This window comes from Myxocyprinus asiaticus, chromosome 14, assembly GCF_019703515.2.
Source record: "Myxocyprinus asiaticus isolate MX2 ecotype Aquarium Trade chromosome 14, UBuf_Myxa_2, whole genome shotgun sequence".
In the NCBI taxonomy this organism is placed as follows: domain Eukaryota; kingdom Metazoa; phylum Chordata; class Actinopteri; order Cypriniformes; family Catostomidae; genus Myxocyprinus; species Myxocyprinus asiaticus.
Genome location: NC_059357.1, coordinates 13681923 through 13826101, shown reverse-complemented (window position 1 = coordinate 13826101; position 144179 = coordinate 13681923). Strand labels below are relative to the sequence as shown.

The 144179-nt window shown below is 38.6% G+C and overlaps 5 protein-coding genes and 1 long non-coding RNA gene across 12 annotated transcripts in view; 5 read left to right on the top strand and 1 right to left on the bottom strand.

Moving 5' to 3' along the window:
* Positions 1–819, top strand: part of LOC127452363 (trafficking regulator of GLUT4 1-like) — an 11218-nt gene extending 10399 nt beyond the window's left edge. For both annotated transcript variants that reach the window (XM_051717795.1, XM_051717794.1), the window contains one exon: positions 1–819. This exon is cut by the window's left edge. The gene's annotated coding sequence lies outside the window, so the exon portion shown is untranslated.
* A 14635-nt stretch (positions 820–15454) lies between these two features.
* On the top strand, positions 15455–23477 carry LOC127452356 (zinc finger protein 583-like). The gene is made up of 2 exons (XM_051717781.1): positions 15455–15729; positions 21793–23477. The coding sequence occupies exons 1-2, from the start codon at positions 15540–15542 to the stop codon at positions 22557–22559; spliced, it is 957 nt and encodes a 318-aa protein (XP_051573741.1). The 5' UTR covers positions 15455–15539; the 3' UTR covers positions 22560–23477.
* A 6886-nt stretch (positions 23478–30363) lies between these two features.
* On the top strand, positions 30364–63484 carry zgc:66474 (uncharacterized protein LOC327500 homolog). Of its 4 annotated transcripts, XM_051717771.1 has the most exons (9): positions 30364–30887; positions 42433–42944; positions 43145–43474; positions 55267–55374; positions 55532–55774; positions 58505–58972; positions 59891–60066; positions 60599–60784; positions 61077–63484. In XM_051717771.1, exons 1-8 carry the CDS (start codon positions 30698–30700, stop codon positions 60675–60677), a joined length of 2106 nt encoding a protein of 701 aa, XP_051573731.1. In that variant the 5' UTR covers positions 30364–30697; the 3' UTR covers positions 60678–60784; positions 61077–63484. The 4 variants fall into 4 exon arrangements, with proteins under 4 accessions (XP_051573731.1, XP_051573733.1, XP_051573734.1 ...); XM_051717773.1 differs by lacking the exons at positions 55267–55374; positions 55532–55774; positions 58505–58972; ... (1 more) ...; positions 60599–60784; positions 61077–63484 and adding exons at positions 47265–47344; positions 52184–52461 and having other exon boundaries at positions 30383–30887; XM_051717774.1 differs by lacking the exons at positions 55267–55374; positions 55532–55774; positions 58505–58972; ... (1 more) ...; positions 60599–60784; positions 61077–63484 and adding an exon at positions 45769–47252 and having other exon boundaries at positions 30383–30887.
* A 135-nt stretch (positions 63485–63619) lies between these two features.
* LOC127452367 (uncharacterized) lies at positions 63620–65888 on the top strand. Of its 2 annotated transcripts, none has more exons than XR_007899241.1 (5): positions 63620–63748; positions 64294–64428; positions 65157–65240; positions 65475–65562; positions 65808–65888. It is a non-coding gene; the product is annotated as an uncharacterized LOC127452367 (long non-coding RNA). The 2 variants fall into 2 exon arrangements; XR_007899240.1 differs by having other exon boundaries at positions 65375–65562.
* A 1017-nt stretch (positions 65889–66905) lies between these two features.
* LOC127452357 (uncharacterized) lies at positions 66906–70578 on the top strand. 2 transcript variants are annotated; one of them, XR_007899239.1, is made up of 3 exons: positions 66906–67234; positions 69102–70117; positions 70217–70578. XR_007899239.1 is itself a non-coding variant. In XM_051717782.1 (2 exons), the coding sequence occupies exons 1-2, from the start codon at positions 67045–67047 to the stop codon at positions 69827–69829; spliced, it is 918 nt and encodes a 305-aa protein (XP_051573742.1). In that variant the 5' UTR covers positions 66906–67044; the 3' UTR covers positions 69830–70578. The 2 variants fall into 2 exon arrangements, 1 of the variants encoding a protein (XP_051573742.1); XM_051717782.1 differs by having other exon boundaries at positions 69102–70578.
* A 9455-nt stretch (positions 70579–80033) lies between these two features.
* doc2a (double C2-like domains, alpha) lies at positions 80034–132445 on the bottom strand. The gene is made up of 11 exons (XM_051717780.1): positions 132118–132445; positions 123381–123703; positions 109994–110073; positions 109711–109785; positions 104294–104403; positions 103354–103480; positions 100035–100094; positions 89392–89576; positions 88153–88234; positions 86917–87013; positions 80034–81193 (listed from the first exon to the last, which is right to left on the bottom strand). The coding sequence occupies exons 2-11, from the start codon at positions 123697–123699 to the stop codon at positions 81057–81059; spliced, it is 1272 nt and encodes a 423-aa protein (XP_051573740.1). The 5' UTR covers positions 123700–123703; positions 132118–132445; the 3' UTR covers positions 80034–81056.
* Between the last annotated feature and the right edge of the window lie 11734 nt (positions 132446–144179).

The following is a 144179-nucleotide window of genomic DNA, read 5'->3' as shown; positions in this document are numbered from 1 at the left end:
ACTCCACCAATCAAACAAGAATGACCGTAGCATGCACATTTTATCAGCTTTGATACAAACTGTGTACAGTCAGTGAATGCCAGCTTGACTTTTTGTTCTATTGAATTGTTCTGCTCAGCTATTTATATTTAACTTGCTTACACTGTTGAAATTGATGATTGAAAATACATATACAGTACAGTATGTATGCATAGTATATGTGTTGGTTCATATTTGTACTGCTACCTATGGTCTTCTCATTGTACAATAAGTACATGGTGGGAAATGGAAATTGTTTTATATATGCCATTTGTGTTTTGCCGGTATGATTCTGAGAACTTTGACCTTAATCGCATGCTTACACTCTGATTATAGAATTTCTAAGCTGCACAGTATAATTCTTTAATATAGTCTTTCATTGAAAGCAGCCAAATCCAATTCTTTGGGTCACAAGTTTTACCTGCTCTTTAAAGAATCTATTTTATTAATGTCAAAATAATTTCATTCCTTTTTGTGTTTATAAAACACCCTCACACAAATCCAGTCCTATTTTGGTGAAAGCACCTGTGCTTGTCAAGACGTTTCCTCTGTGAACTGAATTGTTTTCTTGAGATTTGATATAAGAGCCATTATAACTCTTGTTACTAATATAATCATGATTTTGTGCAGATCTGCTTGTGCATGCCTTAGTGTAGTTCCAAAGCAATTCATTATGTAATGTACACTGTATCTGAAGTGAGGCGTTTGATAGATCTTGCAGTACTGACCCTTATTCTGCTCTGTACTGACATTGATTATGCATCAATAAGCCCAGTGAATAAACTGTCTCTCATTATGCCACTCCTATGTGTTTGTACTCTCTCTCAATATAAACACTGATGTGTGCATGCATCTCAAATACAGTGGCATGCACAATTTTAGGCACCCCTGGTCAAAATTTCTGTTATGTGAACAGTTAAGTGAATAGAAGATGAACTGATCTCCAGAAGGCATAAAGTTAAAGATGAAACATTCTTTTCAAAATTTAAAGCAAGATTAGTGTATTATTTTTGTTTGTACAATTTTAGATTGAAAAAAAGGAAAGGAGCACCATGCAAATGTTTGGGCACCCCAATAGATTTGAGCTCTCCGATAACTTTTACCAAGGTCTCAGACCTTAATTAGCTTGTTAGGGCTATGGCTTGTTCACAATCATCGTTTGGAAAGGCCAGGTGATGCAAATTTCAAAGCTTTATAAATACTCTGACTCCTCAAACCTTGTCCCAACAATCTGCAGCCATGGGCTCCTCTAAGCAGCTGCCTAGCACTCTGAAAATTAAAATAATTGATGCCCACAAAGCAGGATAAGGCTATAAGAAGATGGCAAAGAGTTTTCGTAATGTAATTAAGAAATGGCAGTTAGGGGGTCACGTGACGCCATGCAAGAAGCAGACGTGTGAGTGACGAGCTTTGCGCACTTTGCTACACTTTTTATTATTCTCATGTTATAATCTGGTGAAATTCGATACACCCAGTTACACATTTGCTCTTTTGAGGTAAAACATGGCAAAGAAGTCAAAATCCTCGGGCTCTGGAGACATTAAAAGACACTTACACGTTCAGGATGAAAGCCCTGACAGGCCTACAGACCGGGGACTCAATTTGGATAGCGTGGCGGGAGAGGAGATCCAGCGTCAGTTGTCCAACATGTCGGTGATGTTGACGAAGGTTCTTGCTGTCTTGGAGGATCTCGCTGTAATACGTCGATCGATTATGGCGATGGAAATAAAATTCTCTGAGTTAGTTACAAGAGTGGCAGATGTTGAGAAACAAATTGATTGTTTGGAGTCTTTGGAGAGGGAACTGTCCGCTAATCCGCCCGCAACCAAAGTTGATTTGGAACATGTTCTTGAAAAGCTTGAAGAACTTGAGAATAGAAGCCGCAGGAATAACGTCCGAATTGTGACGTCCCTGAGCATGTGGGCAGAGATATGGTGAAATTCCTAGACAAGCTTTTCCCAAGTCTGCTCGACATAACAGGACACAAGCTGGAAATCGAGCGAGCTCACAGAGTTCCGGCTCAGAGATCTACTGGGGGAGACAGGCCCCGATCAGTCCTGGCCAAATTTCTGAGATCATCCAATAAAGATCTCATGTTGCGCCAGGCTTTCTTGGAAGAATCATAATATTTTCTTGTTCCCGTACTTTGCGAGTTTGACAAGAGAGAAACGCGATCGGTTCAGGGAATGCAAGAAACTCTTGCATCAACGTAAGATTGCTTTTGCATTGACGTATCCGGCTAAGCTGAGAATAGAAGCGAAGGACGGTCGCAAAGTATTTACATGTTCCAATCAGGCAATGTCTTTTATAGAATCAATGGGTGAGTAAACCATTGGGTGTTTCTCATGTGAGTGGGTCGACTCGCTGTACTTACTCTGGCTTTTGAGGAAGCTGGGCATCATTTTGGTTTCTTTTTTCTTTTTGCGTTGGCTCTGCCTGGTGGCTGGAGCTTGTTTTGTGAATAACACTTTTCCTTGGAGAAACTTTTGCATTGACAGAAGATCACATTTGCATTGATTTTCCTGGCCAGTTTGAGAGTGGACACTACGGATGACCACAGGATGTCTATATGCTCACACAAAGGATGTCTTTTAAAAGTTGACGGATTGAGTAAATCATGGTATATACTTTTATGCGGCCTCCGAGTGAATTGACTTGACCATTTGGGGAACTGGGATGCCGGTTTTGTTTCTTTTTGTGTTGGTTCCGTCTAGTGGCTGGAGTTTGTTCTGTTGAATAACACTCCTTAGGAACAGCTGTGGATTAATCTGTTCGTTCTTCGTGCTTTTGCCTCCTGTTAAGTGTGTAAGCCCCCTAGAGCAACACTGACGCTTCACAGGATGTGTAAAAATCTTGGTCTTACAGATATTTGGAGACTTTTGAACCCATCTGGTAGGGACTGTATATTTTATTAATCAGTACATAAGATATATTCTAAAATAGATTTTTTTTTAATATATATCCAAGTCCTTCATTTAATCTGTTGTGGATTGCTCAGTTGGAAATATCTTAGTCTCAGATCACCCCCTGGTGAGTTTAGAGGTGTTGCCACATACGGAGAAAAAGAAGTCGTATAGTTGGCGCCTTAATGTGTCCCTTTTGCAATATCCTGATTTCCAACAAATGTTAAAGACTGAAATCAGTGTTTATATGGAGACCAACTGGTCCTCAGTATCCTCTGTGGATGTGGCACGGGGGACACTTAAGGCAGTTGTTAGGGGCGGGATCATACAGTATGCCTCATTCATCAAAAAATACAAAGCACAAGAACTTGTGAAATTGGAAGGGAATATTAAAAGTGCCGAATGTCATCTAATGGCCTCAGAGAATTGACCCGATAGAAATACAGATATAATACTATTTTGTCGTAGAAGGTGGAGTTTTGGCTATTCAGGGCAAGACAGTCATACTTGAGTCGGGGGACAAAGCAGGGAAGCTTTTGGCTAGATATATAAAGCAGAGAGAGTATTTTTCTACCATTCCCTCAGTGAAATCTGCTGGTGGTGAAATATTTACCTCGGCCATTGATATTAATAATGCTTTTAAAGAATTCTACTTTGATCTCTATAGTTCCACGTCTTCGTCTACTGATGAAGATATTAGGAACTTTGTGGAACCATTAGCTCTTCCTAAATTGACGACTGAGCAAAACAATTCTCTTGATTCTGAGATAACCTTGGAGGAGCTTGATGAGGTAATTAAAGCTTGCCTACAGGCAAGGCTCCGGGGCCTGATGGCTTTGCTGCTGAGTTTTTCAAATCTTATGCTACAGAACTGGCTCCACTTTTGTTAGAAGTTTATATGGAATCATTAAAGAATGGAAAGCTCCCGCCAACCATGACACAAGCCCGGATCAGTCTGATCCTTAAAAAGGACAAAGATCCAAGTGAGTGTAAAAGTTACCGTCCAATTTCCCTGATCCAGTTAGATGTAAAAATGTTGTCAAAAATTCTGGCTAATGGATTAAGTAAAGTTATGACATCACTTATACATATTGATCAGGTGGGGTTTATTCGAGGCCGTAGCTTTTCTGATAACATTAGGCATCTCATCAATATCATGTGGTCAGTAGCAAATGATTAATCTCCGGTCGCTGCCATCTCTCTTGATGCCGAAAAGGTGTTTGATATGGTAGAATGGGATTATCTTTTTAAGATTTTGGAAATGTATGGGTTCAGGAGTACTTTTATTGATTGGATTATGCTACCTTATAGACACCCTGTAGTGGCAGTACAAACAAATGGACTAATTTCAGATTATTTTACTCTGGATAGAGGCACCCAGCAGGTTTGCCCTCTTTCCCCATTATTGTTCTGTCTTGCCCCGGAACCATTAGCAGCCACGATAAGAAATGAGGATGATTTTCCAGGGGTGATTGTGGGAGGTGTGGCGCACAAGCTTTTGCTTTACGCAGATGATATTTTATTGTTCGTCTCCGACCCTACTAGATCTATGCCTTGCCACCACAGAATTATTAATTCCTTTTCCAAGTTTTCAGGATACAAAGTCAATTGGTCTAAATCAGAAGCTTTGGCTTTGACAGTGTACTGCCCAGTAACGGCTTTTCAGCTGGGCGCCTTCCACTGGCCCAAACAGGAAATTAAATATTTGGGAATTTTATTCCCAGCAAATTTGTCTGATTTAGTTAGAGTTAATTTTGATCCCTTAATAAAAAGGTTTTAGAATGATGTGGACAGCTTCATTATATTTATCTATGATTGGGAAGGTTAATGTTATTAAAATGAATTGTATTCCAAAATTCAACTACCTGCTACAGTCTCTCCCTGTAAATGTCCCCCTCTCTTATTTCAAGCAATTTGATAGTATAGTGAAGTCCTTCATTTGGAATGGTAAGCGTCCCAGGTTAAATTTCAATAAGTTACTGTACATAGGCCGGACTGACAAAGGTGGGTTAGGCCTACCCAAGATTTTGTTTTATTATTATGCGTTCAGTCTCAGACATTTGGCTTATTGGTCACTTCCACCTGAGAGAGCCCCTCCCTGGTTTTGTACTGAAAAGGATTGCCCCTATCTTGCCACTGCAAAGTCTTTCGATCAAACTAGCCGGAGAGGTTAAGTCGCACCCCGTTATTTTGCATTTGTACTCAATATGGATAAAAGTGTCCAAAGTGTTTAATTCGGATATTTATTTAAACGTTGCCTCGAGCATATGGCTGAACCCCAAATTATGCATCAACAAGTCCCCTTTTTGCTGGTCAGAATGGATTGGGAGGGGGGTTACTACACTCGGTGACCTGTATGAGAATGAGTGTTGAGATCCTTTCAAAATTTGGTTAAACTTTTTGGGAGTCCTAGATCTCAGTTCTTTAAGTATTTACAGCTGCGCCACCTGCTCTGTACTGTTTTTGGGAGTGGTTTACACCCCCCTAAAGCGGCAGATACTCTGGGAGTGGTGATTACTGCTTTTGGAAAAGGTCATGAGGCATCGGTGTATTACTCCCTGCTAATTCAGAGTCTGGGGGACGGAACTTCAACTTCCCATAAGAGATTATGGGAGAAAGATATAAACTTGGCATTGGAGGAGGGAGTATGGGCTAGGATTCTAAAACAACGTCAAATCTGCATCTAGAGATGCAAGGGTTCGCCTCTGAAATTTAAGATTTTACATAGAGTCTGTTGGACCCTCCTCTAGATTGCATAGGCTTGATCTTAAAAACACACCCACCTGCTGGCGATGTCAATCAGAAGATGGAGACACAACCCATATCTTTTGGGGATGTGTTAAAATTCAAGAATTTTGGTTGAGGGTCCAGAGTTTTATAGGCGACGTATTAGGTAATCAGATCTCATTTTGCCCCAGACTCTGCATTTTAGGTGATGGGGCGGTTATTAATATAGGGTATAAGTACTTGAAAACTGGATCCTGGCTGGTATTATGATAGGCAGACAGGTTATCCTCAGAGGATCGAAGTCAGCTGGAGCCCTCTCGTTTCGTGAGTGGTACGAGGAGATGGGCAGGGTAGCTGCTTTGGAAAAGTTGTCTTATAGAAGGCTAGGTAACATGAATATGTTCATCAGGAGGTGGGGTGGCTATTTGGCCTTTTTGGAGGGCTCTTGGGGAGGGGCAGTGGAGTTTTAAATGTGTGTGTTGTAGCCTTTTTGTTTTTGAATGTATACTTTCCATTATGTATTTCTAAATATTTTCTATTGTTTTATTGTCTTTTTGTGTGTCTTTGTCAATTACATTTGACCACTGGGGTATCTGTTGTGTTGGGTGGGGGGGTTAATGTTTGGGAGGAAGGGTTGTAAATAACATAATGTGATTCTATATATTTAGTTATTTTTTTTATTATATATTTAGTTATTTTTTTATTATTATTGTTATGCATATGTTATATAGAATCAATAAAACTGTTAATAGCAAAGAAATGGAAGTTAATAGGAATGGTGGAGGTCAAGTTGAGGTCTGGAAGACCAAGAAAACTTTCTGAGAGAACTGCTCGTAGGATTGCTAGAAAGGCAAATCAAAACCCCTGTTTGACTGCAAAAGACCTTAAGGAAGATTTAGCAGACTCTGGAATAGTGGTGCACTGTTCTACTGTGCAGCAACACCTGCACAAATATGACCTTCATGGAAGAGTCATAAGAAGAAAACCTTTCCTGCGTCCTCACCACAAAATTCAGCATCATAAGTCTGCAAATGAACATCTAAACAAGCCTGATGCATTTTGGAAACAAGCCCTGTGGACTGATTAAGTTAAAATATAACTTTTTGGCTGCAATGAGCAAAGGTATATTTGGAGAAAAAAGGGTGCAGAATTTCATGAAAAGAACACCTCTCCCAACTGTTAAGCACGGGGTTGGATCGATCATGCTTTGGGCTTGTGTTGCAACCATCGGCATGGGAAACATTTCACTGGCAGAGGGAAAAATGGATTAAATTAAATGCCAGCAAATTCTGGAAGCAAACATCACACCATCTGTAAAAAAGCTGAAGATGAAAAGAGGATGGCTTCTACAACAGGATAATGATCCTAAACACACCTCAAAATCCACAATGGACTACCTCAAGAGGCACAAGCTGAAGGTTTTGCCATGGCCCTCAAAGTCCCCCGACCTAAACATCATCGAAAATCTGTGGATAGACCTCAAAAGAGCAGTGCATGCAAGACGGCCCAAGAATCTCACAGAGCTAGAAGCCTTTTGCAAGGAAGAATGGGTGAAAATCCCCCAAACAAGAATTGAAAGACACTTAGCTGGCTACAAAAAGCATTTACAAGCTGTGATACTTGCCAAAGGAGGTGTTTCTAAATACTGACCATGCAGGGTGCCCAAACTTTTGCTTCGGGCCCTTTTCCTTTTTTGTTATTTTGAAACTGTAAAAGATAGAAATAAAAAAGTAATATTACTTAAAATATTAAAGACATGTGTCATCTTTAACTTTACGCCTTTTGGAAATCAGGCCATCTTTAACTCGCTTAGCTATTCACAGGAACAGAAATTTTGATCAGGGGTGCCCAGACTTTTGCACGCCACTGTATATATATATATATATATATCTCATCTGACTGACTCCATAAGATCCTCCCTTATTGGACACTCTTTCCCCCTCTCAGCTGTTTCCTTGCTTCCTCTACCGCATATGTCTCCAGGACATTACAGTTTCCAGGGCAACGGTTGGCAGGAGGACAGTGGGGGACTGGGGTGCAGCAGGCTAGGGAGAAAGAGAACGTGTGCTCAGACTTCACTGGTGTGTTTAAAAAAAAAAAAAAAAAAAAATCTATCTAATTTGAATTTTATAGTGGCATGAATTCTTAAAAGGTTCTGGAGGAGTGGACTTGGAGAGAAAAAGTGTGAGTCAAGTTAATGGAAGCTGTATTGACAGACTGGTTTTGAGTCTGTTATGTCATCAGTTTAAAGCCTAGGGGTGGCGAGTAACAGAATTTAGAAATGGTGTGGTGTGAGACAGCAAAGCGATATTTTTTTATTTTTTTATCTTCTGCCCAGTGCTTTCCAAAAACATGCCAGGCAGCTTATTAGGAAATAACAAGATGTGCTGTTCTTTGGAAATATGGGAGGATTCCATTCTTCAGGAGAGGGCAAAGCCAAAATAAACAAACACTCTGCCTAAACGGGGGTAAAAGATAGCTAACCTTAAAAAAAAAAAGGACATTACAATAACTATACCCTCACTGCCTCAAACAGGAGAAAACAATTACATCCAAATTAATAGGCACCCACCTCCCTACTAATCCACCCACACAATTAACTAATTCCACACTTTAAAACAAAATAAGAATAGCAGAAGAAAATCCAGGGAAGCTTACGCTAATAGAATCTTAGTCACACAGCACTGAATCCAAAAACAAAGTACGAGCATGTAGAAGTTCAACAATAAAGAAGCGGGAAGTGGGGTGGTAGTCCAGGTAAATCAAGCTGTAATTTCCAGTCGAACAAACAGTCTTTGGCTTTTCAGCTTCACAGCAGTGCATTTACTATTCAGCTTCACAACAAGGTATCCCAGAGCCTGCTTTGCCAGCCTCGTCCGTCCCAGAGCCTGCGTTGCCAACTTTGGCCGTCCAGAGGAGGAGGAGAAGAAAGGCTTCTGCTCTCAAGTCTCTTCCCATGTACACGACCACAAAGGTTGTTTCCAAGTCTCTGCCCATGTTCACGACCATGGAGGTCATTCCCGAGTCTCTGCCCATGCCCACGACCACAGAAGACGTTTCCAAGTCTCTTCCCGTGTACACTGCTCTGGTCTCCTTGGTCTCCTGGCCTTCCGCCTGATCTGCTCTGGCCTCTTTGGTCTCCGGCTCCATCTTGGCCCTGCCTCCCTTACCAGCCTTCCTTGGGCATCAGGAGAGGGAACCGCCCCAGGAGATGGGCCTGTCATCTGTTTCCCCTGGACTACAATTCCCATAATTCCCTGCCCTCATCACTGCCAGCTGTCCTCGATTGTTCTCACCTCTGTTTCATTCACTCATTTTCCCCTGTGTATATAATGCCCTGATTTCTACCCAGTCTTTGTGAGTTGTTATGTATATATGTGTTTCACTCTTGTTCCTTTGTACCAGTTCCCATCGTGGATGTTTCATTTGTTTTTGTGTTTCTAAGTCCTGGTTCTGCCGTGTTCCTGTGTTTACCCAGTTATTTTGTACTTTGTTTACTTTTTTCATTAAACTCCTTTAGCCGCACCTAGATCCAGCTCTCGTGACTTCCTTCGAAAATGTTACAATACTACAGATGAAACATGTATAATAGTGCTGATAGACAGGAAGGGAGGTTGAGCCAATGGCAATAAAGGAAGCTCATAAAGGGGACTGCGTGTTTCTCCCAGTCAAAGGCACCAGCAGAATGAGAAGAGTTTTTAAAAGTTGTTCTTGTGCAGCTCTTAAAATGCAGCACACATCACCAAAAACACATCAAAACTATCAAAGACGTCCAACAAGTGCATGTTTACAAAAGACCAACAATTAAAAATAGCACACATGGGTGCAAAAACGGTCCAGGACGCCTTTAAAACAGCACAACAGCAAGACAGTGCAGCTGAATGAATCACAATGGTGGTCTCCATTTTAGAGTTATAACTTGTCATTGCGTCTTTTAAAAGCGGCGCGAGATGTATGATAACGGTCGAAGCCATTCGTCTAGTGCACGTTTATGTAGAAAAACATTTAAATCCAGACAAGCACATGAAGATGTCCTGGGTAAGTCCACTTTGGACGGATTTCCCATGACAGGACCATCTCTCTCCTCTTCACCTGTGTGACTGACTCTGAGCACTAGTGGGTGGGGCCAAGGGTGCAATGACAGAAAAACAGGCATTGCATATGCAGATGTATTTAGTCCCCGTGATGTCACACATTCCACAAATTCCAAACGAGCCGTTCTTGCAGCTTGGTTTAAATAAATGCTCTTTTTCCATTAAGGAGAATGTTTTCAGTTCTGAACTTAAAGTATGTTTTTATAGTACAATGACCTCTTATATGTCAAAAGATCAAGGAAAATTTGATTTCTCATGTCATGACTCATGACTCCTTAAATATAGCTGCCATTAAGGATACATTAAGATCAAAACTGTTCCCAGAAGTTGACGAAATTTGACAAAACCTCCCTTTGAGGACATCCTCAGATGCAATAATGATTCATAAAGAATGCAGTTTTAGTGGTAGGGTTAGTCTGTAGTAATTAAAAAACAATAGAGGTGTACATTATGTTTTTATTTCAATAGTTTTATTTTGTGTGTGTGTTTGTGTGTGTGTGCGTGTATGTGTGTGTGTGTGTGCACGCACATTTATGCTTTAGTGAGGCACTAAAATGAAGAAACTAATTATTTACATTTATATGTTGTGATTTAATTTAAATGTAGGAAACTGGATCAGAAGGCAGTGGAGTTTGCTCCGTGTTGGGTGTAATTCGATTACAAACTAATTAGTTACTGTAATCTAAATACTTTCATGTCAAAAAGTAGAGTAAAACATTACATTTAAAGTTCTTGTAATCAGATTACAGTTACTGACTTTCAATTAATTTCATTACTTTAAGTACATTCCTAGGTTTACACATATTTCTAAAATAATATTATGTGGAAAACATTCAAAACATATTACATTAAAATGTACATATAATATGCATTTCCGTGACAGTTGAGGAGCTTCTGCCCCCTAAAAATCAATTAACAGGAAGAATACAGTAAATAGACTTTATTTTGAATTTGTTGTGCAGAAATGAAAGTAGAAAATCACTTAAAATAATCAGTAATGTGATTACTATTCAAATTAAATAATCAGTAAAGTAATCTGATTACAATTTTAAATAAATAATTAGTAATATGTAGTGTATTAATTTAAGAAAAAGTAACTTTAACCAATTTACTCCATCTAATGCACTGGAATGATAATTGTGATTTTCAGATTAGTGAAAAGTGCAATTTGAAGTTAGTTGTGATGGAATGTTGGATGGGTGTGGCGGCAGTGATGGTGACAATTTATTGTGATGCATCTTCCATAATTACCGTTACAATTTATTATTCTATTCTATTCTATTTTATTCATATCTTGTGTATTCTGTCATTAATCGCATGGAATAGATGTGAATATCTCAACCTTTTTCATTTTACCTTAAACGTACTGGCTGCTTACAGATGATTAACTAAACAATATTGCTTGAAATTATCATTTGTTTTTATTATTAAATAAATGCCCAATTTATTTTAACTAGTTCTTACCACACCTGTATCACATGGATGGACAGAAAAGCGAGAGAACACTGAAGGTGAAATGTCACAAAGAAAACAGCAGAGACCAGAAGTAGTGGAGATGAAGAGATGGAGAGCACACTTAACCTTGTGGGATTTAATTAGACATTCTAATTAAATTACATGATTGCTAAAGTGGAAGAGGTTGTATCTCTGTCTGTTTGGCAAGCTTTAGGCCTCTTGTTTCACTTTGATGGTAATAGAACCGGAGAACTTGGCTCTACAGACACAGAACTCTGTGTTTAAATAGTTAGTGTCTTTTGCCACTAATGCTTTTGCTAAATTGTTATTGGCACTAAAACTAACAGAGTGTGACAGATTCCATGCATTTCAAAGCCTATAAAGGGCTGCAGTGTAGTCAAATGTCAGTGAAGTTCATAACCTCTGAAATAAAGACAAAAAGAACAGAGACCTCAGATGTCTGCTCCTGTGTGCCAGACTGGATAAATCTCAGACAGGTTGACATGGACAGATTTTATAAGAGCCACTGTACTCAGAGCTTAATTAAAATATGGAAGGGAAAGGTGTGATTGCATGGAGTGAATTCAGCCATCTTATGATGGAAGGCTAAGCCATTAAATGGATGGAAACCTCAGTTCCTCTGAGACAAATGAAGGTTGCCTGTAATATGTGATACTCAAAAGCTATACTGTTCTTGGACATGTTTGTATTGTGTAGCAACAGTGATTTATTTTGTGCCGTCTTCATGCATTGCTGAAATTAATTAATGTATAAAAGCCAAAAGAATCTTTTGTCACTACTACTTTGGGTGATTATTTTGTCTGTCTGAGCAAGCTGGTGGTGGTAAGGGATATTTTGTGATGAAGTTACTTATTATATTTTTAATATTTATCATATTACACATTAATAAATGCATTAGTTAATTTATGAAACTCCTCTTTATGTCATTTAGAAGTTATTGGCCATGGGTTCTACTGGCTAATTGTGTTTAGGGGTCATCAATGAGTCTCAGGTTTAGAATGATTTTAAGGGTTAGATTACAAATATTAAATGGATTTTGGAGAAGGGATTTTAATCCAGCAGGGACTGTGCTGTACTGCCTTAGTGCCTTACATGCTGTCAAACAACAGTGCCTCCCTACGGTAGTCATCAGAACATGCATTTCTTGTTTTTATTACTCTCAGATGTCTCTAGAGAGCAGCATTCAAAGAAGTCAATTGGCAAAAAAGCGCTTATATGTATTTATGCAAATGTTGGCATTCTTTTGATTGATGATATTGTTGATCGAGAATTATGTTGTCTCTGCAATATGGATGGCAGAACCAGTATAATGCCAAAGACTGGCATGAACATTAAAGATTCTGGCTCAACTTTATCTAACTTTATCAAACATTGGAAGACTCAGTCATACAGACCAGTCGGCTTATCTGGTTGTGAAAACAGATGGTTAGTGAACCTAGCGAGACCTTTTCAACACAGAACAGTCCCCTAACATTAAGGGGTTGGTTAAAATTCTCTTGTCATTTACTCACCCTCATGTCATCCCAGATGTGTATGACCTTCTTTCTTCAGCAAAACACAAATGAAGATTTTTAGAAGATTATTTCAGCTCTGTAGGTCCATACAATGCAAGTGAATGGGTGCCAACATTTTGACTCTCCAAAAAGCACATAAAGGCAGTATAAAAGTAACCCATAAGACTCCGGAGGTTAAATCCATACACTGGCGGCCAAAAGTTTGGGATAATGTACAGATTTTGCTCTTATGGAAATAAATTGGTCCTTTTATTCACCAAAGTGGCATTCAACTGATCACAATGTATAGTCAGGATATTAATAATGTGAAAATTACTATTACAATTTACTTCTTAAACTACTTCAAAGAGTTCTCTTCAAAAAATCCTCCACGTGCAGCAATGACAGCTTTGCAGATCCTTGGCATTCTAGCTGTCAGTTTGTCCAGATACTCAGGTGACATTTCACCCCACGCTTCCTGTAGCACTTGCCATAGATGTGGCTGTCTTGTCGGGTACTTCTCTCGCACATTAAAGTCTAGCTGATCCCACAGAAGCTCAATGGGGTTAAGATCCATAAAACTCTTTTCCAATTATCTGTTGTCCAATGTCTGTGTTTCTTTGCCCACTCTAACCTTTTCTTTTTGTTTTTCTGTTTAAAAAGTGGCTTTTTCTTTGCAATTCTTCCCATAAGACCTGCGCCTCTGAGTCTTCTCTTTACTGCTGTACATGAAACTGGTGTTAAGCGGGTAGAATTCAATGAAGCTGTCAGCTGAGGACATGTGAGGCATCTATTTCTCAAAATAGAGACTCTGATGTACTTATCCTCTTGTTTAGTTGTACATCTGGACTTCCACATCTCTTTCTGTCCTTGTTAGAGCCAGTTGTCCTTTATCTTTGAAGACTGTAGTGTACACCTTTGTATGAAATCTTTAGTTTTTTGGGAATTTCAAGTATTGTATGGCCTTCATTCCTCAAAACAATGATTGACTGACGAGTTTCTAGGGAAAGCTGTTTCTTTTTGGCCATTTTTGACCTAATATTGACCTTAAGACATCTATTGCATACTGTGGCAACTCAAAAACAAACACAAAGACAATGTTAAGCTTCATTTAACGAACCAAATAACTTTCAGCAGTGTTTGATATAATGGCAAGTGATTTTCTAGTACCAAATTAGCAATTTAGCATGATTACTCAAGGATAAGGTGTTGGAGTGATGGCTTCTAGAAATGGGGCCTGTCTAGATTTGATAAAAAATGACTTTTTTTAAAATAGTGATGGTGCTGTTTTTTACATCAGTAATGTCCTGAATATACTTTGTGATCAGTTGAATGCCACTTTGGTGAATTAAAGTACCAATTTCCTTCGAAATTATTCCAGACTTTTGGCTGCCAGTGTATCTTCAGAAGTGATATGATAGGTGTGGGTGAGAAATAGATCAATATTTAAGTAAATTTTTACTGTAAGTCAATTCAATTTCTCCTCCCTGTCCAGTAGGTGGCAATATGCACAAAGAATGTGAGTCACCGAAAACAAAAGAATAATGGTGTGAAAGTGAAAGTTAAAGTAGAGGTTGTCTGAGCAGGGAGGAGAATTAATAGTAAAAATGGACTAAAATATTAATCTGTTTCTCACACAGAACTATGAAATCGCTTCTGAAGACATGGATTTAACCACTGGAGTAATATGGATTACTTTAATGCTGACCTATGTGATTTTTGGAGCTTCAAAATGTTGGCACCCTTTCACTTATATTGTATGTACCAAAAGAGTTGAGAAATTCTTCTAAAAATCTTCATTTGTGTTCAGTAGAAGAAAGAAAGTCATACACATCTGGGATGGCATATGGGTGAGTAAATGATGAGAGAATTTTCATTTTTGGGTGAACTATCCATTTAGTGTATGGTTGCTGGGGAATGGTTTAACCCTTTAATGCATACCTCGGGTCTTTAGTGACCCTGGACCTCATTCTACCCCTGTACCTGATCCATTTTTTTGGAGTTATGCCCAAACCTCTTTGGTATTACTCAACCTTTCTCTTCCAAATTGTGTTAAAAAAAGAAACATTCTTTTTGTATTTTTACAGAATGTATTTTTATATAACTGCTTAGTTACCAGAGGTGTATAGGGTAATGAAAGTCTCGAGATATGTAATAATGTCATTTTTTGCGCTTCCATAAATCATATTTGTATGATTATTTCTTATTTATATAAGTTTACTATCACATGATATATATGTATTTGTTTAATACAAGACAAATGAGTACTATAGGATTACAAATAACTAATAACGATTTTTGTGTGTGACAGTGGTGAATTATCAGTATTCTATATGCATGTACACTAAGGGTACATATTATACATGCTTTTTCTTACTCAAGATGGCGCTGATGTGTCTGTGATTGACTTGATTTAAATTTGGCAAAACACCTATGGATTTTAGGGTTAATGTTTTTGCTCGATTTGTAACGGCGTTACAATGTATGGACGCATCTCATGCAAAACTTTGCACAGAAATCTGACTGAAATTATGTTATAACAGTCGTTGATCCTACAAATATCTCAAAACACAAACCGATTGAATAAGGACAATAATACTCTTCCCTCAGAGATATTCTGTAAAACTAACCTGCATCAAATTATCTTGCCATTGCAAAACTATTATCAAATGAGATCGTCTGTTTGTCCATGCTACAGTACAGTAAGTGGCGGTAGTGCACTAGTTAAGTGTGCGAACCGCCGTAAAACAAGAAAATTAACCAGTGTAGTGAGTTGCTTGGTCTCGCGCATTTTATCGGCTCTGTTTTCATTGCAAACTTTGGTAAAAATGTCAAAACTAGATGTTTTACATTCTAAATTGGTGAGGCGTATGTCAGCTGTCATTCGCGATATATTAGAGGAGGTGGGAGCGACGATGAAGGATTTTCAGGAAGAAACAACCCGCGTGCGAACAGAAAACGCAAAGATCAAACAACAGCTAAGGGATGTGTTGAACAGGACAGAGACACGTCTAAACGGTAAATTCCCACTCAAACACGCCGATACTGTTTGGTCCATTTGTGTTTGGCGATTTTTAAATGTATTTTCCCTGAGACAGAAGTGCTCAGATATTTTGAAAGGCTTCCTGTTTCAGTGCACGAGTTTTCGCCAGCCGAACTAACAATTGAAACCATACATCAATATTATAATTCTGACATAGCTTGTTGAATTCATGAGTAGAGCACAGTATTTTCAAAAAGGTTGAGAGAACAAAGGATTGAAGAAAGAGTACAGTGGCATCATCGAGAGAAATGAAGAGAGGCCCATGAACAGAGTAAAGGAAGGACATTTCAACCCTTTAATTTGATAGTTTTAACTGAAAATAATGTTAAGACATGTAATTTATTATGTTATGTTTTCAATGATGTACATTTACGAAATTGAAAAATTAGTTACCATTATTAATACAGAAAATGTGAAATACATACTTGATAGAGAAAAACGTGCTGAGTTATATTCAGACAGAATGGTATAAGCATTTTACATTTGATTTAATGTTTGTTACAAAAAAGCCATTTTGCTAGACTCACAATCACACAAATTAGGTTTTAAAACCGTATTTAGACATATCCCTAAATTTTGGTAATATGGTTACAAGAAAAAAGCATATAACATCCCTGAAGTGGACAGACAAAAGCATATAACATCCCTGAAGTGGACAGACAACATTTTCTTAAGGTTAAGCATCCCTTTCCACAGAATTTTTGTTGGGAATTTAACCTTACCTTTTAAGAATTTTAAGGTAGATTTTTTTATGGAAAATGCCACATATTTACCAAATATTTAGTCCAAAGTTCATCTAAACTGGGAATAATGGGGGACAATTTACTTTGAAAGTGTTCTCTCATATTTTCCATTTCACATCTATTGTATGACATCAAGTAGTCTATGTCAAACAGGTACATTTGAATGGGATAAACTTCAAAGGAGTAGTGTGTAGGTGTGCACTTTTACTTTAAGCAATTGCAAATATTTTGATGCACACCCTCCTTGGTTGAGAGTAGACCAACACAATTTTAAAGAGATGACATACTTATTAGTGGTTGACCAATATATCACCACGGCCGATGTTTGGTATTTTTAAATTATCGGCATCGGCCGATACATTTTCCCGTTTGACTGATTAGTTTAGCAAGCCGCAACAGCACGAGAATCACTCGTTTGAATGTGAAGGGGCCGTCTGAGGCTTGTAAATGACCAATCATAGTTCGTTTTGTTGTTGCTTGCCATTGTGTTACAACAAAATAGACCGGCGTGCAACACAGTCTCGTTTAAACAGTACCGATGGCTCAGGAGATGTGCACAAGCTTGTGATGTTAAAGGGGTAGTTCACCCAAAAATGAAAATTCTCTCATCATTTACTCACCCTCATGCCATCCCAGATATGTATGACTTTCTTTCTTCTGCTGAACACAAATGAGGATTTTTAGAAAAATATTTCAGCTCTGTAGGTCCATACACTGCAAGTGAATCTGACCTTTCTGCGCTGTATTCCTTTTTTTTTTTTTTTTTTTTTTTTGATTTTTCCCCTTTTTCTCCCAATTTGGAATGCCCAATTCCCATTGTGCTATTAAGTCCTCATGGTCGCGTAGCGGTTCGCCTCAATCCGGGTGGCGGAGGACGAATCCCAATTGCCTCCGCGTCTGAGATCGTCAACCCGCCCATCTTATCACGTGGATTGTTGAGCTCGTTGCCACGGAGACATAGTGCGTGTGGAGGCTTCACGCCATCCACCGCGGCATCCACGTTCGACTCACCACGCGCCCCACCGAGAACGAACCACATTATAGGGACCACGAGGAGGTTACCCCATGTGACTCTACCCTCCCTAGCAACCAGCCAATTTGGTTGCTTAGGAGACCTGGCTGGAGTCACTTAGCACACCCTGGGATTCGAACTAGCGAACCCCAGGGGTGGTAGCCAGCGTCTTTACAACTGAGCTACCCAGGCCCCCCCTGCACTGTATTCTTGAATATTTTTCTCTAGTACTGAACATGCTTCATTTATGCCCTGTCCCGCTATACATTTGTTGCTTCTTTTCCCCGCATGTGAGTAGACATGAGGAGCCGCACAAGTTAATGTGGTTCTAGAGCACCTTTAGACAGACCGTTAGAAAAAATGTTCCTTCTAAATATAGCTTTATTAATCAGCATTTTACAAGCCTTTAATAATAAACAGATAGATTTCTGTTCTAATTTTGTGAAATTAATCAGATGTCATCATCTCTGGCATGGATGAGAAGACAATAAAATTACTAGTTTTTAGCCTAGTATTTCCCACTTTAATGAAAATATAAGAGGGGCGGGGGGTATTCTGAGTGGAATACATCACATGGTCTTACCGAGTCTTGTGGTCTTACCAAGTATGTCATGTGGAGAGGTCCCATGGTAGGCCCTACCTGAAGGGGGAGGAGTTTCTACAGAGCATGGTGACCGGGGGCAGAGGGGCCTCTGCCCAAGGAAGACGCAGTTTGCCGCCAGGGAAATGATTTTGCGGAAGATATCACATGGGGTCGCCTTCGGGGAACCAGCATATGTGGAGCACCTACCTCAGTACAGTGGCTCATTAGCGCCCGTATTGAGCCGGTCAGCGAATTTCTCCGCAAACTCAACTGCCAAAGTGCTAAGGAGGAAAGTCATCCAGGGATCACAGTCTGTGAACATGACTGGGAGTAAAGAGCGCACAACTTCACCTCAAGGGAGGGGAAAGGCGCTATGCGCAAGCGGTACACCCGGCCAGTTGTCCCGGAACTTACATGCTTGTGCCTGCCAATACACGGGACGAGACCGGCTCAACCCGGAGATTGTAGAACCTCGCAAAGGTGTTGGGTGTTGCCCGCTGCTCTGCAGATGTCTGCCAAAGAGGCACCGCTGGCCAGGGCCCAGGAGGCCGCCACACTCCTGGTGGAGTGGGCTCGTAACCCCGCAGGGGGTGGCACGTCCTGAGCCTGATATGCTATTGTGATGGCATCGATGACCCAGTGGGCGATCCTCTGTTTGGAGACAGCGCTTCATTTCCGCTGTCCACCAAAGCAAACAAAGAGCTGCTCGGAGCTTCCAAGGCTCTGCGTGCGATCCAAATAGATGCGTAAAGCTCACACCGGACACGGCAACGCCAAGGCTGGGTCTGCCTCCTCCTGGGGCAGCGCTTGCAGGTTCACCACATGATCCCTAAAAGGAGCCGTGGGAACCTTGGGCACATAGCCCGGTCGGGGTCTCAGGATCACCTGAGAGTAACCTGGACCAAACTCCAAGCATGATTCGCTGACAGAGAACGCCTGCAGGTCCCCTACCCTTTTGATGGAAGTGAGCGCAGGCAGGAGGGCAGTCTTCAAAGAGTGTGCCTTAAGCTCAGCTGACTCCAAGGGCTCAAAGGGAGCTCCCTGTAGACCCCAAAGGACTACGGAGAGGTCTGAAGGGATTCAACCTCCTAGCGCCTCTCAGGAACCTGATGATCAAGTCGTGCTTCCCCAAATACTTACCATCTACTGCATCGTGATAAGCCGAAATAGCGGCTACATACACCTTCAGGGTGGAGGGAGACAGCCGGCCCTCCAGCCTCTCCTGCAGGAAAGCACTGATCCGCCTGAGCATCTCTGGGGGTCTTCACGTCAGGAAGAACACCACTTAGCGAACAGACGCCACTTCAAGGCATACAGGCGCCTCGTAGAGGGAGCCCTAGCCTGAGTGATCGTGTGTACCACAGCAGGTGGTAGGCCACTTAGGTCTTCCGCGTCCCATCCAAGGGTCAGACGTGGAGATTCCAGAGGTCTGGTCGCGGGTGCCAGATTGTGCCCCGTCTCTGAGAAAGAAGGTCCTTCCTCAGGGAAATTCACCGGGGGGGCTGTCGCGAGGAGCGTGAGGTCCGAGAACCACGTCTGGGTGGGCTAGTAGGGTGCTGCTAGGATGATCTGCTCCTCATCCTCACTGACCTTGCACAGGGTCTGTGCAAGTAGGCTCACTGGGGGAAACGCATATTTATGTAGTCCAGGGGGCCAGCTGTGTGCCAGTGCATCTATACCGAGGGGTGCCTCGGTCAGGGCGTACCAAAGCGGGCAGTGGGAGGCTTCCCGGGAAGCAAACAAGTCTACCTGTGCTCGACCGAATCGACTCCAAATCGGCTTGACCACCTGAGGGTAACCTGACGTCACAGTGTGTCCGCTGCGGTGTTGAGGTCACCCGGGATGTGAGTGGCTCGTGGCGACTTGAGAGGAGACGGTGGGTGAGTTGTGACATGCAGTGGGAGAGTAGACCACCTTGGCGGTTGATGTACGCTACCAATGCTGTGTTGTCCGTCCGGACTGACAGGTGCTTGCCGCGGGGCAAGGGCAGTCTCTGCGACCTTCATGAAGACGTGAGGGGACAGGGACAGGCCGAAGGGGAGGATAGAATCTAGCAGATGAGGTGAATGAACTTCATGGATGAATTCAGCTTCAATGAATAGACCCGCTCAGCTCCAAAGAGAAAATCTAAATGAGTGGTTGCATACCAGCTCCTTCTATACCCGTATGTCCGGGGGAGTGGCATGCAAATTCCACTTGCCAATTCTCATTGGCCTTTTTTCAAAAAAGCAGAGGTGTTTGGGGCTCCCAAGAGTGACCCTAGTGTCACTACATCGACACAACGTCGAGTGAGTGACAGATAGGGAACAGATGATCTTTCCATATCCAACTGCACTTGATTGATAAACTCTATAAAATATTTTAACATTTTGGTAGAAGATCCCTCAGACACCACTGCTTTGGCTGTCTCTGGTCCCCCAGTGTGGTTCTGTATAGACTATTTTGACTGCTTAGGATTTTTTAAATTTTTTTTATTCTGCCAACTTGAAAATTAAAAAAAATATGCAATGTGCAAATGTGAATGTATATTGTGATAAATAGATATATATAGTGAAAAAAAGAAGATGGGCTGGTTTGAGTATTTCTGTAACTGCTAATCTCTTGGGATTTTCACGCACAACAGTCTCTAGAATTTACTCTGAATGGTGCCAAAAACAAAAACATCCAGTGAGCGGCAGGTCTGCGGACGGAAACGCCTTGTTGATGAGAGAGGTCAACACAGAATGGCCAGACTGGTTCGAACTGACAGAGTCTACGGTAACTCGGTTAACTGCTCTGTACAATTGTGGTGAGAAGAATATAATCTTAGAATGCTATTCTGAGATGCGAGTTGGCGCTGTTTTGGTGGCACGAGGGGGACCTACACAATATTAGGCAGGTAGTTTTAATGTTGTGGCTGATTGGTGTACATGCATGATGGACGAAGTTGAGCTACAATCTCATTGTACAATCGTATTGGAAATATTACCGGTGTCTTTTATATCAGTCTCCATGTTGTTAAGCTGTTACGTTCATTTGGAGCGTGCACAAGTGCTATGAAATTTTTTTCTCTTCATATTTTGCCTTTGGTGGATTGACAGTGTATCTAACTATAGCATTTACTAATATTTTTATGCAAAACCTCTATTCCTCGATAAAAAAATTAATGGAAAAAAAAGCTCTGCCCTGCTTAAATATTGATATGTTTTTCACCCACACCTATCATATCACTTCAGATGACATGGATTAAACAACTGGAGTCATATGGATAACTTTTATGCTGCCTTTGTGATTTTTGGAGCTTCAAAGTTCTGGCCACCATTCACTTGCATTGTATGGACCTACAGAGCTGACATAATCTTCAAAAAATCTTCATTTGTGTTCAGCAGAAGAAAGAAAGTCATGCACATCTTTTATGTTTTAACAATTTATCCTTTTACATGGAATGACTAAACAGAAAATAGGAGAAGCTGCAATCTATCTAAAACACACAATGTTTTTTTCATATATATATATATATTTTTTTAACAAAGTAAAAGTTTTGTGTGAATTTAAGTAAATATTATGCAAAGTAAGTTAATTTAATTTTTTAGCAATTTTATGTATATGTCATATTTGTGATATACTGTACATATCATAACTTCTTTTAACAGGAATAACACTGGTAATTATTATTAGTAGTAACATAAATTTCCATATTCATCTTGTTTTCTTCATCCAGTACAAGTCCACCATGTCTCTCAGCATGTTTCTGATGAAGTCTCAGCCACAGAATTACCAGCACGTGGGTTTGGGTCCCAAATGGAATCTGAAGACCAGGCTCAGCAAACAGAGACCTATGGTCCGAGTCAAGATTCATCTAGTGAAGAGAAGCCACGCTCACAAGATTTGATTTCAGTCTGCAAGACAGAGGCAGAGGAAATGGAGTTAATGTCCTTACCTACTGTCAGAACAGAGAACATTAAGATGGAGCCAGAGGACACTATCATCACAATAACATCAGTAACTACTAAGTGTAACGACTCCGAAACCAATCACCAGCTAAGAACAGCCTATGACGTTTCAACCACGGCGAGGAAAATACGGGGAAGGCAGTTCCATCACACACGACACTCCAAACCGAGGAAGGTTGCCAAAAAAAGGGCAAAAGAAGATGGGTACTATAAATGTAGCATGTGTGGAAGGCATTTGAAGGACTTGGCAAAGCTGCAATTGCACATGAGGATGCATGAAAAGTCCTACAGCTGTCATTTGTGTGGCAGAGACTTTTTGAAGTTTGACTATTTACGGATGCACATGCGCACACACACAGGTGAGCGGCCTTACCGTTGCAAGTGGTGCTCAAAGACCTTCAGCCAGAGTGGCAATACGAGAAGACATGAGCGTACGTGCCAGAGATCCACTGTAGAAAAAACAGTGCAAACACTAGAAGAGCCTTCCCTGTTCCAGGAAATAAACAAGGTTGACACTGATTCCAACACTCTTTGACTAAAAAAACAGTGCAAACACTAGAAGAGGCTTTCATGTTCCAGGAAATAAACAAGGTTGACACTGGTTCCAACACTCTTTGACTAAAGAGTTTTTAATACTGTTCCGTGACATTTCTTGTCGTTTGTGATTACTGGATAAGGATTCTCACTAATTATGTCTGGTGAGGATTTCCAGTTATGTTAGCTACTGATCCTTGGAATTAATAGCTTTAAATGATCTTGCACATTAGTTAACAAATATATCCAGTAAGAAAAAAAATTTTTAGTATAGAATGCAGCTCAATGGACGATTCAGCTTTTCTCGTTACCCTTACCACATGGCCGTCCATGTGTAAGCGGGGCCACCTCAGAAGTGATCACTGGCTGTTGGGTGGTGGTCCCACGATAGTCATCACCATCTGGGGTGGTGGGGCCGATATGTTTGCCGATACGTTTGCCTGGTTGCACTGCCCTAATGACGGCCATGCCATTTGAAGACCATTTTGTGGTAAAAAAATGTTTTTATTTACTACAGAAATGTCCATGACTTTTTACATTTTCTTAATTTCCATGACTGATACCATGCTTTCCATGGCCGTAGGAATCCTGTTGATAAGGAGAGGTCTAATTAAATATTAGGCAAGGCTCAATGGTATGTGTATACAAATTATTACAAATCAATATGGTAGACTGCACACAAAAATTTACTTTAAAAAAGAAATTACACAGAAAAATTGTCATAACACCAACATCCCATTTAAAAGGCTGTATCTCAGTTTTAAAACAATGATGTAAATATGGGTATTTTCCACTGTGTAACCACAAATAATTGACCTGATTAGAAGTAAATGAACTTTCTTTTGACATTATTAACTGTTTGTATCTGAGAAAAATGTTTATATGGTTCATTCTTGCTATTAAATGGATTTTGAACCAGTCTTTTGGCTGTGCAATTAATTATTTATATTGTCTCTATGGTACTGGTAGTATAAGTGTCATAATTATTATATCTATTCTATCTGCTAATTGCCTGTATAGTGTTTGGCATTGTTATCTGCACATTTTGAATAGTTTATATTGTATCTTACTTTTTGTATCATACTTAATTTTTATTCATATCTGTTGTTAATTTTTAATCAGTTGTTGTTGGTCTCATCTTTCTAGCCCTGTGCATTATGCTGTAGTGCTTCAAATGAACCGCAGAGCTATATCCTACCTTATTTTGCACAAAAAAAAAAAACAAAAAAAAAAAATCTCTCATAGTACTATACAAAAACTCATGGATGTTCCTTGTTAGATGTTACAAAAAAAAAAAAAAACAGCAAAGTGGTTCTCAAACTTTTTTCAGTGTGAGGCACCCCTTGTGTATGGTATATCCCCTTGTAACTCCCCAGCCCTCCAGGGAAACGCATGATGCAAAATAATCTCAAACTTACAATTATAATTAAATCACAAAACATATAATTTAACATCACTATAAATGTGCACAGCTCGTCCTAGTGTGAAGACAAGGTCAGAGCTTGTCAATTCTGGGTGTTATTGGTGACAGGCAGATGCTACGCTGACGAATAACACCCAAGTCATCTTCCACATTAGGGTGGTTAGGAAAGTTCATTATATGAATATTTATAATTTTATTTCTGGTTTACATGTTGAGTGACATTTGACACCTGATCTTTTGATCCCTAATTCATCTATCCTAATGCAAAATACGTTTAAAAGTACATCTAATCAGCTTTTTCGTTATTTTTGCATTAAAAGCAAGGTTTCTCTCTCACACATGGATGAGCTCTCTCTCTTTCTCTCGGGTGCATGCAGACTGAGAGAAGAGAGAGTGAATCCTCATGGGCATATAACTTCTAAAGCGGAGTTCCCTTACGAGTCAGTACACTTGACCTTGCGTCACTAAGCTGACCTAGTTGAAACCTCTCTACAATAACGGCAATTCTAATATTGGCTATGGTGTTTGAGCCCCGCCCTTTTAGGCGGGAAGCTCAAACACCATTCCTCAGAATTTTCTTCTTTCACAACAACGATTCATCTCTCGTCTAGAAGCCCTCTACTACTTCGCCATCGACATAAACGAGTCAGCATGCAAGATCTTTATGGCAACGAGAAGACTCCGCTCCCCTGCAGTGTTCTGGCAAACATTTACTCCGCTTTGATGCTTCGCTGGTGAAAGGGATGCTTCAGCTTCCTGATTCCCCGCAGCGCTTGAGCAGGAGTTTTGCATACTTATAAGTTAGTGTATATGTACTGTATGTGTGCATATACACTGGCCAAATGTTTGGAATAATGAACAGATTTTGCTCTTATGGAAAGAAATTGGTACTTTTAATCACTAAAGTGGCATTCAACTGATCACAATGTATAGTCAGGACATTAATAACATGAAACATTATTATTACAATTTGAAGAAATGTTCAGAGCTTCTTAAACTACTTAAAAGGTTTATCATCAAAAAATCCACCACGTGCAGCAATGACAGCTTTGCAGATCCTTGGCATTCTAGCTGTCAGTTTGTCCAGATACTCGGGTGACATTTCACCCCACGCTTCCTATAGCACTTGCCATAGATGTGACTGTCTTGTCTGGTACTTCTCATGCACCTTACAGTCTAGCTGATCCCACAAAAGCTCAATGGGGTTGAGATCCATAACACTTTTTTCCAATAATCTGTTGTCCAGTGTCTGTGTTTGCCCACTCTAACCTTTACTTTTTGTTTTTCTGTTTCAAAAGTGTTTTTTTTTTTTTTTTTTGCAATTCTTCCCATAAGGTCTGCATCCCTCCACGGTCTTCCCTGGTTCCATCCAAAGTTGCGCCAGTTTTACGAGCCGAAATACACAATCTTCTCGCAAAGAATGCGATAGAGGTTGTTTCTGCTGTCCCGCTGTGCAAATGCATGGCAAGTCCTTACGGGCGTGTCAGAGCTGGTGTTTACAACAATCGAGCACAATCTGTGGTCCCACCCGCAGTGCTGGTGTTGCGCGCACACACTGCGGGATTTACAGCCATTATTTCCTCGTTCTGGAGAAGGACGGCGGGCTTCGGCCCGTTCTAGTTCTGAGACGCTTTTCCCAAGTCAGTAAATCTCCTTTTTAGGAGTTCATGCGTGCACACCTCATGAATGAGCACATACAGACCATTCTTTGGTGTCTGTTTCAGTTCAAACTAAAAAAATAAAATAAACAACACTACCACTGAACTAATTTAATTTTCATGCGCATCGCGGTGACTCGCCATTGTCTGGCTGCTCTAGCACCATGGACAGCGCCAGCCTTCTACCAACAGGGTGTTATGCTGGGTCAAGTTTTCAGAAGGAAAGTGCTGACCACAAATACATCCTACACAGGTTGGGACGCAGTGTGTTATGGATGTCCGCACATCTCAAAACACATTCTCAAGGTTTTACAACCTAGACAAAATGTCTCTCTCAAAACAAGTCTTCTCTGTCTAGACCGCTTGCTATTTTATTGGCCAAATATATACGTATGCCCCTCTTTTTAAGTATGGGCTCCCTGTCACTTTACTCAGCCACCTGCATTCGGACCGTTGTGTTCCCAAAGCACTTTATTATAAATAAACTTCCTTTCCTACTGGGTTTGTGAAGGGGTTAATCCATACTATTATGATCATAGTTCATATATATATATTCTGAGTGTTCCCCTCCTGGCTGACCATGAGGGTCATTCACTTGTGACATACTCATGTCGGTCCCGCGGGACTGTGGCGTCATGTTTCCTCTCTGGAAGATTATGTCGTGTAGTGCATCGTGATGGGACTCTGTTCCCTATATGCATCAGTTTAGTGACGCAATATCAAGTGTACTGAGTCGTAAGGGAACGTCTCGGTTACATACATAACCTCAGTTCCCTGAGACTAGGTGCGAGCGATGCACTCTTTGTCCCTCAGTCAGAAAATTCGGAGGAATGGTGTTTGTGCACCCGATTTTATAGTAGACAGCTTCGTGCCTAAAAGGGCGGGGCTCAAACACCATAGATAATATTAGAATTAGTGTTATTGTAGAGAAGTTTCATCTAGGTCGTGTAGAAGGACACTCCCCATATGCATCAGCTTAGTGACGCAATGTCTCTTTCCCCTTGTCTCAGGGAACCGAGGTCCTTGCTTGAATGATCCATCAATGTTTTATAAATTAAGTAAATGAAGGATGTCTTAAATGTGTCAATCAGGCACAGCAAAATGTTTAAAAGATGTCTGTGAAGTGCGTATGTATAAGAAAACAGTTACAAAATGTACATACGGATGCAAAAAAACACATTTTCGATAAAGAGTGGGAGGTAGTTTATGTACGCTCTATTGAAAATATATTGCTAACATTTATAACTAATGAAAAATATTAACAAGCATTATTTCATTAGCATATAGACTATATTGCTAAACAGATTATTCGTTAAAATTTCAAATACATTTAATGTATTTTATGTCGCTGAACTAGTGAGGTTCAGATAGTTTTGTTTCTGATATTCCAGACACATTCAGCGATAAATGGCGATAACTCTTAAACGGCTTAGCACATACTTTCCAAAATAGTATTACTGTAAAACGTGGAAAGCTAATAATATTCCACAAGCTTGTTTTCATTATTTTCACTCAATATTATGAGTATTGGCCTGCAAAAGCCATCACAATGTGGGTTACGTTCCCGTTACCTGGGAAAAGTTCCTCTTCTCGTAGTGGTATGTAAGGGACTGTGGAGAAAGTGCAGGACACAAAGGCACAAAACCAGAGTCATTCAATAGAGGAGGACAGTGCGCAACTTTCAAAACCACTCATTAAAACCAATAGGGAACTGCATGTCCAAAATTAACCTTGTTTTTGTAATTTTGGACATGCAGTTCCCTATTCAACCATTAGGGGTAAACTGAAAGGTTGTGAAAGTTGCGCACTGTCCTTCTCTATTGAATGACGCTGTTTCTTGCATCTTATCTCTTTCAACAAAAAATCTATTACAAAAAGAAAGTTAATTTTGGACATGCAGTTCCCTATTCAACCAGTAATGTAAAATGAAAGGTTCATTTTCTTAAACGTGAGAAATATGATATTGTGTTTCTTCAAGAAACGCATGTTTCCCTGCAGGAAGCTGAAAAATTTGGGAAGATATGGGGTGGACATGTTTTCTTTAGTGTTGGCTCAATTAAGAGCAAGGGAGTTATTATATTGGTAAATAAACATTTACAATTCAAGTTTCTCAGACAGATGAAAGATAAATTAGGAAGAGTCATTATTGTTTTAGCTGAAATTCAAGGGCAAAGGTTGATTTTGGCTAATATTTATGCACCTAACGCTGATGATCAGGGCTTTTTTATAGATCTTGAAGGGATGTTACAAACCACTGGCACCCCTCATGATATAATATTGGGAGGAGACTTTAATCTTTTGATGGACTCAGTCCTTCATCACAGTGAAGCAAAAGTGTGTAAGCCCCCTAGAACAACACTGACGCTTCACAGGATGTGTAAAAATCTTGGTCTTACAGATATTTGGAGACTTTTGAACCTATCTGGTAGGGACTATACATTTTTTTCATCAGTCCATAAAATTTATTCTAGAATAGATTTTTTTTTTTTTATATATCCAAGTCCCTCATTTCGTCTGTTGTTGATTGCTCAGTTGGAAACATCTTAGTCTCAGATCATGCCCTGGTGAGTTTAGAGGTGGTGCCACATGCGGAGAAAAATAATTCATATAGTTGGCGCCTTAATGTGTCCCTTTTGCAAAATCCTGATTTCCAACAAATGCTAAAGGCTGAAATCAGTGTTTATATGGAGACCAACTGGTCCTCAGTATCCACTGTGGGGGTGGCTTGGGAGGCACTTAAGGCGGTTCTTAGGGGCCGGATCATACAGTATGCCTCATTCATCAAAAAATCTAAAGCACTCCTGGAGTTGGAAGGAAATATTAAAAATGCCGAAGCAGAGCTGAAGCGCCGTTTGTCATCCGATGGCCTCAGAGAGTTGACTCGATTGAAATACAGATATAATACTATTTTGTTGCGGAAAGTGGAGTTTTGGTTATGGTAAGACAGTCATACTTTGAGTCGGGGGACAAAGCAGGAAAACTTTTGGCTAGATATATAAAGCAGAGAGAGTATTTTTCTACTATTCCCTCAGTGAAATCTGCTGGTGGTGAAATATTTACCTCGGCCATTGATATTAATAATGCTTTTAAAGAATTCTACTATGATCTTTATAGTTCCATGTCTTCGTCTACTGATGAAGATATTAGAAAGTTTGTTTCCATTAGATCTCCCTAAACTGACGACTGAGCAAAAAAATTCTCTTGATTCTGAGATAAACTTGGAAGAGCTTGGCGAGGTTATTAAGGCCTTACCTACAGGCAAGTCTCCGGGGCCTGACGGCTTTGCTGCTGAGTTTTTCAAATCTTATGCTACAGAACTGGCTCCACATTTGTTAGAAGTTTATACTGAAAAATTAAAGAATGGAAAGCTTCCTCCAACCATGACACAAGCCCGGATCAGTTTGATTCTTAAAAAGGACAAAGATCCAAGCGAGTGTAAAAGTTACCGTCCAATTTCCCCGATCCAGTTAGATGTAAACATTTTGTCAAAAATTCTGGCTAATGGATTAAGTAAAGTTATGACATCACTTATACACATAGATCAGGTGGGGTTTATTCGGGGACGCAGCTCTTCTGATAACGTAGGCATCTCATCAATATCATGTGGTCAGTACCGAATGAACAATCTCCGGTCGCTGCCATCTCACTTGATGCTGAAAAGGCGTTTGATATGGTAGAATGGGATTATCTTTTTAAGGTTTTGGAAATATACGAGTTCAGGAGTACGTATATTGGATGGATTAAGTTACTTTATAGACACCCAGTGGCGGCAGTACAAACAAATGGACTAATTTCAGATTATTTTACTTTGGATAGGGGCACCCGGCAGGGTTGCCCTCTTTCCCCATTATTGTTCTGTCTTGACCTGGAACCATTAGCAACCGCGATAAGAAAGGAGGATGATTTTCCAGGGGTGGTGGCAGGAGGTATGGTGCATAAACTCTTGCTTTACGCAAATGATATTTTATTATTTGTCTCTGACCCCAGTAGATCTATGCCTTGCCTCCACAAAATTATTAATTCCTTTTCTAAATTTTCAGGATATGGAGTCAGTTGGTCTAAATCCGAAGCTTTGGCTCTGACAGCGTACTGCCCAGAAACGACTTTCCAGCCGGGCGCCTTCCAATGGCCCAAACAGGGCATTAAGTATTTGGGTATTTTATTTCCAGCAGATTTGTGTGATTTAGTTAGAGTTAATTTTGACCCCTTAATAAAAAGGTTTTCGAGCGATGTGGGCAGGTGGGCTTGATTACATTTATCTATGATTGGGAAGGTTAATGTTATTAAAATGAATTGTATTCCAAAATTCAATTACTTACTGCAGTCTCTCCCTGTAGATGTCCCCCACTCTTATTTCAAGCAATTTGATAGCATAGCAAAGTCTTTGATTTGGAATGGTAAGCGTCCCAAATTACATTTCAATAAGTTACATAGGCCGATTGACAAAGGTGGACTAGGCCTACACAAGATTTTATTTTATTATTATGCATTCGGTCTCAGACATTTGGCTCATTGGTCGATTCGACCTGAGAGAGCCCCTCCCTGGTTCTGTATAGAACAGGAAGTTCTTGCCCCTATTTCGCCACTGCAGAGCTTAACTTTTTGGGATTCCTAGATCTCAGTTCTATAAGTATTTACAGCTGCGCCACCTGCTCTGTACTGTTTTTGGCAGTGGTTTATTTTTTGAAGAGAGAAAAAAAAAAAATTTAGGAAGAGAGAAAAACTTGAAGGAACTGAAAATGTTTTGAAGAGAGGGGAAAAAAAATTTAGGAAGAGAGAAGAAAATTTAAGACTTAGGCTCAGGAAGGAACTGAGACACTATTTTTTTCCCACCGTGCGGTTCAGAGCCTCCGTACAATCAATTACAAATGCCGACGAGTAAAACTGATCCTTTATTTTAATCAACTGCACGGTAGCATCTCCCGTGCGGTAGGTGGCAGTCAGCTGTTTCCATCTGCTTTCTTACGCGAAGCAGAGGAGAGAAACACGTTGTTAATGCAGCTAGTTTACTCTCAGTGGTGACTGGTTGCTGCTGAAGCATAAAAATAAAACGTAAAAATGACTAAGCTGCAGCTTCTGCACCGCGCGCTGAACGAGCGTCTGATGGCGGCGGTGGAGCAGATCATGGAGATGGTCGGCTGTACGGTGCTGGAGTACGAAGAGGAGACGACCCGAGTGCGGAAAGAAAACGAGGTCCTGAGACGGAGGCTTCGGTGGATGGAGGGCGCAATTCCAACGGATAGGCCAGGTAGCACGGCTGCAGGCCGCGATTAATGCAGCTTTACATGCAAAATACTGATAGCAAAGTATGATGATAGTTTATGGGAGAATCATAAACAGTTTTGAAAGATGCATTTGATTGCTTCATAGTTTTGTGTTGGACTGTTAATGCACAGTTGTGCACTATGTTTTGGGGAATTTGATGCGTGCACGGTAGCCTCTGCTAGTGACAAAGTTATAATATAAATGTTCAGAGCCATAAAATAGTATGCTGTTGCATTACAGACTGAAGCAAACATTGCATGGGATCAAAATCTCGTCAAAAGTATTGCGGTCACGGATCCAAAAATAAATATAGCTGCAAGCAGCAATTGTCGTTTTTAAGCACCATAGGGCCTTTAAGCCTATGTTCTGGACTGTATTAGACATTTCTGAAACATGCAACAAAGACAATGCACAAATTGCATAAAAAATGTCAACTCAATCGGAAAAGTGGTAACATTGTTACAGCCACTTTAAATATTGTCATTGTTATAGCGCCACCAAGTGGCCGAGCTCCATTTCTTTGTATGTTTGTCCTCAGAAAGAGCCCTTATGTAAGTGTGCCAAATTTTGTGACAATATCTCATTCCGTTTAAGAGTTATAGCTATTTAAGTAGCAGTGGCTTAGACAGCTACTTATATTTTGCATGCCTTTGACACATAAAATCGAAAGTAATTTTCTTTTTCTTTTTTATAATTATTCATAAATAGACTCCAGAGAATCTTGTGGCACTTGTCTCAGATATTTAACGGGCGGTTTGGTTCTTGAGGTAAAGTTGTTTAGAATGAGAAGAGCTATCATATGATATGAATTACTTGTGTTTTTTTTAAAACACTGCCTTATATACAACCATTAACACGCACAAAAATCGTGATAGCGCCACCCAGTGGCTGCTTTTTTCAAAAACTTTGCACAGACCTCTGAAACCAAGAGTCAAGTAGGTCCACAGAGTCTCATTCCGATCGACCTTTGTTAACCTTGTTTAAAAGCTGCTGAAAGCTGATTGGCCGATGGTGGCCATGTTTTTCAAGATATCAACTTTTCAACTATCCTTATGGACACAGACACTGCATGCAAAATTTCAAATTGATCGGACCAACGAATCCATAGTTACAGCTGTTTTAATATTTTAATAATATTTTGATATCATTAATCCTCAAGAATTTTAATAGTTCATGTGTACTCAGAATGACTCCATACATAACTGTACCGAATTGGATGAGAATATCTCATTCCGTTCAAGAGTTATAACTATTATTTGCTATTTAAGCAAAACTCGCTACTCACGCTACGTACGTTTTATCGTACCGTTGCGAAGATTAATCGAAATTTCAATTTGTTTTTAATAACTTTTCATAATTGGACTCTGCTGAATCTTTCTGCACTGGTTTGGTTCCAATGGGGCAAATGGCCAAAATCAAATAATCGCAAACTGTGAAAAATGTTTCATGGCTGAAATGAATTCGGAGATAGCCATTTTGTTCGACTCGAGCCAAGGATTCCAATGATATAAAACACTTGATTATATGATAAACGGTTCAGGAGTTTTGGCCCAAAATGTGTTTTCCACATTTTCCTTTGTTATAGCACCACCATCTGGACGATTGGGCCGAAACTTTGCACCATTGTAGACTGGGGGAGTACTACCTACCCTCAGAGTTTCAGTTCTCTACGACTTACGGTTTGGCCTGCACGATCAGATTTAGGGCAGAATAATAATAACAATTCCTACAAAAACAATAGGGTTCCAGCACCTCGTGCTTGAACCCCTAATAACCGTGAATCAAAAAAATAAGTGCAGATCAAAAAATAACAAGCATGAATCAAAAATATATAAACACATTTAAAATATGCTGCAAAAAAAAAAAACAACAAAAGAAAAATTAAAGCAAAGTCATCAGAATTGCAAACAAAATCATGTTTTCCTTGGTTATATTACTGTTTTTTTGTGCTCTCTGACAATTTTGCTCATGTTCTTTTTTTTTTTAATTGAATGCTTACTCTGTATTGTAAGTTCGGCGTTTGGTTTTCCAAAACTTGTGAGTAGAGTTTCATGTATATCAGAGGGCATTTTGCGTCCCTAATGGTCCACTAGTTCTTGATCGACAGCTCCTCCTCTAGCCAATCCTTCGAAGAGGGGAGGTAACGTCACTCCAATGCAACTCCGACGGCTTTGTGGTTGTTAGATACACTGTTTGTGTCTGTTTTGAGTATTTTCTGCCAGCTCTAGGAAACAGTGTGTTGTCCGAGTAAGCCATTATCATAGTCCGTTAACACATGTATCGAGTCAGCTATGTTTTAGGGTACGTTTACACAACAACGATGTACTAAAAATGGAAATGTTTTTCCTTTGCATTTTTGAAAAGTTTCGCATACAGACGACAACATTGTCAAAACGATCCCCGTTCACACGGATCTGCTAAAATGACTAAAGCTGTATTTTGCATGCCAGGCCATTAGTTAGCGATGTCACTTTGTAAAGAAACACTTTGCGCCTGCGCACATAAGCATTCTTCCACAGAGCGGTGAATACAAACAATGAAGATGGCTATCGCTGGTGGTAGTAGTGATGCAGTAAATCTACACTTTGCTGGAGAAGTGTCAATAAACCCAATCTTGAGCAGCACAAACAGTCCTGTAGTCCGCCATTGTAGTTTTGAATGTCACGCGCATTGTTTTGAAGTACTCGCGCGCATGCCTATAGACTGAACTCTCAAGATTATTCAATAAACTCTGCTTATTTTTACCATCACTTCGTCTCCTGCCTTCTTCTGTATTCCCCCTGCTGACTCTTGGGCTGGTAGGAGAGTAAGTTAACAAGCTGTTGATGTTGACTGGTTTTGGATATCAGACAGAACTCTGATATATGGAAATCTTCTGACAGAGATAGGTCTTGTGAACACTGGATCTAACATGCATTTTCACTGCCTCATGTTTTCATATTCTAAGCATATCATTGAATACTGTACATGGCATCACATCTCTGTCAAGAGGCTATATACATAAGTAGTGGGTGAATGAATTGGAGGGTAAAGGTACATCAAATAAAATTAAGTAAATAAATAACATTTATAATATAAATACATTTTTCCCATCTGAATCCATACATTAATTTCAGGATTTTCAAATTGCAGGTTCTGCCTACTGTACAATGTTCACACTCCATACAAAACACTCCAAATGAATAAATTGTTGATTATTGTTATTTGCACAGACACCAAAATATTTGTTCAGAATGAATAAGCTTATCAGAATGATAAGCATCAGAATAAGGGGCCATTTACACAACGTTTTCATCTAAAAATGGAAAACTTTTAATGCGTTTTGGCTGTTTGTTTACACGACAACAGCGTTTTGGGGCCTGAAAACGCAAACTTTTAAAAACGGGTTTCAAAGTGCAAGTTTTTGAAAACGATGCCGTTATCATCTCAGTGTAAACATACAAAAACGTGAATTTGTGAAAACGATGACGTCATGCGCACGCGTATTACGCGTTCAGTTTATAGACATGCGCAAGTACTTCAAAACAACGCGCGAGACATTCAAAACTACAATAGCGGACTACAGGACTGTGTTTGTGCTGCTCAAGATTTTGAGTTTATTGACGCTTCTCCAGCAAAGCGTAGAAATACTGCATCACTACTTCGACCAGCGATCACCATCTTCATTGTTTGTATTCACCGCTCTGTGGAAGAATGCTTATGTGCGCAGGCACGTAGTGTTTCTTTACAAAGTGACATCTCCAACTACTGGCCTGGCATGCATAATACAGTGTTTTTAATCGTTTTCGCGGATCCTTGTGCACGGGGATCGTTTTGACAACTTTGTCATCTGTATGTGAAACTTTTCAAAAATGCAGAGGAAAACTTTTCCGTTTTTAGTACATCGTTATTGTGTAAACGTACCCTTAGTTAGCAGAGTCTTTAGTTTAGGCATTATTTAAGACTTCCTTGTTTTTAGGTTATTGACTGCATATCTAAAAAAAACAAAAAAACAAGGCTGGGTTGGTGTGGATGTTTGATGCATGTTTTTTCTAGCTATAACAATGTAGTTGTGAGTTCAGAACCCAACTTGATCCGCTTTTCCATGTTGCTGAATGTGCCGTTATGTACTGATCCTACGTGGCATCGTTGGCATGGCTACATGTAGTTTTTTTTTCCATGATACTGCAGCGAAATCAGAAACAAGTGACCAAGCATCCCCACGTCAATAAATAAAGTGGGCTTGATGTTGGACGTTCTTTATTCACAAATAGTCTGAAATTTAGGGACAGTCTCTAAAGATACAGGCATCATCGGAGCATACATATCCAAAACATTTACAACATTTCAATAATATAGAGTATACAACTTCAGCAACATTTGAAGCAAATGACTCAAAGGCATACAACCAACTCCAAAGTGTGCATGCAGTTGTCAGCAATAATGCACACCTTTTAGATTTTTGATATAATAGGACTTGTTTTTTTATTATTATATGTAAGCATTTCTATATTCATCAGTATTGTAATAGGCCTTGGTGTCGGGATCTGGATTTTATTTAATGGAAAAGCGGATCAAGTTGGGTATGATATGCAGCCAATAACCTACAAACAAGGAAGTCTTAATGCCTAAACTGTTAACAGAATATGATAATGGCCTACTCAGACAACACATTGTTTCCAAGAGCTGGCAGGAAATACTCAAAACAGACACAAGCAGCTTATTTATCAAACACAAATAATATAATATTGAGCAGCAGCCGTCGGAGTTGCATTGGAGTGACGTCACCTCCCCTCTTCAAATGATTGGCAAGAGGAGGAGCTGTCGATCAAGAACTAGAGGACCAATAGGGACGCAAAACTCCCCCTGATTTACATGACTCACAAGTTTTGGAAAACCAAGCGCAGAACTTGGAAACAAAAAGAAAGAAAAATACAACGTAAGCGTACAAAAATATTTTTGATTCATGCTTGTTATTTTTTGATCTGCGCTAATTATTTTGATCTGCACTTATTATTTTTTGATTCATGCTTATTATTTTTGGATCCGTGATCGCAATGCATTTGATGGGATTTTGATCCCATAACATTGACTTGTTTGTTGTGTAAGCATCCAGCGGTTTTAGCTCCAAAAATGTGAGGGGGCGGAGCAGAGCTGCCCCCTTTAGAGCCCACAGGAAAAAACGTGTCGTCACAAAAATAACTGTGAGACAAAAGACCGTTAACTTTTGTTTCCTTACAGCTCTGAGCTCGAAATGAGGTTTAAAGGTGCATTCAGTATTTTTCCTTAACATTTTAATTCATAATATATGAATAGTAAAAAAAAAATGTTTCCTTTCCTCCCCAATTTGGCATGCCCAATTCCCGCTACTCGCTAAGTCCTCGTGGTGGCACGGTTACCTCAATCCTGGAAGCAGAGAACAAGTCTCAGTTGCCTCCACTTCTGAGACAGTCAGTCCGCACATCTTATCATGTGACTCGTTGTGCATGACACCACGGAGATTTGCAGCATGTGGAGGCTCATGCTACTCTCCGTGATCCACGCACAACTTACTACGTGCCCCATTGAGAGCGAGAACCACTAATCGCAACCACAAGGAGGTTACCCCATGTGACTCTACTCTCCCTAGCAACCGGGCCAATTTGGTTGCTTAGGAGACACGGCTGGATTCGAACTCGTGACTCCAGGGCTGGTAGTCAGCGCCTTTACTCGCTGAGCTACTCAGTCCCCAATGAGTAGTAATTTTGAAAAATGTGTATAAAATCATGAGCAACTTATGAGATGAAGACTCATTTCAGTAACCTTATAAAAGCTGTTTTATTCTACATGGAGAGGGTCCTCTCATGGGGGCTGCCATGTTAGGATCACATGACCAGCTGAATACTCAATCTCAGTAACCGTCCTGTTATTGGATGCTCTAACTCATGCCCTGCGTCTGAAACTGCATACTGTAACATTACGTAATTAATGTGATAAAGGATGCAATTCTTAGCCGGTAAAACAGTACGCTCTTTTAGGTATGCATGCGAGTAGTATGAATAGATTTCAGACATACTTCATCCGGGAACGTGGGTATTCGTGACCCAAATATATGATGTAACAACCACAGATAATCTGCTCTGGTTTTTTTGGACAAGCACAAGGGACATCGCCTCAGCTCCCGAAGGATTATGGGATATTATATTGACGGGCAGTGGTGGCTCAGCGGTTAAGGCTCTGGGTTACTGACCAGAAGGTCGGGGGTTCAAGCCCCAGCACCGCCAAGATGCCACTGTTGGGCCCTTGAGCAAGGCCCTTGACCCTATCTGCTCCAGGGGCGCCGTATCATGGCTGACCCTGCACTCTGACCCCAGGTTAGCTGGGATATGTGAAAAAAAAGAATTTCACTGTATATGTGCAAATGTATAATGTGTGATAATTAAATATAATTATTATTATTAAATTATTATTTAAGTGTCCAGTCAATCTGCACTTCAGAATCTCGTTGGAGATAGGTCATCTGGATATTTCTCACTTACTGCTTCATGAATAATGAGGATTAGGACATACTACTTCATTAGCATACTATATTAGAGGTCGACCAATAGTGGATTTTACCGATAACTAAGTTGGGCACTACCTGCCGATAAAATAGTGCTGAACTTTATTACAAAAATAAACAGTACTGACTGAGCCATGAACATTTATTTTAATTTTTTTTAAATTAATATATATGAACTAATATTAAAATTTTAAATTCAGCTTATTTTTAAATTGACGATTCCTTAGTCCACAAGAGGGCGCAATAAATACATAACAGTGTTGAATGGTTTATGTTATTGCATAGAACATTCCTATCCTGGCTGTTAAAAAAAAAGAGCATTTCATTTTCAACTAATATGCATAAAATAAATACATTTTAGTTGGTCCATATTCACAAATGTTAAGTCAAAATTAAAATGAGGGGGGAAAACGCTTCAATAGACACAATAACAGCGAAATACCACATTGTTTTTTATTCAGTACAGTTGTATGTAGAGTAGAAATATTCACAGATAGCAGTGGTATTCGGCTGGACTCGGTGGAGAAGTGGCTAAGACTATGAGCCCAGGCCAGGGGCTGTTCAAACAGACGGAACACAACAGACTGGAACCGAACACGAGGATCTCGAGACACACATTTCCAAGTTGAACATCTTTCCTGACAAAGCATTTAAACAACTCATAGTTTAATCTTAGAAACTCTTATAAGAGAGCAAGACGCAATGGCCAAAGACCTCCACCAATTGTAAGGGGCTGTTCACACCGAACGCTTTTGCAATCATCCATTTGTTTTTCTTTGTAAATGCGCACTAGACGAACATCTTTGTTTCACATTGTTTTTGTTCATTCAGCATCTCATGCAGGAGCGCTGTTTTTTAGATGGTGTGTCCCTTAAAAAAGAACTTAAAGCATCTTGAGACACCTGCTTTCTATTAAACTGTATTTGTGCTGTGTCTAGCATTTTTTAGTGCAAGAATGTGATCGATCTGAAGTCATCGTATTATAGTGAGTATAATTTTTTAAAACTTGAAATCAGATGCATTTCTGATTTGTTTATACGTTTCTCTTGGCTGCATGAAGATATTAATTTGCTTTCTCACATCACTAGCTTTAAATATGCAACTTAGCTGGCTAACGAATGCATAAACTTGACCAGCTGGATATAAACTAATGCAAACATATGGTAATAGATGGTAACAATCAGGACATTTAAACATTTGGGTAGGACTTGCGTGTATTTTTGTCACATTGTTCTTATCGCTTGAGGTTAGCTTTAATGTAAGCATCCTCTTAGCCTTGTCAGCAAACATACTGCTGTTCTCTACTAATGCAGCATCTAGTCAACAAATGAATTACTTTATAATGATATGACAACGTGTACTGTAGTGTACTGTATACATACCTTTTCATTGTTGATGTTTCAAATCCACTTCTGAAGTGGTCCGCTCCATGCAGAGTGTAGTCTCACGTGTCAAAACAAACACCACAAGGCATCAGTGAAGTGGTTTTTATTTCGCCTCTTAGTGGTCACTCTCATACTGTATAACTACAGCGGACCATTCCCAGATGTAACGGGGAAAAACAATCAGTGGAGATTTGCAGATAACCGATAGTTCCAGAAATCTGTTATCGGTGCCGATTAATCGGCAAAACCGATATATCGGTCAACCTCTATACTATATAATAGGAAAGTATGGATATTTGGATGCAGCGATGGAAGGACTCCAGTTTACAGTGCATTCAAAGTATTTAGACCCCTTCGTTATTATTTCACATTTTATGTTGCAGCCTTATGCTAAAATGCTTTAAAAAAAAAATGTTTTTCATAATAACAAAGCAAAAACCAGATATTTGTTAACTTTGCAAATTTATTAAAAAGAAAAAACTGAAATATGACATTGACATAAGTATTCAGACCCTTAACTCGGTACTTAGTTGAAGCACCATTGGCAGCGATTACAGCCTCAAGTCTTTTTGGGTATGATGCGACAAGGTTTGCACACCTGGATTTGGGGATTTTTTGCCATTCTTCTCTGCAGATCCTCTCAAACTCTGTCAGGTTGGATGGGACCATCGGTGGACAGACATTTTCAGGTCTCTCCAGAGATGTTCAATTGGATTAAAGTCCGAGCTCTGGCTCGGCCACTCAGGGACATTCACAGGGTTGTCCCTAAGCCATCCTTGCGTTGTCTTGACTGTGTGCTTAGGGTCATTGTCCTGTTAGAAGGTGAACCTTTGGCCTAGTCTGAGGTCCTGGGTGCTCTGGACCAGGTTTTCATTAAGAACATCTTCGTATTTTGCTGCATTCAGCTTTCCTTCAACCCTGACCCGTCCCCCAGTTCCTGCCACTGAAAAACACCCCCACAGCATGATGCTACCACCACCATGCATCACCATTGGGATGGTATTGTGCAGGTGATGAGTGGTGCCTGGTTTTCTCCAGACGTGACACTTGGAATTGATGCCAAACAGTTCAATCTTTGTTTCATCAGACCAGAGAATCTTGTTTCTTACAGTCTGAGAGTCCTTTAGGTGCTTTTTATGTGTCTTGCTCTGTGGAGAGTCTTCCATCTAGCCACTCTGCCATAAAGCCCAGATCGGTGGAGTGTTGCAGTGCTGGTTGTTCTTCTACAAGTTTCTCCCATCTCCACACATGATCTCTGGAGCTCAACCAGAGTGACCATCGGGTTCTTTGTCACCTCTCTTACCAAGGCTCTTCTCCCCGATTGCTCAGTTTGGCCAGGCGACCAGCTCTAGGAAGAGTCCTGGTTGTTCCAAGCTTCTTCCATTTAAGAATTATGGAGGCCACTGTGCTCTTGGGAACTTTCAATGCAGCCAAAAAAATTTTTTAGCCTTCCCCAGATCTGTGCCTTGACACAATCCTGTCTCTGAGCTCTGCAGGCAGTTCCTTTGACCTCATGGCTTGGTTTTTACTCTTATATGCTTTTTCAGTGTGTGCCTTTCCATATCATATCCACTCAATTGAATTTGCCACAGGTGGACTCCAAGAAAAGTGTAGAAACATCTCAAAGATGATCCAGAGAAATTAGATGCACCTGAGCTAAATTTCAAGTGTCATAGCAAAGGGTCTGAATGCTTCTGTAAATGTGATTATTTCAGTTTTTTCTTTTTAATAAATTTGCAAAATTATCAGAAATCTGTTTTTTGCTTCGTCATTATGGGGTATGGAGTGTAAATTTATGTGAAAATAAATCTATAATTTTTAGCATTTTAGCATAAGGCTGCAACATAACAAAATATGAAAAATTGAAGGGGTCTGAATACTTTCTGAATGCACTGTACATCTTGCATTAACATGCAATGATATCGGTGTATGTATAGCACTTGACCACATTTAATGCCACACTGTAAAAAATATCCTGTTAAATTTACGGGAAAAAACTGGCAGCTGTGTTTGCCAGAAATTCACCGTAAAACAAATACGGTAACCACGTTTCAGACTTTACGGGATGTAATTTTGATGCCTGTATATAATACGGTGCATTAACGTAGTTTATATTATTAAATAATAAACTTGATATTAATCTTCTGAAACTGTAAAAATCTGCTTTTCACTTTATAATGTATTGTTAATCACCGTAGTAATTACATCCATCAATAGAGGCCCTTCCTGGAGCAATGACCAATAAACATGTAGAGACAGTGCTCAGTGTCACTTACACAAACACTGAACACCATCAGGTGAGCACATGTGAAATTAAAATAATGTAATAAACATGAACTAAACTACATCAAATATTACACAGAACACCCCAATGTACATAACTGATATTAAAAATAAGAAACATAGCTATTCCCATAAAATATAATGAAATGAACTGGGTCACGCAGGGAATTCTGGGAACGTCGATTGTTTTGTTTCTTTACCATAATTTTAACAATAATTTACCGTAAAAAGTACATGTACTTTCTTGTTAAACATAATATACATTTTTACTGTTAAACAGAAAATCATACTTACATGGGGTTTTTTTTGTTTTTGTTTTTTTACAAAATTTTACTGTAAAACTACATTTATTGTCTTTTTAAATATATTAGTTTTTACAGTATATTTTAAGGTAACTACCCGTTAACCAATTAATGTTTTTTTTTTTTTTTTACTGTAGCATTTTTACAGTCTTTTACCGTTAAAATTACGCACATTTTTTACAGTGCAGGTGCACCCGAGATGCATTGTGATCGGATCACTGAAACCACATTCAGAGATGGTCAGGGACGGATACTGACCACATTCAAAGGTGTAAATGCAAATGCATTTTGGTTGTCCGGATACAACTACGTAAGTAATTATGTGATGATGCTGTACTACAGTCATCCATTGTTAAAGTGCTGTGTTGTGTTCTTGCATTTTTCTTTTTATTCTACCATTGCAATGTGAAGAACACAAAAGCCACTGCTGTCTTGCATTCTTATCACCCGAACAATGAACAATATGCCATGAATTATTCCATTGGAATACACTTGGAATATTTGCTCGTGTCTCTCCCCTTTTTTCTAATCACTGTGCAGCTTGCGCAAAACGTATGAAACCAGGCTTCACTAACGCGTTTCAGATGAGAAGCATGTTTAGCACTTACAAAGCGCTGAAAGCGAGATGAATATCGTAAAATTTGCTTCAGTGACCCAAAATTCAGCTTCGGTGGCTGCCAAAAAATGTTAAAAGAAGGAAAAACCCTGAATGTGAAAGTGAGGGAAAGCATTTGGATTATCTATCAATGTTTTTAAAACTCAAAGACGGAGAATTTACAGTTACCACAACCTCTGATGTAATATGTAAGTGGTGTTTTCCATTTTGCGGAGGTAACATTGATCGGATCTTTATCCAAAAAATATGCACTGGTTCTGCCCTGCTTCAGCGTGCGGAGTAAAACAGGTGTTCCAGTTGATAGTTTTGATCTTGGTTTAGGGATTTTGGAGTAGGTTAGGGTCTGGTATAGGGACTAGTACAAAATAAACACTTGATCTCATCAAATGGTCACTTAGTTCTTGGTTTGTTTAAATTCTTAGGCCCATCAGAACCTGGTACGCTTTCCACCCCAGACGAGTCCAATCCATCCCAGCAAGAGGAGAGTGCTGTCAGCTTTAGATTTGAACTGGGATCAGAAGGTCTTGTGTTCAAAACAGAGTCCATTGATCACCCGTTGAATGTTAGACCTGAAAGCAGCCTCGCCACATTACCTCAAAGCACTGATCAGGGATCTGCCGTTGCTGGGACAAGTGCTGGTGTCGACTATGGCCTGACAGACGGCATGACCTGGGAATCTTACCAAAGTTACATGGCTCCTCTGGACTTTGATCCAGCTTCAAACAGCAGCGTCAGGCGCTGGAGAGAGCGGTCCAGAAGGCAGAGGATGTCCTTTGCCTGTCCAGATTGCGGTAAAGTCTTCGGAAGTAAACGGAGGCTGATATTTCATATGCGCATCCATTCCGCCGAGAGGCCGTATTCATACCGCAGGCGCAAAGCATGCTTCTACGGCAACAAAAATAAAAGAAACAGGAAACTGCATGGTCTCTCACAGGTAAGCTTCAGCATTAAAGTGTTAAGTTTACATGAAATCATTATGGTAGAATGGTATTTTCCACTGTTTATTCTTTGTGTTTTTCATCTTGCTTTTGTAAACACTGGATGCCTGTAAAGGATGATAAATATAGCAGTGACATCAAAGCCTCTAAATCAGTAGAGCACTTGCTTCATTTAACAGTTGTCTTTCACACACAGCCATCACAAGAAATTGCAGAGGATTTGACAGATGGGTCTGAGAAGACTGCACCAGAACAAGAGCAAGCCAGCTCAACTACCGAGAGTGACACAAGTAGTGATAAAGAGCCACAGAACAGTACTGCCAACCCGTTGCATCTTGTACACAGGAAAAGAGGAAGAAAGATCATGCCTCGTTGCCCTCATTGCAGTCGGGTGTTTACACGGCCCGGTCGGTTAGAAGCGCACATAAAAAGACACATGATGGAAGCAAGGAGACATCCTGTAAACCTCCCAAACACAACATCATCAAGGAATGAGATGGTGGATGAGAAGAGGAAACCACCCAAGGTACCGCATTTCATGTTCTCTAGTCTAGTGTAATAGTGTGAGTAGATGTACATACAGAGGGGTCCACATCTGAGAATACTAGAGAATGCTTTTATATGGCTTTTTTCTAGCCTATAAAACCGCATATTTTCAGAATTACAATTGAGTGAAAAGTTTAAACAAAAAATGAACAAATTTCAGAATTCTTTTGGTATGACTTCACAAGGTGCTGCAAAACCTGATTATCCATGTTATTTTCATGTTATTTATGACCTTTGGAAAAAAGAGTTTATATGATCATCACATTTGCTTACATTTGAAAAGGGATCAATAGTGTTGTCAAAAGTACCGGTACTTCGGTACCAAGTCGGTATTAAAATAAAAAAGATGTCACAATACCAGTGTTTGTGCAGTATGAGCTGCATTAGCTTTAAATAAATGTGAAGCAGACCACTCATACACTGGGAACTCCACAGACATTGAGAATCATTCACGTTGAATGAAATAAAAAAAATCTAATCTACTGTGAAGCACATGTAGACTATATATTTATATAATTAAATTACAGCATTTGCACTTTAATGATCACACTGGGCCATGTAGCAATCTGTTTATTTGTCAGAAGAAAAAAGTGAAGCTTCCGTCAAACCTCTCATCTAAATAAAAGCATGATTCAAAATAAAAGCTAGACGCCTGAAATTGAAACAGAAATATATTACAACTGTATAGTAAAATGTAATATTCATTGTAGTAATATTCAAAATAATGATAATAATAATTAAGAAATATATCACAAACAAGAGTACAATTGTACTGAATATTTTTTTCTTTTTAAATGCATTGGTGTGAAAGTATTTGTTCTATGTTTTTTCTTGTTAAAAGTTTTTGATTGGACACCATTTGGATGATTACACTTTAAAACATGGAATTCTAGAAAATTAAAATAATAAAACAAATTTCAGTAGGGTCCTAATTAAAAACATTTAAAGATGCTGCAAGCGATTATTTTATTTATTTTTTTCTCATGGAAAGGTATGCAAAAATTGTTCCACCTCCTTGAAAGATATTAATGAAAAGTGTTGTGAGATATCTCACCTGTCTCTGTGACAACTCTAGATTCTGTAAATGGCAAACAAAAATGTGTCTGCAGACAATGAAGCATTCTGCCTGTCAGTCATTGTCATGTTCTTATAGTATTGTAGTTGCAGCAAATTATTGAGCCATAATGTTTTTTTATGCCATGTTCGTAACAGTTGTCAGTTGAGGGCGTTATTTTACTACTATTTAACAACTGTCTCTGCTCCGGGGGCCTAGGTAGCTCAGCGAGTAAAGACGCTGACTACCTCCCCTGGAGTTCGTGAGTTCGAATCCCAGGGCAAGCTGAGTGACTCCAGCCAGGTCTCCTAAGCAACCAAATTGGCCCGGTTGCTAGGGAGGGTAGAGTCACATGGGGTAACCTCCTTGAGGTCGCTATAATGTGGTTCGCACTCGGTGGGGTGCGTTGTGAGTTGTGCATGGATGCTGTGGTGGATGGCGTGAAGCCTCCACATGTGCTATGTCTCCGCGGTAACGCGCTCAACAAGCCACGTGATAAGATGCGCGGCTTGACGGTCTCGGACACGGAGGCAACTGAGATTCGTCCTCCGCCACCCGGATTGAAGCGAGTCACTACGCCACCACAAGGACTTGGAGTGCATTGGGAATTGGGCATGCCAAATTGGGGAGAAAAAGGGGAGGGAAAAAAAACTGTCTCTGCTCTAAATAAAACTCATTTTGGTATCTTTGGAGTTCAGAATTTTGAAAAGAGGGGGTGTGGTTAATCCAACGGCTCAGTCTTGTAGAACGGCTGAAATTGCTTACAGCACCATTAAGCAATGCATACTTAATTGAGAAACACTTGAAGAAAACATTCATTTCTTTTAATGTATTATTTACATTGAAATTTAACTTTTAAATAGGCTAAAGGAGTGTGTTCAATAGCACGTTACCATATTAGCATAATTTTGCTGTGGTATCGAAATTGGTATCGAGAGCCGTAAAATTTCACTTGTATCGTGACCGACTACTGTAATTTTGGTATCGTGACAACACTAGTGATCAAGAATAAAAGCAATATTATTTCTTTTTTTTTTTTTTCTCAGAATGCTAAAACATTGTTTTTCCACAATGAATTGGGAAAATCCCAGATTTTCAATTTAGTCTCAGACTTGGACCCCACTTTACATAAACATATTTTTCCTTTCCCACATACGCCTTATATACATTAGGCCCTTTCCCACCTACAGTCCTGTACTTTTCCTTTAATAACTTTCTAGATGAGAACTCTTACGATGAACGGAACACCTGAGGAGACTTTTCCCCTGTTGCATTTGCATAGTTACCACCATAGTGATGTCATCTAGTTTCAACCATTTTTCTTCTGACGTGGTTGGAACGCGCGATTTCAGTATAAACAACAACAATGAAATCAACAACACCGACGGAGGACACCGGGATCGGGGTTTTAATTTTGTTAGGGCTGTTTTACACGAGCTTTGGCTGCATCTGAATATGTTGGCAGCTGCCTAATCAGTTAATTGTTTAAACGACAGCATTTTTGGATGAATGGAACTCTAAAGGAAAATGGTCTCTGAACAGTTTAAAAAAGCACCTTATTTCATCCTCCTGCAACCCCCAAAGGCAGCATTTTCCCATTTTTGGATGCAGTCTGTGTTTTCAGGTTACAGTTTAAACTGGATGCGAGTGCTGTTTGTGCAGAGCTCCTTGCTGCTGCAGCCGCAGTGTGAGATGAGACGAGCGGTCAGACCACCACTTAGCACACGCTGAATTTAGTGGACAACATGTTGAAAGCACTCACAGGCTGCAGCACCTCCCACAGTCTCCCACAGTCCCTATACACCCCCTTAGTACCTACTCTGGATTAGGAGCTAAAAATCCCCCAAAAACGGCTAAAACGAACTATAGTTCCTTAAGTGCGAAAGCACCGAAAAGTTCTAGTCCCTGGGGAAAGTACCTAAAATGGGCTTTAGTACTGCCCGTGGGAAAGGGCCTTTTGTGCACGTCAACTTTGATAATCTTTTTTTTTTTTTTTTTTTTTTTTTTTTGTGAAAGATCACTGAAATGTAAAACCACAGTAAACTTGGAATGTTTTTTTTATTTGATGCAAGCAATCAAAGCCAAAGATTACACAATGATGTTATAAAGTGTGGAATTTGTCGATGTTATTTTTATTTATTTTTATTTTTTTTGGATTTTTCCCCTTTTTCTCCCAATTTGGAATGCCCAATTCCCGATGCACTCTAAGTCCTCGTGGTCACATAGTGATTTGCCTCAGTCCAGGTGGCGGAGGACGAATCTCAGTTGCCTCCGCGTCTGAGACAGTCAACCCGCGCATCTTATCACGTGGCTTGTTGAGCGTGTTGCCACGGAGACATAGCGCGTGTGGAGGCTTCACGCCATCCACCGCGGCAACCATGCTCAATTCACCATGCGCCCCACCGAGAACAAACCACATTATAGCGACAATAAGGAGGTTACCCCATGTGACTCTACCCTCCCTAGCAACCGGGCCAATTTGGTTGCTTAGGAGACCTGGCTGGAGTCACTCAGCACACCCTGGGATTCGAACTAGCGAACTCCAGGGGTGGTAACCAGCGTATTTTACCACTGAGCTACCCAGGCCCCCCTATCGTCGATGTTATTTTCGAAAATGTACACTTGTTGTTTAAAAAAAATAATTCCCCGAAGTGTATGATAAAGGACCTTTCCATAGTAGTTCAGTAAATCCTAAAATAATAAGCGCGTGTTTTAGGATGAACTGAACATACACAGCTACAGCCAATCTACGAAGAGAACAAGAAAGCGACAACTGAAGCGGATGCAGTTTAAACGGTGAGTCTGGGGGCAAAAACATCAGTTAAAAAAACGAGCTGAAATGTGACTCTGAATGCATGTATTTCATTCCAACTTTGTGTGAGTTACCTCAGATTGCTAGTTTAACCTTATATCGAACAGTACAGATTGCTTCCACAACTGTGCAAAAAAAAAAAAAATGCTGTAAAGTGTGAAGATGTTATTTGAAATGGGGTAGCGCCACCAGTCTAAAACAGAAAAAACTAGATGAGCAAATCAACCATCTAGGCATATGTGTTCAGTTTTTGTCAGTTAAATTGTAGTTACTAGTTAGATGAATAGGTAAATGAATTGTTTCCATATAGCATTTTAAATCTAAGATACTTGATTTGTGAAATTATGTAGATTGTTGTTGTTTTTGTTTTTTCTCCCCAATTTGGAATGCCCAATTCCCAATGCGCTCTAAGTCCTCATGGTGGCGTAGTGACTCGCCTCAATCCAGGTGGCAGAGGATGAATCTCAGTTGCCTCCGCATCTGAGACCGTTAATCCGCGCATCTTATCATGTGGCTTGTTGAGCGCATTACCGCGGGGACGTAACGCGTGTGGAAGCCCACGCTATTCTCTGCGGCATCCACGCACAACTCGCCATGCACCCCACCGAGAGCGAGAACCACACATTATAGCGACCACGAGGAGGTTACCATATGTGACTACCCTCCCTTGCAACCGGGCCAATTTGGTTACTTAGAAGACCAGGCTGGAGTCACTCAGCACACCCTGGATTCGAACTCGCGACTCCAGGGGTGGTAGTCAGTGTCAATACTCGCTGAGCTACCCAGGCCCCACAATTATGTAGACTGCTGACATACATTATCAATGCTCATTTTGTAGGTCTATTTTTACCCTGCATTGCTATGCAAACATACCTCCAACTAATTGAATGTAATCCATATGTAGTTTCACAGACCTGCCTGTTATTTTATAATAGCCTTAACGCAAACAAGTAACATGATGAAAGGCTTTTGCACACCAAACGCGAATGTTCAGCACAATTTCTCGCTGCAATCAACATTTTGAATTTAAACAATAGATTCCGAATAAGCCATTCTCACCTGGAGCGAACATTCGCGGTGACAAAGCGAACCTTTTTTTACGGTGAGTGTTATTTTTTTTTTCGTCCAATGAAGAATATGTACAAGCTTTAGATCATGTGTCAGAAGCAGTTGCGGTTACCAGAACCAGAGCATCAGGTGGCACTAAAGCACAGAAAGCTGTTTTGACCACCAACATTAAATGCTAAAGTAACCTGAGGAAAAAATCCTGAAATCCAGCAGTGAAGATGTTTGTTTCATCTGCATCAAATGCCTTAAAAACGGGGGAAAAAAATTATCATATGGGTTCTTTTAACATGTAAATTAAATTGCTGCATTGCTGCACTGCCTTGCATCTCCTTTAAAAATGATCTGATATTATGTGGATTGTCTTAATAATTTATTCCATGCCTTTGCATTTAATCTTAAGCGAGTTCTCTTATGTTTAATATAAAATATATTGTGCATCTTTGCCACTGTATCACTTCTTAAACAACATTACGGATCTTAAGAGTTTCTTTGCGAAATACAGTATTAATACTATTGCTGTGACTTGCAGTGCACTCTGTGTGCTTTTGAATACCAATTATAAAGTTGTTATTGCTGTGCTATTTTTAATATTCATGAACAGCTTTGTCTGTTGGTAGCAGTATTAAGTGTCAAATAATGGGTCAGACTGAAGATGTGTTTTGTTGGGTGAGATCGCCAGCTTGCTTACTGGGGGTCTAAATACAAATATTATTTACTTATTTATTTTTAGGCACAATTTACAATAATGCAGTGGCATATTATTTTTTATAACATGGTGTGTTCGAATGCTCTGTTCTGATTGGTAAACCGTTGAATGCATAAGTAGTTTTAATCACCGTTTGATATTAATGCACTGTTTGCAATCATAGCAACATAACATAAACCTTCCTAACCACTTTCATCAGCATAGCTAATATAATGGAATTCAGCTTGTTTTGCACAGAGGGTGAGAGAAGGAAATCAGGACTTATTAAATGCGTCTTTCGCAGTAAAGACGATTTAAACTGTAATGTGTTATGTTGCTGAGCTGAAGTGCCGCCTATAGCCACTTGAAGCCCCCCACGTGCTCACACATTTCTGACTCAAATGCTGAAGGAGAAGTGCTGTTTGTTTACATTTGCGGTGAAGTGCTACCGTTCAAGGACAAATTGCGATTTCATTCTTAATTCAGTCAATCGTGCAGCCTTGATGGATACCATACTGATGACTCAGAGGTCAAAATCCACAGGTTCCAGAGTGTTTTCAATGGTTTTCTCCTTATTATACAGTAAGTGCTACTTTTACTCTCACTGCCACATTTGTAACGTCGGTTTTTCCACATTAATGTGAAAATGACAATGAATAAAAATTAATAATACATTTTCTCTGGAGTGCCAACTCTACGTTCTGCGGATATTATTATTTCTGGATTGTGCATTTAAATATATAGATTTGACCAAGTGTGTGGTTGCACTACTTTTTCTCTGTCTTAATTAGAATAGGCAGAGCTGTAAATCTAACGACTCTTAAAATTTCCTTTATTTTTTTGTGCTTCTAGTCAAAATTTGCGCTGCAAAAAAATCTATGACAGCTATAACTAATAAATTTTGGCAAGTGACCATAGTATAAGCGGGATAGTCCACGGCTAGGTTTTTGTTAATCCGCTTCACGTCGGGTGGTTCTTTGCCTCCATGTCGTGCAATTAAAATCGTTTAACGCACACTTAGCCGTGGATTATCCGTTACTTATTCCATGGTCTGTTCTAAGACTCTCCTGATTGGCTGGAATGAACCGTTGAATGCACAAGTAGTTCCAGTCAGTTTTAATCACCATTCTGTATTAATGCGCCTTCTCTGCTGTCCCCCGTAATGACACATTGCGAGCATTTTATGCCTCTGTTCAAACGAACTCCGGACAATAATATAGTGTCAGAGCTGGGATTAACCATCACATTACAAAACAACAAGTCATGCAGTGTTGACTTTAAATCAACTGTGAAGCTACAGGAAACACAGACAAGACAACAGTGTTCATCAGCACTGTACTACTCACCCAAAGTGTTTGTTAGGAAAGTCTTTTGCTGTCTGGCAAGATGAGGCAAAACAATATGATAAATATTCATCTAAAATGGCTGTCCTACTCAGCATGTCTGCCTATAACCGCTAGAGGGTGCCCTGCGATCACACATCACTGACTGAATCTCTGAATGGAGATTGTTTCATAACACTCAGCCTTTTGCTGTTTTGAAATCGAGCAACGCCTCATCACGATTTTATTCTTAATTTAATCAATCGTGGAGCCTTAATATAGATACCAAATGGATGTCTCGGAGGTCAAAGTCAACAGGATTAGAGTGTTTGGATGATTTTCTCCTCATCATGAACAGTAAGTGCAGCTTTTACAACTGTCACGTCAGCAACGCCACTTTTTCCTCAATGTGAAAATGACAATGAAGAGGAATTGAACATTACATGTTCTCAGGATTGTCAACCCTTCTACATTATGTGGCTATTATTATATCTGGATTGAGTATTTTAAATTCCGTTTTTAAAGAGTGTTTGTGTAATGGTAGCCAGCTGGTACGTGCTGTGCAGTGTTTAAACCTCACTCCCCTGGCCTCGAGGCGCAATAGCGACTCAATCCTATTGAGATGCTGTGGCAGGACCTTAAACGGGCAGTTCATGCTCAAAAACCCTCAAATGTGGTGGAACTAAAGCAGTTCTGCAAAGAAGAGTGGGTCAAAATTCCACCACAGCGTTGTGAGACTGATCTCCAGTTATCGCAAGCGTTGTTACAGTTGTTGCTGCTAAAGTTGGCTCAACCAGCTATTACGTTTAAGGGGGCAGTTAGTTTTTCACATGGGTGATATAAGTGTTGATAACTTTTTTTGCTTTGATAATAAAAAATAAAAACATTTGAAAACTATTTTGTGTTTACTCAGGTTGCCTTTTTTATGTTATATCTCGGCTGAAGACCTAAAACAATTTAGTATAAAAAATACAAAAGGAAGAAATCAGGATGGGGGCAAATACTTTTCCACAACACCTGTAGATCTAACAAGATAAAGTTTACCGTTATTTTTTTATTCTTCCAGTCAAAATTTGTGCTGCATTAATTAATGAAAGCTTTAACTAATCAATGCTAGCAACTACCATGGTATAAGCGGGATAATCCACTGCTATGTGTACGTTAAACGTGAAGTGCATTTAAAATCGTTTAACGCACACCTAGCCGTGGATTATCCCTTGCTCCAAATGATAACTTGTTTTAACCATTAAAACTTTGTCGTGATTCTTTCTAATCACCCTTCAGACTGTATTTATGATAATACTGTCAGTCAACTTGTCCAGCAGGTGAACTGAAATAATTTGTGAATTGTATCGAAAGTTTTCTTCCTTGTTGTGCAAATCAACAACACACTCGTCATCGCTGCTTCAGCTGGTAGAAAGATGCATTGTATTTGTTTTTTTTCTGCTCACTAGAGAATCGTTTGCTTTTGTTTTGCAAACTTGTCAAGTGGTTATTTCTTCTAACCCTGTGATGGGCAGAGGGCGGACCAGCTCAAAGGTGCGTCGAGCCACCTACCGTACCAGGGAGAAATTGGTGCAACCTATTGTAAAGGTGTGAATGTGCTAATGGCGAAGATTAATTTGCTTTCTATGGGAAAGGGCCATTCGCCTGTGATTCGCCTCTCATAATCGCATCGTGTTTGGTGTGAAAAGGCCTTAAGATGGAACACAGATCTCATGTTTTTTTGTTTTTTCATTGCTTCACAGGTGGTGGCTTTACCACAGCGCTGTTTTAGCAAAGTTTGGGACTACTTCTCAAAAGATGAATTTGGTGAAGTGTTCTGCCATACATGTTTTACCAGAATTAGCCAGGGCTCCAACAACGCTGCTATGAAGAACACCTCTAATTTGTGGTCTCATCTTAGATCAAAACATAAAAGTAAATATTTGGAGGCAAAAGGGTTCAGCAGCCAAGTCAATGTGCTGATGAATGCTTTGGACACAACTGTGATCAAATTAGAACATTCTGAGCCAGAAGAACGTGTCGTAGAAGGAGAAAGTGAGATAAGGAATGTCTTAATACCAGAAGAACCACACGATGGAAATGTGTAAATATGTGAAAACATATGTTCAAAATGGAAATTTTTTTCTTTTTCATTTTGATTTTTACCGTTTGGATTAAACCTTTGTATATATACAATGCAGATCTAATAAATACAGTGGCTTTAATAAAATCTTTTGTTTGAAAATAAGTGTTTGATTCATTTTTGTGTGGGTTGGAACAATACATACAGGGACAGCTGTTTTTACCAATGTCCATTTTAGGTGTGGTAAAGTGTATACTATTCAAATAAGGTTTTGTTTTCTTGGTGTGTGTTTTTGTGTCAATACATACATCATAATGCTATGACATCATGCACAAAAATATATTCCAGAAATTAAATGGAATTTGCCTCTTTCAAATTCACTGTACAGTTGAAGTCAGATGTTTACATACACTTAGGTTGAAGTAATTGAAACTAATTTTTTAACCATGCCACAGATTTAATATTAGCAAACTATAGTTTTGGCAAGTCGTTTAGGACATCTACTTTGTGCATGACACAAGTAATTGTTTACAGACAGTCAATTAAAAGTAAAGCAATCTATCACAATTCAAGTTGGTCAGAAGTTTACATACACTAAGAAAACTGTGCCTTTAAGCAGCTTGGAAAATTGAACTGGAGGTGTACCTGTGGTGTACATTATTGTAAATTTTAAGGCCTACCTTCAAACTCAGTGCCTCTTTGCTTGACGTCATGGGGAAATCAAAAGAAATCAGCCAAGACCTCAGAAAAAAAATTGTGGACCTCCACAAGTCTGGTTCATCCTTGGCAGTAATTTCCAAATGCCTGAAGGTACTACATTCATCTGTACAAACAATAGTACGCGAGTATAAACACCATGGGAACACACAGCCATCATACTGCTCAGGAAGGAGACACATTCTGTCTCCTAGAGATGGATGTAGTTTGGCGTGAAAAGTGCAAATCAATCCCAGAACAACAACAAAGGGCCTTGTGAAGATGCTGGAGGAAACAGATAGATAAGTATCTATATCCACAGTAAAACGAGTCCTCTATCAACATAACCTGAAAGGCTGCTCAGCAAGGAAGAAGCCACTTCTCCAAAATCGCCATAAACCAGACTACAGTTTTCAAGTGCACATGGGGACAAAGATCTTACTTTATGGAGAAATGTCCTCTGGTCTGATGAGAAAAAAAACTGTTTGGCCATAATGACCATCATTATGTGTGGAGGAAAAAGGGTGAGGCTTGCAAGCCTAAGAACACCATCCCAACCGTGAAGCATGGGGGTGCCAGCATCATGTTGTGGGGGTGCTTTGCTGCAGGAGGTACTGGTGCACTTCACATCTCAAGACATCAGCCAGGAAGTTAAAGTTCGGTCGCAAATGGGTCTTGTAAATGGACAAATAACCCCAAGCATACCTCCAAAGTTGTCAAAATGGCTTAAGGAAAGCAGTGTCAAGGTATTGGAGTGGCCCTTTCAAAGCCTTGACCTAAATCCGATAGAAAATTTGTGGGCAGAACTGAAAAAGCATGTGCGAGCAAGGAGGCCTACAAACCTGACTCAGTTACACCAGTTCTGTCTGGAGGAATGGGCCCAAATTCCAGCAACTTATTGTGAGAAGCTTGTGGAAGGCTACCCAAAACATTTGACCCAAGTTAAACAATGTAAAGGCAATGCTACCAAATGCTACCAAATACTAACAAAGTGTATGTAAACTTCTGACCCACTGGGAATGTGATGGAAGAAATAAAAGCTCAAATAAATAATTCTCTCTACCATTATTCTGACATTTCACATTCTCAAAATAGTGATCCTTACTGACCTAAGACAGGGAATGTTTTATGATTAAATGTCAGGAATTCTTAAATGAGTTTAAATATGTTTGGCTAAGGTGTATGTAAACTTCTGACTTTAACTGAACGTATGGAGCCTCTTAGAGTACAGGGCAGGAATCTTTTTTTTCTCATAGTTTTGCGTGCCCTCGCAATAAGTGTACCATGGTTTTACTGTAGAAACTAAAACTAAAATGAAAACTATGGTAATAAAGATCATAATTTTGTGGTTATTATAGTTTTACTACAAATACCATGGTATCTGTAGTAAAATCAGTAACCACAAGAAATACCATGGTTAATCTATAGAAAAACCATGGTTACTACATGGATACAGTATACTGTATTAATTAAAACCATGATTTTTCACCAAATTACAAAACCAGAACATTAACCTACAACATTCATGGTTACTACAATATTAGGCTACTATAGAAAAATTGTTTCCGCCAAAAACTATGGTCACTATAGTTTACAATATTGCTATAGTAAAACCATAGTTAGACTATGGTATTTGTAAAGTAAAACCATAACCACAAAATTATTATATTTTACCATAGTTTTGGTTTTCCTGTATTATCACTGTGGCTTCAATATGAATATCATGGTTAAAATGTGGTTACTGTAGTAAAACAAACTATTGCGAGTGAATGCAAAATGTATTGCAAGAGCACGCAAAAATATTTCTGAAATAAATTCTTGCCCTGTCCTCTAAGGCCTTCGTACTGTACAAGTGTGTGTGTGTATATATATATACATGTGTGTGTGTGTGTGTGTATATATAAAGAAGAAAAAAATAACTCTTCTCCTAAAATCACTTCTGGTTCTTTATAACCAAACTGTTTTTTAACTCTGCGTTCTTCATTCATGTAATATCCAATGCATGCTACATTGCATACATGTCTTCCTTGCTTCTCTCATTGTCAAATCGACTTAAATTTTTTACAGAAGCAAATGATCGAAAATAATGATGCAGTGAAGAAGGCCAGAGGTGCAGGCCATGAAAAGGCTTTATTAAGCAAAAGGCTTAAGATAAACATGCCAGTCCAGAATGAGGTACCTGCTCTCTCAGCATGTCTAAGAATGTTTTACTTTATACAGAGATCTGGATGCATTACCATTTCTATTTGTCTATAGCTGTTCAACTTCTTTTATGATTGATGGGTACATGGAGTATCATCAAAATAAGTTTAGATATTTGTGTTCCCCATAGCTGTCTAAAGGAAAAACAAAGGAGGCGATGCCTAAACACATTGGAAGTACTAAAGTACAAAGTATGGAAAGAGTGAAAGTGCAAAAGAAAATATATCCCTGCCCACATTGCAATAAAGTGTTTACTCGTAAAGGATGGCTGTGGCCGCACATTAAGGTGCTTCACTCTAAAGAGAAAAGAAGTAGTTACTTTGACATCTTGCCTGACAGTGGCCTGACAAGATCACGACGACCCTTCACCAAGGTTGGTTGTTTGGTTTACAGATTTTTAATTTGATATGTTTTTGCTTCCTGGTCCCAAGGGAAAAACCTTTATCTGCGACTGCAAATTGCTGCAGTTTCCAGAGGAAATGTCCACTAAATGGCACTAAACACACTATAATTTTTACTACCATTGAGACAAATCAGGATTAGAGAGGAAGTTAATTAGTTAATACATTTCGTTCTCTTCCTCACACAAAGCTAGTGTATGATTTAAGATTTGAAATAAAGCGCACACATTGTATGGGAAAGATCAGCCTGATGGTGAGTAGATAATAACATGGTTTTAATTTTCTGTGAAGTATTCCAGTACAAATATTCTGTTGTACTTGCAATTGAAAGTTTTCCTGAAGCTCTACTACAACCCCAATTCTGAAGAAATTGCTAATAAAAACAAAAATGTTATTTGTGAATTCCATTTACCCTGTGCTATATTGAAAGCACTACAACAACACATTTGATGTTGACATTGATGTGATTTAATTGTTTTTTGAAAATACACTCATTTCAAATCAGATAATTGCAACATGCCCCAAAACATTTTTGGGAAAGTTGAGTGTGTACTATTGTGTAACATTTCTTTTAATAACACTTAAGCGTTTGGGCTCTGAAGACACAAGTTCAAGTTTAGCAAGCAGAATTTTCCCCCATTCATCCATTATGGAGGTCTTCAGCTATGAAATTTTATGGGGCCTTCATTGCCATATTTTGTGGTTCGTAATGCGTCACACGTTCTCAATTGAAGACCAGTCAGGACTGCAGGCAGGCAGATCTAGCACCCACATTCTCTGCTTACCTAGTCATACATTTTTTAATTCTGGCATTATGTGGCTTTGCATTGTCCTGCTGGAAAATGCAGGGACGTGCTTGTTAAGACAGCGTCTGTATGACAGCATATGTTGCTCCAAAATTTGTACATATCTTTCTGCATTAATGGTGCCCTCACAGATGTGGAAGTTACCCATGCCATGGGCACTGACACACACCAATATCATGGCAGACACTGGCTTTTGAACCTGACGCTGATAACAGCTTGGATGGTCCATTTCCTTTTTGGGCCTGGAAGAAAAATAATGGCTGTTTTTTCCAAAAACTGTTTGAAATGTGGACTTGTCGGACCACAAAACAGGATTCCACTTTTCTGTATTCCATCGAGTAAAGCCTTAAAGGGATAGTTCACTCAAAAATGAAAATTCTCTCATTTACTCACCCTCATTCCATCCCAGATGTGTATGAATTTCTTCTGCTGAACACAAAGATTTTTAGAAAAATATTTCAGCTCTGTAGGTTTTAACAATGCAAGTGAATGGTGGCCAGAACTTTGAAGCTCCATAAATCACATAAAGGCCACATATAAGAAATCCATAAGACTCCAGGGGTTAAATCCATGTCTTTAGGAGTGATATGATAGGTGTGGGTGAGAAACAGATCATTTTTTAAGTCCTTATTTACTCAAAAAAAAAAAAAAATAAAATAAAAAAAAAAGTGGAGATTTATAGTAAAAAGGACTTTTCATTAATTGAACAAATCTCCCAACCCTGCCTAAATACTAATCTTCTCACCCACACTTATCATATCACTTCTGAAGACAGATAGAACCCCTGGAGTCATATGGATTACGTTTCCTGTATGTGATTTATTTGGACCTTTAAAGTTCTGGACACCATTCACTTGCATTGTATGGACATTAAGAGCAGAGATATTCTTCTAAAAATCTTCATTTGTGATCAGCAGAAAAAAGCAAGTAATACACATCTTGGATGGCATGAATGTGAGTAAATGTTTAGAGAATGTAAACTTTTGAATAAACTGCCACTTTAACTTGCGTCTATGGATGCAGCGGTGAATGGTGTTGACTGACAAAGGTTTACCGAGCCCGTGTCATAATGTCCATTACAAACAAATGACAGTTTTTAAGATGGTGATGTCTGAGGGATCGGAGATCACGCACATTCAGAAGTGGTTTTCCAGCAGGACTACATCAGCTACATACTGCCTGGGTTACAAGTGCATGGCTGTGTAAGCAGAGACTGCGGGTGCTAGATTGGCCTGAGATGTGTGGCGCATAATGAAGCACAAAATACGGCAACAAAGGCCCTGTACAATTGAGCTGCTACAGACCTGCATGACGGATGAATGGGGGAAAATTCTGCTTGCTAAACTTAACAAACTTGTCTCTTCAGTACCCAAATGCTCAAGTGTTACTTGAAGAAATGGTGATGCTACACAATGGTAAACACTCAACTGACCCAACTTCTCTGGACAGTGTTGTAATAATCTGATTTGAAATTAGTGTATATTTTCAAAACAAACAATTAAGTTCACAAGGTAAAACATCAAAGAATGTGTTTAAAATGATTTAAAGATCCAGGTACGGGTAGGTTCAGGGCTTGGCTTAGTAAAATTGCATTAATGTTGTTTGGGTTTGATTTTAAATAAGGCAGAACTATATATTTGTTAATATGTTTGACTTTTCTACCTTATTAAAGTCTCATCAGTATTGGAGGAGAAACTCTCTTACGAAGCCACACAGTGGACATTTCCCCAAGAAACTGCAGCAGTTTTTCCCTGCAGGTATGTTTTGGGGCTTTTCAAAAATAATTCATAGTCACGTTTTTCTCATGAGATCAGATTGTGTTTTTGTCATGTTAATAAAGATGTTTGAACATTTTATTTCTGTATAACTAACAACACTTCACATATGATCGATAAGGTATTTCAGAATGGCACAGCTGAGGCAGAGGGAGTTTCCCTGGTGTCAAAACCAAAAAACGTCAACCTGATCGTTATTCTGCCCAAATTAAATATAAATGAGGCAGTACTTAATGCATATGGCCATAAGATGGTCACTGATGAGCCAAAGAGAGCTCCTGAGGAATCAAAAAAAGACGCCTCAGACTGTGATGGAGAAACATCAGGTGCTAACAGTCTGATGAAGATGTTTCCATGTGAAGTATGTGACAAAGAGTATATGTTGGAGTGGAGGCTGAAGAAACATATGAGGATGCACATGAAACAAAAGTTAATTAAGCAAAGTAAAAGAAAATGGATGTTTATGGATGCTGAACAAAATCTAATTGACATGAAGCTTAAGGAACAAAAACAAGCAAGCGGAGAAGCAAATAAACTGAGGGAGGAGAAAATGCTTCATGGCAAGAGGTCAACGGAGCCAAATAATACGGTATGTTGTCTTTTAGTAAAACCTGTGGAATGATCGGAATGAACATTGAGTAGTTGACAATACCTGTGGTGTGACGTTCTATATGCCATCTCACACTATATAATTATAATGCATGCAGTTTTTATGACCACATATTAATCGAGGGACTACATGGAATATTTAATTTGAAAAAGCATTTGTCACAGCACAGCACCATTTAAAATTAATTAGTGAAGTTTAAAGGTGCTGTAAGCGATTTCAGCTTCCACGAGAATGAGCCTTTGAATTAGTCATGCCTTCTCTTTCCAAAACCTGCACTCCAAAGATAACAAATTAGCTTTATTTAGACCAACACCATGCAGAAATGGATGTTTAAAACAACAGCAGCCAAATAGTGCCCTCAGCAGTCAACTGTTATGAACAACATGCCTTAAAAATGTCAGTAAGCCTCAATAATTTGCTGCAACTACTGTACAATACTATGAGAATGAACACAATTATTGACAGACGAAAAGCATCAATGTCCGCGGTTTTGTTTGCTGTTTACGAAGTCTACAGGTGTCACAGAGACCGGTGAGAAATCTCAGGACACTTATTTCATTAATATCTTTAAGGGAGTTACAGCACCTTTAATTATTATTTAGTGTTAATGGTGAAAAATTTAAAAGAAATGGTTACCGGTCTTAGTACCTAAATATACACTTTATCATATATTCATATAAATTTGAACCTAAACTCTGTTATGCGTAATGTTATGCGATACCTTATGCATCTACTACCCAAATGCATGAACACAATTCTAAAAGATGAAGTTCACTTGCATATGAGATGTTTATGACATGTACTTTTAATGTATTTCTTCACACATTACATAGTTTCACATGACAGAGTTTATCAGATAAGCTTGGTTTGTCTAACTCAAGAATCTTAAATTCTTAGCAATCAATGGAAGACACTGAAATGATGGTAAAGAAGGAACGTGGCCATTGTGTCTGTAAATATTGTGGCAAAGTCTATGCCCGTGCGAACTGGTTGAAGACACACATACGTAGACATCAAAACGAAAAGCTGAAACCGATAAGATGCAGAGCAAAGAAGAAAACCCCAATGAACAGGTATGTTATTATAATTTAATAGCAAAAAAACACACAAACACTGAACTGTGGTTCATTCTATAAAATGGGTGCCTTTTGTGTCCATTAACATGTAAATTATGAATAATGACGATGAATTATTGAAGCATTGTTTTCTAAACAAAAATCTATTATTTTTTTTTTTTTTAAATGTGTTTATTAAAACGTGGATATTTGTATATATTCTCTTTCTAAGCATGTTGTATTAAGCTCATGGCTAGTAATGTTGGACTGTAAAACTGTCAACCCTGTTACATTTTTGACGGTAGTATTATTTTACAACATATATTTCAATGTAGCTTTAGATGGTAAAATGCAAGTGATTGCATTTAACACCTAAATTCTGAGAGGATGTTTAAAATCTTACTGAAAATTTACTTTAAAAATCACTTTTTGAAAAATGGTCCTATTTTGTAAAATGACCCATTCATACATTTATATATATATATATATATATATATTGTGTGTACCTCCTCAGCAGACACCTCAAAGAACCCCAAACATTTCATTTCAGAGCGGCAAAACCAGAGGTCAAGGGACATTTCCCTGCCCAATTTGTGACAAAATTTTCACCAGGGAAATGCGGTTGTTGATGCACATGCAGATTCATTCTGGTGATAAACCGTACTCCTATCGGCAGCGCAAGGCACAGTTTTATGGTGACATAAGTTGCAGACTCCCAAAAATCCATAATAAGGAGGTAGGAGACACTATCAAATAATCATTATGACTGCTAGTTTCTTTCTAATTTATTTGTAAAAAAAAGAAAAGAAAAAAAGAGACAAATTATTTGAACAGTAAAGATTACCTTTTTAGTAGCTTGTATATCATTACACTGTACGGAGGATCAATACAGATATCCTTATTAATAAAACAAGTTATAGATATTCATAGCTAGTTTAGACTTTAGAGTGGTGTTGAACAGAGTTGTTAATAAGTGCACATTCCTGTTTTTTTATTTTATTTATTTATTTATTTATTTTTTTATACAGTTTCCACCATTAAGTGAAAACAGGGATGAGTCTGAAGAATTTGTGGGCGAAGAAACAATGAATGAGGACAAATCTGCACATCTGAGCATCAGTGCAAGTGATCCAGTGTCTCAATCGCTCTGTCAACCACCGTCTGTACTGGCAGCCTCAGCTTTCTACCTCAGACAGCTACTGAGCAGTCTAATCAAAGAACCGAATCAGAGTTAGTCAGTGATGTCATTAGCCACTTGAATTTGCAGCCCAGGATTGTTCTAGAACCCCTTATGACTGATTGCAGGTACTGAAGCACAGTGCCTCGGGTAGGTGACTTCAAAGCTGACAGTTCTGAAAGAAGTGGCTTTGATCTTGGACAAACGGCTGATGTTTTGGATGATCATAATGTAGTTTACAACGCTGACGTAAGCAACAATGGTATTTCTGAGACGGACATTGTCTGTGTGGAGGTTGAATCCCTGCAGCAAATTTCTCAATCAGAGCTTGACAACACAGGGGTCCCACAGGCCACTGAATCCTCTGTGGGGAATAACTCAGAGGGATGACAAAAAGAGGTTTCAGAGAACCAGATACTATTGATAGTAATAGATGATGAACCAGAACAGTCAGCAACCCAAACAAGCACTATTGCAAGCAACTTGGAATCAACCAGTTCAGGGCCAATAGCTGAAAATGCCCCATCAGGATGTGGAAAGACTAATTATGATTGTGAAGAGATTTCTGCTCTGAAGTTAACTGTTGTGCGACAGGCTCCACTTTTAGATAGCGTGTTCAAAGAAACCACTTCTGGTGCCATGCAGAAGAACATTAATCCAGAATTACTTTGTGTTGTCCTCTCAGACAGTGAAGATGATGTGGATGATTATGCACTGAGTCCTTCTAAAGGTTTAGATAAAAAGAAAACAACCTTAGTGGCTAGCATACCAAAATAAAAATGAGATGTGAGCAGCACTGTCATACCCGAATCAGTGATTAAGACTCCAAATAATGACTCCCAAATTGCAGCTCCACATTCCACAACTATTGACAGTGCCTCACAACAAACTGATGCTAATTCTGATGTTGAGTTTGTACCGAATGAAAGAAATGATCAGAGTATCTCTAATGATCTACTCATTAGAGACCAGAGGGCCTCTCCTGGCGTCAAACAAACAAAGGACAGCTCGATGACTCAGTAGGAGATGAAAATTTCTGGTTTGACATTTGTTGGTCAAGAATCTTTGTCGCAGCACTTACAAGTTCATGCTGATAAGAAACTGCAGGACATGGAGATTGTCATTGGCAATGAGAGAAAAAATAAGAAACAAGGTGTAAATAACCAGGTATTACAAAGTATCAGATTAAAAAATAAATCTGTTGTTAATAAATCTGTGAAAATGTGAAGAGAGTTGTAAATATATGAACAGAGGATTTTAAGTATGGTTCTTAATTTAGATTAAATTATATTGTTTCCTTTTAAATCTTTTCTCAATGAAGAGGCCAGAATATGGTGGAGATGATCCATCAAACAACTCTGAAATCTCAGGGGAATGTGACACCTCAATAAAACAGATTGACCCCCTTTTTTCTTTATACAAGGCTGATTAGTCTGTAAAAAGTTCTAAGAACTTTGGAGTGCTCACAACTATTTCTAAGGGCAGCGGAGAACAAAAAGTATATTGCTGGTTTGGTGGGGAGGCACGAAGAAATATATAACTGCACCCAAAGCATGAACACCCAAGGGAAGTGGTAAAAGTGGAATAGTTGTCCAAATGTTCTTTCTCGGGTTGTTTTCTATTTTATTATGCAATATTTTTTGTAATGCAAACTCATGGCTAGTGCTGCCCTTTGACCATACAATTCTTCTAGTGTTGCAGTAATATTGAAAGTGCTGGAAATTTTGGGTAGCTACTTGCCTTTTGGCACTAATATGCAAAAACTGACCATATAAAGCATTTGAAAGATTAAAGCTGAAATAATATTAAATAGGATGCATTATCAACAAGCTCCTTTGAAAAAGTTCTAGATGGCCCTGAATGCCAAACCAAGTCCAGTAATGAAAAGTCCAGATTGTTTAAGATACATTACTGCTTTTACTGCAAGAAATCACATTATAGAATGATTGCTCATCTTAGTGAACCTGAGGTTGCAAAAGCTCTTACCTTTGACAAGAGCTCAAAAGAAAGGAGACAGCTCTTGAACCTTCTCCAAAACAAGGTAGATGTTCTACACAACCAAAATTGTATAAATCGTAAGCGAGATGTAAAACCATTTGCGAGGTTTGTGGTATCTAGCTCATTTGATGACCCTGTTTATTGCATCTACTGTTTACGGTTATTTAGCAAGAAGTCATTTGATACACATTTAGAGCAGTGTCAGGGCAAATGTCCTCGAAATGCTGAGTCTAGCAGTAATGAAAAACTTACTGGAATAAATGCTGATCACGAATAAACAAACTGTTTGATTGAAGAAGTGTCTCATAGTGTAATGTTGATCAAGAAAGAGTGATGACTCCAACATCAGAGATCAGCTCCAAAACAGCTTATGACTGCATCCTCAGAAGTCCCTGTAATGATTTCAACCCACCTCACAATGCCCAAACTGTGTCCGATTATACAAGAAAGAGCAGCGTAAAAGCCCGAACACATTAAATGGGGAGGAGATGGAGGAGGAGAAAAAGGAGGTCACCTCAAAACCAGGTAAATGTATTTAATCATTGTTTCTCATTTAGTAACTTAGTTTGTCTGGGTTCTCTACCAATGTATCCTTACATTTTTCTTAGATCTTAGAGTATTCTTAGTTTTTCATGCCATAACATTTCGCGCATAGTCAAGCGCTGTAGCCTTTCAAAGTATAGTCTATTGACCGCAAGCTTGTACAGATGTGTTCGATGTATTTGCACTAAGACTGCTTTGTGATACTCTTTAGCACAGTCAATGGCAGGTGCATGTGCAGACGATGTACAGAAATGCTGAATGTCTATAACAACTGGGCTGCATGTGGATAATACATGCAAACTGTGCTGAGGACAAAATTTGTGTCATGCGTTGAAAAATAAAGTATACGTGTGGCCTTTACTGTTTGTTCAAAGAGATCTTAAGAGGCCAGCAGTTATTTTATTTTTATTAAAAAAATTATTTAGATGTTTAGTCATTGAGTTTTTATTGAGTACCATTAGGTCCTTTTTGACCCCCTGTAAATTTCTCTTTTACTTTAGAAATCAATTATTTTTTCTCTTGTGTAGACATTGTTCATGGAGGATGATTAATTTGGGTGAAGGGGAGAGTTCTACACCCAACTCAAAAGTTTGTGTGGCATCACTACAATGCAAATTTCTGTAGACCCTACAACCTGCATAGACATGAATACACTCACACAGGTCAGTGAGAGTACAAAATCTCTCTCTACACTCACTGAGCACTTTATTATGAACACCTGTACATCTACTTATTCATGCGATTATCTAATCAGCCAATAGTGTTGCAGCAGTGCAATGCAAAAAATCTCAGATACAGGTCAGGAGCTTCAGTTAATGTTCACATCAACCATCAGAATGGGGGAAAAATGTGATCTGAGTGATTTCAACCATGGCTGCTTTGAGTATTTCTGTAACTGCTGATCTCATGGGATTTTCACGCACAACAGTCTCTAGAGTTTACTCAGAATGGTGCCAAAAACAAAAAAACATCCAATGAGTGGCAGTTCTGCGGATGGAAACGCCTTGTTGAAGAGAGAGGTCAACGGAGAATGGCCAGACTGGTTTGAGCTAACAGAAAGGCTACAGTAACTCAGATAACCACTCTGTACAATTGTAGTGAGCAGAATAGCATCTCAGAATGCACAACACGTCGAACCTTGAGGCAGATGGTCTACAACAGCAGAAGACTACATCAGGCACTTTAATAGGACCATAGTGTTCCTAATAAAGTGTAGTAAACACAACATACATGTTCATAACACTCATATCGAAGCAAGCTAGTCATAGCGGCAAAGGTAGTATAGTTACTCAGTCAACATCTCTTAAGATAACAAACCACATCTGGAAAAATATGAATTATTTATGCTCATTCTTGACTGCAATTCTGTGTCTGTTTTACACTTCCACAGATGAGAAGCTATTCTGGTGCAATCAGTGTAATATTGGCATAATCCAGAAGTATCACCTTTTACAGCACAAAATAACATGCCATGGTGAGTTTAATCAACAAACACTTCAGTTGTTATTTTTGAATTTAAAATAGTTTCTGTATTTTTATCTTTTGTATGTATTTACAAGCTAAATTAGAAATTGGCAGTATGATGCTAGTATTTGTTGTTGTCTTTAGGGGCACAGTGATGAAGCTAGCACAGAGGAAGAGCCTAATTTCTGCTATAATAGATCAAAGGATAAAAGAGCTGAAAAGAATTAACATTCTTTTTTATCAGTTAACAAAGCCATACACAGAGATTCCTGAAGACTTGTCAAACACTGTTAGTGAGAGCACTTGAGAAGAAGCTGCATCCACAAATCAAGGTAAAGATACTGATTGTCATGCAACCCCAAAAAGCATCACAACAGCCCAACCATAAGTCCCAAGCAATGAAGGAAGGCCCTGCAATAAGACATTAGAGGGCAGAAAAAATACTTTCTCACATCCAAAATGTTGAGTGCTAGGGAACTTCAGGACCAGAATTGAGAACCTCTTGGTTGATGATTGACAGGTGTGCTGCTGTTGCTGATGTGCTCTTTTACCTGACAGAAGAATTGTTTTGTTTCAGACACAGAGGCAAGAGAGTTCCACTGGGAAGAAGCTTGTCACGACAGACTAGACACATACCAACGTTTAAAGAAAATATCCCAAGACTGTCACAGATTGATAGAAAGTATAAATTACATTTTTAAGTGTTATGTTTTTAAAGAGTAACATGTTTTGTTTGTTTTGTAAATATCTTTTACAGTGGATTTTATATCTGTCTCAATCTTAGTTTTATACTTTTAAGGAATATTTAAATTTAGCCTATATTGTAATTTGTAAATCACACTTAGCATATTTTTAAATAGTACACAGTGTGTTCTAATGATGGAATATGTTTTCCCATTTGATTTTCTGTCATAAAATAGCTTTTCATAACAACAATAAAAAAAATTGTTTTCCGTCACTAAAGCCTAGCTCATCACTATTATCTATGGGAAGAACTAATTGTGCACTCTTCTTAGCCTTTCCATAAAACATTGCCGTGTTCATTTTTGTCTGAAAAGAAGAAATTTTTTTTTTACTTATTTATGCTTCAATGCAATTCTTTTACAGTAAACATTTTCAAATAAATAATTAATATAATAGATGCCACTTTCTATAAAAATTCCCACTGAGCTGCCATATGGCAACGTGGTACCGGGTTGCCATTTGGCAATATTCATATTTTCTTATCTGTATCTAATTAACTTATCAAAAAAAAAAAATAAATAAATAAAATAAAAAATACATAAATAAATAAAAAAACAGGATGTAAAAGATATTTTCGAAATGTGAAATAGTGCAACAACCGAAATGTGTTTACTAGAGCATGAATAAAATAAGGTTGTATTCATGAACATTAGTTAACTTCATTAGTTAACATGAACTAACAATGAACAACACATCTACAGCACTTATTAATCTTGATTGTTAATTTAAATATATACTAATGTTGTATACGTTAACATCATTTATTGCATTATGAACTAACACAGTAGAGCACTATTATAAATTGTGACTAAAACTAAAACTTGATTTGTTGCACAGTATATGCAAATTAATATATTATAGCTCAGAGTAACAGCTGTAATATCCCTCCTACCCTGTGAATGGTGCTAGATACCCTTTAGTACCTTCATCAACCGTATTGTTTTGGTGTCTTGATCTGACGTTTGAAAGAGGGAACTTTCCCACACGTTCGTCTATGTGTTATTCCTATTGCCTCTATTGATTCTGTTTACTTTATCGTTTAAATACAGTGATCTTTAGAAAGTAGCAACATGACTAAACTGGACCGTTTGAACACTTTCATGACTGAGCGCTTGATGGCAGCCGTGAAGGAGATCATTTTCACAGTCGGCAAGACAGTTCAGGAGTACGAGGAGGAAACAGCACGAATCAGAAACGAAAATGAACGGTTGAAAGGCATGTTACGGGACTCAGGATGCTTCCCTGACCACACAAATCCTGGTATGACGGTTTATATGTCGTGCTGAGACACACAACTCTGTTACGTTACATGCGTAATCTCCCAAGAACAGGTGCATCATTTTGTTGAACAGTTTAAAATAGGTGACCACATTTTTCATCCGATCAGAAAAGGCAGTTTTTTTTATAAGATCTCCTAACTGGCGTGAGGTGTCATTATTTATTTGTCTGTATACTGTGTTTTGGTTGTGGTCACGAGATTCATAAATTCATCTGTGATCTAAAATATCGAAGATGAATACCATCCGCCCTAAAAATAATAGTGCAAAAAGACTGTAGGTTAAAGACCCCATGAAATTATACTTGGGAGTTTTGTAGCTTTTAGCCTATGTCTGTTAGTATTAAAGATGTCTGTATTCTAGTTTACTCCTTAAAGTTGACAAAATTAACTTGTAGCAGAGATATATGCATTTAAAAATTACAATCTTATTCATTCTGGAAAACCAAAAATATTGATGACTCATCTTGCACTTATTGGTGTGTCCAATGTTTCGACCAATAAAATGCTGTCTTGAATGAGAATCCCCTCCTCCTAATACCACCTGCTTTTCGATATGTCCCACCCCAACTTGCTGTTACAATAGAGCGCAACAGTCCCATTCATTTATCCCATAGACTAATTGATTTTCAACGATAACTTAGAAACCTTTCAAAACAGACCTACTGTGAGCTACGAGGTTGTTCATCGCTGGTATATCCGTCTGCGTTATCTCAACTTCATTGTTTAAAAATCATGTTTGATAGCGGAATTCATGGTAAACAACTACATTACCCATGGTACAGCAGAGAAAGATCCACCATTTAGAGAACCGTGTTCAATGAAACCTGCAAAACGTGGCTCGGAGTAACCGCACGCTCCCATGACGCACTGTGAATGATGTAATTGAGTTGGTCTCCCTTCACCCTTAAAATACTTGTATACTTTATTTGTACATATTGGGATATTTTTCAATAAACTTAAAATATATTGTTTCTATACTTATAATCAACAACCTAAAATCAATAATTTTAGCTTTTTATTCAATTACATCATTCGCAATTCGCTTCATGGGATTGTAGTCCATGCCCTAAGTAAAGACGGTTAGTACACAGCCTTGTACCTTTGTCTTTATGTCTGATTTTCAAATACATTTCTTGCCTCAAAACAAAGTTTGTGATGTTGTGAATCACCTCGGAGCTGGTTGGTTTGGTTCATGGCTCACAACTGTTTTATGAAGGATTTTATTAAAGTCTATGGAAGTAATGAATGGGGAAAATACTTCCAGAACCCAGATGGTTGAAAAAGTGGGTGGTCACTATACAGTAGAGTATAGTATATATATATAAGTAGTTTGAGAGTGTAGAGAGACCGACTCGATTGTGTCATTCGTAGTGCATCATGGAAGTGGTTGGTCGCTGCTGGGCTCTTGCTGCTGTTTGTTTGCCATTACTCTCGGACTGGTGGATTTTTCCCTTTATGATTATGGATAGTGTAGTTCCTTACCAGAATTCACAATTAAACTAGATTTTTATAAAATTAAGTTGAAATATTGTGGACTGATGACTTCAGCAGAAGCAAATACCATTAACAACCTTTGAGCTCACGGTAGGTTTATAAGTTATCGTTAATAAACAATTCCCCTACGAAAAAAAACGTATGGAACCAGACTGTTGCACTCTATAGGAAAAATGTCAACACATGAAAAAGGAACTGTGCTCATCATCAAGGTCTGCTTAATAAGAGAATATCCATAGGTTGTTGGGAGCTGCAGTGTACATGGGAGGTTTACAGGTAGCTTCAGTTCTACAATATATTTCTAGCTTTCCATCTGCAAGAAGTAAATGTTATGATTTTGCTCCCTTTTACCAGCCCTTGTGCAGTCTTATCAGCCTGTCTCCCCTGGGCAGCCCAGATGGGTACCCAGCCAGAACGAGGAACCAGAATCCCTTGAAGAGATCCAGCAGGACCAGAGCCAAAGTGAAACACATCCGCATATAAAACCAGAACTTGAGTACTCTGCCAACAATTACCAAGAATCTGCAGCTTTGCCATCAAAAGCTGACAACAACAATGAGGGCTCACAGTGTGCCGATCACACTGATACTAATCCTTTTGATAATGAGGTTATAAACTATAATTTCCCAACCAAAATCAAAGCTGAATTCATAAACTCTGACTTATGTTCAATCAATCCTGCAGAGAGCACTGAAGATCGATATCAGAGTTGGTCACCACATAGTCCAGACTTGCCTTTAGTGGACCTCTACAGAGCACAACACCCGAATCAGCCAACATACATTACCAGTGAAGCTCTGCCCACAGTATCCCAGCAAAGTGGTTTGTCTCAAGATTCTCATCATTTTTCATATCACAACATATTATGTACCAACAGTTCCTACTGTAACAGTAAATGCTGTGAAATGCAGAAAAGGACAATAGCCAAATCAAGCCCTGTCTGGAGGTATTTCTCTCTTAAAGAGGGAGACTGTAGCAAAGCTGTGTGCCTTATGTGTAAAGCCATCATATCCCGTGGTCGGAAAGAATACACAACATCTGCTCTTTTAAAGCACCTTCGCATGAAACATGGTAAATGTTGATTTTGGCATTTGCCCTCTGATGTACTGTATGTACAGTATTAAAATCAGCAGGAAGTCACTCCTGCTCAATCTGGTACAACTACCTTCATAAAGGTGCCTCAATAGCATGAACATGAGGAAGACTTGGTCTGTGTTATTCCTGCAAGAAATGCACTCATCTTTGACAGTGATAAGAATAACAAGTTGATGACTGAGAGACATTGCAAAAAAGACTGGAAACCATTAAACCACTCTGTCAGAATGGACACTGGCTGTTGTGCATCACGGTAACCCTTGATCCTCAGCAAGGTGCATTGTGTGATATACATTATATTGTATTACGTAACATATTTTATGTTGTTGTTTAACCGTCAGTTTTATGATGGTTTACTATACCAATTGTTTCAGAAACAACCCCAAATGGAATGGGCTGAGATAAGCAGTCGGAGACCTTGCAGCTCCTGTGGACAGGTCACCCTTTGCCTATCAATTACAGTTACAAACATGGCCTAAAATACATCTTCTACCTTGGCACACCTTTGTAAGATTTCTTTATACTTGAGCTCACTAGTAAGACTTGATGCATGGTTTTTGTATTCTCTCAAAATCAGATTGAGGGAAACGTGTCTTACAAGACATGATTAATATTAAAGGAATATTCCGTGTTCAATACAAGTTAAGCTCAATCAACAGCATTTGTGGCAAATTGTTGATTATAAATTCCTTGTATGTGGAAGCATACTTGGCAATAAAGCTCTTTCTGATTCTGATTCTGATTTAGATTGCTGCTCCGTAATAATTCTGCAGTTTTTTTTTCTGTAACTGCTGGTCTTGGATCAGTTTCTCTCACTCAAACCCAAACTATTAGTGGGGCAGGAAAAGCTGACTCTAAATCAGCACCTGCGGCCAACTGAAACCACATCGCTTGCTGTGCGGATCTGCAGAGAAAATTTCATCTTTTTTTTATTTTTTATAATTATACATGTAAAACAAATTTTAACTAAAAGTAGTGCAATTCATGGAGTAAAACATATTTAATAAATTATGGTATCATTAAAATGAGTTCATCCCTAATTACACAGCAACCTTTATAATCAACTCAAGCTAATCTTCACTGAGATGAGTCTAGAAAAAAATGAATTCACAAGATATAACACTTGAACAAGTGAAGCATTGCCTACTGCGAGGGCATAGACCCCCCCCCCCATGATCAAAATAAACAAGTACAAACCCCCCCCCCCCCCCACACATTATTTATACCATGATCAATGGAAACATGCAAATGCTTTACACTACAACTGCAAGTTTTCAGTCATTATTTAAAAAAAAAAAAAAAAATGTATGTGCTCCCCAAAGACATAAACTGCATAAATTATGAAGACATAAAATAAAACGGCGCACTACTATAACTGTTCAAATTAAAATGAGGAAGCGATTCCTGAGAAAGACTTGATATTTGAACTCAACAGCCAAACAAACACACCCCTCCCTTCAGTGCTCCTTCAGCTGTTTCAAATTGAGAAACGGACGGGGTACGAAAGTTATGAATCAAAGAACAAATCATCAGTAGTATAGTGGAGAGCAAAAATGACACAAACACACTGATAAAACCAGCATCAATTTAATTCCCAACCACTGCCCCATGCATTGATGTAATGCTAGTAAAGTTTCGTCTTTTGAAGTCTGTCATGCACCCTCTCTCTCTTTAGGACACACATGCATTATCTCTCACTCAAAAGTACATAATGATTGAGGGTCCCACCTACATGTGTGTGTTAGGTATGTGATTGGTTCTTAAGAAAGCCAATTCACTGATTTGAGCCAATCACAATGTCATGTTCGAAAAGATACGAGGCGTTTCTTAATATGTGTTCTTGTCTGTACTTGTGGACTTGTTAAACGTCACAGCCCAAGTACTGTTCCAGTTGAAAGTCCGCATTTAGCCAAGTACAGTCCAAATGCCCGGATGTGTTCTTGCTCTGCCCATTTTATTGAGGACGCATCGGGAGGTGACTTGTGTGGACTTGGGACAGCCAAGTATCCCAGAATGCATTTCGCACCAACCAGTGGCAATGGCAGAGGAGAAAGCACACAGCTGTAAGTTATAATTTTCAAAATACTACTGTTGTTGTGTCACGGAATGTAGTTTTAAGATTTTTAAACTGTTTAAACTTCAAATCTGTGGTCAATTTATCAAGATAGAGCCTTCTTGAAAATTTGCTCTGTCGTTTTCAGAGATGTGAAGTCCCACTATCTATCAAGATGACTTGGCAGTCAGCGCTCATGGTACCCCGCTGAGAACAACCTTATCTCGGCAAATCCTTTTGAAATTTGCCGCTGGCTCTGATGTCTCTGTAGTCATGGATAAACAAGATATAATTTGTTTTGGGTACATCTAACGGGCAATATTTGGCCTCAGAATCTAAATCTATTATTTGTTCCCTGGGCTAATCGGTTTGGCTGAGGGCAAAGTTAAGGTTCATAACTTTAACATTTTAACATTGTACTAGAGCGCTGCCTTTGTACTTTTGACCACATTGTTTGCTTGTCTTTATTCCCTATTGTACAAATGTATTTATTGTGCATTAAAACGAACATTTAAGCAAAATTTTAATCAAGGGACAACTGAGGAAATTCTTCAAAAAGTGGATGGGAGTGAGTATTGATTTTGAGTGCTTGTATCATTGCCTGTATGTCTGGGGAAGGGTTGGACCAAGATTTGGGCAGTCTCCATCCATAATAATTAATATCTTATTGAAGTGGCAGTGTGTCGCTCTTTGTTTATGCTTTTGTAGGACAAGCGCATCATGTACAGATCCTAGATTGCCAATGTACACATCCAAAAATGCACCCTTGGCATCACAGATGCTCTGCGGTAGCACTGAGGGGAAATGTAACATTTCTGTTTATGTAACATTTCTTCTGTGGCTCTGCAGGACGAAGAATCCTGATGTGGCACCCATCGCTGGCACCGGCAGCACAGCGGAATGCCTCATGGCCAGCAAGACGAACAAAGCTGCCCCCCCACCTCCTCTGTCTCCTCTGGTTTGGGGAAAAGAATAGCTCAGTGAAGGATGGTCATCATTTCCTCCACGACGTTGTGGACAGTCCTGAAAACTGTGACTAGTGGCATGGCAAAGATTTCTGCAGTTACCCTGTAAGAGGCTCCATAGGCAAGCCAGTATACCGTGACAGCACCTCAATTTCATGGCTCCATCCATGGGCTTTTTGCCGGGGCAGCATCTGGACCAGCATGGTGATGCTGATAGCCTGAAGGCTGGTTTCAAGTCAGCTCCAGAAAAGAACATGGCGAGGATAGGCACATGGTGATTCATTTGTGCATACCTTTGTAAGGGACTTTGGTCCAGTTAAAAAAAAAAATCTCTTTTTAGAAATTTGTAACATTGTTTATTAATTGTTATATTAATTATGTATTTATTGCTTATTTTTGTGTTTTTACTATTTAATATTTATTCAACTGTATTCTAAATATATTGTCTGATATGAATTGTTGAAGTCTACCAGAATTAAATTTTCCTCTAACATCTGAGGGAAATTGCTTGATAGGCAGTGTAAGAGCACACCTGTCTTCCCAGGTTCTGAGTCAACAAGTTACTGTAGCCTACATGATTACTGTATCATAGACATGAAATATCCTGTTTGTGCTGAAGTCTGTCCTGGTTAATGATTAATGATGTACATGACACAGATGAGGTACAGGTACTTCTATTTGGCATACTTGTTATTGAGAAACGCACATGGAGTCAATAGAACAAAAGAGTCGATTCCTATCTAGAGTCGACTCCGATTCCATGTCTTGTCAGAGTCAAGGAATCGACTCTTTGGGAGTCGACTCCCTATCCCTACAGGGAAGACCGTTTACATTTTCCTCCTACCCCACACCGAAAATAATCATTTACTCACACTCATGCTATCCCAGATGTGTGTGACTTTCTTTTTTCAGCAGAACAGTTGAGAAGAAAGGTGTAGGTGAGAAACAGATAGTCAGAAGTCTTTTTTAAGTCTAAATCTCCACATTAACTTTAACTTTCAGATGTGTAAAGGTGAAAATGGAGATTTAGATTAGAAAAGGGACTAAAGGGAAAGAAAAGGGATTAGAAAAGGGACTTAGATTTTGATCTGTTTCTCACCCACACCTATCATATTGCTTCTGAAGACAAGTATTTAACCACTGGAGTCATATGGATTACTTCTAGTTTCCTTTATGTGATATTTGGAGCTACAAAAGTGTGATCACCATTCACTTGCATTGTATCTGCAGAGCTGAGATATTCTTCGAAAAATCTTTGTGTTCTGCTGAAGAAAGAAAGTCATACACATCTGGGATGGCATGAGGGTGAGTAAATGATGAGAGAATTTTCATTTTTGGGTGAACTATCCCCTTAACTTTTTAAAGTTGGTGTTGTCAGCATGCACCGGGCTTCAGTAACTAATGAGCTTGCATGTTTTTTCACTGTTTGCAAGTTTTTTAACACCATTTTTGTTGTTTATTGTGCTGTTACTTTTGGTAACTTCTTGTTTTGTGTGGACTCTGAAGTTAATTTTCTACTAAAAATGACCTGTTCATGATTAAAAATGACCAAAATGTCACAATGTCATGTGGTACATGATTAAATGTGTTTATAAGGAAAATTCAAAATGTGAAATGTTCCAATTAAATGGTTATTTAAATTTTACTGAATGTACATCAGATTGTTAAAAGCTACTGTATTAACTGAAATGTTTGTTAAATTTACTCTCTCTAATAAATATTATGTCATGAAGTTAAGTAGATCTTACTTAATTTTATACCATTAACATTTACTGTGCAAAAACTTGCAAAAATAAAAAACAAATTCTTCAGTATTCTCATTCTTTATTTTTCTCAGCAGCTGAAGTGGAGTTCTAGCTTTGAAACAGAAACAATGCCTACAGAGATCCATCAGAAACAGAACCAGGTACCAAATGACCAGTTCGCCTCCAGCCATGTAGATCTGGTGCCTGTATCAGACATCAGTTTGCCTTCTCCCCAATAAGAGACAAACTAGTTAAAACAGATAGTGACTTTGAAACACACACTTTAAAAGAATATCCGTGTGATGTTAAAACAGAGCCCATTGAAAGTCTTAATTCACATTCGACCAATGCTAACACGTCACCCCATAGTCCGTTACCTCATTGTTCAGCTCAGTTGTCTGCTACTACTGAAGTTAGTCACAGGTCTGATCCTAATGTTTTCATCCCATCAAATTCCAGAACTGATCTAGAATCACCTAACCATATGAACAGTTGCTCTAAGATAAAATCTAGAGATTTTCAAATGTCTGTCAGTAAGATCAGCCTCAATGTGTTAAAGACCACTTGTCCTGAATCAGGCACAGCTCAAAAAACTACAGCACCTCACATCAAAACACTGTCTCTAGATCAGCCAAGAGCAGTGCTCATGATGCTGTCAGTACCAATGGTCCTCTCAATGCTTCAGTCAACCCCATACGTCTTGCGCCATTTAGTAGGGAAGTCAGGCAGTGAAGGGGAAAGACATGTATGCACCCAATGTGGAAAACTGTTCCCTCATTATTCACGGCTAAAGGTGCACATGCGCATACATACAGGGGAGAAACCGTATGCCTGTGCCCAGTGTGGAAAATGCTTCAACAATGATGGAACTGAGGAACCACAGCCGCGTGCATCTGCAATTGCGTCTGTATGACTGTCCAGTGTGTTCATGTAGTTTTAAGGATGCATACACCTGTCGAAATCACATGTGGGTACATACTAAGTCAGGCCACACTTCTTCAGCCTTAGCGGGCAAATTAAACAGGACTTAAGTTACAAAAGAAAGGCTCATGGGAAGGTTTTCCCACTGATCACGACATGCAGCCTAGTGCTGTTTGCTCTTTTGATCAAGACTCCTGCTCTTAAGAAGCACTGTAGGGTAGAGTTAAATAAAGTAACAGTTTCAACCTTGCTCCTTGGTGCCTTCCAGCACTGAACATGTAGGTGTCACTCTAATTTGACACACAATTCAGGTCAACTGAGCTGAGTTGAATCAGGTGTGTTGTGCGGTGCTTGGAGGCCCCTATCGGCAGGATTGAGAGACATTGAAGAAGTAAATATAGGACTTCATAGGATGATAATTTCATGTGTTTAGAAACTAAAAGTCTCTATTTTCAATAGGGTATTTGATGGTGTTGTTCATGTTCCTGTTGTGTGTCCAGTAGGATACCATTAACAAGTCCCAGTTATTAGCAAAATGCTATTTTTTGCTTCTTTTAATTTGCTAAATTAAAATTAATTTGTTTGATTAGAAATATTCTCAAGAGCGGGCCTGGGTAGCTCAGCGAGTAAAGATGCTGACCACCACTACTGGAGTCACAAGTTCAAATCCAGGGCGTGCTGAGTGACTCCAGCCAGGTCTCCTAAGCAACCAAATTGGCCCGGAGCTAGGGAGGGTATTCACATGGGGTAACCTCCTCATTGTCACCATAATGTGGTTCACTCTCAGTGGGGCCCATGGTGAATTGTGTGTGGATACCACAGAGAATAGCGTGAAGCCTCCACACACACTATGTCTCTGTGGTAACACGCTTAACAAGCCAAGTGATAAGTTGTGCGAACTGAGGGTCTGAGATTCGTCCTCCACCACCCGGATTGAGGTGAGTCACTATGCCACCTTGAGGACTTGGAGCACACTGGGAATTGTGCATTCCAAATTGGGGAGCAAAAAAAAAAAAGAAATATTCTCGAGTGTGTACTCTTTTGGAGTGATCAGATGTAGATCTAAAACATTTTTTTTTTTTTTTTTTTTTTACTGATTGTGGAATTAAAGGTGCACAAAAAGTTTAACTTCTAAAGACATGAATTGTAATTTTCAATATATGTGGGAAATCATGAGCATTCACATTAAAATGAAGACTCCAGTCATATCAGTAACCTTAAAAAAAGTAGTTTTATTCTACATGGAGAGGGTCCACACATGGGGGCCGCCATGATAGAATCACATGACCAGCCGAAAACTACTCGCTTAATCTCGGTAACCGTCCTGTTATTTGACATTTTCACTCATTGATTAAAGTAATCATGGCTGACTGTGAGTACTAAATTTCTACAATGGCATCTGAAACTGAAGACTATTGATTTTAAATGATGCTGCATCCAAGCCGATAGGTGTCAGTGTAAGTCCAAATGACACAAAGACAAAAGTTACTGAGTGCACCTTTAAAGCCAAAGAACACTATTTGAGTGAAGGTCCTGACCTGATAGATCACCAAACATTTGTTGTACATCCACAAACCCACTATCTTTTTATCAAGAGATTACTTGAAATCATACAGGGAGATCTTGGAAGTCTGATCGGAAATCACCTGCTAGGGTACTAGCTAGGCATCTACCTTCCAGCACAATTCCAACTGTATTCAAACACACCTCAACCAATGGATCTTCAGGTTTCTCTCTTCAGGTTCACTAAGACATTTCCGAACTGGTTTGAACTAAATCGGCATAAAGGTTGATTAGAGCAAGTTCCCGCTAGATGGCAATGCTGAGCATTTTTTGAACGCTGGGATAAAGAAACGTACTATGATGTGTTCTGTATAGCTTTGAGTACTCTTTCTCAATTTTGTTTTAACTTTATATACTATAAAGCAGGTGATTAATTAATACACTCTTCTTGGCTGTAAAGAAGTGTTTTAAAGTTATAGATTCTTTCAGGATTAGGATTTCATCAGTGCAATTATAAGAGCTTTAAGGAGTGGTTGCACTGTTTAAAGGGGCATTCATACGAAACAGAGATTTGCTGTGACAAAGCAACCAAAAGTCATTCATTCGCAGTGTGTTGGCTATTGCAACCGTAGGCAATGTGACAAAAGTTGAGCAGAGTTCAGTTTTATACAAATGGAAAGCAATGTGACAAGGTGACTACAAATGAGAGTGCAGACAGTATAATTAAATGATACAGATGGATACTACTGTCGGATAGCAACGCCTACTGGCAACCAAAAGCACAGACACTCGGTAACATCTAGCGATTTAATTACTGTCTGTGTGAACGCCCCTTTAGCCTCATAATGAACGTTAAGGTAAAGTGTGTAATTTTTGCGGCACCAAATGGAATTGCAGTCTATTGGTTTGAACGGCCCAACTAGACCTGGCATAACAATATTTGCTCGACCAAACGCATGAGTTAGGAATGAGATTACATGTTTGTTCAACCATGAAATACAACGGGGGTGTTTCAACAGTCATTGTTTTTGTCATTTTGTTTGGTGTTGCTAATGGCTCAGAAATTACACACTTCAACAAGTGTAAAAAAGATGCTCTTCTCTTTAAAAACCTATTTGACTTAAGGAATAAGCTTAATTTGTAAGATAAAGTAGCCCTATTTACAGTTTTAAAGTGATAGTTCACCCAGATTTGAAAATGTTCTCATCATTTACTCACCCTCATGCCATCCCAGATATGTATGACTTTCTTTCTGGTGCTAAAAAATTATTTTTAGAAGAATATTTAGGCTCTGTTGATCCTCAAATATTTAAATATATAAGTATTATATATTTTTTATTATATATTTATATATTTATTAATATATATATATATATATATATATATATATATGATTTTGTCTTGCTGGAAAGTCCAAGAGCGTCCCATGCGCAGCTTTTGTGCAGAATAATGCAAATTGTCTGCCAGTATTTTCTGATAACATGCTGCATTCATCTTGCCATCCATTTTCACAAGATTCCCCGTGCCTTTAGAGTTCACACACCCCCAAAACATCAGTGAGCCACCACCAGTGGGGATGGTATTCTTTTCACTATAGGCCTTGTTGACCCCTCTTCAAACATAGCGCTTATGGTTGTGAACATAAAGCTCTATTTTGTCTCGTCACTCCAAATTACAGTGTGCCAGAAGCTGTGAGGGATGTCAAGGTGTTGTCAGGCATATAGTAACCAGGCTTTTTTGTGGCATTGGTGCAGTAAAGGCTTCTTTCTGGCAACTCGACCATGCAGCTCATTTTTGTTCAAGTATCGTCGTATTGTGCTCCTTGAAACAACCACACTGTCCAGAGCAGCCTGTATTTCTCCTGAGGTTACTTGTGGGTTTTTCTTTGTATCCTGAACAATTCTTCTGGCAGTTGTGGCTGAAATCTTTCTTGGTCTACCTGACCTTGGCTTGGTATCAAGAGATCCTCGAATTTTCCACTTCTTAATAAGTGATTGAACAGTACTGACTGGCATTTTCAAGGCTTTGGATATCTTTTTATAATCTTCTCCATCTTTATAAAGTTCCATGACCAGTTCCATAATGGCTTCAAATGATCACTATCCTTAAATAAAAGACAGTTTTTTTTTTTTTTGCACGATCAGTCATATTTTCAAAATCAATGCCAAAATTTTACAATTTCTGCCAGGGTATGCAAACTTTAAAGCACAACTGAATATATATATATATATGTAAATATTTATATATAAGATAAATATTTAAGTCCTTTTTACTATCAGTCTCCACTTCCACATTCTTCTTTTGTTTTTGGTAATTCATATTCTCCGTGCATATCGCCACCTACTGGGCAAGGAGGAGAATTTATAGTAATAATAAAAAATAAAAAAAAGACTTAAATATTGATCTGTTTCTCACCCACACCTATCATATCGCTTCTGAAGGTACAGATTTAACCACTGGAGTCCTATGGATTACTTCTATGTTTTCTTTATGTGCTTTTCAGAGCTTCAAAATGTTGGTACCTATTCATTTGCATTGTATGACCTACAGAGCTGAAATATTCTTCTAAAAATTTTCGTTTGTGTTTAGCAGAAGATAAAAAATCATACACATCTGGGATGGCATGAGAGTGAGTAAATGATTAGAACATTTTCATTTTGGGGCAAACTATCCTTTTAAGGCTTCTTAATTTATAAAACTTGCTCTGCCTTTCAGGTACATTATATGGTAATGGCACTTAACCAGGCCAGATACAGAAAGCCTGATACATTCAACTCTGTGTGGTCCATGTTAAGTTGCTCTCTAATTACCATTTACTCATTTAATGCACAAGCGCTCAGCTAGAGGCATGTTGAAGGACTAGAGAAGCAGTGCTGCTGTGGTTCTTCACAGGAAGAGAGACATATTATTGTCAAGGTCTAGAAACCCTAGAAAATGTCTTATTGCTGCAAAGATGCACAAATTCACAGTTTCTAAAACAATGGCACAATCACACATTGCAAGTGAGATCATTTAGTTTAAGTTGGCATATATGTTGCTGGTGGATCATGATAGATTCTGCTTGGTGGAGCAATTACAGATTGCAGTTTTCCAAGCAGGCAAATGACACACATTTTTAGAGCAATGCATTTCAAATGTATTTCCAAATTGTACATAAGCACTTCATATAAATGTGAACCACAAACCCTCAGTAATACAACATTTTTTTTGTACAATACACGCATAAGCATGCAGACACACTCCATATAGTCCTATACAACACATATAAAGATTAGATTCCAAAAATATATCAAATAATTAACGTATGTGATATCAAATTGTAGCACATCCATAAAACCCTCTTTTAAACAAAAGTAGCAACTGGAAATTGAAAACTGCCAAATTTGTTACCTTGGAAAACACAATTGCAAAGTAAAAAATGTAAATATTGCATAATATAACATAATATATTTTCAATAGTACACATAAAACTGCTCCTCATGTAAGTGTACTTAATTCAAATATGACTGACACCATGGTGAGTATTGTTCTTTAAGTACCTTCCATTGTTGTCATGATGATACCGTGTGTCTATATTATTTTGATGAGTTTACAGCAGACAGTTTGCATGCACCCCCATGTTTTGCTCAAGATGCATCTTAGTGCTGTCTGCAAGCATTACGAAAGCACTTAACATTGAATATACATTGTATTCTGTCAGTCAAAAAAAGAGAGGTGTGCTACACAAGATTTCATAAGAGTAAAATTCACTTTGACATGTTACAAAATATGTAGAAACGTGCAGCAATGAGCGAGAGAGGGAAGTGGGTGAAAGGGGCGGAGAGTCCCTTTGAGTGACACCAAGTCAAATGATGACTTGTGGCCCATCCTCCACCCTCCCTTGAAACAGCACAAAGAGTGTAATTTACTTCCAACAACATCTTGGCCTCTAGTTAGACCACTTAGCTTGTATAATTATCCTCATGTCCACCTCTCAACATTCACATCGATAACTGACTGATTTCTTCATTCCTGGTTGGCTACTTCCTCAATCATGGCAGGTGGTTTGAGGCAGCTCATTGGTCAGAATGTGCCATTGCTCCACCCTCTGACCTTTGTTTCTCAGGCAGTCCATCCAATGGCGAAGAGCATCTCCTTGAACATGACAGTTCAGGCACACACCACCTGCCAATCAAAAATACTTTGTGTTGTATGTGTGCATGTCTTGATATCAAGAATGGATAGCTATGTATTGATACACATTTCCTCATTCGATTCCAATTAATTTTTCAGTTAAAATATAAATTTTCTAACATATGAAGGAAATTCTCTCTCAGCTAATGCTGTTAATTATACAGGAGAACTTCTAACTTAGTACATTATGAAAATAATATATTTTCAGCGAACATCTCGCAGAAAATAAAAGGTTGCGTGCTGGAGTGAGTGGAGTCGCACGTGCGATTAGAAACAAATGTTTCTATTTGTGTTGTTTTTAATCAACAACTGACTGTAAAGAACAGAAATGGTATTAAAAGAGACATTATTCAATGGATTACAAATGGATTGCGTGAATCTCGTCTTTGGACACACATTATAAGGAATGAGTCAAACCAAACTTTTACTCTTGAGTTGCAGTAAAAGGATCACTGTGCTAAACTTCTTAAGTACTACACTACCCAGTGGCTGATCAATGACATTTTTAGTCTCATTGCATGGAATTTGGTTGCATATGCAAGTGATTTACTCGCATTGTAGAGGATTGCGCATACAGATACAGATCTGTCTTTGGATTTTAAGAATCAGTTTCAGGGTAGTTCAAATGAAGATTGCAGTTAATCAGAAAATATATATTTTTACCCAGCCCTAATGTTTGGAATGGAATAATAGCCTAGTGCTCACTGAATACTGCACAGTATATACTCTATACTGCCTCTTATTTTTTTTAAAGGGGTCATGAAATGGGGAATCACATTTTCCTTGATATTTACACATATAAGAGGTAACTGTACTATAAAAACATACTGTAAATTTCAGAACTCAACTTCCTCCCCAGTCCAGGGCTCCAGGCTAAAAAAATGACTTAGGAGCCATTGGCTCCTAAACTGAAACATTAAGGAGCCAAATGGCTGTTTTTAGTCACCAAATCAGAGAATTGCTCGATTTAGATTGCTGTTCCCATGATAACCCATTAATCTGAGGTTTAATAAACAGTATATATAGTTGAGAAGATAAGTTTGCATTCCCTTTTGTCTCATAAATGTTCACACCCCTTTCATAATTTATACAAATATAAGATATACTGCTCTTCAGAATCTACATTACAGATATTTACATAAAGGATAGTATGCATATAGTAGTGTGTTGTCTTCTTGAATCAATGAGTGTTTGCACCATGTACAATAGTTTTGCACAAGTCCCTCAACAGACCTTTTTCACACTCAAGGTTTTGGAACGCGGAAGTAAACGATTGCAGGGCAAACTTCGACAGCGGTGACAGCAAATATTATTTTCACTTACCCATTTGCTCCAAGAGCAAAAGAAAAAAAATCCACTATTACATTTGAATGACTTTCCAGAATAAAAAAAATAAATAGAGAGCGGTGGATTAAAACAGTCAGACAGGAGAAGACACCAAATTTACCGTCACTCTCTCAGCAGCTGTAATCGAAACCCCTCGCAGCTGTGGACATTTCTTTTTTTAAACAAATTCCAGGGTAATATAAAACATAGAATAATGTTATAAACTTACACTCAATATAAAAAAAAATTATCATATAAAAAAGTTTGCTAAAGGCAGAAACGTGTCATTACAGTCTGCGAAAAAGGTCTATTGCCCTAAGTGTCAAAAACGTGATTTTATATATATATATATATATATATATATATATATATATATATCATTTTAAATATTGTTAACGACTCTCTCGCGCTGGTTTTGTTGTTGCATGTGGTGCAGCGAGCTCATCACAACAGAATGGGTGAAAAGCTGCGCGAGACACACTGCTGCGTGCTCTAAAGATGTATTCAATAACTCACAAGATGATATCTGATGAAACCGCATATGAATGCACACAACCCAGCTGTCGCCAATGGGGACTAGATTTTAAATTATTGTCGCAGTCAATTATTTTTGGTTGCATTTGTGATTATTTTAGTTGCAGTCTGGAGCCCTATAGTTATCACCCTGCTGAAACGTCTCAATTTGAAATCTGTCTGTTCGTGACTTCACGAAACATTGCTCATTTATATTTACACATCCTACAACACAGGTCAATGCACCCTTGGCCCCGCCCACTGACACTCAGTTCAAGTCAAGAGAGCAGGCCTTCCATGGCTAACTATTCCTTAAATAACACATACCATAACATAACACCCAGGGGACCCATCTGGACTATTTTGAATTATTTTGTATAATATAAACATGAACTACACAGACTCTTTGACTGCTGCCATGTATCTAGCTGCTTTTAAAAGATGCGGTGTCAAGTTACAACTCTGAAAGGGAGAAGCAATTCTCTTTCATTCAGCTGCTGCCTCTTGCTGTTTTGAGCAGAAATCTGAATTATTTTTAATTGTTGGTGTATGTAAACATGCAATGTGCACCTCAGTGTGCCTACAGTATGTGTGTGTGTCATTTCACCATGCTTTGAACTATGATGTGTGCATTTTTTTCCTGGCTCATCAGTGTGCATTGCTTGTGAACCAGTCATAATACAATTCAAGCTTTGCAAAGGAACTGTTATTGAAGAATGGGGCAGTTAAAAAACACTTGGACCCATTATTGAAGAATTGGGCAGTTCAAAAATACACTTGGACCCGATCAAAAAGTAAGTAAACTGTTTCATTCATGAATATTTCAAATGTCATGAATGTTTGATAGTTTATGGTGCTGAGTGTTAACAGTTGTGCTTGAGATGAACAGTTTAATATATTCGGATGCAATGTGTTGGATGTGCATTATGTGTAAACCCTGAAATTCAAAAACAGATTTTCAGAAACAAATGGCATTTTGTTGCTCAGCCAAACAGATGTTCAAGTCCGGGGGTATCACTCCCACTGACTGAAGCCAGGTATGTGCCTGAATAACTTATAGTGGAATGCAGTTAGAAAGCAATACATTTCAAATGGAGGCTGCCTAATACCAACAATTACCTGCATTTGAGGGGGTATCCAAATATAATCATGCTGGGATCACAGGGATCACCCCTCACGTGACCTTCCTCTCCTAACCCCCACCTGTCCCACTCTCGTGAGCGAAAAGGCCCTTCTCAATTTAATATTCAGTGGAGTGCAGTTGCATGTTATTTCTCCCTGGAATTTTTTACTCACTTGTAAACAGTTTCGATATGATATGATATCACCATTTTGCCAAGTGTGGCTCCTAAAGAGCTGGGGCAGACCTGCTTTTAAGCAGATAGTGGTGTGTGAAACTGGAGTTGTGAGATTCAGTGAGACTTCAGTCAGAGCCAAGAAGTAATTATACAGCCAATCTGGGTGTGTATTACTTCTGAGTGAATGGAAACAAAACACTTAGCCTTTCTAGCGATCATTTGCCGCCCACATGACAGAGAGAGTGTGAGACATACGGGAAGGAGGAGAGAGATATATGAAGTGTCCGATTAAAATAGGGATATGTCAGAAATGAGAAATGTAAGAAATGTAGAAAAAGTCAAAGTGGACCGAGCGTTCAGGAAGAAGTCTTGTGGGAATTTGAAATTAGCAAAAACGCAGAGCAAAAAAAAATTGAATGATTGGACCAGACATCTCATTAACACTCACAGTGACTCTCCAAACATTTATGAGGTGTGTGTACACGCACATACACACATGTAATCAAATGAGGGCAGTTAAATAAAAAACACTTGGACCCAATCAAAAAGTAAGTAAACCGTTTCATTCATGAATATTTCAAATGTCATGAATGTTTGATAGTTTATGGTGCTGAGTGTTAACAGTTGTGCTTATAATGAACAGTATAATATATTCGGATGCAATGTGTTGGATATGCATTATGTGTAAACCCTGAAATTTAGTTTTGTAATGTTGCGGAGCTTGTTCATTCTCTTCCGATTGAGTTTGCTGAATTTGAAGGACTGCATAATGTTAGCCAATCATAACAGTGGGCATTTACATTTAAGTTTTAAGGAAGCACCTAGCCCAAACCAAGCGTTTCAGACAGAGGGCCAAAAACAGGGCAGAAAATGATCATATATTACTAAATTGTGACTGTTGGGGAGCAAAAAAACTTTTATAACTTTATCATTGGATCATTGGAAGATAATCAAATTATAAAAAATAGCACTTCATGACCCCTTTAAATGAAAACACATTATTTAATGATAAGAATTTTGGTAACACTTTACAATAAGGTTCCATTCGTTAACATTATTTAATGCTTTAGGTATCATGAAAAAATGTATTTAAACAAATGTATTGTTTACAGCATTTATTAATCTTTGTTAATGTTAGTTAATAAAAATACAATTGTTCATTGTTAGTTCATGTTAGTTCATAGTGCATTAACTAATGTTAACAAATACAGCATTTGATTTTAAAAAATGTATTAGTATATGTTGAAATTAACATTGATTAACCAAAATTAATAAATGCTGTAAAAGTATTGTTCTTTGTTAGTTAATGTTAACTAATGTTGTTAACTAATGTTAACAAATGGAACTTTGTTGTAAAGTCTTACCAGAATTTCAAACATTAGTATGCTATATTATCATATGACATATTTGTTAATCTGCAAGAACTGTCTAGTTATCAGCAGCCATATCACCCTGTAGCTCAAGACTGGTTCCCTACTGAAGCTAAGCAGGGCTGAGCCTAGTCAGTACCTGGATGAGAGACCTCCTGGGTAAAAAGGCAGCTGCTGGAAGAGGGATTAGGGAGTCCAGCAGAGGGTGTTCACCTGTGTGGACTGTGTATGTCCTAATGCCCCAGTATAGTGATGGGAACACTGTACTGTAAAAAGGTACCATCCTTTGGATGAGATGTTAAACTGAGGTCCTGACTCTCTGTGGTCATTAAAAATCCCAGGACACTTCTTGAAAAGTGTAGGGGTGTCCTGGCTAAATTCTCCCCATTGGCCCTTATCAATCATGGCTTCCTATTTGCTCTGTCTCTCCTCTCCACCAATAGCTGGTGTGTGGTGAGTGTACTGGTGCACTATGGCTGCTGTTGCATCATCCAGGTGGATGCTGCACACTGGTGGTTGTTGAGGAGAGTCCCCTGTTCACTGTGTAAATTGCTTTGAGTGTAGTGTTAGAAAAGTGCTATATAAATGTAACATTCATTCATAGTTATCATCTTGTATATTCATACATTTGCATTTTTAATCCAATTTTGTTTAAACATGTCTCTTGGCAGTCTGACCAATGGTGTCTGATGACCCTTTTAGCAAATGGTCATCTGGTTGTTCTATGCATACAGAAAATTTGCATTCCGTAAATACAGAAGTAGTAGGAGTAGTATGGTAGTATGCTTTTCTAAACATAGAATATGTCTTATACTCCAAATTTTCAAGGTAATAATGTACATTTTGCAAAACATTATTCTTTAAAAGAAAAGCTCACCCAAAATTGACAATTCTGTCATATATATATATATATATATATATATATATATATATATATATATATATATATATATACCCACCCTCATGTTCTTCCAAACCCATATGACTTTCATTCCTCCGTGGAGCACAAAAGAAGATGAAAGGCAGTATGAGGCTAGTAATCTGCCTAACATTTCCTTTTTTTTGTTCCATAAAGGAAAGAAAGTAATATGGGTTTGGAACAACATGAGGGTGAATAAATAATAACATAATTTTCCTGTAAATTCCTGTTTCCTAACCCTTTAAAATAATGTGAAATCTTTAATAGATCATGATTGTATGCTCTCACCAATGAAATCGTTAGATCGTCCCAGATCGTAGTCCCATACTGTCACCTCCAGCGTCTTATGAACCAGTTCAGATAGAGAGATCTCATAGAAAAACTCCTGTTGAAGCACACAGATTAGGTCAAATATGGCATGCTGATTATACGACTGACAGTCAACAGTTTTATTACAATCAAAAGAATAGTTTGAAGGATAATGCCACCAGCTATATTAATCAACTGTGCAGCTCATCCACAAAATTATTTTTGTTTAATCATTGTCACTTTTCATTTCCTCCATTTCAAAAGCCATTTTTAAATATTGGAAATGCTCAGATGCAGCACGGATCATTTCGACCTGGGGGATGATCATAATCATAAAACCTGTAAAAAGTTGCTTCAAAAACAGATTTTCTGAAACAAATGGCATTTTGTTGCTCAGCCAGATGTTCAAGTCCAGGGGTATCGCTCCCACTGACTGAAGCCAGGTATGTGCCTAAATAACTTATAGTGGAATGCAGTTAGAAAGCAATAAAGTTCAAGGGGGTATCCAAATAAAATCATGCTGGGATCACAGGGATCACCCCTCACGTGATCTTCCACTCCTAACCCCCACCTGTCCCACTCTCGTGAGCGAAAAGGCCCTTCTCAATTTAATATTCAGTGGAGTGCAGTTGCATGTTATTTCTCCCTTGAATTTTCGACTCCCTTGTTGTTCAGTTTTGATATGATATGATATCACCATTTTGCCAGGTGTGGCTCTTAAAGAGCCGGGGGCAGACCTGCTTTTAAGCAGATAGTGGTGTGTGAGACTGGAGTTGCGAGATTGAGTCTTCAGTCTGAGCCAAGAAGTAATTATACAGCCAATCTGGGTGTGTATTACTTCTGAGTGAATGGAAACAAAACACTTAGCCTTTCTAGCGATCATTTGCCGCCCACATGACAGAGAGAGTGTGAGACATACGGGAAGGAGGAGAGAGATATATGAAGTGTCCGATTAAAATAGGGATATGACAGAAATGAGAAATGTACGAAATAGTGATTAAAGTCAAAGTGGACCGAGTGTTCAGGAAGATGTCTTGTGGGAATTTGAAATGAGCAAAGATGCAGAGCAAAGAAAATGGAACGATTGGACCAGACATCTCATTAACACTCACAGTGACTCTCCAAACATTTATGAGGTGTGTGTACACGCACATACACACATGTAATCAAATGAGCTTGTCATACTTCCTGCCAGTGCATCAAATAGATCCATACCTCATTGAATTCCGGGTTAAGGGTCTTTTTAATCACTGCGGTTTTGTGTTTGGATTTCTTCTTCACATCTGGCTTGAGATATCTAGTAGAGAAAGGAAGACAGAGGAACAAAGTGAGGGATATCCAAAAGAGAAAAGGACATTAGGAGAGTAGGAAGAACAGAGATTAAAACAAGCTGAGAAAAAGAGGCATCGCTGCCACTACTGTCATACACACACACACACAAAGCTATTTGCTTTTCAGCTTTTGTGGTGACATCCCACAGGCTTCCATAAAAATTTGATTTGCTTTATGTACTGCTGTTAACTCGAACCTACCCTCTCCCAAAACACACACAACTGCACACATACTCACAAATACACTAAAGGCACAGTTAGAATATGGCTTTGATCCTGAGAAAAAGGGAGAATGTGTATGTGTGTGTATCTGTGAAAGGAATGGAGAGAGAAAGTGACAGGAAGGGACGTGATCTGGGTGGGGGTCCTGTCTGTTCGTATGCCATTTTGCCTGGGGAGGAAGCGTTTATTTTAATACATGATGTGAGAAAAATAATGAGAGATTAGAGGGGCATAAATGAGGGAGTGAGAAGCAGAGACACATCAGAGGAAAGAGATCGTTTTTAGACGAATTACAGTATCAATCCGTTTAACATCTCTTTCTCTCTCTCTCTCTACTATCTCCGGCACTCACTCCACTTTGTATCCTAAAGAAAGCTATTATTATTGCACCTTTGCTTCCAAATCTGCATTCTATTTCCTTTGCCCATTTTTCTTTTTCCTGTTTGTAAGTTTCACAGGAGGCTTCAAGATCGAAACAAAGAATCTTTCTCAGCATGTCTCTTGACTCTATGCTTCAAGGACTTAATGTGTGTCATTTTTTTGACGCTACAATACATTCTCCTATCTCAGGTTAATATGCAGAGACAACTATAAGGAAGTCAGCTGTAGGCTGATTTCCCTGAAAAGTGTAAAATTTGTGGCTCTGTGGCGCCATCAAAACATTGCTCTGTCTGTTTTGTGCATCCTGCACGACATATCACCATTAGTCATATTTTCATCCAAGTTAATAATTTAATTTATGAAAACAATCTGAATATCACAAAAACAATTTGCGAGTAAAGCAGCGTTTCCAACACGTGTTCCAAAATCGTCACTTGTTGCAAAATAGAAATGAAAATTATGTTTAACCCTTAATATTCCTTCAAACAATACTTTCTCAGAATTGTGGCAGAAATCTCACATTTTGACATAGGGATCTGAGAAACCGTTCACATCCATGGCGGCCAGATGGGCACAGCGCAGCACTCCGACACACAAGCCCCCTCGCCGGCCCTCTCCTTCTCCCTCTGCAGGCGGGGGCAGGAACTGCAGTGAAAGCAACAGGCGACCTCTTTCTTCCAAACTGGTCAGCTGTTCATTTTCCCACTGCAGAGAGAGAACAAATGAGAGATTGAACTGTCAGGGAGAAGATCTTATCCCTTATGAGGGAAAATAATATACTTAATTAATCATCTAAATTTAAAGTGTCAGACTAGAAGGCTTAGCACAGTGCAAACAGCTGAACCAGCGCTAAAATGGATATCTGCAGTGTAAGCATTGATGACTTATGTGGATTTGGCGAATAAGAGAGGCTATCGAAACTTCAACAAGCAGGCGACTTTTACAACAAAGTGATGGAGATGTTCATTCGCAAGGAGAGACACATAGATTTTGTGTTCAAGTAAAGATAAGTTAATGTATTTATTAAAAATTTGTGTTATTAATACTAGGTCATAGATACTAGGTCATTGTTTCTGGTTAGTCTGAGGCTATGAAGTGGTGATCCTTCTTATGTTATGTCTGTTTTATAGTTCTAACGGTGCGCAGTGTCTGTTTAAAAAAATATATTAAGGAAAATAGACTGTCGTGTCTACATTACATTTGCCTTGTGCATTCAGGTTAAGATTGTTGTCTTTGGTGGTCAGATTAGTTAATTGCCGCTGTCCATTCCAGTAGTTCTGAACTGTGGGAAGAGTGACATGTGAGGCCTATTATGTTGAAACTAGTAACTAGCAATCTTTTCTTTTTCTTTTTGTTGTATGTCAAAACAAACACTTCTGGCACTATGGTTCATTGTATGATTTAATGGACATAAACATGTTCGGCTCAATATATGACAATCTTTAATTTGAGTGATATGAGCAATATTACTGTCCTGAATTAAAATAATTTGGTCATGAAGTTCACCACTGTGACAATTGTTTCCAGTGACTGGTGGGTTCTAAGGCAACAATTTACATCAATAATATATCTGAAACTTTACCCTCACCCGTATAACGCATTTTGGGCACAGCATTTAATAATGTGTTTAAAAATCTTTGATGCTTGCCCAGTTTCAAAGCTCACGGCACGTGCCTGTTGTATACTCTCAACTTAGAATGTCTCTTTGATGTCAGTCAGGTTTGTCGATTGTGTGGTGCATTGGTAAGAGCTCTGGGCTTCAGTTCAAAGAACTGGGTGAACCCCGTTCGATACCCACTTCAGCTGGTATAAACGTTGTGACTCTGTTGTGCCGGAGCTCTTTGCATTGAGCTTAGGGAATGGCTTTAAGACTTGGCCCCAATCATTGCTGCTTGCAGCTTTATTTAAATGTTATAATTATAAATTTTTCATGGTCTCATAATAAAGGAATATTCCGGGTTCATTTTAAGTTAAGCTCAATTAACAGCATTTTTGGCATAATGTTGATTACCACATGTTGATTTGTTTTCATAAAAAAAAAAAAAAAAAAAAAAAGAAAGAAGAAGAAGCAAAAATTGTGGTTACAATAAGGCCCTTAATGGAAGTGAAACAACATTAGGTTTCTTCAAAATGTATTTATATTCCATATTTAAATCGTCTAATGTGCATTTTGATCTCAAATTGTCCTCGCAAAGTCTTCTGCAGTTGCTCTCTGAAGACTCATCCACTACCACACACAGACAGTCATTTATCATTCTCGCTTCCTGGTCCATTTGAGCTCAGTTCAGCTTCATCCATCTAACATTCACCTTAAAAACTTTGTCTGATTACAACACCATTTCACTCGCTTTTGGTGCCCCCCGCTGGACATTTCACTGAGAAACTGCAACCAAATGTGTAACGAACCATGTACTTTTGGTTTGCAAAAATGTTGCCATTGTCACGTAAATTTCATGAGATCAGGCTGTTATTTTCGCAGTTCTGTTTGATGACGCTAGATGTGCAGAAATTACCAACCTGGTCTCATAGAATCACGTAGGTATAGTAAAATAAATAAACATTTTTGCTAAATTATTTTTACGCGCTTTATTGCACTTATTAAACTAGTTTCCTGGTGAAATTAACACTAGATGCGCTACAACAACAATGACTTTTGTTCACTCAGACAGTCATTTATCATTCTGTCTTCCTGGTCTGTTTGAGCTCAGCTCAGCTTCAGTGGCTTTCAATGAGGGAAACTGCGAGATCTAACTACAGCTTCTAGGGTTGTGTGAAATATGGAGACCTAATGAGACATAATTGTCTGATTTGGTGAAATGCTTGCACTCGCGCACACACACATTATTAAGGCTTGAGAGGAGCTTATTTGGATGCGCATTAATAATGCAGCACAGAATGCTCAAGTGTGTCTCTGAATATGTAACACTTACACCAAGAGAGCAACAATATTTACATGAAATATTCAGTGATCCATCTGTACGCATTAAAAACGTTCTTAACACTTTACAATAAGGTTCAGTTTGTTAACATTAACAACATTTGTTAACATGAACTAACAAAAAACAATACTTTTACAACATTTATTAATCTTGTTTAGTGGTAATTTCAACATATAGTAATACATTTTTAAAATAAAAAGTTTTACATGTAAACATTAGTTAATGCACTATGAACTAACATGAACTAACAACGAACAATTTGTATTTTTGTTAGCTAGCATTAACAAAGATTAATAAATGCTCTAAAAATATATTGTTCATTGTTGATTAATAATACCTATTGCGTTAACTAATGTTAACAAAAGGAACCTTATTGTAAAGTGTTACAAAACTTTTGTTTTAACCATACTTAGCTGGGTCAGTAGATAGATGTGAATGTAATGAGGAAGGCAAAGGGTTAGATGCAGAAACAGAGAGAAAAAAAATAAAAATACAAACGCTACTATATATTGTGTGTGTATATATATATATATATATATTCCCCATTTAAAGGGCTAGTTCCCTCATAATTTACTCACCCTTATGTCATTCCAAACCCCACTGACTTTCTTTTTTCTGTGGAACACAAAAGGAGATTTCAGGCAGAGTGGCAGCCTCAGTCACCATTCACTTCATTGTAAGGAAAATGAATGGTGACTAAGACTTACATTCTGCCTATAACATATATATTGTTTTGTGTTCCACAGAAGAAAGAAAGTCATACAGGTTTGGAACATAAGGGTGACTGAGTGATCTAACATTTTCAATGGCTTTGATATAATAATGTTAGAAATTATTTCCTATATACTTTTTTGAAGAAACGGTAATAAATTGTCATATGAAAACTCACCAAGTAAGGTGCTTGATTTTATACTTGTCTCTCTTTCCCTATTGCTGCCCTTCTTTGTGTTTATCAGTCTGTCTCTCTCCCTCTCTTTGTCGCACCCTCAGTATCTGAGCAAAAAGACCGGATCAATAGGGTAATCATCACAGTGTCTCTCTCCCCCTGTTTGTTTTTCTAAAAAGGGTCTTGTTATTTCTAAATCTTTACCTTGCACTCCCCTTAAAGCACTGTCTGCCACATTGTGTGTGTGTGAGTGTGTTTGTGTTTGTGTGGGGGGTATGGGTGTGTATGCCCATTAGAGAGAAGCATGCCAAGCCAAACCTGTTTGTTGGCAAGTGTGATGTTTCAGTAATGTAATTGTGCGGGGACAGATACAGATATAGTGTGTTAGGGGAGAGAGAGAGGGAGAGCTATGTTAAGTGAAAGTAGCTTCACCAGACGTTCATTAATTTAACAGTGCGGAGACACATACAGATAGTGGGTAGACAGAGGTGCGACCTCTGTGTTATAAACAGACAAGTCATAACACAAACAGCGAGGAGAGTAGCCCTTCCATGTAATTCTTGAGAGACAGACAAAATAGCTGCACATATAATTCACTGCCATATGAGGTCAAGTACGCAAAAAAATCACCATTTAAACGTTGAGGTCAGTTGCAATTGTTGCAGTGTCTCACTTTAATGTTTTATTGCCAATTGTCAGATATATAGAGTTCGCAGGAGGGCAGACAGATAAATATGCAATATTAAGGTGAAAACGCATACTTAGCATAAGAAGAATAGATATCATGTTCACTGTTTGCATAAATGTGAAATGTTAGATGTGATAAAGCAATTTTTATATAGAAAAATGGAAACTGGTTTCAACATGTCTTGTTTTATGTTAAAATAATTTCTTCAATCCTAGCTTAATATGCAGAGACAACTGCAACTGGCGGCAAAGACTAAGTAATCCATTTGCAGGTTGATTTCTTCAAGAAGTGTAAACACTGGCCCTGTGAAGCTATAAAAACATTGTTCTGTTTGTTTGAGGATCCAGACCAGCTTGACACAGCAACATTGGTTCAACCAATGGCGTGAGTTTTGGGCAGGGCTATCTGTTTGCTGACCAGTGGAAGACGGCGAAGTGTTAGGGAAACCTATTTGAAAACCTAGTCTCATAGAATCAATGTTACTTTTACATTTTTGCAAACTGAGTTTCATGTGCCACTTTCTATGTTTTGCTGCAGTTTCCTGGTGAAATTAAAACTAGAGAAGCTACAACAACTCTGCGTTTTATTCACTTTTACACACATCATGTTTGCTCTATTACTTACACCCTGCTGTATGTTATGATATTGAAATATTATTACTCTAAAGCATCATTTGAAAAACAATACATTTTAATGCTTGTATTACAGACCCAACTACATTTACACACATATTCCAATATGATTAACTTCTGCCGTAGCTCACCTGATAGAGTGTTGGACTTTGGAATCGGTGATCAAGTCTTGAGTCCAGCCAAGGACACTCGGAGTAAAAAAGAAGCGAAAACAGATAGCCATAGAAGTGACAAAAAAATTATGTGGTTGCTTCATTTAATATGCTTTTCATATCGGTTAGGATTAGGTGTTGGATTAAGGCCGAAGTATAATTTGTTTTTGCGCTTTCCGGATCGGATCGTGCCTGGCTGACCGCATTGCCCTTGTGAGTATACTTTTCTGACCACGAGCGAACACAAACAGCAAGTGATACTCTTTTAGTACAGTCAATGGCCAGCGCATGTGCAGATGACATGCACAGCTGAGGACCGCATGCGCGAGTCAAGAAATTCTAGGCGGCAAGCAGTCAAGCCATGCGGCTGTGTTAATAACGCAATTTGCGTCACACATACTGAGCGCGGAGCGATCCACAGTGAGCACACCCGAAGTATACTTTTGCCTTTAGGGTGAGGATGTCTGTTATGTTCACCTCACATTTATCTTTTTGAATACTATTGGTTAGGTTTAGGCTAGAGCTTTATGTTAGGAAAGTGCATTTAACTCATTAAAACATCCATCTAATATTCACCTTAAAAATGTTGTCTGATTACAACACCATTTCACTCGCTTTTGGTGCCCCCCGCTGGACATTTCACTGGGAAACTGCAGCCAAACATGTAATGAAACATGTACTTTTGGTTTGCAAAAACGTTGCCATTGTCACGTAAATTTCACAAGATCAGGCTGTTATTTTCGCAATTCCGTTTGGTGACGCTAGATGTGCAGAAATTACTAATAAGCTTACAAGGTTGTTCAAGTGTGGTCAAATTGTGCGGTAGCGCATTGCACAAAGAATTAGGGTACCAGTCCTGCAGAGGACGAGAGTCGACGCGTGAATGGAGAGTGTCAAAACAGCACCACATAATGACATTGTTGCTTTAGCAATCGTGTTTTTAATTTGCTTTTTTATGAGATCAGGCTGGAAAATACACATTTCAATTTAGATATCAAACAGTCAATACAAACACAAACTTCACATAAAAAGATTAGATATTTTTGCAAGAAAATTCTGCAGTGTTTCAGTCATTTGAGGGCTTTGGACAAATTAGCCACAAAGTAGCAGATGAATCCATTTAACATGGGTTTAAATGTTTTAGCTTGAGTTGCCTGTGCTTTTGGCTGTTGGGTTCTATTGAGGTTTTAAACTAATGACCCTCATCATGCAGACTCACTAATGATAATGAGGGGGAGTAACCAACAGGTAAACAGGTGTGCAATGAGACCAGTGCCGCACACTCACATACACACAGCCGCTCAGCTTTCATATTCAGATTTGCATTATTAGCAGGCAGATGGCGTGGCATCAGTCATCAACCTCCACCAGAATCTGTATGTGTGCCAGTTATGACACCAAATCAAGGGCTTAAAATAAACATTGTGACTGTTGCACCATACATCTTGTCTGTGGCTGTGCAATTTTTTTCTTCTCTAGGGTATGAACTCTGTAGTGGTTCACCAATATGGGTTTCTTTATGATGCCGACACACTATCAAAAGAGCACGGTGGTCGACAGCTTATAATATATTATATTATGTTATATTATATTATATTATACAGTTTAATGACAGCAAATGAGATGTAGCTTATACAAAATTCAATGAACACTTATTATCACAATATTTTTAAAAATTCACTAAAAAGTTACAAACTATTTAAAGTTAAGAAAATGTGCATTATCCATTGGCAAAGATGTGTATACGTCTTTGTTTAACATGTTAAACTGACATCCTTGACCATTGTGACACACCTAGCTATTTTTCAGCATCTCACGCCATGAGCGCTGTGTTTTAGCCATGACAAGTTAAAAATAAGTTTAACTTTTAAAAACTCGTCTCGAGACATCTGCATGCTATTTACTTTCCACAGCACACCATCACTGTTTTTAATTTTTTTTTTAAAACCACACACACATCCCTTATTCACCATATGCACCAGAGAAACTAGCATGCAGCCATCTTGAACATTTTGTCTCGGAACTTCCGTTCTGTTGGTTCCATATAGATATCTATGGTATTGATGTCAAAATGTAATTAGCTAGCGAAGTGAATTTACAGGTTACAGAGTTGTCAAAAGCTATCATGAGTATTTTAAAGTGTTCAGGGGATGTCATAACAACTGGAAGCAGATTTTAAAACAAGAGTACTTCATAAATACACAAGATCCTACCTTCAAGTTGTGGATGTACTGATGTGCCTGTGTGCTCACGAAACTCCAAGAGACAACACAAAGTCATTAAAAATATCTCTGTATGACACCTCTGACCATCTTCTCATGTCATTCACTCATCGTGTTGTAGTTAAATTTAGCAGATTTTTTGAGCGTTAAACCGGGATGGGGGGAGGGGTGAAGCTATATTTACACACACACATGTGAAAGTGTATGTTTTATTTTATATTCCGTTTACAACCATTTTAATCACATTTAAGCCTCTAAAAATGTAGGGTGACAAATTAATATTAAAAAGTTAAATTGTAATTTTCTTTAATGTTATGAACTTGCATGTTATAATACGAGCTGTCACTGTTGGAAATTTCATGTCAACTACACATTTTAACACAAATTATTAACATGTTGAAAACCTACAAATTAAGCAGAATTACACGTATAACAATTAAACGCTTGTATTATCTGTCCGAATGTGATCTGCCAGGTCCAATTTACCTCGCCGGGTGTTGGAAAATGAACATTTACAGTGACAGAAAAAAACACCTCACTAGCATTTTCACGTAGTAAGGGGATGATGTAGACTCACACCATCAGCTCTTGGTTAAAAATACTTTCTATGCTCCCACACGTAATCCATTTTTATAGACTCTTCTCAGTATCTTCAATACAAACAGGAAGTTAGATGACAAAATTCAGAAGAGCAGAGCACTGAAAAGGGGCGGGGCTGAATAAAATACCACTGCTGTTAATCAGACAAATTGGCCAATAATCTCACAATTGCCAAATATTGGCCATTATCTCAGTCTATCACTAATTCTCTCTGTTCTTCCTCCACGTTTTACTTGTATTTCCATTTCTTTCCCTCTGGTATTCAGCTCTGCTTTCCTTCTGCATGCTTTCTTTTTGCAACCCAGTGCCAGAACCAGAACCATCACTCTCTTTCTGTCTCTGTGATCCCTCTAAGCAGTTCAGCGGTTTTCCCCTGTCAGTTCTTGTTCTCTTCCTCCAGAGGTCTGCAAGTGTGTTGGCTGTCACTCATCTGGCACCCTCTGTCCATTCATAACCCTGTAACCTCTCCCTCCCTTTCTTCATCTTTTCTATCTACTGTATGCCGTCTGTGCCTTTCTTTTTTCCTGCCTCATCTCTCTACTTCCTTTGAAACTGTTATTATTCGGGTCCCCTGAAATTTCTGGTGCTTTCAGGTGGGTGGCAAAGTATTCTGCTTCCTCTGTCCTCTCAAATCATTAATGAAAGAGTCGAGAAACAGAGAGCGAGAGCGAGGGATAAAGGAGATGAATATGAAATAAAGAATATATTAAAAGAACAGTTCACATACAAATTTTAATTCTTCCATCATTTACTCACCCTCATATTTTTTCAAACTTATACGGTTTTGCAGAATGTTGATGTTGCTTGTTTCCATAAAATGAAAGTAAATGGTGACCAGGGGTTGTCGAGCTTTAAAAAAAAAAAAAAAAAAACACTAAAGCACCATTAAAGTAATATAAACTTGGTCCATACAACTAATGCAATATATTTTAAAACTTCTGGAGCCATATGGCCGTTTTAAATCTTATCAACAAAATTATTGTTTTATTATTTTATCAACAATAACAAGGATGAGACAAAAAAGACACATAATGAAGATAATCAAATAGTTTTAAATAAAACATTCTGTTGATGAAAATATGAAGAGAAAAAAGGAATGGTAAGATGTTACAATAAGGTTCCATTTGTTAACATTATTTAACAACATTAGTTAACATGAACTAACAATGAACAATACTTTTACAGCATTTATTAATCTTATGTCATTTTAATTTCAACATATACTAATACATTTTTAAAATCAAAAGTTGCTTGTTAACTTTAGTTAATGCACTATGAACTAACATGAACTAACAATGAACAATTGTATTTTATTAACTAACATTTATATATTGTTTATTGTTAGTTCATGATACTTCATTAACTAATGTTAATGAATGGAACCTTATTGTAAAGTGTTGCCAAAAAATAATACTGCAAGTTTTTTTTTTTTTTTTGTTTTTGAAAATAAAGTAATAATTTATTTAAATAATCCATATTATGTTGGGGTTTTCCCCACTTGAGCTGCGAGATCTGAACACCTGTACTATGAACTTTACTAACCATATCATTACCTCACTCAAACACATCCTATATGTGAGATTAAGCAGTTATAGCCACAACATAAACGTAATATTACAACTTATATCTGCACAGACAGTGAAGCAGTTGAACAGATGCACTAGTCAGAATGCGTAACTTGTATCCTTTGCAGCTGTTTCCTTAAAATGTGCTACACATAACACAATTGCCTATCCTAAACTGTCTAAAATGTGAAATTCACAAAAGATTAGCTTAAAAAAATGTGCTAATATTTCAGTATATTCATTACATTCTGAAGTATTAGTTTTTCAAATATTTGGTTAAAGTTTGGTTTGTTAAAGTTTGATATGTGTTTTTGTCATTTAGCACATTATCGTCAACTAAAATGTGATTTTTTTTTTCCGACTAAAATGGCATATCGTTTAAGATGACAACAATAACATATTTTAGTTGATGATAATGTGCAAAATGAAAAAAACATGAGTAAAATTTACTAAAAGTAATGAATCTGACATAATGAAATATTGACTACCTTTTCATCAAAAGACAACAAATATGACTAAAATAAAAAACTGTGTAAAAAGTAACACTAACGATGGCTTTGTGTAAGAAAATTTAAGCTGTTATTGACTGGTGATCTTCCTCTCTGCCATAGCTCTCCAATCTCATTTACATTCAGAAGACTTGAATATAGCACATTAGTTATATAGACTACTGTTATGGCACTTTTATGGTGCTATTTTGCCATTTTTGGAGCATGACAGATCCTGGTCACAATTCACCTCCATTGTATGTAGATGAGCAGCATGAACATCCTGCCTTACATATTTTGTTGTCAATGGAAGAAAGAAAATCATTCAGCTTTGGAACCTGATGATAAAATTTAACATTTTGAGTGAACAATCTTTTTAAATGAAAAGAAAAGGCTCTGAATTGTCTCACCATTCACGATTAATGTTTCAGGAGTGTGAAATTGTCAACACTGGCCATTGGTAACATATGTTCTGGACAACACCAAATGAATTAGAACAAATTGTTTCTCATCTCTCTGGGGCCCACAATGCAGTTTGGCTAATCTTATCCTTTATTTATGGATGTCACATTCGTTCTTGGTAACAGACAGAACAGGGATTTGCTGCAACATGAAATGCGTACATCCATATGCCTGCCCTTTCCTTATCCGACCCCGTTCTCCTCTCGTAATCCACCATGTGTCATCTTTACTTTCCAGTAATTCTCATCGTGGGGCACCTGACATGTTGAGATCCATTTTGGATGGTAATGCAAAAGCTAATCGATTTCTTCCATCCCTCTTATAATGTGCTCAATGTTCTTATTGAAATGCAAAAGATCCCAATGTGAAAACATTTGAGAGTGTGAGAGCATTAATCAGCAGGCAATTATCAGTTTGAAATATTTAAAAACTCATTGCAAACTCACATGCAGAAATGTCAGTGCTTTATTATGATTTTTTTTTTTACATTAAGAGTTAACAGATGGTTTTGGGGTTGTAAAGAGAGTACCTCTCTTAGGTAACAGGAAATCCCTCGCAGGGCTGCCCCCATGGCTGTAGGAGAGGGAAACTGGCAGAAAGACAGAGAGAGATATTTATGATAGTTTAGTGAACACAAATGGAAAGCAAATGTTAAAGCTCTGTAAGAGTTTGGGGCTGTACATCATTAATGGCAGAACCAAGGGAGATTCTCTTGGTAGATTCACGTATTGCTCCAGATCAGGAGCCAGTGTGGTTGATTATTCAATAACAGATTTTGATCCAAACTTTATTAGTGCTTTTACAATCAGACCTCAACTCCCCATTTCTGCCAAACAGTGCTTTACTTGAAACAACCATGTGAAAAGACCAACAATCCTCCCCTTATATCTGAAAAACTGTTTCCTCTGAAACCCAAACTCAAATAGCTCCAATCCAACCTTGAACAATTAAAAGAAAACATGAACATCTCTATTATGATAAAAATGCTGGATGATTTTATGTCCACTATTTATTTTATTTTTTTTTGGTCTGGTATCTTCCCTGAGATCTGGTCTGAAGGACTGATCACCCCTATATTTAAAAAAGAACATAAATTTGACTCCAATAATTACCGCGGCATTTGCGTGGGCAGTGCCCTAGGGAAGTGATTCTACAGTATAATAAATAGCCGCATAGTCACATTCATTTCAAAACACAACATCCTAAATAAATCACTTGGCTTTTTACCAAAACAGCGCACATCCGACCACATTTATTCTCTTCATACTCTAATTTACAAAAACATCAATGACAAACAAAGAAAAATATTTGCATGTTTTATAGATTTAAAAAAAAGCATTCGACTCAATTTGGCACGATGGTTTATTTAAAAAACTTCTTCAAATTGGCATTGGTGGAAAAAACTTTTGATATTATACAGTGCCTGTACGCAAACAGTAAATGCGCAATCAAAATGAGAAATCACAGAACAGTATTCTTCCAGCAGGGACGTGGAGTAAGACAGGGATGCAGTCTGAGTCCAACCCTATTTAACATCTATATAGATTTTGCAGCAGCTCTGGAGCACTCCAGTATCCCTGGCCTCATTCTACATGACACTGAGGTCAAATGTCTGCTGTATGCAGATGATTTAGTCCTGCTGTCTCCCACAGCAGAGGGTCTTCAGCAGAGCTTGTCCCTGCTGGAGTACTGTCAGGAGCCCTTACAGTCAACCTGGACAAAACCAGAGTCATGGCATTCCAAAAGAAGGCCAGATCTCAGGGAAACAAATACCAGTTCACCTAGAGAGTAGAGGTCCTACAGCACAGCACCAGCTACAGTTATCTGGGCACTGACATCAGTGCATCTGGGGGTTGCGGTCTGGCTGTATAAGCATTGAATGAAAAGGCTCGGAGGGCATTTTATGCAATTAAATCACGATATTGGCCATATGAAATTACCAGTTAAAACATGGATTAAATTATACAACTCATTCATTATAGCAATTCTATTATATGGATGTGAAATTTGGGAACCAGTCTTAAATTTTCAAAATTGGAATAAATCTGCAGTAGAAAAAATTCAGTTGGAATTTGCAAAGAATATTTTGTGGGTACATAGATGCACTTCTAATACTGGCTGCAGGACTGAATTAGGCTTATATCCCCTAAACAGAGATCTGTTCAATTCTGGCATCACCTCCATCAGTCTGATCCCGAGTCTATAAAATATAAATCCCTCCTCACCAATGAGATCGTCATCCTCTAAATACACTGGCTCTTAAACTAGTTAATGAAACGCAACCCGTGATTGACTCCAGGTACAAATCTAAAATCATTATTAAAGACATTGTGAAAAATCTAAAAGATACTCATGATAAAACATTAAAAACTCAATTTGACCTCTAAAACAAACTCCAATGTTATTCAGCCCTAAATAGAACCACAAAACTGGCAAACTACTTATCAATTAAACAATTTAAAGAGAGAAAAATTCTCTCAAAATACAGATTAAGTGATCATGATCTGGAAATAGAGAGAGGAAGACTGGACACAGAGAGAGCAGAGAATATGCAAACACTGTGATCTAAAGCAAATAGAGGATGAGAAATACTTTCTTCTCATCTGTCCCAAGTACCACACTGTGAGAGAAATATTGTCCCCCAAATTTGAAACACTGAATCCATTATTACTTATACTCAGTAATACAGAGAAAATCCCCTATACTTGGAGAGGAGGACAGCACAGCCGCACTAGCTGCTAAATATGTGTCTGTATTCACTGTATATATTTAAGTCATATTGTATATATTCTCCTATTTTGAATATAGTCTGTTCACTGACCATCTGATACATATAAAACTGGGAGGAGCTTTCTCAATCTTACAAGCTCTAATCTGATTTGCTGACTTTCAGGGGCACATTAAAGGAACAATCTGGGTTTAATACAAGTTCAACTCAATCGACAGCATTTGTTGGCATAATGTTGATTACCACAAAAAATAATTTCGACTCATCCCTCCTTTTCTTTAAAGAAGCAAAAATCAAACTTATGGTGAGGCACTTGTGTCCTGTAATGGGGCCAATTTTTGGAGGGTTTAAAGGCAGAAAGTTGAAGCTTATAATTTTATAAAAGCATTTACATTAATTCTTCTGTTAAAATTCATGTATTATTTTTTACAATCATTTAGGGTTTATTGACATTACATCATCATGGAACCAATTTTATCACAATGAAATCATGTTAACATGCATATTGTTTATGTATTGTGGCTATAATTTTGAAACAGTAGTATTAGTATTAGAGTATTTTAACATTTACAGATTGGCCCCATTCACTTCCATTACAAGTGCCTCACTGGAACCCAGATTTTGGCTTTTTTTAAAGTCAAGACCAAATACATTTTTGTGGTAATCAATATTATGCCACAAATGCTGTTGATTGAGCTTAACTTGCATTGAACCCGGAATATTCCTTTAATGCATGACTTACATGGGCTGAATCCCCTTCTCCCAGGGTGGCCCCACCCTTTTAACGTTTGCAGGAGGAGCGCATGTAAACCCTTTCAGCAAAACACGGAGATGATGTGCAACAGTGAAGGCCATCCGTGTAGTGTAGCGCATGTTCGTAGAATATGAACTTTGAATTTAGAATTTTGAATATGAACTTTGTTTTCCGTTTCCAAACATCAACGTTTTCCAAGCATGTTTTACTGGAGAGCATTTTCGATAGTCTCCATTTTCGGTGGAGGACAACGTCATTCAGGTGTGGATGAAAGGCGTAAACATTGCAAAATCTATATGTTTTTAAACGAAAATGTATCAGTGTGAACGTGGCCTCAAACTGACCGTGTGTGTATGTGTGTCTTACAGGCGGTGGATGTTCTAAACAAGTGTAGAAATGTTTCGTCTGGTCTGGTTTCACACGTCTTAGGGCCACACGAGACTCCCCAATGAACTCATTATGAGTCAGTTTATCCTCATCGCATACTGATAACCTGAGAAAAACAACAACACAGAGAAAACAAAGAAATGGAGTGTGATATTATATTGGAAGAACAACAAAGATAAATATAAAAGTTGTAAAGGTAGTATGGGTGAATGTGATAAAAAACAATAAAAACACCATCCCCAGAGCAGCTAGAGCTGGAAATGGCTCAGACAGATATGTATATTTATGAATGGGATTAGGGTGATATTTCTGGCTCTGACAGTTTGGTCTGAAGTGAGCGCCTTTTTCTTTTTTCAAAGATTTGCTTGTGTGTTTGTAGAACTGACACCCTCCTCTGCTCTTGTACTCTCCTTAGAAATAAACAAATAAATGACTTTTCTCCGACTCCTGTCACCCTGTCATTTAAAAAAAAACAGCAGTCCCAGTGCCAGGTTTCCAGGGGATACTGTTCATTTATAATGTGAGCACACAGTAAATTTTCTGTGGATAATCGCAGAATAAACTGGAGTGCTACAGCAGTCACTCCTCCTCTTGCTAGGAATTTTGGAGAGGATCATTCAGTGCTGCGAAATTTTCAGGCTAAATATATTTATACTTAATATATATACTTGCCAAGATGCTGATAATGGTAGGTACTCCCAGAAACTAAATTATTCCTGAAGGTCTATAAGGAGGAAGGTCTGCTTACTCTGCTGTCACACACCTACTTTCAGAGAAAGATATGCCGGCTACTGTCAAATCACTGCTATCCCAAGAACAGAATTTTAAAGACATATCCAGCATACTGTAGATTTACTGTCCACTTGGAGTCTCCCATAAAGTAAGATGGACTCACAGGAGTACAAATTTGTTTACTAACCTCAGGGTTTTTCTGTGCATATCCTCTTCTGTGATGCCAATATAAGTCAGAGTCTCATTCCAAACTGGATTTAGTGAATTGCGTACTGTTTTGGTTTTGAGTTTATTAGCCTGACAGATACAGAGGAGAAAAAAGAAAGAAAGCCAGGTGGTATAAAACAAACATTTTCAACTTATGTAATTTTATTAATGCAATAAATATATAAATAAGACATTGCACAGTAACAAAAAGATTGGGAATTGTTCGATATCCTAATCCTTTGATGCATGAATGATTAAATCACAAAGAAAAAAGTATTTTATCTTAATGTGTCTTTCTTTAATGTATAATACCAAACATTACATTAACTGCTACATAACAAGCTTATTTGGATGCAATCAAGTTGTAACTTGTATACATTTTAATGTTAGCATTACAATACAAACTACATTTAGAAGCTTGTTCGGATACGATCAAATTTCACAGTAGCTCAAGTGATCCAGCGCAGCACTTGCGATGCAAAGGACCGGGATATGAGTCCTGAAGATCACTTGAGTTGATACGTGAGCCAAAAGTGTCAAAGAATCACCACAAAATGACGTGGTTGCTTCAGCAATTGCATTTTTCATCTGACATTTGCTTTTATGACACTATCAGTTAGGTTTAAGGTTTTGGGTAGGGAGGCACTCGATAGAGCATTAACCTTCTTTAATGGTCTCATGAACATTATGTGACCATATAGAATGAATTATGTGCCATTAGGATTTGAATTTGAATTTTACTTGAACTTGAATTACATCAAACCTGAAATTCAAATGTACATGGCACAAATTCAGATTGTTAAATTCAGATTCAGTTTTTTAATACTTTGATTCAGGTTTTATTTTCAGGTTCATGTAAATTTGACGAAGACATCCAGGGTACTCAGGAAGAGCAATCGAGCCTCTATGTAATCGAACTCATCCTTGACCAATCACAATGTAGTTCACAGTTCACATATAGAAAAGGAAGGGTCCGCTGTGAAATAGTGCCCATGTGGGATTATGGCTGAATGAGAGCTACCACCACCTCCCTCTAGCGTAAATTACTTGTTCTGCCCTGATGCAAACCCTAGAAGTAATTAGTGTGATTGGTAAACAGGCTGTTTGATGCATGAAATAAATGTTTATCAGTCATCTGATTTCTGACATGCTTACTTTTCTTTATCAGATCAACATTTGCCACCCATTTTGTAACTACGCCTTGTAAACTAATGTAACTACAAAATGTAATCTAATCTTTGCTGCTGTTTTTTTTATTTTATTTTTTTAATGAATGCTCTACATAACATCCAGGTGATACATTAATCTTTGCTGCTGTTTCACGAGTCAACCAGCTACCATTTAAGTTAACACTAGATTGCTAATTAAGTAGTATGTAAGGTTTAGATATGTGGAAATAGTAGATATGTGCCAACAAACATTCTAGCTACCTAACTCACTTTTACCAGAATAGTACACAGATTTAGTATATTTTATGCCACAAGAGATATGGGTGTCATCAAAACTGTGCACCAAATGTTTTGGTGAGAAAACATGTAGTCTGTGTTTATGCTGACCGACCTACCAATCCAGACCTGAGTAATGTTAAGTTAACGTTAGCTTCGCACCTGCTACGATTTGGATACCTACACTCGAGGCACTTCCAACTTACCATCTAAACTCGAAAAATGAAATAAAAGTAGAGTTGACTATCTAGCAAACATGACATTACACAGAAGGTCATTGGCTCACGAAACCAGAGGTGGGTAGTGTAGCCAAAAACTGAACTCAAGTAAAGTACAATTACTTAAAAAAAATAATACTCAAGTAGAAGTAAAAGTACTAAAATAACTAATTACTTGAGTAAGAGTAAAAAAATATCCAATTAAAAGAGTACTCAAGTAGTGAGTAACTCGTTACTTTCAAAAATGACATAATGAACGTTTACTCCCCTATATTCCATTACATAATACACATTTAACATGTATTACAGAATTATTATTATTATTATTATTATTAATGGAAATTCTGTCATCATTCACCACCATGTTGTTCCAAACTTTCTTTCTACCATGCAACACAATAATGAGATATTAAACAGAATGTTTGCCTGAGTCACTATTTACTTTCAGTGAATGTTTTTTTTTCTTCTATATTTTGAAAGTGAATGATGACTGAGACTGACAGTCTATAACATTCTGTCTAAAATCTTTAGTGTTTCACAGAATACAGAAGGTCACACGGGTTTGGAACAACATAAGGGTTGGGAAATGATGACAGAATATTAAATTATGGCTTAGCTATCACTTTAAAGGGATAGTTCACCCAAAAATGATCATCAATTACTCACCCTTATGCCATCCCAGATATGACTTCTTTTCTTCTGCAGAACATAAATTAAGATTTTTAGAAGAATATTTCAGCTCTGTAGGTCAGTACAATGCAAGTGAATAGGTACCAAAATGTTGATGCTCCAAAAAGCACATAAAGGCAGCATTAAAGTAATCCATATGACTCCAGTAGTTAAATCCATATCTTCAGAAGAGATGTGATAGGTGTGGGTGAGAAACAGATCAATATTTGTAATTTTTTGCTAGACATTCTTCTCCCTGCTCAGCAGGGGGTGATATGCAGAGAAGAATGTGAATCACCAAAAACATAAGAAGAAGAATATTAATGTGATCTGTTTCTCATCCACATCTATCACATCGCTTCTAAAGATACTGATTTAACCACTGGAGTCTTATGGATTACTTCTATGCTTCACTTGCATTGTATGGCCCAAAAGAGCTGAGAAATACTTCTAAAAATCTTCATTTGAGTTCAGCAGATGAAAGAAAGTCATACACACCTGTGATGGCATGAGGGTGAGTAAATGATAAGAGAATTTTCATTTTTGGGTGAACTATTCCTTTAAGGGCTCTTGTCAGATCTGGATGAATTTGTCAATAAGAAGATAGGTTTGGAAACGTAGTAATTATTATGGTGAAAACTTGAAAATTTCCAACAGGGACTGAATCCTAAGATGATTCTTATTTCAGTGTATTTACAGTTGTCAGTGTCGAAAGAATTTAGATTATTAGTTCTGTACAGCAGTACCACCGCTTCCTAAATGCAGAGTTTGCAGCCTGGGTAGGGCACCAACCCCGGTCACGGAACATTCGCTGTGTCTGAAACCGCCCCCTATCCACTATATAGTGCACTATTCTGGGTGTCTGCCATTTTGTAGGAGTGTCTGAATTCTGAGTGAGCCACTCCTTCCCTACTTTTGTTCACTCATTCTTACCCACAATGCACTCTAATTTCGAGTATACATTTGACGTACACTCGACGATGGTTAATTGCCCATAATCCACCGCGTGGAAGATGTACAAGCTGGGAGTTTACTGCTTCCTTCACTCCTGCAGTGTTTTATTTCATGCTGAATGTATTACATTAATTTACTTTCACCAGTGCGAGGGCGCGGGGTAAATGCGTAAATACTGCTCATGACATGCGGGACAAAGCGCACTGATATATTGCTGCACTGATTTAAAAATGTACACATAAAAATGTATGTCATAAGAGCCCAGTTACAGAATCACCCTGAAAATGACCATCACATTACACAGAAAAGCCCGCGTTAGCATTAGAGCCACAACTTACCTCAGCTTGCTGCCTTAAATTGGAGCTGCAATTTTAATCTTGAAATATCTGCTTGTCTTGGTGTTAAATGAAGGCATTGCATGACAAATCTATTCTTTTTTCACTGTGCAGAGCAAAGAAAGTGTTTCACTTAGTTAGAAGAGCATGATGCTGCAGCAGTGATGGACTCGCTTTAGTGATAGTCTGTAACAGACTATTTCACAGATGACCCTTCCTTTTCTATATGTGAACTGTGAGCTACATTGTGATTGGTCAAGGAGTTTGATTACATAAAGACTCAATTGCTCTTTCTGAGTACCCTGGATGTCTTCATCAAATTTACTCGAATCTGAATATAAAACCTGAATCAGTGTATTAAAAAAATGAATCTGAATTTAACGACCTGAATTCGTGCCACGCACATTTGAATTTCAAATTCAAGTAAACATGTTCAAATTCAAGTCCTAAAATTCAAGTTCAAGTCCCAATGGCACAAGTTCAAAACTGAAAATTTAAAGTTCAAGTAAACGTGTTCAAATTCAAATCCTGAAATTAAAGTTAAAATCCCAGTGGCACATATTTCATACCATACATACAGTGCTTCTATGACACTATCGGTTAGGTTTAGGTTTAAAGTTTAGGGTAGGGAGGTAATCGATAAAGCATTAACCTTAAAAACCTAATCTTTTTGGGAGAACATTATTTCTCTTTTAGTGCCACTCAGTAAACATTTTCAGAGTCTTGTCTCATGAACATTATGTGACTGTGACAAAAAATTTTCAGAATGAAATTACGTGCCTTATTACACATTTGGCTGCAGTTTCCCAGTGTAATGTCCAGCGGGGGGTGCCAAAAGCGAGTGAAATGGTGTCGTAATCAGATAAGATTTTAAAGGTGAATATTAGATGGAGGTTTTTATTAGTAAAACGTACCTCCCTAACCTAAAACTTTAAACTAAACCTAACCAATAGTGACCTAAAATGAAATGAGAGGTAGACACAGACATCCTTACCCTTACCCAACGTCTAAACCTAACCAATAGTGTCCAAAAACAAAATGAGAAATGAAAAGCACATTTTCTGAAGCAACCACATTATTTCATGTCACTTCAATGACACGCTTGTCTCACGTGTCAGTTTGCGTACTTGACTGGTCTCAAGCCGTGGTCTTCCGAGTACAGAGTCCAACACTCTATGAGGTGATCTACCGCAGAAGCTAATCACATTGGATGTAAATGTAGGTGAGTCTTTAATACAAGCGATAAAACGTAACGGTTTTCAAATGATGCGTTATAGTAAAACTGTTTCTATATCCTAACATAGCAGTGTGTGAGTAATAGTGCAAAAAATAAGTCTTTATAAAATCATAATCAGCCACTGTACAAACACACTTACATATACCAGGGTTACTCATTCCTGCTTCTGCAGAGCCACTTTCCTACAGAGTTTAGTTCCAGCTCACACCTAAAATTTAATTAGTTCCAATTAAACACACCCAAATCAACTAATTAAGGTCTTTGGGTTTACTTGAAAATTACAGACAGGTGTGCTGGAGTATGGTTAGAACTAAGCCACAGGAAAGTGGCTCTCCAGGAGAAGGAATGAGTAACACTGACGTAAAGAGGACAGACATATAGAAATATGAGTCAAAGGTGATAACCTATGGTGGTTAACCATTCACACCCTGAATAAATTTTTTTTTTTTTTTTTTAAACAGTGTTTAAAGATATGTCCACTGACGTCATGTACCAAAGTGTAAAATTTCCACATTGAACAGAATCTAAAATTTGCCCACCTTGCATGCCCCTGGGAGAAGGTGAAGTTTAACATAAGGATCTGACAGGCCATTGAAATCCATAGGTTTCAGACCCTATTCCAAAAAAAGAAAAAAAAAAAGAAAAAACGAGACATTTTATTAGACAGGGCTGCAGAATGAAATATTTATAGAAACACTGGAATGGAGCCCTGTTGAAGTAGAACAAACTGCTAAAGGGTAAATCACCAGCCGGTTTTTGGAGTGTGAGTCACGAATAGGTGTGAGTGTGTAGTGAACTGCACAGGTGTGAGATGGACATTACCTTGGCTCTGATAATGGTACAGTGGAGTGAACTTGTTGCTCTCTCATACCTCAGTTCAAACTCTAACGTCCCCAGTGCCGCTACAAAAAAAAAAAAAAAAAAAAAAAAAAAAAGGCATAACACAAATGTTAACAACAACACTGCCATATACCACAAAGCTTGACAGAAAGCAGATAAAATTACCCATTATGGAATGCAATTAGGAGGCATGTATATCTGACAGATGGATAGCAATGTCGCAAATGGGGAAAAACATCATAATGCTGCTGTAGGAATTCTTGGATGAAAAATATACATAGTATGCATAATACAGGTTTAATATTGCACCACTATAAACATTCTAATTCACACATAATTCATGCCTGAAATTCAAGAAAATAACAACAGATATACTGGCAAATATTACCTTATATGGACTAATAATTTATTTATAAAATTTTATAAATATGTAACTACACTAGATTTTGTACACATATTGGGGAGGACAGAGCTGTCATATGAGGATGTTCTCACAAGGGCTATATCAGCAACTGTAAGGTTTTGAGTCAAAAGTCCAATTACATAAATGCTTGTTTTCTCTAGCAGTGGTTGTATGTTGGTTTCAAACACTAAGTTCAAAACTGTATATTAGATTAATTTTGTGAACTGTATCCTTCAAACTAAAATTCCAATATTATCATATTTTTGTAATTGCTGTTGGGTAAACAAGTGAACACAGTAAAACCACATTGGCATACATTTGTGCTCAAAAGTTTGCATACCCTTGGAGAATTGGTAATATACAGTACGTACCATTTTTAAAGAAAACATGAGTGAGCAGGCAAAACACATTTCTTTTATTTCTTATGGGATTCATATTCAACTGTAGGTTATAACAGAGTGGCACAATCATAAAACAAAACATGGCAACAAAGAAAAAAATGAAATGACCCCTGTTCAAAAGTCTGCATACCCTTAGTTCTTAATACTGTGTTTTGCCCCCTTTAGCATCAATGACAGCGTGCAGTCTTTTGTAATAGTTGTCTATGAGGCCCCAAATTCTTGCAAATGGTATAGCTGCCCATTTGTCTTGGCAAAAGGCCTCCAGGTCATGCAAAGTCTTTGGTCGTCTTGCATGGACCGCACGTTTGAGATCTCCCCAGAGTGGCTCGATGATATTAAGGACAGGAGACTGTGATGGCCACTCCAGAACCTTCACCTTTTTCTGCTGTAACCACTGGAGGGTCAGCTTGGCCTTGTGCTTAGGGTCATTGTCGTGCTGGAAAGTCCAAGAGCGTCCCATGCGCAGCTTTCGTGCAGAAGAATGCAAATTGTCTGCCAGTATTTTCTGATAACATGTTACATTCATCTTGCCATCACTTTTCACAAGATTCCCCGTGCCTTTAGAGCTCACACACCCCCAAAACATCTTTGAGCCACCACCATGCTTCACAGTGGGGATGGTATTCTTTTCACTATAGGCCTTGTTGACCCCTCTCCAAACATAGTGCTTATGATTGTGACCATAAAGCTCTATTTTGGTCTCGTCACTCTAAATTACAGTGTGCCAGAAGCTGTGAGGTGTGTCAAGGTGTTGTCGGGCATATAGTAACCAGGCTTTTTTGTGGCACTGGTGCAGTAAAGTCTTCTTTCTGGCAACTCGACCATGCAGCTCATTTTTGTTCAAGTATCGTCGTATTGTGCTCCTTGAAACAACCACACCGCCTTTTTCCAGAGCAACCTGTATTTCTCCTGAGGTTACCTGTGGGTTTTTCTTTATATCCCGAACAATTCTTCTGGCAGTTGTGGCTGCAATCTTTCTTGGTCTACCTGACCTTGGCTTGGTATCAAGAGATCCCTGATTTTCCACTTCTTAATAAGTGATTGAACAGTACTGACTGGCATTTTCAAGGCTTTGGAAATCTTTTTATATCCTTTTCCATCTTTATAAATTTCCATTACCTTGTTACACAGGTCTTATGACAGTTCTTTTCTGCTCCCCATGGCTCAGTATCTAGCCTGCTCAGTGCATCCACATGAGAGCTAACAAACTCATTGACTATTTATACACAGGCACTAATTGCAATTTAAAAAGGGAAATTAACCTTTAAATGCCATTTAAACCTGTGTGTGTCACCTTGTGTGTCTGTAACAAGGCCAAACATTCAAGGGTATGTAAACTTTTGATCAGGGCCATTTGGGTGATTTCTGTTATCATTATGATTTAAAAAGGAGCCAAACACCTATGTGATAATAAATGGCTTCATATGATCACTATCCTTAAATAATAGATCAGTCATATTTTCAAAATCAATGCCAAAATTTCACAATTTCTGCCAGGGTATACAAACTTTTGAGCACAACACTACATCCAGGCAAGGGTCAACTAAGGCTGATTTTAACCGAAAACTGTTTTCTGGGTAAGGGTATTTTTTATGAATGTTTGTTGGGCCACCATACATTGTGCCGATGTAGGTAACAAATTGTACCCCATGTACAACATTTTAAAGGATTATTCACATTCTATCTGGGAGTCCTTCTACTTTGGAATTGAACAAGTGAGTGTGTATGGCCGAGGAGGTGACATTGATAGACTTCGTTAATCCAGGGAAACCTTAAGGATTTTCTCTTTAGATACATTATTCCCTAGGGGTTTTAACCAGCAGGTAGAGTATGACATTTTACTGACGTACAATTTTTGCAAATTTGAAAGGATGGATTTCCTCTTCTTTTTTTTTTCTATACTGTCAATAATCTTTTGGATTGTTTATAAACCTATGTACATATTTTGTCAACACATGGAGTGAACAAGCATCTGCTCATTTGGGACCATGCCCTCAATTAGAAGAGCACACCTGTAGTCAATTTTGAAGTTTTAAAAAGCATCAGACCAACTTTATATTAGGTGTCTTTAACTACTATGTACTTAAAGGGATAGTCACCCAAAAATTAAAATTCTCTTATTATTTACTCACCCTCATTCCATCCCAGATATGTATGACTTTCTTTCTGCTGCAGAACACAAATTAAGATTTTTAGAAAAATATTTCAGCTCTGTAGGTCCTCACAATGCAAGTGAATTGGTACCAAAACTTTGAAGATCCAAAAGCACATAAAGGCAGCATAAAAGTAATCTATAAGACTCCAGTGGTTTAATCCTAGCCTTCAGAAGCAAATTAATATTTAAGTCCTTTTTCTATTAGTCTACACTTTCACTTTCAAATTCTTCTTTTTTTTTTATTTAATTTTTTTTACAATGAATTGTAAACATTATATATATATATATATATATATATATATATATATATATATATATATATAAAAAAATCAACATTTAAACCCCACAACCCCCCTCCCTGACCCCGCCCCCCCCCCCCAAAAAAAAAACAACCCTGTGGTCAATATACATACATACACAAACATAAATACATATACATATATATACACATACATACATACATACACACACATAATAATCATACAAACTATAATACACTACTCTCTCCACACCCCACCCGAGAGCCCTCCAAAAACTCCAAATACCTGCCCCATTTCCGAACAAACTTATCCAAGCCACCCTGTCTTCCAGATGACACCTCCTCATAAGCTGCCACCCTCCCCACCTCCGTGCACCACTCCGGATATGGGGGCGCACCAGCTGACCTCCAACCCCTCAAAATAACCTGCCTGGCGATCATTACACATGTCAGAACCCAGTTCCCTATATGGCCATCCCCCACATCAATGACCGCCCCATCGCCCAGAACACAAAGTCTGGGGCAAAATGAAACCTGTGTGCCCACCACGACACACCACCAAAAAACATGGGCCATGTCTCCATCCTCCGATTGGCATCTCCAGCAGGTGGGTGTGTCTTTAAGACCAAGCCTATACAGTCTAGAGGGGGTCCAATAAAATCTATGCAACATTTTGAATTGTATAAGACGCACCCTTGCATCACTAGATGCAGACTTAACGTTTTTAAGAATCTTAGCCCACACTCCTTCCTCCAATGCCAAGTTGAAATCTTTGTCCCATACTCTCTTGAGAGAAGTTAAGGCTCCGTCCCCCATACTCTGAATTAACAGGGAGTAGTACACTGATGCCTCATGACCTTTTCCAAAAGCTGCAATCACCTCTCCCAAAGCATCTGCCTCCTTAGGGGTATGTGTGCTACTCCCAAAAATAGTGCAAAGCAGGTGGCGCAGTTGTTAATACCTATAAAACTGAGGTCTGGGGATCCCAAAATGTTGGACCAAGTTTTCAAATGATCTCAACACACCACCTTCATATAGGTCACCGAATGTGGCAACCCCCCTCACAATCCACTCCGGCCAGCAGAAAGGAGACTTGCCAATACACACTTGGGTTCTGCCTTATGCTCAAGGCAGCATTTAAATAAGTGTCCAATTTAAATAATCTGGACACTTTAGTCCATACCGAGTGTAAATGTGAAATAATGGGGTGTAACTTAACTTTTCTGATTAGTTTGATTGAGATGCTTTGTAATGGCGAAATAGGGGCAAGAACTGCCTGTTCAATAACAAACCAGGGAGGGGCTCTCTCAGGTGGAAGTGAGTACGGTAGGCCTAGCCTTCCTTTGTCTATCGGCCTATGTAACTTATTAAAATGCAATCTGGGACGTTTACCATTCCAAATGAAGGACTTCGCTATGCTATCAAATTGTTTGAAATAAGAGAGGGGGACATCTACAGGGAGAGATTGTAGCAGGTAGTTAAATTTTGGAATACAATTCATTTTAATAACATTAACCTTCCCAATCATCGATAAATGTAATGAAGCCCACCTGCTGACATTGCTCGAAAACCTTTTTATTAAAGGGTCAAAATTAACACTAACTAAATCAGACAAATTTGCTGGGAATAAAATCCCCAAATACTTAATGCCCTGTTTGGGCCACTGGAAGGCGCCCGGCTGAAAAGCCGTTACTGGGCAGTACGCTGTCAAAGCCAAAGCTTCGGATTTAGCCCAATTGACTTTGTATCCTGAGAACTTGGAAAAGGAATTAATAATTCTGTGGAGGCAAGGCAAAGATCTAGTAGGTTCAGAGACAAATAATAAAATATCATCTGCGTAAAGCAGAAGCTTATGCGCCACACCTCCTCCTTTCTTATCGCAGCTGCTAATGGTTCCAGGGCAAGACAGAACAATAATGGGGAATGAGGGCAACCCTGCCGAGTGCCCCAATTCATAGTAAAATAATCTGAGATTAATCCATTTGTTTGTACCTCTGCTACAAGGTGTCTATAAAGTAACTTAATCCAACCAATAAATGTACTCCCAAACCCGTACATTTCCAAAATCTTAAAAAGATAATCCCATTCTACCATATCAAATGCCTTTTCGTCATCAAGTGAGATGGCAGCGATTGGAGATTGATCATTTGCTACTGACCACATGATATTGATGAGACGCCTGATGTTATCAGAAGAGCTGCGGCCCCGAATAAACCCCACCTGATCTCTATGTATAAGAGATGTCATAACTTTACTTAAGCCAAAATTTTTGACAATATTTTTACATCTAGTTGGATCAGGGAAATTGGATGGTAACTTTTACACTTGCTTGGATCTTTGTCCTTTTTAAGAATCAGACTGATCCGGGCTTGTGTCATGGTTGGAAGAAGCTTTAAATTCTTTAATGATTCAGTATAAACTTCTAACAAAAGTGGAGCCATAGGATCTAAAAAATTCTGCGGCAAAACCATCTGGCCCCGGAGCCTTGCTAGTAGGTTGGGACTTAATTACCTCGTCAAGCTCCTCCTAGGTTATCTCAGAATCAAGAGAGTTTTTTTGCTCAATCGTCAGTTTAGGAAGATCCGATGGTTCCACAAAGTTTCTAATATATTCATCAGTAGACGAAGACGTGGAACTATAAAAATCAATATAGAATTCTTTAAAGGCATTATTAATATCAATGGCTGAGGTAAATATTTCACCACCAGCAGATTTCACTGAGGGAATGGTAGAAAAAGGCTCTCTCTGCTTTATATATCTAGCCAAAAGCTTCCCTGCATTGTCACCCGACTCAAAGTATGACTGTCTTGCCCTGAATAACCAAAACTCCACTTTCAGCAAAACAAAATAGTATTATATCTGTTTTTCAGTCGGGTCAATTCGGATGACATCGGATGACATACTATCGGATGGCATACGGTGCTTCAGCTCTGCCTCGGCACTTTTAATATTTCCTTCCAACTCCACGAGTTCTCATGCTTTGGATTTTTTGATGAATGAGGCATACTGTATGATCCGGCCCCTAAGAACTGCTTTAAATGCATCCCAAGCCATGCCCACATAGGATACTGAGGACCAGTTGGTCTTCATATAAACATTGATTTCAGTCTTTAACATTTGTTGGAAATCAGGATTTTGCAGAAGGGATACATTAAGGTGCCAACTATATGATTTCTTTTTCTCTATATGTGGCATCACCTCTAAACTCACCAGGGCGTGATCTGAGACTAAAATGTTTCCAATTGAGCAATCAACAACAAATGAAATTAGGGATTTAGATATATAAAAAAAATCTATTCTAGAATAAATCTTATGGACTGATGAAAAAAATGTATAGTCCCTACCAGATGGGTTCAAAAGTCTCCAAATATCCGAAAGACCAAGATTTTTACACATCCTGTGAAGCGTCAGTGTTGTTCTAGGGGGCTTACACACTTTTGCTTCACTATGATCAAGGACTGAGTCCATCAAAAGATTAAAGTCTCCTCCCAATATTATATCATGAGGGGTGCCAGCGGCTTGCAACATCCCTTCAAGATCTATAAAAAAGCCCTGATCATCAGCGATAGGTGCGTAAATATTAGCCAAAATCAACCTTTGTCCTTGAATTTCAGCTAAAACAATAATTACTCTTCCTAATTTATCTTTAATCTGTTTGAGATTTGAATTGTAAATGTTTATTAATCAATATAATGTCTCCCTTGCTCTTACTTGTGCCAGCACTAAAGAAAGCATGTCCACCCCATATCTTCCCAAATTTTTCAGCTTCCTGTGGGGAGAGATGTGTTTCTTGAAGAAACACTATATTATATTTCTTACGTTTAAGAAAAGTAATAACCTTCCTTCTTTTTATGGGGTTCCCCAACCCATTCACATTCCATGTAGAGAGAGATAGTACACTTATATTAACAACTGACATATTGATATAATAGAAAAAATAAATTGTGTGCCAAAAACAAAATTATGAAGACCACATTCCCCATTAGTGAAACAATCAACCCCCGAACATCCCGCCGAACAAAACAAACAGAAAAAAGAAAAACGTGCACATTAACCCCGCACACGAAAGCGCCAACTGGCGACAATCCCTCTAAACTCAAAAGGTCCATGAACGCCCTTGAGTCTCCACGACAACTTTGCCATCGGATTGCTCAATTGAATTACATAACAGAAAATACTTTGTGAAATAAACCCAGTCAATAGGAAGAATGAACACAAAGAACATGTAGATTCATTCACACAACTGTCTCAAAGGTGTGATCACCCACAAAACAAATTTCAGCTGATATAAAACCATTCAGAATCCTCGGACAGACAAACGAATGTTCAGTGAGCCGGCTGTTATGAGTTCAATGGAAGACGTAATCATTCCAATGTCTCGTAAAAAAAACAAAAAACAAACCACAGTCAGCAGGAGGAATAAGCATGAAGAATGTACAGATGAATCAACAGCTGTTCCAAGGGAGTGTTATTCAACAGAACAAGCTCCAGCCGCTAGGCGGAACCAATACAAAAAGAAACAAAACCAGCATCCCGGTTCCCCGGATGATCGAGTCAATTCACTCGGAGGCTGCATAAAAGTATATACCATGACTTACACAATCCGTCAGCTTTATAAAAGACATCCTTTGTGTGAGCATGTAGACATTTTGCGGTCATCCATAGTGTCCACTCTCAATCTGTCTGGGAACTTCAATGCAAAAGTTTCTTTAAGGAAAGTGTTATTCACAAAACAAGTTCCAGCCGCTCGGCGGAGCCAACGCAAAAAACCTAAAATGTCTCCCAGCTTCCTCAAGAGTAAGTACAGCGAGTCAGACCCACTCACATGAGAAACATCCAATGGTTTACTCAGACATTGATTCTATAAAAGACATTGCCAGATTTGGACATGTAAATACTTTGCGACCGACCTTCGTTTCTATTCTCAGTTTGGCAGGAAACATCAGAGCAAACGAGATCTTTTTCTGATGTAAGAGTTTCTTGCATTCCTTGAACCGATCGCATTTCTCTCTTGTCGAACTCGCAAAGTCCGGGAACAAGAAAATATTATGGTTCTTCCAAGAGAGCTTCCCTTTGCTCCTCGCCTGGAGCAACACAAGATCTTTATCGGATGATCTCAGAAATCTGGCCAGAATCGATCTGGGCCTGGGCCTCAGCAGATCTGTGAGCTGACACTCTGTGAGCTTGCTCGATTTCCAGCTTGTGGCCTGTTATGTCGAGCAGACTCGGGAAAAACTCGTCTAGGAATTTCACCATATCTCTGCCCTCCTCATGCTCAGGAATTCCAACAATTCTAACATTATTCCTGCGGTTTCTATTCTCAAGATCTTCAAGCTTTTCAAGGAGATGTTCCAAATCAACTTTGGTCACGGGCAGATTGGCGGTTAATTCCCTCTCCGAAGATTCCAGAAAATCGATTCGTTTTTCAACATCAGTCACTCTTGTAGCTAACTCCCCATAATCGATCAACGTATTACAGCGAGATCCTCCAAGTCAGCAAGAATCTTCGTCAGCATCACCGACATGTTGGACAACTGACGCTGGATTCCTTCTCCCGCTGCGCCATCCAAATCGAGTCCCCGGTCTGTAGGCCTGTCGGGCTTTCATTCTGAACACGTAAGTGTCTTTTAATGTCTCCAGAGCCCGAGGATTTTGACTTCTTTGCCATGTTTGACAACAAAGGGCAAATGTGTAACTGGGTGTATCAAATTTCACCAGATTATAACATGAGAATAATCGAAAATTCAGCAAAGTGCGCAGAGCTCGTCGCATACACGTCCGCTCCTTGCATGGCGTCACGTGACCCCCTCTTCTTTTGTTTTTGGTGATTCACATTCTTCGTGCATATTGCCATCTAGTGGGCAGGGAGGAGAATTTACATGTTGTCACTAAAGGTCAAGGTCCATAAATGAATTGATGTGTGACTATGAAGAATAAGGTGTTTCCCTTGGGTGGAATGTGTGAAGTAATTCATCAACAGGTAGTTCACTGTGGCATCACTGTTCATTATCATTAAAAACACAATGTCAGTTTAAAAATGATTTATTGATCAGTTTCTCACCCACATTATCATCTTGCTTCTGAAGACATGGATTAAACCACTGGAGTCTTATGGATTACTTTTTTGCTACATTTAAATGCTTTTTGGAACATTTTGGGACCCATTCACTTGCAGTGTGTGGACCTACAGAGCTGAAATGTTCTTCAAAAAATCTTCGCAGAAGAAAGAAAGTAATACACATTTGTGATGGAATGAGGGTGAATTTACAATGAGAGAATTTTTTATTTTTGGGTGAACTATCCCTTTAATCATTTGATACAATTTACTTATTATGTACATACACCGATCAGCCACAACATTAAAACTACCTGCCTAATATTGTGTAGGTCCCCCTCGTGCCACCAAAACAGTACCAACCCGCATTTCGGAATAGCATTCTGAGATGCTATTCTTCTCACCACAGTTGTACAGAGCAGTTATCTGAGTTACCGTAGACTTTGTCAGTTCGAACCAGTCTGGCCATTCTCTGTTGACCTCTCTCATTAACAAGGCATTTCTGTCCACAGAACTGCCGCTGACTGGATGTTTTTTGTTTTTGGCACCATTCAGAGTAAATTCTAGAGACTGTTGTGCGTGAAAATCCCAGGAGATCAGCAGTTACAGAAATATTAAAACCAGCCCATCTGGCACAAAACAATCATCCAATTCGATTATCTAATCAGCTAATCATGTGGCAGCAGTGCAATGCATAAAGTCATGCAGATACGGGTCAGGAGCTTCAGTTAATGTTCACATCAACCATCAGAATGGGGAAAAATGTGATCTCAGTGATTTGGAGCATGGCATGATTGTTGATGCCAGATGGGCTGGTTTGAGTATTTCTGTAACTGCTGATCTCCTGGGATTTTCACGCACAACAGTCTCTAGAATTTACTCTGAATGGTGCCAGAAACAAAAAACATCCAGTGAGCGGCAGTTCTGCGGATGGAAATGCCTTGTTGATGAGAGAGGTCAACAGAGAATGGCCAGACTGGTTCGAACTGACAAAGTCTATGGTAACTCAGATAATCGCTCTGTACAACTGTGGTGAGAAGAATAGTATCTCAGAATGTTTTGCATCTCAGAATGTTTTGGCAGCATGAGGGGGACCTACACAATATTAGGCAGGTGGTTTTAATGTTGTGGTTGATTGGTGTATGTTGTTCCATTGTATTTACACTCACTTAGCACTTTATTAGGAACACTATGGTCCCAATAAAGCGCCTGATGTGGTCTTCTGCTGTTGTAGCCCATCCGTCTCAAGGTTCGACGTGTTGTGCGTTCAGAGATCCTATTCTGCTCACTGCAATTGTACAGAGTGGTTATCTGAGTTAACATAGCCTTTCTGTCAGCCCGAATCAGTCTGGCCATTCTCCGTTGACCTCTCTCGTCAACAAGGCATTTCCGTCCACAGAACTGCCACTCACTGGATGTTTTTTGTTTTTGGCACCATTCTAAGTAAACTCTAGAGACTGTTGTGCATGAAAATCCCAGGAGATCAGCAGTTACAGAAATATTCACACCAGCCCGTCTGGCACCAACAATCATACCACATTCAAAATCACTGAGATCAAATTTTTTCCCCATTCTGATGGTTGATGTAAACATTAACTGAAGCTCCTGACCTGTATCTGAATGATTTTATGCACTGCACTGCTGCCACATGATTGGCTGATTAGATAATCACATGTATAAGTAGATGAACAGGTGTTCCTAGTAAAGTGCTCAGTGAGTGTACATGTAAACTACTTGAATTTAATTCAGCACGATCACACGGGAAGTCGGCATGCTGTTTCTGAATGTTTCAGTACCCTAGGAACAGTATGCCGGCTTACTGACATGCCCCATCTCCCATCAGACATATTTGGAATGGCTCAGCAACAAATTGTAAAAAATCACAAACGTGATAAGGAGGTTGCATTTTTATCCCTAACATTGCATTTTGTCTCTGCTAATAGTTAGGGTTAGATTTGGGTTTTGGTTGGGGGGTAGATTAAATTAAATAAGCATTTCTCTTTACCGTTTCACACCCTGTTCAGCTGAAAACAATTATTTTTACAACTGGCTTCTGGCGACCTCTCCTGGATATAAATGGATGTCACACTTGTTTGTATGCTCTGAAACACTTACCGCTTTAGCCTCTGGAGGCAGTGTTTTCAAATTCTGTCAGCGTATAACGATTTCGGCTAAAGAAAAATTGGCACACACTTGCCGAATTTTATGTGAGATCAGGCTGATTTAATTACATCTGTAGGTACACTATTAACCTTAACCCCTAATCCTTAACCTAACCCTACCCCAACCCTTACCCTAAACCCTAAATTAAACCCTACCCCTACTCCTAAATCTACCAGTACCTCAACCTCAGAAACAGCAAATGGGAATCTTGTGAGAATTTTGTAGAAAAACATGTAGTTACACAATAAGTACGTTGTATTGTATGCATTTTAATGTTAGTACATAGAAGTTAAAGGCACCTAATATAAAGTGTGACCAAATCATCCGTTGTGTATTTTGTTCTTGGTGTCTGATGAAGGCTCTGCTAGAGGCAGAAATGTCATGTTTTTAACCTAATAAAAATAAGTATTTATCTACATAGAGCAAGTGCTACACCTCTCATTTCAAAGGTTGGGCCAAGGTGTCAACATACAGTATGTTTATATGTTGCTTTGTACTATAAAGGCATGGTAAAAAAAAAATCGCATGGCGAAATTCTGTGTGGGAATCCGCATGATCGTTAAAATCGTGCAATGGACTTCCGATGGCGAAAAATATCCCCTTGCGAATTTTGCATGGAGTTCAAGTTTGGTGACAGCCGAATTCGCCGTGTTGACCAATACCAAGTTGTTTGGTTTGGCAGTGACCTCTGTATGGGTGGTGCTTTGTACACAGCTACACTGAATATTTACAATGAACATGGATATAATTTTAGCGGCAAGTTTCTTTTTAACTTAACTCTACAAGAAAATAAAGTGCAGCATTAAAAGAGTCTGTTTGGCAATTCATTTTTTACTAGTTTCAAACAGGCGTAACACCCGCTTACGCCTTCTTTGCCCACTGAATTTAGCTGTGCAAAGGTAGATGTGACTGTGCCTTAATAGGCTGTTTAATGGCAGGTCACATTGTGACAAATTGAGTCTGATCTCATAAAAAAAGGTGACTGTGACAACATTTTTGCTAAATTATTTTGTGTGGCTCCTTACATGTATCACTGCAGTTCCGAGGGTAATATACCCTAAGTGGCACTAAAAGCAAGTTAAATTTTCTCCCAAACAGATGAGGTTTTTAAAGTTAATGCTCTATTGAGTTTTAAACCAACAAAACTTACCTTACAACCCTAAACCTTAAACCTAAACCTAACTGCGTTTTATAACAGCAAATGTAGGATCAAAAACAGATGAGGTTCTTAAGGTTAATGCTCTATCGATTAAATTAACACAACCTACAGTACCACCCTACCCTAAACCTTAAATCCCAACCTAACTGATAGTGTCATAAAAAGCAAATGTGAGATGAAAAACACAATTGCTGAAGCAACCACATCATTTTCTGGTGCTGATATGACCCTTTCTGAGCTGCTCTCTTTAGGACTTATACCATGGTGCTTTGAATTGAAAGTTCAACGGTCTATCAGTTGAGTTACTGTGCAATTTGATCGTACCAAACAAGCTTCTATATGTAGTTTGTAGTGTAATGCAGACATTAAACTGTGTCGCCTTACAAGTCATTAATGCACTATAGTAAAATTGTTAAAATGTCAAAAGATAGCATTGTGTGAGGAACAGGGCGAAAAAGTGAGAGTAAATGAATTGTTAATCTGCTGTTTTACTCTGACTAAAAGTCATTGTTGTACTGCCTCTAGTGCACATTTCACCAGGAAACTGTAGCAGTATGTACAACGAGGCACATAAAAATAATTTTGCCAAAATGTAGGTATAGTTACGTGATTCTATGAGACCAAGATGCTGACAACATGCAGCGCCACTTGAGACATGTTTTCACAAAAGATCAAGGTGCATAAATTAATTGATTTGTGACTATGATGAATAAGGTTTTTCCGTTGGGTGGAGTTTGTGAAGTGATTTATCAACAGGTAGTAGTCATGACTTACTGCAATCATCGCTGTCTGAACTGCAGATGTCCACTGATGTCTCAATGCTGCTGGTTGCTGACAGAGTCCCACCCCCTCCTCTTGCCCCTGCCTGCAGAGGGGACAAGAGACCTCCACTTGTTCCCCCTGAGGCTCCACCTCCTGGACTGAGAGCTAATGGAGAGGCAGCAGGGTTAGGAGACACAGGCTCAGCGGTTGGGGAGAGTCGGGGGAAATAGGCAGAGATCTGTCTAATTGGTCGGATGGGGCCAGGACAGACGTCTATGGCCATGTGTTCCTGGATGGAGATGGTGAGCTTTTTTCCTTTACGCACCGTCATAGAGCTAAAACAGAGAGAGAAAGTTATTTTGTCACTTATTAACCAGCAGATACTTTTCATGCAGAGCAACTTAAAGTATTTATGCATTTGATTTACAAGCACAATCCCCCCGGAGCCACCTGTTATTAAGCGCCATGCTCTTCGCTCATGTCACAATGGTGATAGATTTGGGGAGCAACCAGCCAAAGTCCATAACCATCAGGCTACCAATACTTAAAGGAAGAGTTCACTGATGTAAAAATTGTGTCAAAAATTTTGGCTAACTGATTAAGTAAAGTTAATACATCTCTTATACATATAGGTCAGGTGGGGTTTATTTGGGGCCGTAGCTCTTCTGATAACATTAGGCGTTTCATCAATATCATGTGGTCAGTGGCGAATGATCAGACTCCGGTCACTGCCATCTGATCAGACTCCGGTCACTGCCATCTCACTTGATGCCAAAAAGGCATTTGATATGGTAGAATGGGATTATCTTTTTTTTGGGGGGGGGGTGGGGGCAACCCCAACCCAATTTGGAATGCCCAATTCCCAATGCACTTTTAAGTCCTCGTGGTTGTGTAGTGATTCGCCTCAATCTGGGTGGCAGAGGACGAATCCGAGACTGTCAACCCATGCATCTTATCACGTGGCTTGTTGAGCGCGTTGCCACGGAGACATAGTGCATGTGGAGGCTTCATGCCATCCACTGCGGCATCCACGCTCAACTCACCATGTGCCCCAATGAGAACAAACCACATTATAGCGACCATGAGGAATTACCCCATGTGACTCTACCCTCCCTAGCAACCGGGCCAATTTGTTTGCTTAGGAGGCCTGGCTGGAGTCACTCAGCACGCCCTAGGATTTGAACTAGCGAACTCCAGGGGTGATAGCCAGCGTCTTTTACAACTGAGCTACCCAGGCCCCACTGGGGTTATCTTTTTAAGATTTTAGAAATATATGGGTTCGTAAATACTTTTATTGGATGGATTAATTTACTTTATATTCACCCTGTAGCGGCGGTACAAACAAATGGATTAATTTCAGATTATTTTACTCTGGGTAGGGGCACCCGGCAGGGTTGCCCTCTTTCCCCATTATTGTTCTGTCTTGACCTGGAACCATTAGCAGCTGCAATAAGAAAGGAGGAGGATTTTCCAGGGGTGATGGCGGGAAGTGTGGTGCATAAGCTTTTGCTTTACGTAGATGATATTTTATTATTCGTCTCTGACCCCACTAGATCTATGCCTTGCCTCCACAGAATTATCAATTCCTTTTCAAACATTTTCGGGATACAGAGTTAATTGGTCTAAAGCCGAAGCTTTGGCTCTGACTGCGTACTGCCCAGTGACTGCTTTTCAGCCGGGCGCCTTTCAATGGCCCAAACAGGGCATTAAGTATTTGGGTAATTTATGTGATTTAGTCAGAGTTAATTTTGACCCTTTAATAAAAAGTTTTTCGAGCGATGTGGGCAGGTGGGCTTCATTACATTTATCTATGATTGGGAAGGTTAATGTTATTAAAATGAATTGTATTCCAAAATGTAACTACCTGCCACAATCTCTCCCTGTAGATGTCCCCCTCTCTTATTTCAAACAATTTGATAGCATAGCGAAGTCCTTTATTTGGAATGGTAAGCGTCCCAGGTTACATTTCAATAAGTTACATAGGCCGATTGACAAAGGTAGGCTAGGCCTACCCAAGATTTTGTTTTATTATTATGCATTCGGTCTAAGACATTTGGCTCACTGGTTGCTTCCACCTGAGAGAGCTCCTCCCTAGTTTCATATTGAACAAGAAGTCCTTGCCCCTATTTCGCCATTGCAAAGCCTTTCGATCAAACTAACTGGAGAAGTTAAGTCACACCCCGTTATTTCGCATTTGCATGTGGTTTGGACAAAAGTCTCCAGAGTGTTTAATTCTGACATTTATTTAAATGTTGCCTCAAGCATATGGCTGAACCCTAAATTACATATTAATAAGTCCCCTTTCTGTTGGTCAGAGTGGATTGGGAGGGGGGTTATTACACTCGGTGAGAGTGGAGTACTGAGATCTTTTGATAATTTGGTTCGACATTTTAGGATTCCCATATCTCAGTTCTTTAGGTATTTACAGCTGCACCACCTGCTCTGTACTGTATTTGGGAGTAGTGTACACCCCACTAAAGTGGCAGAGATTCTGGAAATGGTGATTACTGCTTATGGGAGAGGTCATGAAGCATTTGTGTATTACTCCTTGTTAATTCAGAGTCTGGGGGATGGAGCTTCATCTTCTCTCAAGAGTTTATGGGAGAAAGATTTAAACTTGGTATTGGAGGAGGGAGTGTGGGCTAGAATCCTAAAAAGCATCAGGTCTGCATCTAGAGATGCAAGGGTCCATCTGATGCAATTTAAGATTTTGCACCTGTTCTACTGGACCCCCTCTAGATTGTATAGGCTTGGTCTTAAAGACTCACCCACCTGCTGGCGATGCCAGTCAGAAGACGGGGACACAACCCATGTTTTTTGGTGTTGTGTGAAGATTCAGGAATTTTGGTTGAGGGTCCAGCGCTTTGTGTGTGACGTACTGGACATTCAGTTTCCATTTTGCCCCAGACTGTATTTTGGGTGATGGAGGGGTCCTAGAGGTGGGAGATAAATACATAAAAAGCTGGGTCCTAACCAGCGTGATGATTGGCAGACAGCTAATCCTTAGGGGATGGAAGTCAACTGATGCACCCTCATTTTGTGAGTGGTGCACTGAGTTGGGTAAAGTGGCAGCTTTTGAGGAAATGACTTCCAGACGGCTGGGGAACCTGGCAATTTATGGCAGAAAATGGGGCAGTTATTTGTCTCATTTGGAATGGTCCTAATGAGGGGCAGTGGAGGGAGACAATTTTTTTTTCTTTTTTATATAAGTTGAACTTTGTCTTTTTTTATGTACTTATGTATTTCTATTTGTGTGTCTGTTTATATGTGGGTATGATGTTATTTTGTTATAAGTTGATTCCGAATGCATAATCTTGTGGTTACATTTATTTTTGTCTGTGTTGGAATCAATTAAAAAAATTTAATAACAAAAAAGGAAGAGTTCACTGGACTATGAAAATTATTTTATCACTTACTCACCCTAATGTTGTTCTAAACCCATATGTATTTCTTTCATCCGTGGAAGTACAAAGATTTTTAGGGACTGTCAGCCCCGGTCACCAGTTTCATTGCATCTTCATTTTCCATACAATAAAGGCTTTCATTCTGCCTAACATCTCTTTTCGTGTTCCATAGAAGAATGACTAAGGAAACAACAAAAGGGTGAGTAAATGTTGACAGACTTTTCATTTTAGGTTGAACTATCCCTTTAGAATAGAATTAGAAAGCAAAGATAGGATTGAAGCCAAGATTTTAGTAAGTGCAGTTTCATTTGGAGAGATTCCCATGCAATGAACTGCCCCAACAGAAATTCACTACAAATACTGTAGCTTGAAGTCACTAGCTTTTCAATTAAATGCTTTAAGGCTTAGATTCTGCATTAAACATTGACAAAGTACAAGAGGGCTTCTGTATTTGACCCAAAGACCTTTTGATCTGCAGTCAGGAAGGAAATATAAGATCAATGGAGTTGCATAAAAGTGTGGACAGTTAGGCCACTTCCAGACTAATACGTTTTTGTTTTAAAACACATCTTTTTCTCTCATCGGACGCATCGTTTTGCCCTTCTGTCTACACTGAGATGGCATTTTTGACAGCGAAAACTGAGCTTTTCGAAAACGTTCTCCCAAATGGGTACATTTAAAAACGCTATCCTTGCATTTTAGTGTAGACAGGGAAAACGGAGATATCTGAAAATGATGACGTATTTGTTGCCATGTGACACAGTCATGTGATCCATTTAACTCAAAACAATCAAGATGGTGGCCCATGTTGTAGCACCGTTACTGTGCCTGCTATTCACTTTGATAGCGTTTTTAAAGATAAATGTTACTTTGTACAACCTTCACATTGCATTCCTTCAAAGGTGATGGGAAGTTTATGGAAATAGTAAATAGGGAAGTATACGGAAATAGATTGTTGTCCAGTGATGGAACACAAGGACAATTGCGTTTCAGACTGTACATGGAATGGTGATTTTTTGCATGCATAGTAAGGGGATTTAAGCATTTTCAGACGTTTCAGTGTGGGTGAGAAACTTTCGGAAAATGCTTAAAAATGGCAGTGTGGGCAGAAAGCTTTTCAAAAACGAAAACGCTGGATAGATGTGGACGTAGCCTTAGAAGCAAGGATCTAGAGAACAGGAGCAACACTATTTCTATTTAAACTGATCAACTCTATATTGAATTTTATGTGTTAAACAGAAATAAAACAGAAATAAACACACGAGTTAGAATTTTGCTGAGTGGAGCGGCAAACTACAGTACTGGTGCAACAGGCTAGAGGCTGTGAGCATGAGTGGGTAAGTCAGGAAAGCGGGAGGATAGAGGTTCAAAGTCAGGTGGTAAGAGAGTGGGTGTTTAGATGCTGCGACTTAAAAAGTTTGCACTGAGCTCAAGCTTTAAGCACATGCCAACTAAGCTCTTCTCTGATTTATTTAGAAGTCGTGAGCAAAAATCTATGCTTGATGCCAGAAGCAGTGCTTGGACAGCTGTGCCGATTTCCTCTCCCCCACAGAGCTGTAGTCTAAACCACCCTCAGGTTCTGAGATAGTCTGTCTTATTCAATGCAAATTGAATCCATAGTTAAGCCTTTGTATCTTCTTTTTTTTTTTTAAATTAAAGACATTGTTCCAGAGACTTGTCCTCTAAACCAGAACCTTGTTTGTTTTTGTTTTTGATGGACCTGCCACATAATTATTTTATCTGTAACACCTCCACAGACTGGCATATCGCCTGAGACGAATTGACCTGCTTTGTCAAAACAGTTTTAAATAGCTGGACCTGCGTGCCACAGCAAATGTTTAATTCCAAAACCTTCAACCTGCTCTTCTAGACTCCAATGTGAGCTGGAAGCTGAGCTGAGGAATCTAAATAGATACTAATTAAGGTTTGCCATCTCCAGCTAGCACTTTGCTTAAAGCACTTTTGGAACCTGGCAAATGGAGCTACTTCACCAGAGTATAGACCACAAAATATTAGTTTTAAGAGTAAGTGAGCTGGAACGGCAAAAGAATGGGAAATGTTTTAAGAGGCTGTAAGAGAGAGAATGAGTGTGCAGTTTGATAAGAGACCGAGGAAACACACTTTTGACTTTATCCACACTACTGCTCTAAACGTCTTATTTGCATGGGCACACTTGAGATGCAAATAAAGTTCCCTTGAGAATGTTGCAGGGCATTTGCAAACTAATCCCAGCAAAAATAATTAAGAATAATTTCAATCAGTGAGCACAATTACAAAGACTACAAGTTCTTAACAGTTCCTGTGTTTGAAGAGGTTTCAGAAAAGAGTGTTGGAGATAAAAACGGTGAAAATAACAGATGGAGGGGATCCTTACAAAAATGTACTTTGTCGGTACCATGGTACTTTGATATTTACCATAGTTCTCAATGGTTACTATAACCATATACCATGGCATTTAAATAATACTCTCTCACTTCCAAGAAGACTATGGTACATATCCAAAGAAACATGGTATTACCATGGTAAATTTTTTGAGTGGACAGAGGGGGAGAGAGTACTAGAGAGACATTTCCCTGCTTAAAGAGTAGAAACTTCCTGAACTTGGCCTAAGCTGGTTTGCTGGTTTTAGCTGGTTCAAGTGCTCAAAACCTCTTTAAAACCAGACCTGACTAGGTTGAAAGACCAGCTAAGAGTAGTTTAGACCAGCTGCTTTAAACTAGTATAGACCAGTTTAGACCAGCTGGATTAAGATGGTCTAGCTGGTCTTCAACTGGTTTAGATGTTTTTCAAGTTTGACCAGCTAACAAGAGCTCAGATCTCACTAAAGCCAGCCAACCTGACCATGCTGGGAGACCAGATAAGACAGGTTTAGACCAGCTGGTGTTCTGATGGTCTAGCTGGTCTCCCAGCCTGATCAGCTGAAAAGTGCTCTAAACACCTCTAAAAACAGCTAACCAGACCAGCCTGACCAGACTGGGAGACCAGCTAAGACCAGTTTAGGCCAGGTGACTTAAGCTGTCAAGCTGGTCTCCCAGCTGATGAGTGCTCTTAACACCTCTAAAACCAGCCAAGACCAGCTAAGACCAGCTGAGGTTAGTAGCCGTACTGTCAAGAGAAGAAAAGAAGAAAGCATGCAGGACACAAACTCATACTCATTGCTGACCTTTTAGGTAATTCTACCCCATTTGTCCAAAAGCACAACAGTGCACATAAAGTACATGCCAAGGCAGTTATTTCTCCTTGCCTATCTTTGCTTGTCAATCTATCAAACTGTCCATTGTTTGACAGGCATCATTCTGTCTTCACGGTGGTGGTAGGTAAGTTGTCATAATGGCATTGGAGCAGCACGGCTAATGAGATCATGACACACGGACGCTAACAAGATTAGCGATTAGCACACTGCCTCACGCCAAGCAGAATCTTTTTTTTCTTTTTCAGTCTTCAAATGAAATCTCCTCCCACCACCTGCTGTACATCATTTGTGTCCATGGTGGTTTATGAAACCAGTTTGTTTCGTTATTTATTAAAACATTTTTTATAATTTGCAAGCAATTCACAGACTCTGAAATCTAAGGATTGTTTATACCTTCAGTCTGAGGGGAATGGCAGTTTGCATTAAAAACTATTATTTGACAAAATGAGATTCGTGAAATAAATTATCCTCGCACATAGAGTAATATCATTTTATCAACTGAAATGTAATTGTATCCTATATTTTTGTTAATATTCTTCAGCTATCACCTGAATGAGCTTGCTTTGAATGGAAACTGAATGGATTCACTTAAAAACTGATTATATATATAAAAAATAAAAAAAGCAGAAACTAGCCAAGTTAGCAGTGAATTATAAAGTACCTGTAGCTCAATTTGCTTAGACTTTATCTTGTGCTTCTCTTTGTGGGCAACCATAGACCTCATTCCAAACACAATCCTTTAGGAACATGTTCCTTTTGAGTTTTTTTAAGCAATTGTTTACAAACATATGGCAAATTCAGTGCTAGTGAAGTCAATCCCACATTAGTCCCCACAACATAGCAATCATGTTGGTGGTTAACCATCCACTGTTGCAATAAACTTGCAATACCTCGCAACTTCTGCAATGTGTTGTGGCAGTGTGCAAAGTTCTCTTTTGCCTGCTGTGTGGAATCTGAACTGTGCACATTGTGCACTAGCCCGCTAAACTGGTATAGTCACGAAATTAATGAAAGTCAGTGCTTGAGATTGGATCACAGCAAGACATGAAGAGGCTGTTGAGAAGACAAGTCAGAGTGTTTGTGTGTGTTTTGGGGGGAGATGTGGGAGTGAGAGGAAGTAATGAGGAGAAATATTCCAGTACTGTAAATTACAGACATGTTTGGCAGTGGGTTGTCACAGTACATTATGACACTGTTAGCTCTTGAAGCATAACTCACATTATGAAACAGAACTCTTGATGAGATTTGGACTGTTGTCAACATATTCACTAGCTGATGAAATAAACTTAAGAGTTAGACTAAGCTGCAAATACTTTAATCATGTTTTGACACATATATCTGGTTATACATATCTGTTTCACTTTCACCATGTCTTCTTTTGTAAAATTCAACCTTTCCTTAAAATTCTTGTTGAGTTCTGCACAGCTTATGCCTGGAGGGGCTAAATCTGTTTATGCTTACCCTTTTTTTTTTCGTATCTATCTATCTATCTATCTATCTATCTATCTATGCAACTCTCACTTGTGTCTTACAGTGGTATCATGTTCTCTTTTATTCACACAAGATCAGAGATCCTGATGAGAAGCAAATAACCATTTCACAGTCAGTCACTGTGTCACTCAGAGAGAGAGAGAGAGCAGTCCACATCACACATTCTTTGCGCAAGACCTTCAAAAGCAGAAAAGCAGCAACACATGCGCAGTGTCTAATATCACAGTATCACTAAGTGTCAGATTGCTCACATTACTTCTTTTAGAGTGCAGAATAATCTCTCCATCAAAAGTTATGATTTTTCACACACAAAAACAAAACAAAACAAAAAACTATGGGGGGTGGGGTGTTAACGGCATACGTACATGAGTACTTTAATAGTTAACACAGAATGAGTAATGAGCGGTGAACAAATAGATGGAAGTTTATGTGAATTTAATTTCCAAAAATATTCAAGGTAAAAAGCAACAAAGGGTTAACACTAGAAAGACTAATTAACAGACAGAGAGAAAGAGAGAGAGAGAAAGGGAGGGAGGGGTTAAGAAAGAGAGGGACAAACAAATAAAGACAAATAGGAGAACACACCAGGTGATTCAATCACATAACAGATTCTAAAACGAAGTTTGAGGAAAGGATTAATAAGCAAGATACTTTTTCTTACCTCTGATTGTGTGAGTATGAATGACTCCCTCATAAACAAGTGAATTCCAAAGCACAGGGGTCTGCACTAACAGGTGGTGCAAGAGAAAGAGATAGAGAAAGGGAGAGGAAGAGAAAGGGAGGAGGGGGAGGCAGAGACAGAGAGAGAGAGAGAGAGAGAGAGAGAGAGAGAGGAGGAGAGGCAGAGATGGAAAGGAGTGAGTATTTAGCATAACATCAAAGAATCTATAGGATTACACATGCTGAAATATGAAGAAAAGGAGGATTAGAAGAGAGGGAGGGAAAAAACAGAAGGAGAAATTTGTTAGAATGCGCAAGCAGGAGAAACGGTGGGATAGATAGACTGCGAGAGAGAAAGTGTGTGTTTGAAGTGATCCTTTATTATAATGTGCTATAATTTCACTTTTTACATGATCACTAATTCTGTTTCTTTTGGGCACTTTTTCTGGTTGTTATTGCAGCATAACATCTCCCTGCCTCTCTCTCTCTCTCTCTCTCTCTCTCTCTCTCTCTCTCTCTCTGTCTTTCTACGTAATTTATTTGCAATATAATTTTGGTCTACATGAATTCATCTTTACCGTCAACATTAATAAGTGGGGCTTCTTTATCAGTGACTGTGTGTGGCGGGTCAGGTTTTGCCTACATTGTCGAGAGCAGCCAACAGTCACATGAAGAAAACAGCTTAATAAGCATGCAATGTCTTTTTTTTTTTTTTTTTTTCTTAGATATATATATAAAAAAAAAAATATATATGGCCTTTTAATGGGATAAGGAAAGTAGAGAGGTGACAGAAAATGAGAGGGAAAAGAGTGGGATCAGAAAAGGACCTCACAAGACTTGAACTCAGGTCACCCACAATGCATCAGCACCACATGTCATGAGCATAGCCCGCTAGGCTACAAGTCTTAATGAAAATGTAAAAATGCAAACAGGTTTCAGTAAGGGTTAGGTGTAGGTGTAAGCTTAGTATAACAACAGTTGAGTGCAACAGTCTGGCTCTGGAAGTAAAAATTCCATTCATTTTCTTCACAGGGGAAATAACTTTAAATGATAACTTTAAAACCTTTAAAGGCAGTCCTACCGTGAGCTCAGAGGTTGTTAATTAATGGTATATGCTCGTGTTGAAGCCATCAGTCTCCGTTATTTCATCTTCATTTGAAAATAATTGTCTCCACTGTAACACATTCAACAAGCCATGTGATAAGATGCGCAGATTGACAGTCTCAGACACAGAGGCAACTGAGATTCATCCTGTGCCACCCAGATTGAGGCAAGTCACTACACCACCACAAGGTCTTAGAGTGCATTGGGAATTGGGCATTCCAAATTGGCGAGAAAAGGGGAGAAATTGTTTGTTTTAATTTACTAATTTCTGGCGAAGAACTACACTACCCATGATCCTAAAGGAAAACAATCTACCAGTCAGAGAATCGTGGTGAACAAAGTGCGCCAAAAGAGTCCTGCAGCAACCATTCACTCTCATGACGCAAGCGTGAAGTTTTCTCTACAATCTCAAAGTATTTATGTATTACAGTATATATATTTCCATATATATAAATACATTGTAATACAATTAAAAATATTGTTTATTTAGTTATAATCAACAACTTTAAATGAATAGTTTTATATTTTTCCATAGTTTTTAATTCGATCACATCATTCGTATTGCGTCGTTGGATTGTAGTTCATTCCCTCATGAAAGATGTTAAGTACACTTAGTCTTTTTGTCAGATTTCACATATTATTTTGCTTCATACTTCCGGAACCAAGATGACTGTAAAAGTGGATGAGCATTGTTGCACTCAATAGAAGTTTATGTAAAGTCCCCACCAGAGAAACAAAAACTATAAATGCAATGTATGCAATGCATAGGGGCACCATACAAGGGGGGGTTGGCGCAAAAAGGTGCTAAGGGACAGAGCTAAACGAAGGCCTACCACATCACTCCCGGAAGGCGAAAATGTTCAGGGCCCAATCTCACTTTCACCCCATATCCTTTTCTGTTAGACGGAAGAAAGTCTTGCAGGTTTGGAACAACATGAGAGTGATTACATTGATTTAAAAATTTTGGGTGAACTATCCCTTTAAATTTCTGTCTTCTTAGCTGCAGTCCGCTCAGTATGTCGCAGTGGTGTAAGGGCTTTCTTTCATAGCACTACAGACACATGTGCCAAGGGCAGCATCTGTCTCACTCTCCCTCCATATAATTTGCTCTAATGATGCCTAATGATACATGCGTGAGAACACATACTCCTACACACACACACACTTGCACAATACAATATCAGATCACACTGAACACACACACAATCACATTCACACACTAGAATATTATAATACTCAAACACACTTACACACTCATATACACACGAATACACACGCACTAACACACTTCCATACAGAATTACAAACCTACAAATACATTTGAACACACATGCACTCAATAATACACACATAGATAAAAAAAATAAAAAAAACATTTTTTTAAAGAGAATTAACTGATCTTCTTCCTTTATAACCCTCTCTCTTTCTAACTCTTTCTCCCTTCTCTCTCTGTACTCTGTGGGGATTAAAGAAGGTCTGTGGTGTGCACGTTGCCTCAATTCTTTGTTTTACCTCGTTAAAAGTCTCTCCTTACTTGATCCTTCCTTTCTCTATGCATTCTACATCCCTCTTCCTACATTTCCTCTCTCTCTCTCTCTCTCTCTCTCTCTCTCTCTCTCTTTCACTCTCTCTCTCTATTCTTTCCTTCTCTGCCCAAAGTATTTATCTCTTCCTCTGGCACATGTAGATACATAAATGTGTCTGTGTGAGAAAGAGAGACAGAGAGAAAGAGAATATTTGGTGTGTTATATTCCATCTCTTTTTTTGGTATCATTCTTCATGTTTTATCTCATCACATTGACTGCTCCACCTCTTGAGCAGGTCTGAAGCATATTATATTGGTTCCCCCTTTTGATACACTCTTTTTAGGCTGCTATCACAATGATCAGAGGGCTTCGCGGCCCAGATGTAATGAAAGCGAAGTGACGCGCCTGGCAGATAGCAGCAACGATAGCACATAGTAAAGAAAGTCTCCTCCTGTCACATGCAGCTGCCCTCTGTACCAATTAACCAGTCTCAAGGCACTGATCAGCCCTGCATCCTCCGTATGTGAGCCTTTGTCTAATTAGGTTCTTTTCATTTGATGTAAGCCGTTGAGGTCAAGTGGCAGCGTTCCTGTGGCACTCGATCAGAAAGGCCTGAGGCTGTTTGGGATTATCGAGGATTGGGATTTCTATTAGGAAGAACCAAACAGATTATGAATTCAAAAGACTGGGACTTTGGCTGGCTGGGACAGTGAGACTGGTGTTGTTGTGGTTATGACTCATATTTCATAACGTGATGTGGATATTACTTGATTGTTATCACAGGATAGCATCACATGATTTTCTGAAAGACCCTGTCAATGTTAACATTAATAACAGTACAAAACACTCAGTATGTTACTGCTTTTTTTTAGAGCTGTTGTTAAGTGGGTGAAATTTGCATATGTCTCTAGGTTTGAATTGAAAATAGGGATTTGACCTGTATTTCTGTCATTTTTTATTGTACAATGAGCAACAAAGTCTTTGGACTTTGGAGCAACCAAATCCTCCTAGGAACATTTTTTGAACATACATGCCACAGTTTGTCCTGGCCATTCTTAAAGAGGACAACATGAGCTTTTAAGCTATATCAAATGTGGCCTTGGATGGCCATGACAACTTCATTCACATCAAGTCAGGTCATTTTTATTTGTATATCGCTTTTCATAACACACATCGTTTCAAAGCAGCTTTACAGAAAATTATGCTTTACCAGAAAATGAATCTGTAATATCTGTAATGTTTTAGAGTCATTATTGTGTGGTTTGATAAAAATGCAATTGTAAATTGTGCCTTAAATTTAAAAAAGAAAAGTTAATTATATTTGTATTTAGACCCCCAGTGAGCAAGCTAAATATGACTCTGGCAAGGAACACAAAACTCCATTAGATGCTGGTTAATGGAGAAAAATAACCTTGGGGGAAACCAGGCTCACTGTGGGGCCAGTTCCCCTCTGGCTAAACAACATGAATATAATGCCAAAATGAGTACAAGTCATGGTTTATAGTTAGTAAACCAAGTAAGTGTTAGGGGTCAATGTTTAAACAAAAAGATTTTGTATTAACTGTAAGATTAATGACTAAAGTCTTAATTAACTACAGAAGTGCACACAGAGCCAGTCCTTTATTATTTGGCTGATGAAGGCTTTAGTTTGCAATTAATTTATTGTCTATTTATTCCATTTTAAGAGTGTAGTCCATCCTTTGACCAAGGTGATGCTGGCAGAGGTCAGTGAGGTGCATCGCAGTTCGATTGGAAGCTTGTGCCAGTTCATTTCAGTTCATTAAATTCAAGGTTCAGGCAGTGGCCAGTGAAGTATCCCATGTTTTATGGTTGAAGTTGGCATAATTTCATCCACTGTGAAGTCCATTGTAGTAGACTGAAGTGATATCTGGCTGGCACAGGCTGCAGTTAGTAGTCATCACTCAGCAACACATAGCGGCAGGATTGGGACATCAGACAGGACCGAAGCCGGATCTGGCAGGCTCTGGTACGCTCAGGATATGTATCCAGAGGTTAAGACAGGGAAACAAATAGAATAATAGCGTAGATGCCATACGCTTTAAAGCAGGATTATAGAATATGAGAAGTGTTTCCAGTTCTGGCAGACCTGACTAATACAGCATAACTATAAGTTAATGGATAAATTAGGTGTATGCCTGGCTGAATAGATGAGTCTTTAGTCTAGACTTGAACTGAGAGAGTGTGTCTGAGTCCTGAACAATACTAGAAAGACTATTCCATTGTTTAGGAGCCAAATAGGAAAAGGGAGTTTTTAAAAATGTCTAATCCTCAATTGTCAAATTGTTTCTTGTAAATAAACATTTGCAAAAAGCTTTAGAGAGTTTTCAAAGCAGAGTAGAATTTAGATTTTATTTTGCATATGCTTTCACCTGTAGGGAAGACACTACAGTTTAATAGGGTAAAAAATGTAAAATATTCCTATATGAAATATTAGATATTTCAATCAAACTTTGGCAAGTTATTACTCAATTAAAAGTGCTTTATTGATATGACGAAATAGTTTTGTATTGCCAAAACAGTAAAAAAAAAAAAAACTTTTAAATATAAAATGAGACGTTTTGTATCTATTTTTGCTTATGCTGACACAAAATTGTGTAATAATTCAGGAAGTAAAAATTATGTGCAAAGTTTGGTTCATTTATTGAAGTTTACAGATTTTCCTGACAAAGTGATGAAAAATAAAATGTTTATAAAAATGATCTGAGGTGCACCCAAGGCAACCTGATTGTAGGCCGTCAACTGAAGGTACTGGGGTGTTGACACAAGGTGAAGCGTTTGTTTTGTTACAGTTTTTATGCTTCAAACATTAAATGGCCAAAACTTTTGCCACCCATGTGGTTAAAATCTGTAAGACTAACTTTGCTGACATATAGATTGACTAACCCATGTTACCCTCAAACTTACGCTAATGTAGAACTGTGATTTTGTACTCTTGTAAAGCAATGTTTTTTATTTAGGGAGACAAATGAACTGTAAATAAATGTGCTGCATAAAGAACTTCTGTGATGGTTCTGTGATGATTAATTATAATTTTCCAATTTAAATGAGTTTGCTGTATGAGCTTTTCAAACGGAACAGATTCCAAAAACAAAGGTATCTCAGCACAAAACAAAAGAGGAGATTCTCATATGCTCAGCATATTAGGGTTGTTTTATCTTAACAGTTTTCTTTAAAATGGTATTGTGACTGAATGAAATAAAGAGATGATTCAAGGTAAATTTTCAGTGTTGTTAAAAAAAAAAAAAGAAAGAAAAATCAGAAGCGAGCGATGCGATGGCGGAGGGTTCTTTTGAGTGACAGTGACACTGACACTAACAGACAACAAAGCGATGATGTCACGTCCCTTAAACTCAACCTGGCTGTCACCATGGTAATGAGTTGTACCACAATATAACCAACTGTTTTTGAAGTGCATTAGAATACATTTCATTCTTCTCATTTTCACACTTATCTCTTTCAGTCAATAGGAACTAACATTGAGATTTAATTGAACTCTGAGCATCTGAATTATTGTCTTGACAGATAGAAGATGAAGAAAGAAAATGAAAAAAGCATCTTCAAATGTTCAGATGTTTAGATCGGGAAAGGGTGGGGGTGGAAGGATGTTGATGTAGGGAAAAAGGGGAAGAGAAGCCAGAAGGGTCTAAGAGCAGTGCACATTAATTTGTATGAAATTAAAACTGGATTGTTATTGTCTCAATTAATTAAGGGCCATTAGAGACTAATAGGGCTGAGTCTCATTATTCCAGCCTAACAGTGTTAACCATAAGATTGCTGTGGGAGCAGAAAGAAAACAAGTTACATGTGGTGACAGAGAAAGAGAAATTAATTAATAATTGGTTTGGTACAAGTACAAATAACATGTCAGAAAGAGCACAGAAGTAAAAATTGGGAAGACCAGACCCAGAAGGTTAACAAACGACAGGAAGCAGAGTAGAATGACTAAGTGGCATTAAAATACAAAGAATAAACACATAATACATTTACTTGTGCATATTTTTCTAAATCTGCATTTACTTTTGCGAATGCATGAGCTATATAATGGCTTGTAAGGGCATGATTCAGTGTGTATGTAATATGAACGGTGTTGGGTGTAATCTGACTACAAATTAATCAATATCTCTAATCAAATTACTTTTAAGTAATGTAACGTATTACATTTAGAATTCTTGTAATCAGAATAGTTACTGACATTTAATAAATTACTTTTAAGTACATAACTTGGGTTAAACCAATTTATTTATTTATTTATGTAGAATACATTTAAAATATGAATTATTTAACATGTGCATCTGTTTCCATTTCCGTGATAGCTGTAGGCAGTGCACCCCATAACAAACATATTCAAAACATTATTATGAATTCACTGAGTGGAATCACAAAAACATTTCTGTGAAAAGTTTTTTTTAGAAAGTAACGTAAAAGTAATGTAATTTGCAATGTAATTACTATTCCAAAGAAGTAATCAGAAAAGATATCTGATTAAAATTTGAAAAAGGTAATTTGTAGTGGATTGCCTTTTGGAAGTAACTTACCCAACACTGCAAATGAATGGTGTCTGACTTTAAAGAACCCAAGAAATCAAGGTTGGCATTTTGTGGCTTTTAGTACGTTTATTAGCTTAAAATAAAAAAGCTGACAAAAATAACTTGTCTTAGCATAAAAGCATCATCTTGCACTCAGGAGCGTATACAAAGTTTTGTACAGTAAAGTGCTCTCTAGAATGAGCATATTCCCTCTGTCTAAATTATAAATTCCAGCTGCCTTGACCAGAAATAGCAAGTAGCAAATTATGTTTCCTGAATGTGATGTAAACTAACACCTACTGGCTAATTTAACCTTGTGCAACCCCACGTTCACATGTGTGGACGTTGTATTTTGGCTTCGCTATGCGCAATGCATAATTTAAATTGATTTAACCAACTGATCTCAGTTAAGGACACCCTAAGCTGTCAGAAAAGGGTTAAACTTTCACGCATGGAGTCATGTGAAAAAACAACATGCCACCGATCACAGCGGAGTTTATGTTTGGGAGAAACATCAACAAAACTACACCTGGTTAGAAACCTAATTAAGTTTTTACATTGAAACCTGTTTGAGTCAAAAGATTAGAGTCTCTATTTTCATCCGATGTGTCATTTTTAAAACTTGAGTGATTTATTGCGAAACGCCACGCTGCTAAACACAATGTACACTGTAGTGGACAATAGCTCTAGGATTTCATTAGAAATCCTATATTTACTGTGCATTTTACATAATAAACTATTTGATTTAAAAAATCTGACTTTCTATAGCTTGGTATTATTTTAAAATTCACAAATTAGTCCCTCTGTCCACATATATGGATATTCATTTTAAGATTTTTTTTTGTTTGTTTTTGCATGTTTATTAGGTGCTACTATTTACAAATCAAAAAGGCTAATGGAAAATACAGACAGCAGTCACGCTCTGGTCTCAGGAGGTTAAAAAAATGGACGAGCTCTTCAATAAATTCAGCTCATACTTCCCTCATACATTTCATGGGGTTTTAAAATTCCTTTTTTGTAATCCATTTTATTCTATGTGGGTAGTTCACATCAAAGGTGTGTTGTTGGAAGGGTGTGGCACATTTTGCTCTCACAGGTCAGTGGCAAGACAATGTACCTACTATAGAGGCTAATACAAAGACCAAGCTTTCCCCCCTGGGGAATGGACAGACTCTTTCTATTGTGAGTCACACACACACATAAATGCAGGCTAACATGCATGAGCAAGCAATAAGAAACATAGTGACAGGAACATTAATACACTGGCCATGTGTGCAGAAAAACAGGGATCATGTTAAAGTGTGCTATGAATGTCCAAACACCTCTCCTCCCCCACCCACACACACACACACACCAGTTGACACTCACACCAACTCCACAACACATTCCTTCTTACTGCAAAAGCAGGGGCCTGCTAGATGTTCTGACTGTTGAGATAAACTCACAAACAGAGTTTCTGACTCCATACATACTCTTTGCACCCATCCATCCTCGCCTACACACACACATACACAAGCACACATATGCACCATGAAAAGAGGTGGTCTACGATCTCTGTGGTCCCTTTTGGAATTTCCAAAGGCTAGTTGCTAGGCAACAAGAGGAGCTTCACCAGTAGTGATATGATTCTATCCTTTAAATGTAATTTTTAAAAGTGCTCCATAAAGTTATTGATTTACAGCCCTGTTACCCCAAAATGAAAGTTGTGTCATCATTTACTCACCCTTATGTTGTTCCAAACCCAAATGCCACACAAAAGGAGATGTTAGGCAAAATGTTAGCCTCAGTCACCATTCACTTACATTACATCTTGTTTCCCTACTATGAAAGTGAATGGTGACCGAGGCTAACATTCTGCCTAACATCTCCTTTTGTGTGCCATTGAAGAAAGAAAGTCATGCATGCTCGAATCAACATGAAGTTAAGTGAATAAGTAGGTAAGTGGTAAGTACATTTTTGGATGAACTGTCCCTATAAGAAACTGATTGATTTTAATTTATGCATTCAGAGAACAAGATTATATTTTTATATGCATATTTTGGCATGAAAAATTGTAACCACGTGTAAGTGTTTTTTTAAGAAATGAAGAAGAGGAGGACTGCGGAGCAGCAGTGTGGGAGAATGACATAAATGGATTATCTTGTGTTACGGTAAGTGCAAAATAACCATGTAGGAGGTGTGAAGAAAACATACAATTTCTGTCTTTCCAGAATTTATATATATATATATAGGCTATATATGTGTTTTGAGCTGGATGAAAATGAAGTTGTATAACTTTTCCTTTCCCTAATGAGTATAATTTCCATCCCTCTCAAACTTAACTTGAGCTCAATTCAGTTTTTTCTTTATCTTAAGTGGTTATTATTTAATTAGTGCAGCTACAAGATCTCTTTTTGCTGTGAGACACGGGAAATTCTAACAAGTATGTTGCATAAAAATGTTGCTGTTTTTTTCATTAACTGTTTATCTAATAGGCTACTTGTAAACTAAAAGCTTTTTGCTGTCTTCCCAGGCACATTACAGTGAAGAGTGTGTGCTGTTAACAGACATAGTGACTTGGTTCTGTTTGTAAGCCATTAGACTCCAGATGACAGTACACTTTACTCTTGACCTTCACGTTGATCACATTTAGTGCATGTTGGAAAGAGAAAAAGGACAAATAGTTTAAAACTGGTCTACCTACAGTTAATCCCTTGGCCTACATACTGATTTAGTTTTAATCTAATGCTTTGGTTCTGTGTGCATATCTCTACGTGCTGAATTAGCCTAATATAGATCATTAAACGTTTATGGAGTCAAGTTAAAAGAGCCTTCATTGCTCACCATAGGCAATAAATAAATAAATAAATAAACCTCTTACAGATATACTTCAGAAACAGCCTGCAGTTTTGATGTTACACAGCCATAATTGTGCATTCCATGAATATGCAAGATCATTTAATTGTTATTTTTGGTTCTTTTCACATAATTTCCGATTTTTTAAATGATATTATACTGTATGACAGCTCACAATTTTTGCATGAGGAATTATATATGTATTAGATTTGTTTGTTTATTCCATTTCACCCTCTTGTTGAAAAGGCTACAAATGAGAAAATCATATTTGCTTTGAACTGCTCACTATACTGTGCATGTTTTTCAGAACGTCCTTAAATGAGATACAGGCGTTTCTGGATAATCCTCTGTGTAAAATTCATTTCCACATCTCATATTCAGACCCATGTCTCTTTACTGCTTCACATTTGCCCACTTTCTGTCTTGAGATGAGAAATACTGTAGCTCTGCAAGGATTTCATGTTGTTGTGACAAATGTTTTCACCTAGATTTTGTTTTATGTGTTGAACACATGAAAGACTAGCAGCTATATACTAGGTCAGCTGGACCGGACTTATCACTTTGGCACACTGTCATTATTTCACTCAGTTCCTATAATAAAGTGGTATGTGTGCAGAAATTTAATCCATACATTTCTCAAATTTCCACCCAAATTACTTTCTACAACAATTATAATTAGCTTAACAGTGGATAAAAAGCAGTTATTAGTCCAGTTTGTCATAACAATCCTGGGGTGATCTGGGAGTCAGAAGTTTACATACACTTAGGCTGAAGTCATTACAACTCATTTTTTAACCACTCCAAAGATTTAATATTAGCAAACTATAGTTTTGGCAAGTCGTTTAGGACATCTACTCTGTGCATGATATGAGTCATTTTTCCAACAATTGTTTACAGACAGATTGTTTCACTTTAAATTGACTATATCACAATTCCAGTGGGTCAGATGTTTACATACACTACTGTGCCTTTAAGTAGCTTGGAAAATTCCAGAAAATTATGTCAAGCCTTCAGACAATTAGCTTCTGATAGGAGGTGTACTGAATTGGATGTGTACCTGTGGATGTATTTTAAGGCCTACCTTTAAACTCAATGCAATTTACTTGACATCATGGAAAAATCAAAAGAAATCAGCCAAGACCTCAAAAAACAAATGGTGGACCTCCACAAGTCTGGTTCATCCTTGGGAGCAATTTCCAAACATCTGAAGGTACCACGTTCATCTGTACAAACAATAGTACACAAGTATAAACACCATGGGACCACGCAGCCATCATACCACTCAGGAAGGAGACGCATTCTGTCTCATAGAGATGAATGTATTTTGGTGTGAAAAGGGCAAATAAATCCCAGAACAACAGCAAAAGACCTTGTGAAGATGCTGGAGGAAATAGGTTGACAAGTATCTATATCCACAGTAAAACGAGCCCTATATCGACATAACCTGAAAGGCTGCTCCGCAAGGAAGAAGCCAATGCTCCAAAACCGCCATAAAAAAAGCCAGACTACAGTTTGCAAGTGCACATGGGGACAAAGATCTTACTTTTTGGAGAAATGTCCTCTGGTCTAATGAAACAAAAATTGAACTGTTTGGCCATAATGACCATCGTTGTTTGGAGGAAAAAGGGTGAGGCTTGCAAGCCAAAGAACACCATCCCAGGCATGAAGCATGGGGGTGCCAGCATTATGTTGTGGGGGTGCTTTGCTGCAGGAGGGACTGGTGCACTTCATAAAATAGATAGCATCATTAGGAAGGAAAATTATGCGGATATATTGAAGCAACATCTCAAGACAACAGCCAGGAAGTTAAAGTTCAGTCGCAAATGGGTCTTCCAAATGGACAATGACCCCAAGCATTCCCCAAAGTTGTGGTACAATGGCTTAAGAACAACGAAGTCAAGGTATTGGAGTGGCATCTCAAAGCCCTGACCTCAATCCAATAGAAAATTTATGGGCAGAACTGAAAAAGCATGTGCGAGCAAGGAGGCCTACAAACCTGACTCAGTTACACCAGTTCTGTCTGGAGGAATGACCAAAATTCCAGCAACTTA

Excerpts from the sequence above, each read along its gene's own strand:
- LOC127452356 (XM_051717781.1), top strand. The coding sequence starts at position 15,540 with ATGTCAAAACTAGATGTTTTACATTCTAAATTGGTGAGGCGTATGTCA. Across the intron at positions 15,730-21,792 it reads GACAGAGACACGTCTAAACG|TACAAGTCCACCATGTCTCT; the intron begins GTAAATTCCCAC and ends TTCTTCATCCAG.
- zgc:66474 (XM_051717771.1), top strand. The coding sequence starts at position 30,698 with ATGACTAAGCTGCAGCTTCTGCACCGCGCGCTGAACGAGCGTCTGATG. Across the intron at positions 55,375-55,531 it reads ACATGCCAGTCCAGAATGAG|CTGTCTAAAGGAAAAACAAA; the intron begins GTACCTGCTCTC and ends TGTTCCCCATAG. Across the intron at positions 60,067-60,598 it reads AAGAAAACCCCAATGAACAG|AGCGGCAAAACCAGAGGTCA; the intron begins GTATGTTATTAT and ends ATTTCATTTCAG.
- LOC127452357 (XM_051717782.1), top strand. The coding sequence starts at position 67,045 with ATGACTAAACTGGACCGTTTGAACACTTTCATGACTGAGCGCTTGATG. Across the intron at positions 67,235-69,101 it reads CCCTGACCACACAAATCCTG|CCCTTGTGCAGTCTTATCAG; the intron begins GTATGACGGTTT and ends CCCTTTTACCAG.
- doc2a (XM_051717780.1), bottom strand. The coding sequence starts at position 123,699 with ATGACGGTGCGTAAAGGAAAAAAGCTCACCATCTCCATCCAGGAACAC. Across the intron at positions 103,481-104,293 it reads ATGCACAGAAAAACCCTGAG|GTTATCAGTATGCGATGAGG; the intron begins GTTAGTAAACAA and ends TGTTTTTCTCAG. Across the intron at positions 88,235-89,391 it reads TCAGATCCCTATGTCAAAAT|ATATCTCAAGCCAGATGTGA; the intron begins GTGAGATTTCTG and ends TTTCTCTACTAG.